Source organism: Dermacentor albipictus, chromosome 2, assembly GCF_038994185.2.
Source record: "Dermacentor albipictus isolate Rhodes 1998 colony chromosome 2, USDA_Dalb.pri_finalv2, whole genome shotgun sequence".
In the NCBI taxonomy this organism is placed as follows: Eukaryota; Metazoa; Arthropoda; class Arachnida; order Ixodida; family Ixodidae; genus Dermacentor; species Dermacentor albipictus.
In genome coordinates, this window is record NC_091822.1 from 163,658,032 (window position 1) to 163,802,210 (window position 144,179).

Genomic DNA, 144,179 nt, shown 5'->3' on the forward strand with positions numbered 1-144,179 from the left:
GCCACATTGACCAGTAGCAACAGGGAGGCGCCCTAGAGGTTCCCACTTTTCCGGCCCAGCTTTTCCTCTAGAGTTGTTCTACTAACTCTATGATTTCGGGCACCTTTCGTCTGCTGTGCCCCGGGCACAGCAGACACTGCCAAAAAAAAGAAGAAAGCTTGCAAGAAGTAATGCCTACTGGCCCTTTCTATTATGTTATGGTACATTAGGTACCATGCATTAGATGCGTTATTGGAAATAAATGACTTAATAGTTTTCTAAAAATTTAGCGTTGAAAGCGTTACCTTAGAGAGCGTCGACGTTGTGTTGTCAATCTTGAAGGCTATAGTAAAGCATGTGGCAAAAGTTGCAAATTGTCCTTGCAACTCGACGCTAGTGTGCAAAAAAAAAAAGAAAACAGGAGGAGAGAGCACGAGTATGCCTTTATCCTCCTTTCATTTTTCGCGTTTATAGTACTCTCATAGGTACTCTCCTCACTTCCCTCCATCCCGCGCTCTTTGCTTTGTCGGTGTTAGCCACTTAGCGCGACTTAGGAGACGAGTAGTGTGTGCTTCTTCTGTTGCGAGTACTCTGACGACTCAAAGCCCAAAATGCCAACTCTTACGATCAACACAAATCTCCCCGCAAGCAGCATTCCGAACGACTTTCTGAAGACTACAGCGAACGTTGTGGCGGCCTCTTTGGGAAAACCGCTCTCGGTATGATTACGGCACCGAATGCCGGTCGAGCGTTTCAACCACTTTTTTCCAGCCTGCTTTTAACGAGCCTTTCTTTTCCATTTTTATTCTAATATTTATGCACGTAGTGTATGCAATCAGTGCTACGCCAACTTATGAAAGTTCAGCGCTGCGTTGTTTTTCACTTCTGAAACCATTCGAATAGGGCGGCGGTCGGGTTCAGTCAATGCCTTCAGTTAATCACTGAGCGGGGTCTAAAAATGATCTACTTTTGTGAGATGCCTGTCAATTACACCCACTTGGTTTGCATAGTAGGTAATCGAGAACCGAACTCGTAACTAAAGCATGATGCTTATGCTTAACGGAATAACCTGTGTAAACGACTGCACCTGTTATCGCGATTGCTGTCGTGCGTTGCTAGGCGCTTGAGATTACTGGGAGGTCTTGCTTCTTTTCTTAAATATGTGTGGTGAAAAGGCTCACTCGCTCAAAGTAGTCGCATGATTGCGACAGACAGCAGTAAATGGTTGCAAGCGTTGCGCAGTCTAGGAGTCGCAGCTGTGTAGTTTTTATCGCTCTCCGATACACAGCTGCGACTAGTCTGCGCAACGCTTTGCTACAGTGCCTAGAATATTCTAGGCACTATAGCTTTGCTGTCTGCCGCAATCATGTGACTACTTTGAGCGAGTGAGCCTTTTCACCACACATAATTAAGAAAAGAAGCAAGACTTCCCAGTAATCTCAAGCGCCTAGCAACGCACGACAGCAATCGCGATAACAGGTGCAGTCGTTTACACAGGTTAAGCATAACTATCATGCTTTAGTAACGAGTTCGGTTTAATTAACTGTGCGCGCATTTCAATTCTCGATTCCTTCCTTCCAAAGAGGAAGCTCGTTCAGTACCGTGAGAACTAAATGCGTTATTTGTTGCGATATAGTGCCATTCGACCAATTGAAGTGCCCAATCAATAATAAAAATTGCCGTTCATACCCCCCCCCCCCCCCCATTGCATGCCTTCACATGTCTGCTATGGATGTGTTTTCTTTTGTTTCAGTATGTTGTGGTGCACATCAGTCCTGGCCAATTGATGTCATTTGGAGCCACTGACGAGCCATGTGCCATTGCAAACCTGTACAGCATTGGCTGCCTCTCTCCAAAGGAGAATAAGAAGCATTCAGCTGCTCTTTTTGAGCACATTGAGAAGGTATTGGGCATCAGAGGGGACAGGTATGCACTACATACGATAAATATTACTGTTTTCCCCCTATTCCTTTTCACAACATAAATATCCTCTGCAGAACCTCGAAGGCAACGAATTCAAATGACGGGTGCCCGCCTTTCTGTGCAGACAAGCAACCAATGCAAAGTTTCAGTTTGACAGTAGCAGTTATTTAATACAAGGCACAGTTACCACACAATACTTTTCCTAAAATTGTAGGTGGCGTCAGCAATGTAAGCTTGACGACGAATGCTGAATTTTGGAGATCTTTTTTTAAAATCTTCAGATTACTATAGAGATCAGTTCTTGACCCCATGAAAGCCTACTTGGTTTATGTCCATTTTTGTTGTTGAAAAGACCGGTTCTCGTATATCTGTCAGTGGTGCCTGTTCTCATATAAGACCTGTGAGTGCATCGGAACAACTTGCAATTTCATTTCAGAATGTACATCAACTTCATTGACCTGCCAGCAACAGATGTGGGCTACAGTGGCAAAACTTTCGCTGGATGAAGCTCCTGTTGTGGCAAAACGGAGAGAAGTCTGCTCATCTCGGATTTGAATAAAACATTCACGTTCTGTTACGAGTAGGTTTTCCATCTGTGAAGCACTACTCACATGCATGACATCAGTTAAGCTACGCAACGACGAATGATCTCATTTGGCTTTGGTAAAGGAGAAGATGGGAAAATTCTGCGCCCTGCAAAAATAGATACACACTAGCAGTGCTATCTTTCTTGTTATCGGAATCGACAGCTCTGTGGCACGGACAATAAATAAATAAGAGCACAACAGCGTCGGGCAAGAAGAGTCCGTACACCTGCCGCGTTAGCTCAGTGGCTAGAAGCACAGCTATATGGCTATGACGTATAGAGCTGCTAATACTTTAGAAATCTTTACAAACTACGTGTTCTGATGAACTTTATTGATCAAGCCAGTAACTAAGCGCGTTTACGCCTCACAATCGCCGAAAACTCTGCTTATCAGAGTTTCACGACAGCTACCATATTTCTATCGGTAAGCTCGAGCACAGTAAACATCAGCGCGACGGAACCGGAACTCGAGGACCATATGGTTTGAGCGCATGCTCAGTTAGTGCGAGGACAGCCATAGTTGCCGTCAGTTATTGTTCGCGTGAAGAGGAACGATTGATATCGTCTGAATGGCAGATCAGCAGTCGGCCCTGTTGCTACGAAAACAGCTAAACGGTAACGTTCATAACTTCTGCAATCTTTTCATGTGTCGCAAGCGGGGGTGCAGTGCTTACTTTCCGCACGGCCCGTTCCGGTCAGCAGTGTGCCGCCTCGGTTTTAACTGCTTTCTTTTGTCCTCGCTTCCCAAGGCTATGTGCTGCGTCCGCAGGATTCGCCTTGCGTAGCGTGCGTCTTTCCGTCGCTTGCCCCTTTACCACGCGTTTTTAGGGCCGTCAAACAGCTCGACATTTCGCGTTTAGCTCGTTTCCGCCGCATCAGTTCTTTTAGAAGAGAAGAAAAAAAAAATTACCCCCCTTCCTCCCGCAAGTCGACGTTTTCCCTCTCCGCTTTTGTTCATTACTTTTTCGCCGCGGGCCAACCGTAGCTTTGGTACCGGCGCACTCGATGAAATTTTTTTTTATGGTTTTGTTTGGGCATTGCTGTCCGTGGTCCCTTACTTCAAATGGCGCGTAGATAGCTGCGCACCTATCAATCTGTTGAATGTCAGTGGCAGCACGCTTTCTTGATTGCGCAATAACGACCGCTGCTGCGAAGTGAGAAATGCTTTTGAAATCGCGAGCTCACTCGCGCGCCTCTAATGGTCTTCCGTCCTGGAGCAGTGACGTTTGCACTGTATTGACCCTGCTGCTTTGTTTTTCATTGCCTGTATCCGCTGCAGTATAACCTCCTCGCGCTGTAAACTCGCTTCGTAGGGGCCATAAATTAGTAAATGCATTTTCATTTCTGCTAGCGTTCGTTTATGACGCATCCACCCGGCGTGACTGATCTCCCTTATGACGAAAGCTGTGAATGCCCGCTGCGCAGGTCACACAATGCGCATAACTAGGTGGTGTGTCTATTGCTTGCTCTCTCCGTCGTTTTATCTTTCGATAGCGTCGAATGAAATGCTTTCAACGCGCGAGAAGGGCCGTGTTGTTGGTCGCACTGACGCCATGAAATGGCACTCCTTTGCAGCAGCGCTTGCTCCTTCTCATCCACTGCCGCGGATTTGTTGTTGAAAAATAAAGTGTTGATGCTATTTGAGCATATCGTTTATGCGTTGGTGCGTTTTTAAGAACCCCATTTTTAGCGACACATGCTGCTTGTCATTAGCGGGACATCCTATGGAGTGTCTCGCTCGGGACGCGTAGCAGGCGACAAAAGCCCCACTTGCGTTTTAAAACTCGAGTTACGTGCTTCATATGCGGCACTCTCTTAACGCCAAAGATCGTAGCTTTTTCAGAACATGCTATTTCTGTTTGCAGAGCTGAAGAAAAATCCCGTGGAAGGCTTCTCTGCTGGGCTAATAGACGACAATGACATCTACAAGTGGGAGGTGCTCATTATTGGCCCACCTGACACATTGTAGTAAGTGCATGTAAATTTTTTACGCCCATGTCAATTGGTTCTCTTATGTGTCTGGTATAGCTGTGGGTGCAGATTTCCTTATCGGGAAGCTGACAAGCCTTGATCACGAGTATACTTGCGTGGACTAAAAATTAAATGACCAATGTGCGGTTCATAATGCAAGGTTGAAGTGCCACTAAATAGCACATATTTAAAAAAAAATCTTCCATGTCTAGGTATTGCTGTTAAACATGTAGTGACCAAACTGGGCATCTGAATACATATTTATGCAGAAGTGTAGTACTTGTTTTGGAAATGCTGCTTTAGGCTGTTCAAACTTCAATGCAGAATATGGACAAATGTCTCTGACAGTGACTTAACAGTTTCAGTTCTGGGACTGCAGAGTTTGTATTTTGCAGGTTTCTCTAAGCAAGTAGAAGTTTGTCACACGCTCATGATGGTGTCTTCCATTTAAGTTTGAACACTTGGGTGACTTGCCGCATACCCCAGCTTGGCTTTGACTTGACATTCCCATTCCTTTTGTGTATAAGAGATGTCATATCTGTGCTTTGTGGTACAATCACCTGTTGCATTAAACTCTGTTCAGAGATCTCCATGCACAGCATGCACTGTCTTGTCGTATCTCTATTCCGTTGTTGGTTGTGCTATTTAGCAATATGGTTTTGTGTATTCTCTTAGTGGACGACTTAATAGCTAATTGGCAGTCTTGGTGTGACAAAGATGGTAATTTTACTTCCATGTTTCAACTTTCGAGCAGAGCGGTATGTGTTAGGTGTGAGGTTACATAAGCAACAAAGTAATAAGCTTGTAGTTGGTGGATAGGCATAATGCGACTGTTTTTAAGGTCTGCTGTACCTCTTGGCAAAAGTTCCCCGGACTAAGTATATGGGTTAGACTATTGATGCATTGTACTAAATATGAACATGCCACAATGCCTTTTTGCTTACATTGCTGACGGTGCTGGAGATTTCTGGTCAGGATGCCTTGACTGACGCCAACTCAGTGTGTCTTCTTTTCAAAGCAACCTGTTTGCATCTTAGACTGTGTTTATTAAATTTAATCTGCTATAAATATGCTTTTATTGTACTGGCTAAGTTTGATGGTGGCTGTTCATAAAACCATCTCACTATGTTTGCTGGCACTAGTTTACCGTCTGGATTAACAGGGCAATATGAGCCCAGATCTATCAATGCCATTGGATCAACCCAGCATTAGCAATCACTGTACTGTCACTCGTGTGGAGTAGTTGTGAGTGCTTTGCCATTAGAAATTCTGTAAAATATAGTCCTGAATGTATATAGCATGGCTTGAGAGTATCTTGAGCAGCTTTTAGTACATTCATTAGTTATCTTTGAGCAATATGCAATATTTTAACTTGCTGTGCCTGCACTTGGGTGTGCTGTGCTTTTCTACACAGTGCCCTCGTCGAGCGTGACAGCTAAATCCATCATTTTATTTGAAGGGCCCATAGCCCTCTTCTACCAGTAGAAAGCATGAAGCTGCGTTTGATGTGAAACTTGTGGCATGTGTAATCTGTGGTTTTGTCATTAATCCGTTAGCAGGTCCCATGTTCTTGGACAGCTTAGTGGAATTTTATTAAAACAGTGCCTACAGTTCACACAGGTTAAACCCCGTTACCCGTCGCAATGGCATAGTGGCTTTGGCATTGTCCTGCGAAGTCTGAGGGTGCGGGATTAAATCCTGGCTACGGTGGCCACATTTCAATGGGTCAACATGCAAAAACCACAGTGTACGTAGCATTGGTTGCACGGCAAGCAACCCAGGTGGTCAAAATTCATCGGGTGTAGTATCCCCGCTACAGTGTGCCTCATAATCATATTGTGGTTTTTTGCACACAAAACCTCGGATTTTAATTTTCAGTCTAGCCCTATTGTCAGGTTTAACCTATGCTTCACCAAAGTCTCTGTGCACTTTTGTAAAACATGGAAGCATCAGTGTCTGTAGCCAATGGTATGACACAGATCTTGTCTGGTCAGTAATTGATAACATGTTCCATTGTGGTCATTGAGTCAAGTCTTGCCTAGATGATTAAGGTTTATGAATTGCATATATGCTTGTTGTGGAGAAAGTCCTAATGCAAGCTGCTAAGTGAGAGAATTGTGCAGTTTTTCATTAAAGTGCTGGCACCATGAGAAATCTGATTCAATCACAGCATCCTGGATTTCTTTGACTGTCAGTTCTCGCTAAGCCACTTTCATTGTTGTAGCTTTTATTGTGACATGTAAACACTCTGATCCACTTCACCATTCTCTCTTTTTTTTTTTTTATAGTGAGGGCGGGTTCTTCAAGGCACACCTGTACTTCCCGAAGGAGTATCCGCTACGTCCTCCGAAGATGAAATTCATTACAGAAATATGGCACCCAAACAGTAAGTATGGGCATTACAAATTTAACCTTTGCACACACTGTAGGAGCTGTTGTAATCCGATTTCTCAGAAGCTCTCTTTCTCAAAGTTTCTCTTTCTCACAACCATACTGTTGCAATATTTTAGTTTGCCCAGTTCTGACAAATCTAAAATATAATGTGCTCTCATTTTTTATTGATTCAGTGGAAGAAAATAATCTGTGCCTGAATCTAACAAGCAGCTGCTTTTTGTGATAAAGTAGCATGCTCTTGATCTTTATGAACAGAAAGTAATGAAACTTTCAGCATTTGCATAATGAAAATTTGTTGACTATTGTGCGGGGTATGCACTGTCATCGTCAGTGGTGCGGGGCATATGCCTGTGGTGGGTGCTCCAAACTTAAATGTTTGCATGTTCTTTGTCAGGTAGCTCTTTGTCACTGTCAGCAGATCATGTGTCATTGTGTATTCCCCATCACATTTCTTGAACAACTTTGCAACAATGGCGAATAGGATTTTGGCTTATGTCCCGACCAACCACTTGTGTTTGTCCAGAAACAAGCAATATGTGATTGTTTCTGGAATGTGATAAACGTGTGGCATGGCTCTTTTGCCACTATTTTAAAAATGTAAAATAACCCTTGTGCACAAGTTTTAAAGCGAAAGCTTTACTATGCCAGCCAGCGAGCCATTTGGGCTCGTATCGCCATATGCCGTATGCCATGGCCGACGAACGATCTTGAGCCACCGTTGCCTAGCAACACCGCAGCCGTGCTCCAACAGATAGTGCCGCCGCTCGCTCCACCAGATGTGCTCCGCTGGGGGTAGAGGGAGAGGAGCTGTCGCCTCGCGGGGAGTATATGTAGATGCGCTTCGCCTCAGTGTAGTTAGTTGTTATGGAGAGTGCGAAAGGAGGACAGGAAGAGACAACACGCTCAAGAGACGCCAGAAAAAAGCGCAGCACGACTCGAGAAGTGTCGTAAAAGCCTAGTCACCCGAACAGTGTGTCTTGTCATGTCTATACAGTAGAGCTAAACCAAATGCTTAACCTTAAGCGTAGCCATGCATCTCTTGCTTTCGCAATTCGACTAGGGTTAACTAAACCACTGGCAACTTTTTGTAATGAGTGGCACTGCAGTATTGCCACTTTAAAACAGAACCATGTTGCCGTATTGAGATGACAGTATTAATAGATGGGCTGTTGGCGATGGTGTGAATGTGTTTGTTTGATATCAGATAGTGATGTGCAGCCAATTTTCTGACATGTTTTCTTGGGGGGGGGGGTTAAATGCATAGTAGAGTTGAGCAACCATGACAAATGTGCCCTTAGAGCATTTCAGGCATGTCCTTTTTTTTTGCCCCAGTTTTGTATGGTACATGATGTTGTGCTTTAGTGCTTGTAATTCTGTAACTCTGAGGTTTTGGCTTGTTAACTTGTTTGAAAGCTGTTATGTGGCCCTGATGCTGCTCTAAAGTGTTAGTTACCAAATACTGTGATGCACTTCACGTGGCCCTCAGTTTTGGTTATTTTCCCCCCATATACACACACAGTGCAAATTTCCAATGTCGCACAAGCTATATAATGCTGTACATAAACTCAAAAAAAATCAAACAAATAAGTTTCGTTTGCAATATGTTGCAGCACTTTTCAATTTAGAGCCTTATCTGGCCAGAACCATTTTAGTGCTGAAAAGCTGGAGACACTTGGGCATTTAAAAAGCAGCACCATGCTTTTAACACTCATCTATTTTAGCTTTGTTCTGCTGCGTTTCTCGGGTAGAAAGAGTGCAGCAATAGTGCTCGTACTACTCGCTTATCTTGCTCCTGTGGACGTGACATCGCCTATGCCTACCAATTGCACACCTCCCTTTGTCTTCCTCCTCTACTCCTGCGCTTCCCTGTTCTAACATGGCTCCTGACTCTGTTACCCTCTACCATGTGGTATAGCCCCAGGGGTGAATCTCTGCATGGCTGTTTTTAAGCAGACGGTCTTTCGACACTAGCGCCAAGGTCCCGTTCAGTTACGGCCTTAGCAGGAGGGCGATACTATGGCAAAATGCGGCGCACACTACAGTCGAACCTCGATATATCGAACAGCGCGGTGATCGCAAAATAGTTCGATATAGCCAGAATTCGATATATAAAATCACGGAGAAAACGCGTCAAAAACTAGCACAAATCAATCAATGAACCTATCGTGGCGCAATAGATACTCACATGAAGCTTCAAACAAAGTATTTATTTCGTTCGCTGAAAGTACTGAAGCAGCGTAGCCTGCTTCATATTGGCAACCGCGTGCTTGACCACGGCGTCCTCAACATAGTCCAAACGGTCCACAAGAGACGGTCCAGTGCCTTCTATTGCGCCGCAGTAGCGGCGTACAACGGCCAAAGCAGCTACAGCCTCAGTTGCAGTCGGGAGCGGGGCAACATCAGGGCTTGCTGGATCAGCCTCGGCAGCGTCTTCGTTTGGCCGCTCAGCAGTCACTTCTGCCGCGATCTCCACGCCTGTTAACTCCGCCACCGTTCCAGTGCTGTCGTCACCGCCAACGAAGTCCTCAATTCACATGCTGTGTGGCTCAGCACCGACAAAGCGCTCCAGCTGGCTCCACGGCCGCCTCGATCGCGCGCGCATGGCGGGGGCGCGCGTGATTGAGGCGGCCGGGCTGGCTCACGGCCGGGGAGCGCGCGCGCGCGAAGCGCTCGCTCCCCCTTGAGACCGGCCGTGGCGGGCTCCAAGCCGCCGCGTGTGTACGCCGCTACGTTCAAATGGCGCCCTCGGCGCAACCGATGTGGGATCTGTCGTACGCAGCAGTCTGGAACGCCCATCGCGCCGCCGCTATCTTCGAGAGTGTTGCGGGAAAGCTCGCCTCCTGACAACAGAGCGCACTTGGTCTGGGGCGGCGGAGTTCGATATATCCATTTTACATCCGGCCCCGTTCGAAATAAAAAATAAAAAATGCATGCGATTTTCCACGTGATATAGAAAGTGTTCGATATACGCAATAATTCGATATATCCGTGTTCGATATATCGAGGTTTGACTGTATTATTTACGTTGTCATGGCAACAGAAATTGCAGCCGTGCGGTGCCTCCCCACCCTAGCGCTCTGTATTTCTTTTTCTTGTTTTTTTTTATGATGACCCGCTCCGCTCCCTCTCGACCCTTCCCCACGCTGTGCAACTTAACTTTTGCTTTCTAATTACCTGTTGCGGCGCATTTTTATCGCCCTCGCGTGCACTACCCCTGGCATTGTTTGTGAACTGGCACGTTGTGCACCGTGGGTTTTATATGCGTTAGCACGCATGCAGTATTGTCGATACTTTGAGTATGCCAGCATGTGCCAAACGTATGTAAATCCCACTTGCAACACAACAGATCTTTGGCCTCGTTCTATTGACTTCCATTTCTGAAAACAAATACTTTTTCTTAACTTGGTACGATACTCACTCAGCAAATGAACAAAAGAGAAATGCATGACATGTATACGACTACTAAACAACAAAAAAGTTCAGACAGTGAAATAACAAACAAACAAAAAACTCAAGCAAACGTGAAGGCCGTTTCATGTACACACATGTAAAATATTTTTATATGATGCCCTAAAGACCAAAGTGTAGAAGACCTTCTGATATGAGCACTGAGAGTTCTGATATACTCACTAAGATAATGCACAAAACTGGGTGACGTATATCACGGTCATGACAACTAAAGAAAGGGGATAATTCACTGGTAATGGCAAAAACAATGGCACCAAAATACCTATAAAATAGAATAAAATCCTAAGATTGCTTTATTGATAGCCATACCAACAAAAAAAAAGAAACAAGAACTTATAAACCTGCACAAAAGCTTATGAAATGCGTAACATGTTCATTAATACTGAAAAAAATGAGACATTGCAGAACAAAAATACAATTGCACTAAAAACTTAAATACACATTATCACATTTTTTTGCCCTTGGCCACAACTTCAGTAATGGTGGCAAGGGGAAGCAGGAGGTAGTCAGCTTTGGAGCAGCACATGGAAAAAAATTGCAGAAAGGCCTTTTCTTCAATCAAAGAGCAGGTGAAATAAGCCAACACGACTTGTCTTTTACTGCGAATGCAATGCTTACCAGTAAAATTACATCACTTAAGGCACTGAGTCATACCTACCAGGCACTCCTTTGTGTAATAAACACCAACTGCAAGAATCTGCACAGAGGATACCTGCAGGGCTCGTGCTTCCCAGAAAAAAAAAAAAGCCTATCATTTCTACACATGAAGGTTGTTCGCCTGGTTTTCCCATAGGCAATTGCTGAGATAGTACACAAACATGGAACAGTAATTTTTCAGCTCTTAATACATTTGTAGAACTGTGACGCACAGAAAAAGCACTGAGGGTGGGATGGAAAGCTGGGCGAGTTACTGAAGTTGCAGAATGAGACTTGGCACAGAAAAATGCAAGTCCTAGACCAGGTGACAATGAGGAGAAACATATATTGGTCAGGTTTCTCTACCGGCGAGAGGGAAGTGTAGCACAATCAAGGCGAAACGATGTCTGGAGACTCGTGGAACACACACATGCATAGGGCCGCGTTCGTGTACATGTCTTATGTCCTTGGGTCTCGCGCCCACTTGTTGTCCTTAGGCGCTCGGAATAACCTTGCACGGCTTGTCTTTGAGGTATTCGTGCACCACTGCACGAGCGGTGTGAGCTGTGAAACGGGTGAAACATCGCGAAGCACAAGCACACGGCCATTGAAGACCACAAAACTGACGAAACTGCCCATGCCGGTCAACGCACAGCAGCGCATGCTTCCCGATAACGGCGGATAACGAAACATGAAACTTCATGCAGCCGGCTAAGCTGGCGCCGGGCTGGTGCACGTGTGTGGCCGCAGTCGAAAGTGAGGGAGGGCAAGAGGAGAGAGAGGCCTCCTGCATCTAGGAGGCCGTGCAAGGGAAGCGGAGTTGCTTTCCCGCCCTCCTGATGGATGGCGCCAATTAGCTCTGCCACCAAAGTGGTGGAGTTTCCGAGCCCGGGTGTAGCCATTTGCATTCCTGCCATCTGTCACAAATCCTTCATAAAATTATGAATTTGGGCTCGTTCTGTGATATTCAAGTTATGTTGTTCTTCAAAAATTGATTTTATATAGAAAATGTCTTTTAATATATTGAAGGGTAGGGGTGGGGCATTATTGCAAAATGTACATGCAAAAAAGTTGTGGTATATTACCCGCATTGCCTTGCTGTAGCTTGTGTCAGTGTTAGCTGTCATTTGCCAGTGGGGTAGTCTATTTGCTTTGAGCAAGTTAAGCCAAATTCCTGAAGCAGGCCGACTTGGCAAACGCAAAGTTGCTAAAAAGTCATTGCATTCTAAAAACAATGTGTAGCTTGTCAGTGTGTGATGTTTCAAGTTTGCTACTGCTTGTGCACTGCATCTAAAGGTAAATCATTGTTAAAAGTGCCCAAACATTTGGGCCATGGAAATACTAAAAGAAATGCGTGCTGTTTCTCCTTCCCCACATTTTGCCTTTGTGTGTGCAGAATTTTAAAGTTCGCAAAGTTGGCAGGCATACATTTGCCAACCATGAGCACCTGTCCTATTAGCTGAAGAAAGCCTTTACTTTTAAGTTTTACCTCTTGTGGTCTTGTGGTAGGGCAGTGCTTTCTTGGGAAAGTAAGGATAGCATGAATAAACCTATGAACTTTGTCACTTCTGACCTCTAATGTCGCTGCCTCATCTTTTGCAGTTGAGAAGAACGGCGATGTTTGCATCTCAATCCTGCATGAGCCGGGGGATGACAAATATGGCTATGAGAAGGCAAGCGAACGTTGGCTTCCTGTGCACACAGTGGAAACCATTCTCATCTCTGTCATCTCCATGCTGGCCGACCCCAACGATGAGTCCCCTGCGAACGTAGATGCAGCGGTGAGTGTTCACCTGTGCAGTTTATAGGTTGGCAGAATAAGCCGCTGCTCACTCAGTCACCCATATTTTCGCAGGCTAGGTACTCGCAACACACACTCGTCGGCACTCGCTCGCTTGCACAGTTGCTTCCATTCACGCTTACCTGCTCCCACTCATGCTCACACTCTTGTCCTCTCCCACTCACCAACCCTCACTTGCATACATACTCGCGCAGGGTTCTCCCCAGAAGTTTTTGAAGGGTGGACATTCTGCAACGAAGAGGGGTGGGGTGCGGTGGAACAAAGCCCCTTCGTGCATGTTTCCACCGACCAGGTTAACCCTTTAGCTGCTGTGTGCACACTTGTGTACACCAAGAGTGAGTGAAAAACTTTATCAGCTCTAGATTCGCTGGTCTTCTGCAGTCTTCAGATGGAATCGTCCATCTTCTAGCACAACGGTCGGTTGCCCTTAGTCCAGGGCTCCGCTGGATGCTGCTGCCAGTTGTGCTCGCCGAATCAGACCTTCTTGGTCGACCTGGTGATCGCTGGAGAGCACTCCCTCCAATTGCTCCGCACTCGGGTTTGGTATAACGGGTACCACGTCTATCTTCTGGCATGCCCACGTTATGTGATACAGCGTGGGTGTTTCGTGGCACCAGGGGCATTTGTCATTGTATTGTGTGGGATAAATTTTGCTTAGTACGTTCAGGTTCGGGTACGAGCCCGTTTGTAGCTGCCTCCACGCGACAGAGTCCTCTCTGCTAAGGGAGTTGTGCGGTGGTGGATACCGCTTTCTGCAGCCCTTGTAGTAATTTAGTATCGCCGAATAGTCTTGGGGTACAGGTTCGGTCTCCTCGAAGTCGCCTACGTTGGATGCTCGGTAATAAGTGTACCCTCGAGGGGTACAGGTTCGGTCTCCTCGAGGTCGCCTATGTTGGATGCTCAGTAATAAGTGTACCTTCGAGCTATCCTGTCCGCCTCTTGGTTCCCTGCCACTCCCGTGTGTCCCGGCGTCCATACTATCATATGCCTAATTGGTTCTTTTGTTTGCCATTGTGCTATGTGGTCTCCGGAGCGGAGTATGCGGAGCGCTCCGTGCCCTATTCTGCCGCGTAGGTAGTTGCGGCACGCTGTTTGCAAGTCTGTAAGGATTGTTAGAGACCGTTTAGAATGATATCCCTCCGCTGCCGCTAGAGCGACGGCCGCTTCTTCAGCCTCGACTATCGTACAGCCTTGTAGTGATGCGCTGGTGATCTCGCGTAGGTTCGAATCATTCACCGTTGCTACCGCGTTGCTGTTCTGCCCCGCTGCTCCGGCGTATGTGGCTGCGTCCACATATACCGCCGTTTCTTGGGGTGCTAGTGTCTTTTGTAGGTATATTCAGCCCTCGCTTCTCTGCGTGCTTTGTGTAGGTTGGGATCCATGTTCCGGGGTATGGGTGCCACCTTTAGTGTGTTGCGATACTCGTCCGGAATTCTTTTGGCCCTCTGTATCTCTTGAAGTTGATCGGCGCAGCCTAGTTTCTTCAGGAGCTCCCTGCCAGATGGGGTCTGCTGTAGTCTGCGTTGTTGGGAGACTAGTTGCGCCTCTTTCAATTCGTCGAATGTGTTTTGTAGTCCTAAGGCTAGGAGCTTTTCGGTGTAAGTGTTCTGGGGAAGGTGGAGTGCAGTTTTGTAGGCTTTGCGTAGAATCGCGTCCGCCTGTTGTACCTCACTCTTGATGGGATTGTAGTATGGGAGGCTGTATGCCACTCGGCTGACAACCAAGCTTCTGACTAGCTTCAGTGTGTCCTCCTCTCGCAGGCCGTGGCGTCTGTGTGAGATGCGCGTGATCATGCAGGCCACTTGTAGGGTGGATGCCTTGAGTAGGGCGAGGCTGTGGGTGCAGCGTTGGTTTGACTGTATCCACATGCCCAGGATTCTGATGAGCGTCTTTTCCGGTATCAGCTTCCCCTCGAGGTAGACGTTGAACTTTAACTCGTCGCTGGTGGGGACTGTGCGGTTTTGCTTTCCTCTCCAAACTCTCAGGAGCTCGGACTTCTCAGTGGAGCAGGCTAGCCCTCTTGCTCTGACGTAGTCCTCTACGCAGGTGGCTGCCTCTTGTAGCTTCTCTTGTTTCTGTCTGAGCGAGCCTGTGTTAACCCAGATGGTGATGTCGTCAGCATACCTGGCGTGGTGTATGTCATCGATTTCTTTTAACTGTTTTGCCAAGCCAATCATTGCTATGTTGAAAAGCGTCGGGGAGATTACCAACCCTTGAGGCGTCCCTTTGTTTGGAGTAAGGAACTTCTCTGATCGGAGCCCTCCGAGGCCAATCATTGCCGTTCTGTTTGAAAGGAAGGCTTTGACGTAGCCGTAGACTCTCCTCCCGCAGTTCAGGTCGTTCATGCCCATGAGGATAGCTTCGTGGCTTACATTGTCAAAAGCCCCCTTGATATCCAATGCCATTATTATATTCTCCCCGCTCCTGGGGACATTCCCGAGTACTTCTTCTTTGATTTGAAGCAGTACGTCATGGGTCGATAATTTTGCTCTGAATCCAAACATGCTGTGGGGATACAGTTCGTTGTCCTCCATGTACTGTTGTAGTCTCAGCGTCACCACTCGTTCGTACAGTTTTCCCAGGCACGATGTGAGCGAGATCGGTCTGAGGTTCTCAATTTGCAGTTTCTTGCCCGGTTTAGGAATCATCACTACCTCCGCATGCTTCCACTCCTCGGGGATGGTCTCAGCTTCCCAGTGTTTGTTGAGAAAGTCGGTTAATTCTGCGACTAACTCTTCACTGAGGTTGCGGATGAGTGCGTTATTTATCTTGTCTGCACCCGCGGCCGTGTTTCTGGTTGTGTTTCGAATCGCTGCGTAGACCTCTTCTCGCGTGATGGGTTTGTCCAGGTTAACGTTTTCTCTTCCTCGGTAGCGCTCTGCGTAAGCTGCTGGGTTTGTGTCCCCGAAGCGTGTCAGTGGTGGAATGCCTGCAGCAATTGTGCCAAACCGGACCGAGAGCGACCGTTTGCTCCAACCTGCACCAAAATGGCATTTTAGTGGAAAATTGCGCCAGCTCTGCACCAAAGCAAGCATAAGAGGGAAATCTTCCTTCTATCAATATTTTGCAGCTACCAAAACTGAAATCAAAACCAACCGAACACTGAGAAAGCGTAGGCCTGTCCATAGTTTCCTTATGGCCCTGGCGGAGTCGTCCGGTTCATCATTCACGCATTTTTCTCTGACGGGTGTACAATGTAGTGCCACTGTACTGTCTTGCTGGTGCTTTATTTCGGTGTTTAATTTGCGTGGTACAGCGGAGTTTGCAGGAGGAGGATGTCGCATTCTAGGATTAAAGGTTAAACTTTTTCGATGTTTATAGGTGATAGCAGAGCTTTGCAAAAGAGCTGTTGCGATAAGAATTGCGCATGGTGCATAGTTTAGAATGGTATTGGCGAACGTGGTGCACATACAGAGCCGCCATGTTTGTGGACGCAAAACTTTTGCGTCGAGTTTGTGTCGCTGTGTTCTTTCGGTGCGTGCAGGCTGCTTGGTTTGTCTTGAAGAGTCGTTCGCGTAGCATTTGACAGGTGGTAAGCGCGATCATAATTAGCTAGACTTGGCACATGACACATTGCCGCGGCAAGTTCGGGGTGCGATCACTACATGGGAAATTGAAAAAAATCGCATTTTGACTACAACATTCAGCGGTGCGATCATTATGCGAGTAAATACGGTACTCGTCACTGGCTTGCACGAGAAAAGCTTATGTCCGTCAGCCTTGCATGCTTGCCGACGTGCTTCTCCAAGGCATCCAAGTGCTCCACGTAGTGCAGCGGAAAGTTCCTCATGAAAATGAAGCCCCTGAGTGACTCAGTCATCTGCTGGACCTCCTGTAAGGACATTGTTAAGGCAGCCTGCCCTACTGCATCATCACTGCCATTGCCGCCGTCGCTATTTAATGCAAGCATGTTGGTGACGATCGTGTCGTCGGTTAGAAGCACTTAGTTTCCAAATCCATGGCCATGCATTTTCTTTTCACTGGCAACGTTGTGCGTTGCCGGTAATCAGCGGGCAGATCAGCCGTCTTCATTTCAGCGGCGAGTCAGGTGAGGCTGAAAAACCGCGTGGCCAGGAACGACTTCAACGCAACCGACAAAGACGAATGTGAGCGATTAATCTGTTTGCAGAACTGCGCTGAATGAGGATCCAGCAAGCAACATGAGCATTCTGCTTGCAACGCAGTTGGCATGGTCCATTCGTGTTTTGGAGGGTGGCGCGGTGTAGAGCTATGGGCGCAGCCCATTCGTGTTCGGAGGGGTGAAAGGGCGACGGGGAGCGAGCTGCGCGGAGATGGCTGGAAAATGAATGTGCGGCGGCTGTTGGAGCTGCAGCTCATCATGCAGCAGCTTGAATTTCTCGGTTTTTTTTCGTTCCAAGGATTTCTCATTTCAAAACCTTTCAGCCAGGACACTCAGCAGCCAGACTTCATCGTTACAACCGATAATGCGGCATCGGGGCATTGTAGTAAGCAGGTTATTTAACCATGGAAAACAAAAAAGTTCATGGTGCAGCAGCTTCTCATTGTTATAACCGATATATTGTTAAAACCGGTATCGTTATAAGTGGGTTCGACTATAGTACAGGCGTAGGTCAGAACTACAATGAATACGAATAACATTAATGAACGTCTTAGATTGATGAACTTTTCAGAAATATCCAGCCGACTTCTTACGGTTTCATTGTAAAAACATTTCAGTACTACAAACTTCAGAATAACAATCCTTATTCAGTTTCTGTGTCACATTAACAATGCCTCAGTACTACAAACTAATATTCAGAAATCTGGGGATTCTTCAGTTTTCGTGCATGTTTCGCGGCAGCCGAAACAGCAGCCTTGCAGACAAGGCGCAGAAAGTGGATGCTGCAGCACATGGCTCGGAAAACCCGAGAGGGTGTTGAATTAAAAAAAAATCTATTCCTGAGGTGACAATGCATCGGGTTGTGCAAGGTGTTGAAGGATGGTGGACAAATTGTTCTAGAGAAACTGGCCACCCTGTATACGCAATGCCTCATGACCTCGAGCGTACCGGAATCTTGGAAGAACGCTAACATAATCCTAATCCATAAGAAAGGGGACGCCAACGACTTGAAAAATTATAGACCGATCAGCTTACTGTCCGTTGCCTACAAAGTATTTACTAAGGTAATTGCAAATAGAATCAGGAACACCTTAGACTTCTGTCAACCAAAGGACCAGGCAGGATTCCGTAAAGGCTACTCAACAATAGACCATATTCACACTATCAATCAAGTGATAGAGAAATGTGCAGAATATAACCAACCCTTATATATAGCTTTCATTGATTACGAGAAAGCGTTTGATTCAGTCGAAACCTCAGCAGTCATGGAGGCATTACGGAATCAGAGTGTAGATGAGCCATATGTAAAAATACTGGAAGATATCTATAGCGGCTCCACAGCCACCGTAGTCCTCCATAAAGCAAGCAACAAAATCCCAATAAAGAAAGGCGTCAGGCAGGGAGATACGATATCTCCAATGCTGTTCACAGCGTGTTTACAGGAGGTATTCAGAGACCTGGAGTGGGAAGAATTGGGGATAAAAGTTAATGGAGAATACCTTAGTAACTTGCGATTCGCTGATGATATTGCCTTGCTTAGTAACTCAGGGGACCAATTGCAATGCATGCTCACTGACCTAGAGAGGCAAAGCAGAAGAGTGGGTCTAAAAATTAATCTGCAGAAAACTAAAGTAATGCTTAACAGTCTCGGGAGAGAACAGCAATTTACAATAGGCAGCGAGGCACTGGAAGTCGTAAGGGAATACATCTACTTAGGGCAGGTAGTGACGGCGGATCCGGATCATGAGACGGAAATAATCAGAAGAATAAGAATGGGCTGGGGTGCGTTTGGCAGGCATTCCCAAATCATGAACAGCAGGTTGCCATTATCCCTCAAGAGAAAAGTATATAATAGCTGTGTCTTACCAGTACTCACCTACGGGGCAGAAACCTGGAGGCTTACGAAAAGGGTTCTACTCAAATTGAGGACGACACAACGAGCCATGGAAAGAAGAATGATAGGTGTAACGTTAAGGGATAAGAAAAGAGCAGATTGGGTGAGGGAACAAACGCGAGTTAATGACATCTTAGCTGAAATCAAGAAAAAGAAATGGGCATGGGCAGTACATGTAATGAGGAGGGAAGATAACCGATGGTCATTAAGGGTTACGGACTGGATCCCAAGGGAAGGGAAGCGTAGCAGGGGTCGGCAGAAAGTTAGGTGGGCGGATGAGATTAAGAAGTTTGCAGGCACGGCATGGCCACAATTAGTACATGACCGGGGTTGTTGGAGAAGCATGGGAGAGGCCTTTGCCCTGCAGTGGGCGCAACCAGGCTGATGATGATGATGAATGGAGGCACATCTCTTCTTTCTTTTGCCTTCTTTCTGCGGCTGTACTAACTACGTAACCTCCATGCTCGCAGAGATGCCACATGGTTGCATTGAGCACTTTCCGGACGTTGGCGCTTGCGCTTTGGAATAGTTCACCTCGAGTTAGACAGTTGCGCGGTGTTTTCGGCAAGGAATGTGAAAACAAAGAAGAAACATTCTGCTTTGGAAGTGGCATGGAGCTTCTTTTTTGTCAGTAATTTTCTCAGTGTCAGCGTCTTTACACGCGTCACTCTTACTATACGGTGTTTCAGTGGTGTGTGGCGATGGAATCTATGGAAAATAGCAACAGCGCGGGCCGAGAGCTGACAGCGACATTCTCGTGGATAGCTCAAACGGTGACAACTTATGAACTGATGAGTGGATGGGTGGAATGGTGAATGTCACTATAATGACCTCTCGGAATAACGAACAATTTTTGGCAGTGCCGCATGATTTGTTATATGGAGATTTGACTGTATTGTGAAGTGCTAATGTGGTAGAGTGTATTTTCCTTTACACACTTCACAATACAAGAAAGCATGTTTAAACTGACCGTTGCTAATTATGAAAATTAGATAATTTGGACTTGCGCTATGGTCCTGGCAAGCATATGCATTATCCAGTGGCATCAAATTCTTGTTAATTTGTATGTATTTTGCCATGCACTGTTTGACGAAAGTCCCCCCATGACGTCTGCCAGGTGCGTTAATCATGGGGCTTTACGAAAAGAAGTGACGGAGCTCACATCAGCATAGTAATGGCAGGAGTTGTACAGGAGCAAAATGAAAATGCTTCACGTCGTCATCTTGCGTTTACCATTGCGCAACACACTGTGTTGGCTGCATATCTTCATAACTGCAAGGTTGCCATCAATGATCACCCAAATAGGGTGATCATTGTTGGCAGCCTTGCATAGGGTGACTTCTGGGCAAAATATAAGCGAGGGTTCTCATTTCTGAATTTCAGCAGTTGAGCAAAGGCGTGTGTTGTTCACCTGCAGCAGTTGTGGCAAGCAGTGGTTTCGTTTTGATTCAGTGCAATGTGTGTGTGTGGGGTCACAAACATGGCAAAAATTGACGATGAGAAGAGATTCTACTACGGCCTGCGTACTCGTGTTAAACTTGCCAGCTACATTGCAATGGACAATTAGTTGTTAATCAACCAACTCACCGGTGACAAAATAACCAGACTGTATGCGCAGTGGTGAAAAGCATGTCTGCTCAATGAACAAATATGTCTCGCGCCATTTTCGGCACCGAGTAGGGAGTTGTAAGGCCCTCACAGCTGCGATTGCTTTTCAGTCACGGGATGACGAGAGTTGCAGCTTCCGTGCTGACTTCGGGGCAAAGTACAAACGACAGTTCTGATTTCTGAATTTCAGCAGTTGAGCAGAGGCATGTTGATATAGTAAGCATTTCATTACTGTTTTCTTGATACCATATTTACTCGATTCTAAGCACCCTCTTCTTTTTTTCCGGTTGCGATACCCAAAGCGAGTGGGGGTGTTTGGATTTGAAAAAATCTAAAGTGACTCCCCCCTTTTATTGTGGCTATATCTCGATGAAATGGGTGTGAGAAATGACATTTAATTTCGCAAACATTCAGAAGAAAGATGTCTGGGTGCAGACAGTGAACCCACCGCTTTTGTGGGTTCACTAAGCACCGCGCACCTGCGATTCCCGTGAAACTTGCAGAGCGCCGCCTATACCAGGCCCACCGGACAACGCACTGATAGTTATCCGGGGTCACTTTCGGCCAATTTTGGGGTAGGGCTTTGTTTTTGGCATTCTGTGTAGCCGTCTGTTGTGTGGTGTCGCAACACAAGACGCGGCCGCCTGAATTGGTGCACGGTGGCGGGGAAACCACGCCGTACGTGAAGATCCAGGCATCCGTGTGCAAGAAGTCGGGGTTTGGGCCACGGACACCGCACCACCTCGGGACTCCGACGGCTTTGGCTCGCTGACAGATTGAGCAAGCGCACTTGGCAGCCTTGGCTACGTGCTTTTTAGCGAAAAAAAAAAGGCGGTGCTTATTATTGTGTGCAACCTTTTTTCCAAATTTTCCTGCAAAAATAGCGGGGAGTGCTTAGAATTGTGAATGTACGGGTACATTAGATACTTTGATGTCCAGTTAATTGGAACATTTCTTTTCAGTCCCATGGAACTTCAATGAATGAGGTTTAATGTATTTATGGAAGTGTGATTTGCTCACAGGCACACTTTTTAGGCTACAGCCCATTTAAAGCCGAGTCCCATATTGCAGTTATGAGTAATTGGATGTTGGAAATAAATTTAAATTGTAAGCGTTTGTAGTTTTAACCATGCTCTCATGTGTGTCGCAATTTTATATGGGCTAACCTGTGAACTTCAGTGTTCACAATATTTGGTTTATGTCAGTATGATTGCCTTCAGATAATCTGACATTTCGATTTTCTTTTTCTTTTCCAGAAACAGTGGAGGGAAAACTATGCTGACTTCAAGCGAAGAGTGGCGCAATGTGTTAGGAAAAGTCAAGAACCTGCCCAAGATTAAATTTTCATTAGTTTAACTTCCGGTAAGATCTCCCTCTTGTTTATTTTTTAACAGTTGTAACTATAGCACCAATGTGCTGCCATCTTTAAGCTTGAAATGTAAATGTTTTCGTTCTTGCATAAGGGGTAATATCCTTTATGTGGGTAGAATTTCCGTGCCATCTGCACTGTTCAACAGCCCGAAGTTCTCGGAAGCGTATAAACAAAATAAATATGCTTGGGTAGTTAGGGGGTGTGCACTTCTTTCAAGAGGAGCAGTAGTGTTTGCACAGTTGAGTTGAGGATTCTATAAAATTGCCATCAATAAGTTGTGGGGAATGGTTGTTACCACTATTTTCTGACCGTGCCGGCACGTTCACATTGTGCTGTTCTGCCATTACTGCAGGTGTCGCGTCCGGCAAACCCATATTGTGTGTTGGTATTAGTGCTTGATGAAACCTGGGGCCATGTACAGCTGCTGGCCAATAATGCAGAATTGACTGCTGAAAATTCTGAATAATTGGGAGTCTGAAATATCGGATTTACCCGAAAATAAGTGACTTTATTTCATAAGTGGCCAAAAAAAAGCTTGTCGGTACATTGCTGTGTGCGCACATGCACTTGCCTGCGGTCATGTCAGTCCGGTCGACGACTGTCATGTTTCAGTTCAGGTAGGCGAAAGTACGGTCAACGCATGCACCGAATCTTTATCTGCTGGTACATAACAGGAGGCGACTGTGCTGCGACAAATGACCGGTGGGCTTCTTCACAACAGTAATTGCTTCCCTCACTTAGCTGGTGCATGATGTTGGCGCCACTTGAAGCTGTTTGATGATAGTGAGTGACAGAATTTCGTAATGGCAGTTAGTGAAGTCACCCAGCACCGTGTCATTATTTAAATAATCATGCTGAATGCAAGGAGCTCACACGACAAGCTGCAAGTGCAGCCTTTAGCCTATAGTGGCTTGGTTTGGCTTGCTCCACCCTGTGAGCCTGGCCAGTGACTATTGTAGTGACTAGGCTTTGCTAGTTTTGGTTTTGAGGAGGTTGCTAGCAACATGGCCAGTGACCATGCCAGTGACATACCAAAGCCAAAATGTCGCCATTTTTGCCTGACTGCGTGGTCAAATTTTCATAGTCGTGGAGGTGGAGTTTGAATTACCCAATGGCTTGCTGTAATCTGTTAGAAATTTCAGTTGTCCTCGTGCATTAACTCTGTGGGGCTGGTAATGGTGCTGCAAAGCTGTCAGAATAATCGAGCGTGTCAGTTCATGGCCAAGGATTCTTTTAGTTGAACTCTATTAATTTATCGCCCGTTGTGCTGAGCGGCTGATAAAATCAATAGCAAGCGTGGCATCATGCTAGCCAATGAAGAGCAAATAGAATGGAAAAAGAATCATCACAAAATATGGCCTCAGCTGTATTTTGTAATGGTTCAGTACTACTTCCTTTTGTTTTCTTTTTATCAGCAGACTCAGTACTGTTCAACCTTTTATCTTTCTAGGTACAGGGAGATTTGCTTGTCCGCACATCCAGTTTCTCAACAAGTATCTGCTGCAAAGAATAAGAAAGGGTTGGAAAAGAGAAAGAAAGAGCAAAAAAGGAAAAAAAAAAGAAAAATAACTGCACCCCTGAAGCCACTTCGGAACAGTGAAATGTGTGCAGGACAGTTTTTTTTTTTTTTTTAAAGAGAGGGACACTGTTGGGACACTGTTGACGTTGTAGGTGGGCCTGTGGTGTACCCACGAATAGCAACAAAAAAAAAGGGAAGAAAGAAATTGGGTGGTAGTTTGGGAAATGGCGGAAGAGGCGTTCCCTCTGGTGTCCTCGAGGCGCAACTTTGACTGCTCCGGCAACTCCAGTGGCTGCTCCTCTGCACTGAAAGATGAAGCTACGCCATCAACAAAATTCTTTTTGTACTGCGCTGTCGTTCGCCTGATGGGAGTGGGTGGACCTGCCGCCGTCATTTCCCTTTCCTGCTGCCCCTCCCTCTATTTGAAAATGAGTGATAAAAAAAAAAGAGAAACTGACTGACACTCGCTTGATACTTCTTATGCATGACCTCTTCCCTCCGTTTTTTAAAATGTCATCCGGTTTGTTATTTTTTTTTTTGTAGAATGGAATGCCCATAAAGTGTGAGTGCATTGAATGTTCAGTTTTCTACGGCATGCTTTTTTTTTCCATGCCACAGTTTTCTTTCCCGTTGTGTGCTTTGAAACGGTATGAAAAAAATACTTTCAGCTTTTGGGTAAAGATTGAAATGTTAAAAATGTGGAAATTGTCAAGAGGTGACGCTATATTTTGTGCTTCAGTGTAATGTAAAAATGAAAATTGATTCATTGAAACGCTGTCCTAGCTCTGGGAATGTCTGATATTCTTTGCAGTGTCATTGGTGCTAGGTCAGAGCCTTGTGCAGTTTTGTTCAGGGCTATGAAGTTTCCACTTATGTATAGTATGCTTAAATATTCTGCAGACCATGTGTGAGACACTTGTTAGTGAGCGTTGGCATTGGCAAACTGCTTGCTGCACTTCAGGCACCATTACAAAAGAGAGCATCCAATTGATATTTAAACAAAGATTAACGCGGAACCGCGAGTTAGAATTCCACTCGCCGACGCACATTACGTAGTCTTTGTCTTTAAAAAAAAAATGTGTTGTAGTACTTTTCTTTTCACTGTTTCAATCTGGTGTTCCCTTTCATACTGGTGCATACTGTGCGTACACAATTGTAACACGTGCAGTTGTCATTGGGCAGGTGTTGCTTCTGCAAGCCCTACTGCTGTGCCTCTTCCTGCTGACTTTTTTTTTTACGGGTTTGCTCAATCTGCGGAAGGAAGCTAATTGTGGTCGAGAATTTTTATTCAGATCTGGCCCAATCACTATCAAAAGGGGCTGGTATTAATGCAGTGCTTTTTCATGCTTAAGCTGAATGAGTCTGGCATGGCATGCGTGGATGCCAGCGTGTCGCTGAACAAACAAGTGGAACCTTCTTTACAGTGACACCTCAGCTAGAAGCATTGGAAAGTGTGAAGTCTACATTTGTACGTTTCTGATAAAATGTAAGCTTCTCGTGTTTTTCGTTCAAATTTTAATCTGATTTAGAGGGCTACAAGCAAGGCTTATGGCTATCAAATCAGTTGCTGTTAAACACTGTTTAATTTACTTCTGTGTGCATATTGGCATTTGGTACTTGTGTGCTATTCAAGAAAGAGAACGCCTGAATTCAAGAATGAACCTCGACTGGTCTCGTCCGAGACTCCACTGTGTGGATGGCAGTGGCACTTGTCGATTGAACCTGTTGCAGCGTTTGTGTTGTTTCTTTGCGATACCTGACCTACAATTTTGTGATCAAGCACTTTTCAGCATGCACTGGAAAGTACCGAAATGGAAGGGCATTTCTCAAGCAACACCACTTCGCGGTAATTGGCAAGGGGCATTAACGAAGTTCAGTGCCCTCTCCCCAGCTGTTCGGTGGAGTCTATTAACGAGTTGCAGCATGTTTAAATACAGTTGAAAGAGCCATCAGCAGTTTGATAGTCCGGTGAATGCAGTCATTGCCTGCCAATCTGCCTTGTCACACAAGTCTGCTTGGCAACTACATATTTGCTGCCTGCACCGTGTTGCTAAAATGACCAGAGTCTAACTGGATAATATTGGAGCTGTATTTGAAAGTGTAATCAATGAACCTTTGCTTCTGTTCTTGTTGCCTTCTCCCATGTTCGTTTTGATTGTGTACGAGTGAGCCGTTTCGATACTCCGAGGTTTTTTTGGGATGTATTTGTTGCCTTATGTTTACAGCCCTGTGAGAATTTGTGCAACTGCCATTATTATCCCCAGTCTTTTTTTTATTATTTTCTTGTTTGAAGATGCGACTGCAGTTATTAGAAACCCTGTGAATTTTTCTCAGCTTTGTACAGTTGACTAAATATATTTTCATCTCTTTAGCCGTTGCGTTGTTTTTTTAGTAGTCATAGTTGATGATATGTGAATGGTAGTGCATTGGCACTAGCAGGTGCTGCGTGTGTACAGAACAAAGATTCAAACGGGATTGACGGGCTTAGAATATCAAAGCAGGTCGGTGTAAATATGAAGGGCCTGTTAAGCTCAACTGCATGGTTTTGTACATATGTGTATTGCACAATAGAGGAACACGGTTATAACGACAAGTGCCTTCAAATGGTGGATTCGACTGTACTGTGTTACGAGCACCAAGCAGCCTAGCTAAGTTGGGTCAATCAACTTCACAGCCAACAGCATTTCACGTGTTGGGCTGCTGAGCACGAGGTCGCGGGATCGAATTTCGGCCACGGCGGCCGCATTTCGATGGGGGCGAAATGCGAAAATACCCGTGTGCTTAGATTTAGGTGCACGTTAAAGAACCCCAGGTGGTCGAAATTTCCGGAGTCCTCCACTACGGCGTGCCTCATAATCATGAAGTGGTTTTGGCACGTAAAACCTCATAATTTAATTTTTAACAGCATTTCACAGAAGGGAGGACTGCTTGCTCGTTGCTTGAGCGACTGACACTTCCGTGAAGCTTCCCAACAGTTGTCTCGCAGAGGGTGTTCTGTGGCAGACTGAAAAAGTGCTGCTTCTGGTTTTTGGTGTTTATTGGCTGATGCAGCTTATAGCTTTCGTTGAACTGTGCTAATATAGGCAGGGGGGAAAAAACTCAATCGAGACTGCGAAATGCTATCGTGACACCTCTGATGAGCCAGCAAAGGATCTTCTGCGGACTTTGATGAGCCATTGGCAGATTATTGCGGCCCAAATGTTGCATAGGTATGCAACATTACATACATGCAATTCATACCGTTGCTAGTGCGCAACCCTGCGATTGGTGTAGCCTCACAGGGTTAAGTTGTCTTCTTGGCTGCGGGCCAGACAAGCTTCTGTTTAAACTACAGGCACATGCATCCCAAATGCCATTTTAAGTTGAGTACTGTCGCCGATCAACACGTGAACTCAAGATCCTCTTCTGTGGCCACAAGTCTTGTCCAAGAATGGGATCTCGTCTTGTTTGGTGATTAGGTCTGCTAAAATATATTGCTGGTGAAAGCCTCCATTTCTTTTGCCAACTCCGGGTCGACGCTTGGCCAGCGTCACGACGCGTTAAACCATCGGTTGCCGGCACTTTATTGAAGTTATTCCTATCCTTTTGCCAACTCTGCATCGGTCGGCATTGTGTAAACAGTGCAATTTGGCAGCAGCAGCAGCGGTATACACAGAGAAAAATATAGTTGAAAAGCAAAGGAAAAAAAAAAAACTTGTGGCAAAAGTAGTAGATTAGCGACTTGCTCGAGATTGCAAGTGCTGCTTCCAAAAGTGAGCAACAGCATCAGCGATGCCTGCTTATATGTTGGAACTTGGCTGGTAGAGGGCAGACGCAGCAGACCAGTCACTGTCGTGACGAGGTGGTCAGCTGGGCACCGCACGTGCAGAGGTGATAGCTTTTCCTTCCTTCGGCTCGTGGATTGTTCCGAATATGCAGTCCTGTGACAAAAGTAAAAGTAGATTAGCGACTTGCTCATGACCACAACCGCTGCTGCCAAAAGTGTGAAGTCGTGTGAAGTCTTGTGAAAAATTAGCAAAAAAGTTGTTCATCGGTCTCCGACATAACCGTTGAAAGTCTTCTCTGTTGGTGAAATGTTGGCACTAGCATACTGCTTCGAACAAGTCCATGCAAACAAGATCCTGAAGTGAGCAAAACTGGCAACACCAAAATCGATAATGTCACTGTGATATGAAAACATTGCTGCTTGCCTGTCTGTTCCAAGTTTGCTGCCGCAGTTTGTGTGCCGCTTTGAAGAGTGACTCATCATTAATGAAGTGCATATGTATCCCAAAGAATTAGTGCGCTCAGAAAAAACTAACAATGCGTGTATTCTCCCCTCCTCAGTATCGTGTCTGCAGGATTTTTACGACTGTTCGCAGGTTGGCAGCATTCAGTACAAAAATGCAGGAAAGGCGATGAGCCTGCCATTTATCCTGCAGGCCTTCAAGGAATAGTTTAGCAACAGTGTGAAGGATAATATTTAGAACCACAAGTATAATTTATGCATGATGAAAATTACTAACAATTTTCTTAGGCATTGATTTAGAGTAAAATGTTGGATGTCAGATTCTTTAGGATTGTTTTCTCGATTAGCCTCTTGCCACCCAGCATATCCAAACAGCAGCTTCTGCTGCTGTACGTTCTGAAGTAGCATGCAAGGCGCATGCTACTTCAGATTTGCGAAGAGACTTGTAGGATTGTGCAGAGGTTTCTTGGAAGCGACGTAGCACTGTAAAAGCTTTCCAGAAGTAGTGCAGTGGACGTTTTAGCGATAATGTGCCAATGGCACGACATTTTGAGGTGTCAAAGGCTCGCATGGGAATCTGGGAATTTGTTTAACCCCCACAAAGCCCAACATATAATTCTTGCTCGTTGAGTTTGAAGACTTGAAGTTCTGGCTTGAGTTAGGCAAAATCAACGCAGTCTATAATGATATTTTCGATAGCGAGTTCTCAGTTGCGGATAGTTCTGAAAACAAATTGCTAAATAAATATTTGTTGTGATTTCCTGAAGTGACATTTCATTGTTTCTGTTCTACGAAGGTGTACTGTCCGTGGCCAGGAATAAAGGCAGACAAATTCTGGGTTCCCTTGATGGGGAATGGCGTTTGGGCTTTGTGGGCTTAATGTGCTATGAAATGCTGATACCGCCGACTTCGCGGTTTCCCCCCCTCCTTTCTGTGTCTGCTGTGCTCGAAGCTGTGCCACCATGCTCTGGCCGAATGATGCGTACCGGATTCATCGCAAATCATTCCGCTAAGCTTGGAACTCGTGGTCGCAGAAGAAAAGTGCGCAAGTCAAAGCGACAATGCGCGAAAAGGTGCCCTTGATTTCCGTGTCGCTTTAATAAGCGCCGTTCCTATGTGACCCCAGGATTGTATGATGGGGGAACCGTGCATGCCATTGTCCGATCTCTGAGGTGCTGTGTTCTCTGTCATTTAAGAGAGCTTTAGCATGTGCGGTATTCCAGTAAAACGCCCAGTCTGCTGGCATTTACCGGAATACCGGACACGCTAGAACTCGGCGTCACTACCGCAATACTGGAGCATCGACACGTGCATACAACTGTGTGCTACTTAGTCGCAGGTAACGTCAGAATCCATGTGTGTTCCTCACACCGGTCCAGCACCTGAGTGGAAACCAACAATCGGGATTTCGTCGCATGGTCGGAATGTAAATCATGTCTCCGTCAGACAGCTGCTCGTGTTTCTGAAAAATTTGGAGGATGCTTAAAGGGCCCCTGAAACGGTTCGGCCAAAGTTTGTAGACGCTTAGGGTACAGCTAAAGTTGATCTTATGCACCACAATTTGTGTGGAGCGTCTCGTTAAGAGAACTACGAACAATTACAAGTTACCCTCCTCCATAGTCTTGGATTTTCTCCTCAACTCGTTCACTGTGTGATCAGTGCTAAGCTCCGCCTTCACTGGTTCTGCGTCATGAATGCATGTCGTGTCGTCGACTTCCGGTTCTCTGGGAGAGAGCGTGAGAAGCTAAAACGTGAAGCCTCTCCAAGCTCTCCGCCAGCTGCTTGGCAGTCGACCCCAAGCGAGAGCTATCGAAGCAGTGTGAGTTGCTAGCATTCTGTCGCAATGCCTATCGTGTATGGTATTCCGGTAACCGCAGGCAAGCTGTGCGTTTTGGCGGATGGCTGGAGGCATAAACTCAAGCTGATGAAGGAACCTTAGCGTGGTCGTACGTGCAAGGTCGATCCAAATAGGTTGCGAAGCTTTGGGCGAAAAGTGGTTCAGTACAAATTGTCACCGACATCAGCAAGCTTGGTTATGGGAGCAGCGATTGAAGCAGGACTATTTTTGGAGGGAATAAACATTGGGAAAGAAAAAAGCATTTTTAATTCAAGCGAGACACGGATTCGTTCAACGAAGATATTTCTGGTCTATTTTATATATTCGTGACGAGTTTAGAAATTTCAAGTTTACTTAATTTTATTATAAATACATTTCCGCACCCATTGTTAAAGGGCCTTGCAATGCAATGCATCACTTGAAATTTGCAAGAAAGGCGCGCTCGTAAGGTCACCTGTTGAAATACGCCGCCCTCAACGTCGTGCTTCTTTGCTTGTCGACGTTTATCTGAATTTGGTGATGCGGGTAGCTTCATCGCTTCTTAACTTGTTCAGTCAAAAGTAGCGAGTTAAGACCGACAGATAATTGTTTAGTTGTTTTCGTAGGACTGTGCTGGCCGATGGGCTTGGTGTCCGACGATAGGACCAGCTCTTTACACCTAAAGCTTTCGTCGGCCTCCAAAGAAAGTATGTTCTGTGCAGGGGTGCGGTTTCGACAACTATGGCTGGCCTTTTCCTGCATCGCTTTCCGAGCTGAAAGCTCGAAACGCCTATCGAGTGGCGGGGCATTTGAATATATAGCTCTAAAGGCAGGCCAACAAAACAAATTTTGCGCCTTCGAAAACAAAGCGACGTCACTTGTGTTTTTACCGGATATGGCAGCACATTATTTTTTCTTCCGACGAAGTGTTCCCTCCACGTATGAATGGCGCTAAGCCCCATGAACTGCCATGTTTTGAACGTATGAGCTCCTATGGAAGCTTCGCTGCGAGGTGTATTTACCTTGGTACGTCAGCGCAGTGAGAAAACTTAATTGCGAATCGGAATGATTCGCGTCCGGCAAGTTAGCGGGCTGGGGCACCCGCCGAGGTTACGACCAAGAGCTCTTGCCTCTCGGTGGCTTCCTTGGCCCGCTGGACTGCCCAGAGTTGTTCTAGGTTTAAGCTGAGCAGCACGACCTGCCATCACGCGCGGAGGCTGTTGATGGAGGCCACGCTGGCGTTGTCCTGTAATAGTTCCTGGCATTCCCATAGCATGTGTTGTAGCGTGGCTCTGGTGCCACACACTTTGCATCTGTTGTGTATATTTCTGGATAAATAGCGTGCATTAGAATAGGGCTCTTGTAGGATTTCGTTTGTAGTTGTCGCCACTGGACAGCTTGTGATCTAGTGAACTGTGGATGGGGTGGTGGATAAATGCATCATTGCATCTTGCAATGGTTGGTGATGTCGTTGAATCTGGTCAATCTGTCTTCCTATTCCCATACTTCAGAGGTCTCTGTCGAAGGGTCTACGTTCATCGCAGCTCGGAAAGTCGGTCCTAGAGCTACATTGTGTGCCGCCGCGTTATGGTTGTCCTCTCCCGTTGTGTCGGTGGTGTGGGCTGGTATCCATGGGATTTGGACGCACCTGTCTTCCCTTGTTGGTTTGCCTTTTATGAGTATGTTTAGCATAGTTTGCTACAATAATTATTGTATGAAACTCAATGCGTGAGCGGCCTGGTCGGTCTGCACCGTCCAGCCACCTGTTGGCGCAGAGCTTAACAAGCCAAACAAAGCTCTAATATTGCTCTAACCAAGTTTGAAAATTTGCATTTCATTTTTCATTTGCGCATTTACTAAAACAATGTGTTCATGATTACCCTCTTGCGAAAAATTTACACCAGCAGCAAAAGAAGAATACATTCTTTTACTGCTACTGTGTGTGGTTGAGCTCTGTACCACCAGGTGGCTGCACCATGCAGACTACTCACATTTGCGCTTCTGCTCATCCCTTGAAAAGGCACGGTCGAACGGCCAGGACCTGTCCCTTTAATTGCGCTGCGTTTACCCAAATTCCGGACTCGCGAATCGCTATTGCGGTAGTAATGCTCCGGTGTAAAGTGGCGGCCGCAAATGCCCAAATCCTGGAGCCGATGCACTGTAACTAGTCCGCTCGTCTGCTGCCTTGCAGAGGGACATGATGTCGCAGCTTGACATATTGCCAGTCGCTACTTTTGCAGCCCACAACGCAACAAATTCGAGTCATGGTGCTTGCGAAAAGACAGACCGATTCTAGCCGCGGAGCTCTCTTCAAAATGAAGCACATTGTAAAACAAGCAGGCGACGCTTGCTTTGTGCCGGAAGTCCTTAAATGTAGTGAGAAATTGTTCTTGTGCATTCTCTTTCTGTTACTTTCTTTTTATAGTAATAATTCATTAACATTTCCGACTATTATGAACAACAGTTGTTCACCAAAAAGTGGGAAAAATAATTGTTGACGCGCCCTGGACAGCCAATCGGATGGCTCGCCCTACTAACGTCATTGGGTTAAATGACGTCAAAAGGTAGGGTAGGTAAATTCAGCCAAGCGATGTGCTGCGATCGGCAGCGATGTACATTTTTAAAACCTCATAATAAATTACACGCTTTACGCGGATCACTTTTATGGCGTTTTCCGCTGGTCGATTCAGAGCAGGATTTTTTGCTCCGCGGCAACGAATTAGAGTTTCACTGGTCGATCTGGAGCGGGTTCGCGCTCCAGATCAACTCGCTCCGCGCCGGATCGCTCTCGATATGGTGGCTAGAGGGGCCCCTCTAGCCGCCATGCTCTCACTTGCTCCGCCGCCGAGGCGCGGATTCTGGCGGAAATAGCTCGCGTCACTTCGTCTTCAAGCGAAATCGGTACTCGGTTGGTACGCGCAACCAGTACCTGGCACAACATTGTGTTGATTCACAAAATGGCTGCGTTCGGTGCTGCTCAAGGAGGATACATATGTATCCTCCTTGGTGCTGCTGCAGAGCTCGCGTTTAGCGATGAGAGCTCGGACGACAGCGATTACGAGGTGACGCAGGTGCTGTACGAAGCCTTTTTTGCACGTTGTCCATGCACAATCCTTGCTGGCGCGACATGAAAATGACGGACTCTGCGACTACCGCAGTTTGGTTGCCGTGGAAACGTATACAGAGCGGAAGTCGTGTATGGTTTCCGGAACCGGTTTGTGCGACGTGTACGCAGACTTCCTGTGTGATCCCCCGAGGAGCGTTTTTGCGCTCCGCTGGCCGATTCGGATTTGTGAAAGCCGAGCGGTCGCTCGAGGATTTCGGCGGCCGATCCAGATCGACCAGTGAAAAACGCCATTAGATGTGTCAATTAATGATCAGAAGGACCTACTATGACGTCTCGGTACGTTTGTACTAAATCGTTTCAAGGTCCCTTTAAGCTTCGCCTTGAAGAATGGAATGCGATAGCATTCAAACATCCCTGACTGCTTCTCACGCTTCCCCGCAACTGCAGCTTATGTAACCGTAATGTTTGCCGGGAAACGCTGGCGGCGAACGCTATGCACGAAGGCGAGCGGGCGAGCTTCCTGGTAGAAACGCGGCCTCTTACGTGTGCCCCGGATGTGCAGAGGCGAGCGCCGCCTGGGTGGTGTTACAAGGACCTGAGCGCAGCAGAAACGCTGAAAAAAGGGGTTTATGTTTTAATTTCTGCAAAACAGAATTACGTTTTCTGGTACGTTCAAATTACAGGCCGACACTTTCATGTCTGTAGATTGTGTTTAGGCTTTACGTTACGATTTTTCTGAGGCATCCTACTTTGAGGAATTAACTTTGTTCAGTAACGCCTTTGAGCCACGCGCAGGGCCTGCGTAGTTGTGGTTCGGAGTGATTTTTCGCTTAACGACGTTCGACGCAAGATGCCGATACGGGATTTTGTGCGACACGGGGCTGTTTACGCTCTCGGGTTAAATGCCTGGAAACGTTTTGCGAAACCCTGGCTACCTACTGTCAGCTACCTGCAAAATGCTTCGCATAACAATGATTCCCACAGTGCGTGGGATCTGTTTATGATTACTTTCTTTCTACCTGTCGCAACAGAATACCCCGAAACAGCAGAAGAGGTAGCAATTGCGCTTGCGCTTACCGACCCCCTCTGCGAGGTAGTTTTTAGCGACTCACAATCCGCAGTTCGCAACTACGCGGGGGGCGCATTTCCTCCGAAGCTCTCCAGATTCTAAGGAAAGCTGGTCGACAGCACTTACATAACACCGCCATCATATGGTTTCCAGCGCACGTCGCCACCCCCACCGATGAGGGCCTCATTAACCTGAACGAGGTAGCACACCGCTCTGCGCGAGAACTGACCCGCCGCGCAGAATCGGAGACCGCCTCTTCGAGTTCAGAACTGCTGGCTCAAAACACGCGAGAACGCCTGGTCAGGTACAATGACATCACCAAGCACTACCAGCTAGGCAGGCGGTTGCTGCCCCCACCTCACCCCATGCTGAAACGTCGCCAGGCAGTCATCTGGCGACAATTGCAAACACAAACCTTCCCCAGTCCGGTGCGATTGCAGCACATTTTCCCCGCGCAATACCCGACTGCTCTTTGCAAATTATGTCAGGCAACTAGAGCGACGCTGTCACACATGTTGTGGGAGTGTCGGGTTACATCAGGTACAATGGCAGTAGCTCCGGAGTCTCTTGCGTCGAAGTGGGCCGCCGCTCTGCGCAGCTCCAACCTCAAGACACAAGAGTGGGCTGTAAGTCCGAGAGGCGGCGACGAGGCAAGGCCTCGAAGTCCGCTCATGGGAGACCTGAGCCCGGGTCGTCAAATTTGCCGGATTCAGAATAAAGTTGTTTCCATCCATCCATCTTTCTTTCTACCTCTTCCAGAGACACTGCTCTGGTGTAGGTCTCATCGTCATCATCATCCTATTCTGTGTCCACTGCAGGACATAAACACTGCAGGTGTATAACAGCAGGTATACCTCATGCAAACATGGCGTAGCTATATACGTCATATGTTTGCATTCAAACAAGGTGGGTTTGAAATGCGAAAAAACCCGTGTACTTAGATTTAGGCGCACGCTAAAGAGCCCCAGGTGGTCCAAATTTATGGAGTTCCCCACTACGGCCAGTCCTCTACCAACTAGATCGTGATTTCAAAAACCCCGCATTTTTTTTTTTTTTCTGTGTGGCCGATATATTCTAGGCCCCACAGCGCCGCCGCGTAGAGCGCTTATTTTTGACAGCCCGATTATCGTGGACTTAAATGGTTTTTCTCGGTGTCTTCGGTGCGAACAGCTAACAAAACGTATTGCAAGCCAGCCGAGCCGCCTCGCCGAGGCGGTCGCTTTCTGTCTGCGAGACGAAATGCCGTCGGATCGTCGTTCGCGACCACGCCAGTGGTTTATTAGTACCAGGGGACGTATTCTGAAACGTTCGCCGCGGCGAACTTTTCGCACTGGCCACGCCTCCGCCGTTGCGGCGCGCGCTGAATGGCTGCTTTGACAAAACCGGAAATTCACTTGCGCCACCTGAATTTTCGGTTTTGTCAAAGCAGCCATTCAGCGCGCGCCGCTACGGCGGAGGCGTGGCCAGTGCGAAAAGTTCGCCGCGGCGAACGTTTCAGAATACGTCCCCTGGGCGCTGCTTTACGGAATTTTGGTCTGTTAAGTACAATTTCATGTCAAAAAATGGCTGTGGCTTAGCTAAGGTTAAGCCCAGGATGCGAAGCAACTAGCCTTTATTTTAACGCGACAGCGTTAAGGAGCTCGTGTCGCAGAAAAGCTGGTGTTACCGGCTTTTCTGCGGCACCGGAGACGTTACTTCTGCGGACACCGCAGACGTTACCGTCTCCGGTAACGTCTCCGGTGTTACCGGAGACGTTACCACTGAGCCACGAGTTCGATGCTTCAAAGCGGTACAAAAGCGCCTCTACGGAACGCGGTGTTGCTTTAGAAACGAGCTGTTTCTAAGGCTCAGGCGTGCGTCGCTTGCTCAGACGCACATTTCGTTGTCGCGCCGAACGCTGCGCTGCTCGACGCTCACCGCGTCCGATGCGGGGCGCGTAGTCGCTGCGCCGTAGCCCATTGTCTTACACCCCTCGGCGGGTCGACGGGAACGCTGTCGCGTTCCACTCTTGAAGGCGAAGCTTAAGCGTCCGCTTTGCAGCCGTTATGACGTCACATGGTAGCTACGCGGCCGCACGCGGCGCAGCAAGGAAGAGCGTGGTTGTGCGGCAAGTATGCTTCGCATAAAAACAACCTGTAGCCGATTTCTATGTCGCCGTGAGCGGCGACGGGAGGGATCGCCTCGGCTGGGTGATGGAACCGGCGAGGCGCGCCTACGGCGCCGTCGGCTATGCAGACCCTCGTAACCTGCGCTGTTGGCCGTCGCCGTCCGATCGCTCCGCGGCGATCGTACGACGATGTCCGAGGAGTTGGTCGTTCGTACGGCGTTCGATACGAGGTAGCATTTTTGTCGGAATATATCTTGGAAATCGTTCGGGTGATTTTTGGGACAAGTCGGACGCCGGATCACACCGCTTGTCTCCTGTTCCTACGGATAAAGCATATATACGCCCAATTCGCCAGCGCGAATTTGCCATCTCTGTGCATTTTATTTCGCGCGCGGAAGTTAACGCGTACACCCGTGAGCAAAAGTGTACGGACCACAGGGTCGCCGAAAAAAAAAAAAAAAACGGGATTTCTTCGTAATTAACGCGCATAAACGGAAACTGACGATTGCACTAGAAACATTCGTGATTTCAAGTTTGAATTGCAGTCTTTCATTTCAAGTTGCATTCACAGGGCAGAGGAGATAATTAGTTTTATCGCGCAATCCCCGGCCCTTGTGCTTTTGATCACGGGTGTACGTAGGTTTAGGCGCGTTTACGACATCCGCACTGCAATTAGCGAAGCTGTGCCCGAGCTGCCTGCACATATGCGAACGTGGGCTAGGCTATGCTACGCTGCTAATGTGACGTACTTTGAGGGGTAACTGCTTGCTCGACTGACATTCAAGGCTAGCCCTAATCCAGCTTTCCCGCAGTGCGGCAAGAATTTGTAATGACATGCTATTAACGACCTAAGCACGCTTAATTGTTGGTTAAAGCACGCCACGCAAAGTAATAAAGAAGCTTAATTGTTACATAATGTTTGGCGCATAATCGACGAGTTACTCTAGGAATCCATGCTTTCGCCTTTTACCGCGGCGGCCCTTTGCTTGCGACAGCTTTCGTGGAAACAGGGGACGTATTCTCGGGCGATCGCTTTCGGCGATAGACAGCTTTAGGCTAACGTTAGCGTATTAGCGAGGTTAGGGGAAATAGCATTACCGTTCGGCAAATGAGCTTTGCAGAAAGCGAGTTTTAGTACAGCGTAATAGCCTAGCTTACGTACGGGACGCTATTCCATTACGCTCTAAATTTGGCATAGTACATAGTGCACCTAAGTGATTCCATCTATTCGCCAAGCTCTGTGTGGGCGTCCGAAAAGTGCGAGAGGCAGCGCAATGAAAGCCGGGAGCGCGTTATATTTGTGCTTTCAATGTTTGGCAGTCCGCGGCGAAATCAGTACAAGCTGTCGACCATAGCCTCCGAGATCTGATCTCGGAGGTAATATGCCGTCGCGCCTATCTCCCGACTTCGCCGATAGGTGGCGCTGCCATCGAAAGCTTCGCCGATGATAGAAGAAGGAAGAACAAGCATGTGCTTGCTGCGGTAAAGTATAAACCCCATGCAAGCGATCTTGCGCGCGACAGCGACAAGCGACGCGATGGAGATGGCTGTCGCGTTTGCTCGTCGCCTACAACCCATGCGAGCGACAACTTCGAGCGACGTCTCCCCAGTGTTGCCGGTATGAGGGCAGCAATATAGGTGCCGAAACTAGCCTGATGCGTGCTTTATTAATTTAAGTTGATGTGTTTTACTGTAAAAAGCAACGTAAAATATTTCTGAAGGTCTTCCAGTAGGCTCTTATCCTTGCACGTATAAAAATTCAATCGTTTGCTCGTTCCGTGCGACAATCGGAAGTACTTAAGTTATGTACATCCAGTTCCGGCTTCGCGCTATTGGCTAGTCGCTCATAGCACTTCCGGGCCACGAGCGATGAATTCTAGATTTGCAGAACCGAGCGATCGCGCGACAAGATCGAGCGATCTGTTCAAGCGATGGCCCGATCCGTCGCTCGAAGGCGTCGCTCGTCGCTGTCGCGCACAAAATCGCGCGCATGGGGTTTAGCCTTAAAGCTAGCGAGACGATGGAGCATGTTTTATTAGAATGTGAAGATATCTGCCCAGCGGTTCATTTAGGCACCACTGGCCTCCTCGAAGCCCTTGGGTACAGCGAGAGCAGGGGGAGAGCAAACATGTCCGCAATAGAGATTAGTACGAGACGATTGGAAGATTGGTGGAAGTAGGGAAACGACAAAAAACAGAGACGTACAATAGGGGGTCAATAAGTTCACAATAGGTGGTCAGAAAATTTTGTTATGAGAATTCATCATGTATTTTTTGCCTTTCCTTTTTTCTTTTTTAACCTAGGTAAGATATTAGACATTATAATAGGAAGGGCTTGGTGGCGCAGCCCGCCACCCCTTTCCAAAGGGGGCGCTCATAACATCTATCCATCCAGCCATCCATCCCTCGTTAGGCTTCGACGCACTCGAAACGAGAAGCGATCTCGAAAACTGCACAAGGTTATCCATAATACTCCGTCGTCGAAGCGGCCTGAGACTAAGCGAAAGCTGTTTACACAGACATCGGATACGAAGGCAGTGAATTCTACAAAAGCATTGAAGCGGGTGGCCGGGACTGCCGCCATGTTTTACGTAAACTATGGGCACCACGAGACGTTAATTTGGGGGATCGCCAGCCGTTTGTGCGCGGGCGCGAGTAAGAGCGGGCGTGAGAGAGATAATTTGGGGGCTTTTGCTCCTTGAATATATGACTCTGCCTAGGCACTAGGAAGGAGGTTTCTTAGCGCGTGGTGTATGCGTTTGTCCCCTAGACATGCCGGCATTGCGGAGTGCGGTCGAGTTTGTTTACGCTCCGTCGCTGGCTGCTCTCGAGGTGAGGCAGTGGGCGCGGACGCCCCATTTAGTGATCGCTGTGTTTGATGGGGCAAGGTTCTGACTGGTGTTGTACAAGTCGCGGGTCGCTTTTTTCGTCGCGACGATAGATTGGATTTTTTACAAGCACTGCTCCAGGAGGGCACATGTAAACGGCAAACGGAGGCTTCAGAAGAGCACCTGACCCACGGGCCGCCCTGCTTCCAGCTTTGATCCCCCTGCCACCTGCTTTATAATAACATTTATAACAAAATATCGGTTGCCGTTTTACGCTGGCTTTATGGCGCTTTTGACGGAAACGGGAATTAGCCTGAATAATGGAGCTTACTTAAAATATTGTTCAGTGATGCGGACCGGAAAGCCAGTGAACATTTTTCATCCCTTTGTTGTTTTCAAAATATCTTAGAGCTTTTTCTCGCTCAAGTGATGCGAGATACCGGTAAACGCGCAATGGCCAGTACGTCACTTTACATTTATCCTGAGGCATTCTAAGATTCTGGGGTTTCACGTGCCAGGACCACGATCACGAGGCTCGCTGTAGTGGGGGACTCCCGGTTAACTTTGACCACCTGGGTTTCTTTAACATGCACCTAAATCTCGGTGCACGGGTGCTTTCGCCTTTCGCCCCCATCAAAATGCGACCGCCGTGGCCGGGATTCGATCGCGCGACCTTGCGCTTAGCAGCCCCACAACCTATGCACTAAGCATCCACGGCAGGTACTCTGCTGTATTCTACTATCTTGGCTGAAGGTCGCCGAGAATGCAAAATTACCAGAAGGCACTACGCGAACGGCGTTCACTGCACCTTGTTGGATGTTGTTTATGGTGTGGCATGGTACGAAAAACTTTATTCGGGCCCTTCAGGCCGCGCTATAGATTCCTAGCCCGAAGCGGGCCGCTCCCACGTCGGGACCGAAAGGCCTATAGACTCCCGGTTAACTTTGACCACCTGAGTATCTTTAACATGCAACTAAATTATAGGTGCACGGGTGTTTTCGCCTTTCGCCCCCATCGAAATGCGACCGCCGTGGCCGGGATTCGATCGCGCGACTTTGCGCTTAGCAGCCCAACAACCTATGCACTAAGCATCCACGGCACGTACTCTGCTGTATTCTACTATCTTGGCTGAAGGTCGCCGAGAATGCAAAATTACCAGAAGGCACTACGCGAACGGCGTTCACTGCACCTTGATGGATTTTGTTTATGGTGCGGCATGGTGTGAAAAACTTTATTCAGGCCCTTCAGGCCGCGCTATAGATTCCTAGCCCGACGCGGGCGAAGGCCTAGCTTCTCGGCCGCATTGCGGGCCCGATGGAATGCCCACGTCTGTTCTTCTAGTTGGGGCTAGGGGGAGCTAGTGTTCTTGCGCCACGTGATGGCGCTCGGCGAATAGCGGTGCGAGTGGCGCCGGAAAAGGTATGCGCAACATCTGCTCCCTGCGGGAGCATATACAGGAACACTAGGGAGAGCTAGGGAGAGCCGCGTCCCAACGCTCCCTGGTGCTGTCCTTGTCGCTGTGTAACGCGGAGCACCGCCAGAGTATATGCTCCAAGTCTGCTACGTTGGTTCATGGTGGCCGCTGTGAATGTTTCTGGTTCATTGTGGACGAATACGTTTAATTAACTGAATTTATAAATTTACCTCATCGACAATGATGTCAATGAAAAACTTTTGGATGACGTTGACAAATGACCGATGACAGCATTAAAGCAACCTAAGAATAGTGACTACTTCTTTTTAACGGGAAAGAAAGCCCGTGAGGTAAATAAAAAGAACGAAGAGAAAACGCTGTGACCGCGACGACGCTTCTGCGGGCCAAAGATTGTTGAATCAATCTCTATGCAAACCTCGTCTAACAGTGGCACTGGGAACGAGTGGGCGTGGGCTTTTTTTATAGGTCACGACTTATTCGACAACGTTTGCATTGACACCTTAGTTCACTAAGGTGTCAATGGTAATCGTAAGGTAATCGTAAGTAAGGTAATCGGTGTTAATTAAAATTAAATATTAGTTCATTGTTTCGATGAAAAAAAAACAGACCAAGAAAACACCCGACTAGCATAACACAAGCCTAAAAAACGGAAAGCCCTCGTTTTTTTTCTTCTATGCCACAATAAGTTGGCCACATCCGATATGTCATTTTACGGTGGTTTCTGAGAAACCTGTGTGGGCTTCCTTGTGGCTTCATGCTGCAGTCATGTGGACGACAATTTTTCCCTGTCATGAATTTTGCTCGCCTTGCAGGCTTCCGCAGAACTGATCTGCCTTAACCTAATTAGTGTTCTGCAAAGTCAAATAAGGAACACCTTTTCTTCGTATGCCTGTATTTTACTCATAATAATATCTACTAAGCTGCTCCAAAACGTGTGTTTACTGCTCCAAAACGGAGATTCCTGCTCCAAACCTGCTCCCAAGTGCGGAATTTGCTTCTCCCAGAGCTTCTCCAAAGCCTCCTTGGCCGCTTACATCCCCGATAGTGTACCCCAGTATTGTATAAAACAAAATGATGGAGAACTGCAAACAGACGATACATTCTTCATTTGTTTTATGGGGTTTACAATACGATATCGTGGTATGCGCAGAAAAAGGAAAAAAGATGGATACACTCGAGTAAACTAATTGCAATAGACAGTTTCGGTTGCCGAGCAATGCGCTCGCACCCGTTTAAAGGCGGCTCGGACGGGGCGTCGGTCTACAACGGACGCGGAGGCTGCAGTGCAGACAGCTGGCCAGGCCACACGACGGCGACGGCGGTGGCGTTTCGCTGAGGCGGAGTAAGCGATCGCTTGTGGTTGCTGCTGACGATCACGTACACCATGACGATGACGATGATCAGGATGGCGCCGCAGGCGACAATGGCCGCCGCTGCGACTCGCCGCTGGTGCCGAAACTGCACGAAGTGGCGCGCCGTCGTTTCGCGTTTACACTACATCTCGTAAGTCGTTTTCGCAGTACTGTCGAGAGTACGAGGCGTAATAACACGGACAATAGAGACTTTTAGCGTGTCCGCTATTCCGGCAAACGGGGGTGGTTTGGGCGGATTGCCGGATGGGCGGTGGCTTAAGCGTGAGCGGTGGGAGTGGTTCGGCCACTTGGTGGCGTAAAGCTCAACCAGAAAAACACAGAGCTAAAAGTGCAGTGACCTACTTATATTCTGCTTCGCTGCTGGTGCAAATTTTCGGCAGCGGCGTAATTGTGAACACGATTAAGGCTCCCATGAGCGCGATTTTGTGCGTGACAGCGACGAGCGACGGCTTCGAGCGACGGATCGGGCCGTCAACAGATCGCTCGGTCTTGTCGCGCGATCGCTCGGTTCTAAATATCTAGAATTCGTCGCTTGTCGCCCGGAAGTGCTATGAGCGACTAGCCAATAGCGCGAAGCCGGAACTGGATATACATAACTCAAGTACGTCCGATTGTCGCACGGAACGAGCAAACGATTGAATTATTATACATTCAAGGATAAGGACCTACTGCAAGACTTTCAGAAATATTTTATGCTGCTTTTTAACCCGCCGTGGTTGCTCAGTGGCTATGGTGTTGGGCTGCTGAGCACGAGGTCGCGGGATCGAATCCCGGCCACGGCGGCCGCATTTAGATGGGGGCGAAATGCGAAAACACCCGTGTGCTTAGATTTAGGTGCACGTTAAAGAACCCCAGGTGGTCAAAATTTCCGGAGTCCTCCACTACGGCGTGCCTCATAATCAGAAAGTGGTTTTGGCACGTAAAACCCCAAATATTATATTATATTATTATGCTGCTTTTTACAGTAAATGACATCAACTTCAGTTAATAAAGCACGCGTCACACTAGTTTCGGCGCCTATATTGCTGCCCTCATACCGGCAACACCGGGGAGACGGAGCTCGATGTCATCGCTCGCATGGGGTACAACTTGTAGGCGACGAGCGAACGCGACAGCTATCTCCATCGCGTCGCTTGTCGCTGTCGCGCGCAAGATCGCTTGCATGGGGTTTTTACTTTACGCCGCTGTCGAAAATATACGCCAGCAGCTAAGAATAATGTAATAATTGGCTCTGTGTTTATGTGTTTGAGCTTTGCAACACCAGCTGGCGCTAACAATCTGGCCGCTAACGTTTACGCCCCCCGCTAATCCGGCAAACCGCCCGCGTTTGCCGGAACACCGGACGCACTGAAATTCTCAATTATCCGTGCGCAGCGGGCGTAACTGTCTGATGAAAGCGGGTTTAGACAGTTTCTTTTTGCTTCGTACATGACACGTTTCAGCGATACGCGACATGTTAGGACACTTGCGGATGCATTTGCGGACACTGCGAATTCAGCAGCAGCTGAGCAAACTCAATTGGTAGAGCATCGCACGCGTAATGCGAAGGTTTTGGGATCGTTCCCCACCTGCGGCAAGTAGTTTTTTCATTCACTTTCATTTACATTAATTTATCGTTTATTTCATTTATTTAGCACAAGTAATCTCCCCTATGTTGTTCTTGGTGTCAGTGTTTGTTGACTTCTTGTGATACGACTAATAAAAATCGGGCCCCAGGGTTAACCCTCTTTCTTCTCGTTTATTACATAACGAGGGTCTCGAATCCGGCAACATTGATGCCTTCAGGGAGCATGTGTGGGCTTATTGACCGGTTGCCTTCACCCAAAAAGATAACGTTCTCGTGACGCCTGCGGTAGAAAGGATGTTCGACATCCGCCGCGATGTTTTGTGAGTGGTATATATATATATATATATATATATACACTGGCCCCGGTAGTGAAATGAAGAAACAAGAGTACGACGTACGTTGAATAAGCACAGTATATTGCACTGACGTTTCGGCTGGTGGACCAGCCATTGTCAAAGAACATGTTCATGCCTTTGGTCTTCCTTATACACCCGCGATACATAAGCTAAAGTTGTACGCAATAATAACAACAAGAAAAACAACATAAACATAGCGATACCACTGGCGATAGCCATACCAAACACATGGCGCACAGTGCAGAATTGAATCGTTCGTTTACTCAATATTACAATGTACACCACTTGAAATCATCAAAAATAAAAGATAATACAATAAAAAGAAACATGGGAATAATAAGGCACCGCGCGACAGTACATTCAGGGTGCAGGTGAATCGCACTGCTCAGTAGTTGTCATAGCGAGCAGGATGAATGATCAGGGTTTTTATTGGCAAGCGTACGGTGGAATACAGTGTCGTGTGCAGAAACGCCACTGCAATGCAATATATTGTGCTTATTCAACGTACTCTTGTTTCTTCACATATATATATATATATATATATATATATATATATATATATATATATATATATATATATATATATATATATATAAGAAACACGTGCATGTTTTGCTGTACTTCTTTTCTTTCTGCACACGGTAGCCTGCATATGGTAACTGTGACTCCTGACGCACCATAAAAGCTTTCAGCGCGTGCATGATTGAAACGCGCAAATATACACACGCGCAAATGTGCGTAAATGTCGGCTTCTCCTTATAATAAGAGTTTCGAAGGAGAAACCCGCTTTACGGCCTTCCCATTGATCGTTGGGGGAGTAAATATTGCCGCTTGAGCCTTTCGTACTTACGCTAATTGGCATAGAGACATATTGTCAGGAAGGGTAAAACAAACGCTAGACCATCAACTAGATGTTTACTTCGAAAAAATGGAAATAAAGGAGTAAATGCTTACACGAAAACAACAAAAGCAGTGCGGCCACTTTACACATGTACCGCAGTCGGAACAAGCTGCATATATACAATTACACAGATATCAATCAATCAATCAATCAATCAATCAATCAATCAATCAATCAATCAATCAATCAATCAATCAATCAATCAATCAATCAATCAATCAATCAATCAATCAATCAATCAATCAATTTATTGATTGATCAATCATTGTCCAGGCACAAGCTGGATGTACTGCCGTTTTTGTAAGTAGACCACTAGCTGACAGTTGAACGTTCGTTCTGCCCTTTCTCTCCATGTTCACATCTTTGACAGCTCAGCTAGAAAAATGCAGTCTCCCAAAGGCAATCGTACCCGCGACCTCTTACTCAGCAGCAGAATGACAGCCACTGCGCTTATGCAGTGGGTCATTAACTATCAACTGCTCTCTCCGTAATAGTTCAGCGGCTTCGCGATCTCGGACCGTGAGTGAGTGAGTGAGTGAGTGAGTGAGTGAGTGAGTGAGTGAGTGAGTGAGTGAGTGAGTGAATGAGTGAATGAGTGAGTGAGTGAGTGAGTGAGTGAGTGAGTGAGTGAGTGAGTGAGTGAGTGTGCGCCCACGTACGTGCGGCGTGCGGGGTGGCGGCGCGGAGAGTGCGGCGGAAGTGTGGCACCTGTGAGCGTTGCAGTTCATCGATGATGACGCTGGGCGAGCGCAGTTCGGCTGCCTGCGTGGTGCTGCTACCGGGCTTCTGACTGCTGCCGGGAGCGTTGCCGCCCGAATTGCTTCCGCTCAAGTCGGGCTGCCTGCAGGAACCGCCTGCCGCGGCGGACGGTCGCTGCTGCCCGGACGCCTGTTCGCTCGGCGTCGACTGCAGGAAGCCGGGAACTTGGCCCGCGTCAGACGAGTGGCTTCCAGACATGGCGGTGCCTCTTCTTCTTTCTTCTTCACTCGGCCCTAGCCACCATGAGGAAACTCGCGATGAGCTATAGTCGGATACAACTTTAGAAAAAAGGGGAGGCCCCGCCCAGATGACCGAAGCGGCGAAGTCACTGGCCGTCCGGCGCATGACGTTGGTCCAGAGTGCGCGCCCATTGGTGGATGCTCTTGTGCATCCGCCTCGGAGGAGTAAACGCCCCCTTTTTTCTAAAGTTGTATCCGACTATAGATGGATCACGGTGGTGACGATGATGATGGTAATCACCTCAAACAATGGTGCATACTCGCAACGGGGAACTGGCCAACATGCGGTTGGTAGGACGAGAAAAAAAAATTCACGCGGAAACCATCGAAGATGATTATTTAGACAAGCAAGTATCTGGCTGAGCTATTGGCGCAGCACTCAATGACGTCAATTCCTTCTTAGGTTATCGAGAGCGACTGTCTGAGAATGCAGAAAGAAGTGCATTTGATTGGAGCCGCCGCCGATTGTATGCGCATTTCCCTCGCCTCGCCTGAACAGTCACTAACAAAGTGCTACTGGGAGTATTTATTTGCAGCAGCAGTCGAAAATCGTTCTGACCGTTCCGCGCCCATGTTGGTAGCATAACGTCGTCGAGCCATTTCGGCGCGTAAGCGACGTCGCTATGCCAATTCTTCTGCGCCCAGTATCTGTTTTGGTGACATTTTTAGTGTGCAGCGGTACTTCGCCGCAATCGTCGTGGAGCCACCTCAAGCTGAGCAAGGGAGATACTGGACCTAAAGCCCCTTAAACTTCGTAAAGTAGTGCCACTCTCCTCCTCCGCCTTCACTCCTCCTCGTTTCTCCTCTCTTTCGCGCTCCCTCCTCGACCGTAGCGCCACCTACATTGCTCGAGCGTAGCAACGGCCCTAACATGTGCTCCTCGCCACTCCGTAGACGCGCCTCGAGCAAAAATGGCGCTGAAGCAAGGCGCGTGGCCCACGTGATGCTATTAGGCCAATAGCGACGCGGCGGCGGCCTCGGCCAGAGCGCGCGAGGAGGAGGCGGCATTCTTCAAAGCGTGGCACTACTTTACGAAGTTTAAGGGGCTTTAACTGGACCGACGCAGCCCTCCTCCCCCATTTTCGCTCCGCTGGCTCCGCCTTTACTGAGGCCCTCTCCACCTCAGCGTCCCACTCTTGGTGCGATGTCGCTCGGTTAGGGTGCAGGAAGCGCCTTGTCCTGTCGTTGTTCCTTCTTAGCGTGTCGTCAATGCTGGCGCTTCATCTTCTGAAAGCTATGCATCAACTAGCCCCACAACGTGTTTTACTGAGATACGAAAAACCAGTCACGGTAGGCAAAAACAGCTATTCGTTAAAATGTACATTATATATATATATATATATATATATATATATATATATATATATATATATATATATATATATATATATATATATATATATATATAGGGCTTCTCGTGTAGCTTATTAACACTGGTTCAGGTGTATGCGGTAGCATTGCACCACTCGGCTACGAGCGCGACGCGCTCCCGCGGCATGAAAGTACCCAGGTACCTAGTTTTTTATTTCTCGGCAATACTTAGGGGACATGTTTTTATTTATGCGCTAAACGCGCCGCTCACTGCTATGGAGTCTCGGCCGCTCGACGAGCCCTCTCCGCTTGGGTCGCCTAATAAAAATAATAATTATGGGGTTTTACGTGCCAAAACCACTTTCTGATTATGAGGCACGCCGTAGTGGGGGACTTTGGAAATTTGGACCACCTGGGTATCTTTAACGTGCACCTAAATCTAAGTACACGGGTGTTTTCGCATTTCGCCCACATGGAAATGCGGCCGCCATGGCCGGGATTCGATCCCGCGACCTCGTGCTCAGCAGCCCAACACCATAGCCACTGAGTAACCACGGCGGGTCACTTGGGTCGCGTGGCAGCGTTAGTCGGCGGCATCGGCGTCGTTCAGAACCTTCTTAGGACGAGTCATTCAGGTTATTACGTCGCTTCGCTTCCAACGCTACCGTAGAATCTGCACCGCACCGAACGATATACTGCAATGACTGCACGAGCCAAGCTATCCTTTTACCTTTTACATGCCACATGATAAGTTTGTTTCTCTGTTGATTAGCATTATCGTATCAGTGTTTTACAGCGAAGCTGTTTATGCGGACGACCCTGTGCCGTCGTTGTCGGAGTTCGCTAAAACTGTCATCATCAGCAATGGCTCGAGCGTCGTCGTCTGCTTCCACAGATGGCTCCGTTTCCGCTCGTCATTCCAGCGTATAATTTAAATTCTCTTGTGTCGTCGTAATGGGGAAGCCGCGTTTACGGGGGTATGAGCCATTGCTTAAGGGAGTATGATCCATTCGTTGTCTTACGTGACGGACAGATTTAATTTTGAAGCACTTTAACTGTGAAGGATCGCAAGCGGCAATGCCGGGCGGATGCTGCTAAACACGCCGCCGAGCGAATTCGAGACATCGAACGCAAAGGACAACGGCGGACTGCGGGCATACCGTCAGTGGTGTCGTTCTATCCTTCGCAGTAGAACGTGTGTGTAACCTCATTAAGAAACACAATGACGTTAATCGTCGAGCCAATCCGAGAAATCGTCAAAGCGATTGCAGCGCCCGCGTCTCCAGTCGTGGGCCTTGCGCACAATATACGGAGCTTTGGATTAATCGTTCCGCACATTCCATCCCGGCTACAACTATGGGTAGACCACGGGGCGGAGCAACTTGTACGCGAAAAAAGAAAAGCATGGCAAAACAGACACAAACCTAACGCGCAAAAAAACAAAAAACAATGGGAGAGCCGCAAAAAAAAAAAGCACTCCTATAGCATGACCACGCGAAGCACGCAAAAGCGAAAATGAGGCTAAATGAATGGTGAAACAAGATATTTACAATATGGACTGCTTGAGAAGTCTGACTTGCATGGTGTAACGCTCGGTGTAACTAACACAGCTTCGCTCTTGAACCATCTTCACGGATCGCAAGGGGCGGTGACTTTTTTTTTGTCGCTTTCATCACCCTCCGTTTATCTTTTGTTCTCGCTTTTGTCTCCCCAGTGGAGTGTAACGGTCAGAGCACTGAATCTCGGGCCAACTTTTCTACCTTTCATTTTCAAAGTACCTTTTTATATATTCTACTGCTACTATTTGACGAGAAACGTTATGTACTTACGCCAAACACAAGGATGTTATGCATCACCAATACCATCTGGAGTATAATGCCAGGCGTGTGGAAAGTACATCCAGCAGTCACTCCCAGAATGCATCTCTCTCTCTTCCTCTCAGACACGGACGTGTCAGGCAAAGCAAGCACATCGTCAGTGACACATGACCAGTTGCTCATACTGAGTGACCTAAGTCGCCTATATGGCTACAGACGTCACTTGCGTACTTACACCAAACCTCAGGGCTTTAGGCGCCTAAATCTGATGATTACGTATACTAGCAAGGGAGATTGGCCAAGAATCGACTGGCGCAGGCAAAGTTCCATCGAGTATACCTTTAAATCTCTGTACAAGAAACGAAGATGAGAAAGTAACGAGTGACTTGGAGAATATAATTTACGTTTCATTTAAAAGTTGTAAATTAAAAGGCACGAGGAAAAGATGAGCTGCTCTGCTGGGATTGCTCGATCGCTTATATGTCTATGAGTAACGGAAATACATAAAACTTATTCAGCATTGTGTGACCTTTCAGAAGAAAAGAACAAGTAGCCTCAAGATATGACGGCGCTGTTTTTAGGGGACGATCGATGCAACAAAGTGATCCACCCGCCGTGGTTGCTCAGTGGCTATGGTGTTGGGCTGCTGAGCACAAGGTCGCGGTATCGAATCCCGGCCACGGCGGCCGCATTTCGATGGCGGCGAAATGCGAAAACACCCGTGTGCTTAGATTTAGGTGCACGTTAAAGAACCCCAGGTGGTCGAAATTTCCGGAGTCCTCCACTACGGCGTGCCTCATAATCAGAAAGTGGTTTTGGCACGCAAAACCCCATAATTACAACAAAGTGATTCGCAAGCGTTGTTACCAAAGGCGTATTCTCGGACGGTCACTTTCGGAACTATCTGTGCGCGCTGTTTGGCTGGTTGAGCAAAGCCGGTTGCGCAAAACCACCCGAATCATCCAACCTGCCGTGCACTATACGTCACGCGAAAGTGACAGCACCGCCGAAAGTGTTCGTCCCAGAACGCCGCACTGGAGCTGCGGAGGCTTCCTCACTTCTGTAATGAAGGATATGCTACAGCTTGCAAACCGAGGCTGAACATTGCGATCGATCGGTGAAGAGGAAAAAAACGCTCGTGTAACGAGCTTCAACTTTACACACCACCCGCCGTGGTTGCTCAGTGGCTATGGTGTTGGTCTGCTGAGTACGATGTCGCGGTATCGAATCCCGGCCACGGTGGCCGCATTTCGATGGGGGCGAAATGCGAAAACACCGGTGTACTTAGATTTAGGTGCACGTTAAAGAACCCCAGGTGGTCAAAATTTCCGGAGTCCTCCACTACGGCGTGCCTCATAATCAGAAAGTGGTTTTGGCACGCAAAACCCCAAATATTATTATTATTAACTTTACACACCAAAGAACGCCTGGTGGTAAGCCCTCAGCGCCGGCCGTTTTCGATAGCCCGAGTTGCTTTGACGCGGCAAATCGCACGAATCAAAATTAACCCCACCTCCTTGCCCCTACGCGAACTCGCGCAGTCGCAAATAGAGAGCTTTAGTTTAGGGGACGCAAGAGACTTGCGTACGCAAGAACTACGGGCGACAGCACTGCGCATGCGCAGAACCGTCTGAGCATGCGCAGTACCGTCGCCCCTAGTTCTTGCGTACGCAAGTCTCTTGCGTCCCCTAAACTAAAGCTCTCTAATATGTGTCTAGCCTCTGCGTGCATGTCCGATCGGAGCGCTCGCAGCCGTATAGTACGAACCGCAGGTGGTGGCTTCTATAATCCAGCGATAGCACCAGAAGAGAAACAAACTGATAGCTGTGCTCGCATACGTTTCCCCATAGGAAAAGTCTTTACTGTCCGCGATTGCATACATACATACACACGATTGGCTATCGGGAATTTCGGCCGTGGAAATACTATCAACGTGATAAACGTGCGGCTTTTGTAGCACTATACGCAGGAGTCAGTGAAGACATTCGCATAAAACACAGCGTAAACGCAAGGACAAAAAAATAAGCAAGCCAAGCACATTCGCCCGTAATTGCAGGGAATGTGTTGCATCCAACAGGAATACAAACACGGCAATCGTTAGAAGGCCACGCACACCTGACAACTGACGAAGTTTTGAACGTTACAACGACCGTTATAATTAGCGCGTATAGGGCGCAACGCAACTGCGACAATCTTTTTTTTTTCTTCCACCGGCGCCTAAATCATGCGTAATAATGTCTCTTATGGAAGCGGCCAGGCCGTGTTGGGTGGCATAGCAGCGGCCTCTGCGGCGAGCAGCACCGCGACAACGGCGAGGGCGACGGCGGAGGGCGCTGCGGGCGCCGCGGCCCCCTGGCGGGTCATGAACCGGAAGTTCCGGTACACCGCCCGCGTCTCAGCGCCCGTGGTGCTGGCCACGAGCTTTCGCACGTTGCCGGCCACCGTGGCCGACGAGCACGGTTGGGTCTGGAAACGCCACTTCAGCTTGCGCAGCTCCGCTAGCTGCGCGACAGCGGTATATTTGGGCGGGATTTTGGAACAACAACAACAACAACAACAACAACAACAACAACAACAACAACAACAACAACAACAACAACAACAACAACAACAACAACAACAACAACAACAACAACAACAACAACAACAACAACGACGACGACGACGACGACGACGACGACGACGACGACGACAACAACAACACACTTCTCCACTTCCACTCCACTCACTCCACTCCACTCCACAGTTGTCCACTTCTCTACTCTTGTGTCCTGTCTGCACGCCTCACTTCTATTTTGCATAATCAACACACCCGTGTAGTCCCTGTAAGCCGTGCACTGAATCCCAGAATCAGTGACACGGCAGTGTTAAAGGGACACTGTTGTTGCTAACTGAAAGACAGACGCGGAAACGCGAACGCAAGTAGAAAAGGCACAGGACAACGCAAACGTCATGCAAAATAAAAGCGAGGCGCAAGCAACATAAACAGCAGGAAATCAAAACAATAGGAACAACGGCAAAGGGCGAACGCGGCGTTTTGTGGTGTCTCCTTCGTTCCTACACTCTAGGAACGTCGAGGCAGCGGCTTGTCGTAGCGTCCTTTTATTTTGGCTTATCAAGTCTCCTCTTATGGAAAGAGCGCCTGTTTTGCTTTTACAGAAGCGTAATATAAAGATGCATATCAAGTTTCCTGTTCATTGTTCTATTAGCATAAATTCAAACGCGAGCAGGCAGGAAACCACTCGAATGTGTTGTGGCATTTCAATATTACGCGTATTTGCATAACAGTGGCGAAATCCCGGTTTGTTTTGAAGAATGCAATGCTTGGAGCCTGCAGCCCTAGAGCGACTATAAACGTCATACTTCTATGTAATTACGTGAACCAGTAGCACTGGTAAACCATTTTCCGTTCGCTCGAATTAATCTGGTGGCACTTTGACGTAGGTCACAATGCACAACACGGACCGACACATTGAACGAAGAAAACCGGATGCTGTATACCCGCCGATGACAAATTAGAAGCGGGCTTCCTTTTCTACTTCATCATGTCGTGCAATTGTGCTTGTTTTTGTCATCATTATCGCCATCGTGTACTAAGTCCAGTGCGACTCAAGCCTTCGTGAAGACTAACGGCATGGTTAATGCAAGATTACTACAAGGTTATTGCGCGTCGAAGAAATTCCATTTGTTCCTTGTCCACCGTCAGCTAAATCAACGAATGCTTACTGTATAGCCACAGTCAAGTTATCCTTCGAATGACGCGCTAAACGGGTATGCTAACTCTTGAAAGCTGCTGGTCATGACATCACGGGAACCACTTGGACGTATCGCATGTCATAAGTACCCCGCAATGAGCTCGTAATGAGCTTGTGTAAGAATTGACCGTGGCGCCATTATGTTAATATATCTGTCTCTTTAGACAGCTGACCTATACGCTCGCCGTTCATTCATTAGCCGCGTTTACGCGATTACGATACTATATAGCACATCGCTTTTCCCAGCGCGTCGTCATAATGCGATGCGCCAACGTTTACAATGGGCATCAAACATCGTGTCGATGGCGCGGGAAAGGAGCTCACGCTTGTTGTTTAAAGCGAGGCTGAGTGCCTCGGCTCGATCCCCTAGTGCTTACGTTAGCCCCGACGACCGGTTCTGGGGCCCGACAAGTCCACTCGATTAGACTTTACCGGATTCGCGTAAATGACGAATGGCTGTAAGCTACGTTGTAAATTCCAAATACAGCGCAAAAAATACACGTGAAAGCTGCACTTGGAATTTACAATGTTAGACCAACTCTATAGTCCAGCGGACGGACCTTCTGACGTAAGCTATACGTCGGCGTATTCAAGGTTTCGACGAAAATTCGTCTGGTCAGGCATTGAAATGAGAAAAACGTTTGCAGCCACTGACCAAGTCGAACGAAAAGAAAGACGTTTCGGAACCCTCCGAAACGTACGGTTTCCGGTACGGGTACGGGTACGTACGGATACGGGAACGTACGGGTACGGGTACGGGAGCGTACGGGTACGTACAAGTACGGGTACGGGTACGTACGGATATGGGAACGTACGGGTACGGGTACGTACAAGTACGGGTACGGGTACGTACGGGTACGGACGTACGGAACCCGTACGGGTACCGAAACGTCTTTCTTTTCGTTTGACTCGGTCAGCGGCTGCAAACGTTTTTTTTCACGTCGGCGCACGAGCACTGCACCTGGTCCTTGCCGATCTCGACGGAGCGGCTGAGCACGACGTTGATGACCCGCTCGGTGCACGGCGGGAAGGTGAGCGAGCCCGAGTAGAGGTAGTAGTTCTCGGTGCTGGCCGGCGTGAAGTAGGACATGAAGAACTTCGGCACCGCCGAGCTCGCCTTGGGCGACGTCTCGTTGGTGCCCGGCACGTGCAGCTCGCGCACCGCCTTCAGGAAGCCCGACAGCGCGGTGTTGTTGTTCTCCGTCTCCTGCGTGCGCAGTGGGAGAAATGGCCGCCGGCCCACTCGCACCTCCACCAGCACTTCCACCAAATTAATGTTACGTGTAGCTGGAGCAGTGGCGTAGCAACGGGGAGGTCCGGGGGGCCGTGGGCTCCGGGTGCAAGGGGCCAGTGGGAGGGGGGGGGGGGTGTCATATACGTCAGAGGACACCCGGAAATTGTCGATATCCTCGCGTTCCTCGACTACACCCGGGGGGGGGGATGGGTGGGGCGGGGGGGGGGTGGCAGAAGACCTATGGGCACCGGGTGCCAGACGACCTAGCTACGCCACTGAGCGTTACTTAATTTCCCCGAGGACCGTATAGTAATGTAATATTTGGGGTTTTACGTGCCAAAACCACTTTCTGATTATGAGGCACGCCGTAGTGGAGGACTCCGGGAATTTTGACCACCTGGGGTTCTTTAACGTGCACCTAAATCTAAGCACACGGGGACCGTATAGCCGGGCACACGACAACTATATAGTGCCGGAGGCGATCAGCCCTCGTAATTATTTATATATATGCTCACGCCAACGGCGAGCATGTGGCGGCACAGATAACAATGGCGAGCAAGTGCGGGAGGCGTCCACGATCGAGGGAGTGCCGTTACGGCACATGCAAAATTTTACTTCGTTTCTGAGAAATCCCCACTTTCGTGCTCCTTCTCGTCGACCCGAGACACTCGTTTAGAATTGCCCATGGTATCCTGTTCCGTGAGCCGGAATGATCTCCTCGCAGCTGACGCTGCCACGTGCCACACTTTCTGCAAAGTGGGCGCGCACACAGGTCACCAGAAAACACAAACACATTAAATTTAAAGATTATAAAAAAAACGTTTTGGTAATCGTTGAGATAGAAGCAAATGATAATTTGAGAGGTAACGGTGTAAAGAGGTAAGCTATACATGGTCCACGGCAGAGGCTTTTTCTCGCTGACTGCTGCACCCGTAAGCGGCATTCCTCTCCTGCCCTTCTTCCATAGTGGCCTCTCTCTCCTTACATCCTCTTGCCTGACTCATGCACCCTTAAGCAAAAATTACGCCCTTTGGGTCGTATCTTGCAACACAACAATAATCGTCGTCCGTCTTGTCCGCATTTCCTCTATTTAACGCTGCGAGCCCGTTATTTTCCAAGTCGCGAACGGCATGCGCGTTGTCAGCGCGACAGAGCATTCTCGACAGGGAAGTAGCGAGCGCAGCGTTTTCAAGAAAGGAAACGCAAGCAAGACAAGATGACGATTATCGTCGTGTGGCAAACATAGAGATTCTCACTATAACACCCAGGCACGTACCCAGGGGGGGGGCCCGGGGGGGCCCGCCCCCTCCCCGAAATCAAATGGCATACCCCCCCCCCCCCCCCCGTCCCCACCCACGCCACCACTCCTCACACATTCGTAAAGCGCCGCCAGATCAATGTTGAGATTTCGCAGCTGTTCATCGGTCAGCATTATGCTGCCTTTTTCACTGCCTTTAGATGGCGGTAGTTATCGGCATCTCTTGTAATGTGAAGGACAGTTTTCTCGTAGATTCCGCACCCGCCCGATTAACTCGAGATGCGTTCAGGTGTCACCATCTATTTAACCGTCACGAACATAGCTGTTGCTTTTGTTAGTTCAACCTTTTTTGTTCAGGCTGATCCTGGGACCAGGAGAGGGATGCGGCTGTTGCTCAGCTGGTCTGCACTCTCATGGAACGAGTTGCGGCCGGAGAAAACGCCAATTGCGTTTAACTTATCCCTTTGCTTCATTGTTTCCTTGAGTTACGGCTCGCCGCGACGCTGACAGATGTCCGGAACCATATACACGTGACATGGGTTAGATAAGGTGGGAAATAAGATAATGTGAAAGAGCGTCCACCATAAAACCCTGCAATAACCCTTAAACCCATAAGCAAGATGACTGTCGCCCGTTACCTCGTCTGTTTTTCCCTAACTGTATAGCACTTCTCGTGCAAAATTCGCAACTGGAAACAAAAATCGGAAGGAGTTGAGATAATAAGCGATCTACTAAGGGAGAGAGTCTAGGCAACAACCAAACTGCAAGCAAAAGAGATTAATAAAAAAAGTTAACCGTTGTTTATGAGAATATTTATGGATCAACATCTTTTTATTTAAAAAGGAAGTAGAGAAATCGCCGCCGGAAGTGGAGAACAATTACTTGTTTTGAATGACGCTTCTACAGTTATCGGTCGAACCGCCTCACGTAGCCACTTCTCTGCTGTGCTTATGTAGGTGTTTTTCTAACCTTTCGCAGTGAGCGCAGTGCGTCTAGAATCGCAGAGTCCTGCGCTCTACGCGGTTGTATGGTACTGGCGGCCGCGCAGCGTTACGCAATTCGCGGAACTGTCAAAACTGATCAACAAGGCGAAAATAACTGATATTCGAAACTATAACATGAAAAAGACTGAAGAAGCCGTAAAAAATTAATGCAGCCTGAAATCAGTAAAAAAGAAACCTGGCGTAGGACAAACCATGATGTATGCACAAAAAACATACGAAGGATAATATCATCAGCAATCTCGAAGATATAGTAAAAGCAGCGGAAAAATTCTAAGCTGACCTGTATACAGTACCCAGAGGAGTCACGATAGTACACTTAGAAACAGTAATGAACAGGATACAGAAACCCTCCTATATCTAGCGATGAGGTCAGAAGGGCCCTGCAAGACATGAAACGGTGAAGAGCGGGAGGATAAGGTGGAATAACAGTCGATTTACTCAAAGATGGAGAAGACATAATGCTTGGAAAACTGGCGGCTCTTTATACGAAGTGTCTATCGACTGCAAGGGTCCCAGAAAACTGGACGAATGTAGACATTATACTAATCCACAAAAAAAAGGAGACGTTAAAGAATTGAACAATTAAGGGACCGTTAGCTTGCTCTCAGTATTATATAAAATATTTACCAAAATAATCTCCAATAGAATAAGGTTAACACTGGATTTTGTCAACCAAGGGAACAGGCTGGCTTCAGGAAGAGATACTTTACAATGGATCACATCCATGTCATCAACCAGGTTATCGCGAAATCTGCAGAGTACAATAAGCCTCTCTATGTGGCTTATATAGATTACGAAAAGGCATTTGATTCATTAGAAATACCAGCAATCGTAGAGGCACTACGTAATCAAGGAGTACAGAACGCTTACGTAAAAAGCTTGGAAAATATTGCTACATGCGTGAGGAATTTGTTTGTTTGAACGAGGCGCGTAGGCGCCATCACTCCAGAAAAGAGGAGGAAGAACGAACTGGGCTCGCGCTGTGAACCTAACTGGTCAGCGCTGCAACCGTTGTTGTAAATATAATCTGTAAATAGTTTGTCGTCTTACTGACTCGTCTTAATTTCGCGTTAGAATATCTACGAGGTTCTAGAGATACCTTAATTCTACACTAGAAAAGCAGGGAGATACCTATAGAGAAAGGGGTCAGACAGGGAGGCACAATTTCTCCAAAGCTATTTTCTGCGTGCCTAGAAGAATTCAAGCTATTAAACTGGGAATGCTTAGGAGTAAAGATCGACGGCAAATATCTCAGCAACCTTTGGTTTGCCGATGACATTGTTCTATTCAACAACAGTGCAGACGAGTTACAACAAATGATTGGAGACCTTAACAGAGAGAGTGTAAGAGGGTTTGAATATTGTTATGCAGAAGATGAATATAATGATAAATAGCCGGGCAAAGGAACAAGAGAGCAGGATGGCCAGTTGGCCACTAGAGACTGTGAAGGAGTACGTTTACCTAGGTCAATTAATCAGAGGGAACCCTGATCATGAGAAGGAAATTCACAGAAGAATAAACATAGGTTGGATCGCATACGGCAGACATTGCTAACTCCTGACTGGAAGCTTACCATTATTATTGAAAAATAAAGTCTGCAATCAGTGCATTTTGCCAGTGCAATATGTCCAGTGCCAATGCATTTTCCAGTGCATTTCCCAGTGCATTTTGCCAGTGCATGTGGGGCAGAGACTTGAGAGCAAGTTGAGGACCACGCAAAGAGCGATCGAACGAAGATTGCTAGGCATAACGTTAAGAGAGAAAGAGAGTGGTTTGGATCAAACAGCGAACGGGTATAGACGGGATTCTAATTGACATCAAGAGGAAAAAATGTAGCTGGGCAGGTCATGTAATGCGCCGGTTAGATAACTGTTGGACCATTAGGGTTACAGAATGGGTACCAAGTGAAGGGAAACGCAATCGAGGACGACAAAACACTAGGTGGAGCGATGAAATTAGGAAATTCGTGGGCGCTAGTTGGAATCGGTTGGCGCAGGACAGGGGTAATTGGAGATCGCAGGGAGAGGCCTTTGTCCGGCAGTGGACATAAAACAGGATGATGATGATGGTGATGATGATGATGATGATGGAGGTGGTGCCCCCCCCCGAAAAAAAATCCTGGGTACGTGCCTGATAACACCTATAGGGTAATCTGGCGCCACCGTCTATCGGAGTTTCTTAAGGGGGCACCGTGCCGTCATGGGAATGACGGTATATGTGTCTGCGATGCTCGTGTTGGCTGGTGTTGTACGAGGCTTCGTATAAAACGTGGATATGGCTAAGCAAATAACGCGTTCTCAAAGTAAAATCTTCATAAGATGTTTCCATTCACGCATGTTACATCTTTACTCACCCACAATGCATGACCAAGCGAAGAAAAGCAAGAACAGACGACCAACTGTTTCAAAGCAAGCGCGAATCTTGTCGTCTGTCCTCCAACTTTAGCGGCCCGCTGATACTTTTTGCGTAACATGTAGTCGTACACACAATAACAAGTTATCATAGTTAAACGAAACGTGTTTTCGCGTAATAATAAAGCTAAAACAGCTTTCCACGTGCTGTTTTAGTAGAAAATGAATCATTGTGACAGACGGAACGGTATTCGCCAAGCGCGTCTTCAAGGTGTTCTGTCCCTACGAGAACGATGCCAATCCGAAGTCACAATATACCGGCATTGCCATGCATACCACAGCGCAGCAGCGCCAGATTTCCCTGTAGATAATGTGGTGAGAAACTCTATGGTGGCAAATATACACCCGAAAGAGGGCACATTTGTCTAAGAGTGTACACAGGTGCAGGAGGCATTTTCGTTCAAGATGTCTGCCTCACGTTGACAGTCGTGAAGTCGCACTCACCTTGAAGAGGATGACGAGTGCCAGCAGGCCGTTAACTTCCTTGAGGCAGTCGATGTCGATGTTGGTCTCCGTGTAGTGGATCAACTGGAGCTACGAAAGCGCGAGGCGAGTTGCGAACGTTAAGGGCGGGTCGTGCGAGCGTTTTCCAGGCTTTAAAGGTTTGCTTCACCCGAACGCGATTATACGCTTTGAAGGCATCTAGAGGTACACGGCGGCCAAAACTGTTGGCACTTCGGTGAAAGTTGATCGCGAATATGCACTGGGCTTCAGTCAATAATAAAAAAAAGATCAGTGTATTTGCTTTTATAGCATTCAATATTTACTGCATAACATCGTTTGACGCTTATCATTCGTCTTCGTGTTAAGTTGCACGAAAGGGTAGGGGTATATAGTCGTTTGTGTGCGTGTATCCTGACATGAATATATATGTATACCGTTGTTGCAATCAAGGTGATCAGTTGTTCTAAATGGTGTGCTGTGAGAAAAAAATATGAAGGCACCAGTGTTTCTAACTCTGCCTGTGCGTCTTTCCTCAAAGTAATTACCGTTGCAGTCGTGCGGCTTCCCTCACCAACGACAATTTTCAGTGGGGGGAAACAGCAGACGTGCTCTGAAAGCGCTTTTGAGACGGCTGGTGCACAACTTGGTGGCGCTGCTACCGAGAGAAGCGCGAGCCCTGACAAGGGCGTCCTACCGAGCTGTTTCAAGAGCTCGTCTGCCTCCCCCTCTGGAAAGCGCCACGGGCGGTACACGCAGCGAGGACCCGGAGAAAGAAGGGCAGCGCTCGAGCTCTCCCGTCGCGGCTCACCTCGGCCGCGTTGTTCTGCTCGTCGATGTGGTGCTCGGCGCCCTGTCCGCTGCCGGTGCCGAAGTGGAACACTCCGAGGACGAAAGTGTACTCGACCAGCAGGGGACCGCCGTAGACGGCCACGCGAGAGTTGGTCGGGGACACGAACACTGGTGAAATGAATGAATGAATGAATGAATGAATGAATGAATGAATGAATGAATGAATGAATGAATGAATAAATAAATAAATAAATAAATAAATAAATAAATAAGGAAGTCTATCTACAATGCATTATTACCACCGAACCCAAGTCCACACGCTTTCGGGCTTTATTTCTAATACATCTGTGTATACTCTGTGCATGTTCTAATCTGTGTAAGTTCTAATCTCTGTGTATACTTCCCGTTCTAAGATTTGATGTCATAGGTGGCACATGTGTTCTTCGCGGAATGCGTGTACATCATTGGTTGGAAGTTAGCGCTGGGTTTCGTTTCTTCGTACAGATTTAGGCTGTTGGGACGGTCATAATCACAGAGCCCAATCAGTGACTCAGTCTGCCGTAAACCAATGAGCAGGTCAGCAGCTGACTCGCTCGTCGGGCACTTAAAGAATAAGTCAATCAGGGACTGGCTTACTGGCTGGTTCGTTCAGTCACTTCACTCAGACTCACTCACTCACTCACTCACTCACTCACTCACTCACTCACTCACTCACTCACTCACTCACTCACTCACTCACTCACTCACTCACTCACTCACTCACTCACTCACTCACTCACTCACTCACTCACTCACTCACTCACTCACTCACTCACTCACTCACTCACTCACTCACTCACTCACTCACTCACTCACTCACTCACTCACTCACTCACTCACTCACTCACTCACTCACTCACTCACTCACTCACTCACTCACTCACTCACTCACTCACTCACTCACTCACTCACTCACTCACTCACTCACTCACTCACTCACTCACTCACTCACTCACTCACTCACTCACTCACTCACTCACTCACTCACTCACTCACTCACTCACTCACTCACTCACTCACTCACTCACTCACTCACTCACTCACTCACTCACTCACTCACTCACTCACTCACTCACTAATGAATTAACGAATGAAAAGCTATGTCTCTCTCACGGTTCGCGCCCTTGACCTCGACGGTCAGGGACCATCTCGGTGTCGTAGTTGAAGAAGTTTATGGGCGGCATGTCCTTGTAAGTGGACTGGAGGAAGCGCAGGTGCAGTGGCGACTGCGACTTGCCCTTGCAGTCCGGGTACTTGGTGGGCCACGTCTCCTGCGCTGCAGGCGGCGAGTGCGCGCTTGAGTCAGCAGCGCGGCAGGCTACGTATATATAGAAATCACGGAGCGCTTCTCGCGGATAGAGTGGGAATTCCTAGCGAAGTGCGCACAACACTAAGAATTTGCGTGCGAGTGTAGTGAAGTACGGGCCCTTTTTCTGGTCCAGCCGCCCCTAGACGTCGCGAAAAAGTGATCTGGTACTATAAGACTCATCACTTGTGTTTTTTTATTACCGACCAGACTCTTTGTTCTTATACATCTTCACAAACATTTTGAGAACGTTCGCGACGCCAAATTTTTTGTCCACGCCTCCATACTCCTATCCGCCAAGGCGTCGGGGCGATCTGCACGCAGCTGCACAAAGTGCTAAACTTAGAGCCCCCCCTCCCCCCCCCCCCCCCCCCCCCAAGAAGAAAGGAAAGTGTGCTTTAACTTGCGTTAACCTTCACTGCATATGCCTTGACTGCCTTGACTGGGCTGGGGTGCGTTTGGCAGGCATTTTCAGATCATGAAAAGCAGGTCGCCATTATCCCTCAAGAGAAAAGTGTATAACAGCTGTGTCTTACCAGTACTCACGTACGGGGCAGAAACCTGGAGGCTTACGAAAAGGGTTCTACTCAAATTGAGGACGACGCAACGAGCTATGGAAAGAAGAATGATGGGTGTAACGTTAAGGGATAAAAAAAGAGCAGATTGGGTGAGGGAACAAACGTGAGTTAATGACATCTTAGTTTAATCAAGAAAAAGAAATGGGCATGGGCAGGACATGTAATCAGGCGGGAAGATAACCGATGGTCATTAAGGGTTACGGACTGGATACCAAGGGAAGGGAAGCGTAGCAGGGGGCGGCAGAAAGTTAGGTGGGCGGATGACATTAAGAAGTTTGCAGGGACAACATGGCCACAATTGGTACATGACCGGGGTAGTTGGAGAAATATGTGAGAGGCCTTTGCCCTGCAGTGGGCGTAACCAGGCTGATGCTGATGATGACTGCATATAGTATTACACATTGTCCCCGGTTTTCCTTCATACTTTTTTCTTAACTTCAGTGCTTCCTTTAGCGCTCCAAAAACATAACTTGAGGACTACGTAGACACGTAGACAAAGACGCACACTGACGGACGTGTCCTCCTTCGTCGGCGTAGTCCTCAAGACCTGTATCTCCGCAGCGCTAAACGGTATCCTGAAAGTATATTTAATGATGGCGGTCTGGGGGAATGCATATTCCATGGCGTTTGCTTGCCATTAGCACAACTCTGGATGTGTGAAGAAAAACAGGAGGCAAGCGAGCGCGGTGAATGGGGAGGGGGGGGAGGGAGTTAAGTGACTGTATTATGCGACACGTGTTACAGGCATAAAAATAATTCACAGGTGTCACGCAATGAGCTTTTGCAAATTTTGTGTCCTGGTGTATTTCACTTCTCGTTTCTTTTCCATCACTGCTCTGAGTTGCGCTAACGGAAATGTGAAATCCTAGAAGTACGTTCCAACTGACCCGCATTGAATCGTTGCTTGCCCTAACAGTTCGACATAGCCTTCGGTAACGTTCACGTGCAGCTCGTGTGAGCGTGTTTGAGGGGCTGTAGTGATAATTCTCTTGTCGACTGCACTGTGGCGACGGTTAGAGAGACAGAAGCGATGAACGACACGACGCCAGAGCAACGCCTCTTGTCCCGATGAACGTTGTTCAACTCACCGTGGATGCTTGAGCTGATGCTGCAGTTCGAGGGAACAGAGTAGACCCAGTCGTCCACGTCACACTTGCGGAGACTCGCTGCAAAGCGTACATGGTGGCATATGCACATTGCATCGACTCATCTGTGGCTCATATGCACATCGATACGCAAATAAGCCGGACACCGACTACATAACGAACGCGAGGTGCTTAAAACAAAAGACGATTCTCGTGTGGAAGCCGAAATGTCTTTTGTTCTTCCTTTATGTCGCTGCGTGACCGTGTTTTTGCACCCCAACTGAGCCGCGATCACGTCCAGGTAAGCTTCCGTCAAACACTAAATTTCGTTGCGTGTCTGTATTGAGTGAAATGGGAGTGAGGACGATGATCTAACCTAATGTATCCGCGAGAAAAGGCGCTGGTTTTGGAGCCCTGAACGAATACGTACATTAGAAGCAACTTGCTTTAAATATGAAGAAGAAAAAAATAAAGAAAGCATACTGCAGAAAGCCGAGTTCTGAAATTTATCCACGTGCCTATATATATACAAAATACTAATTGCCTCATTGATCGATAACAGTGGAAGCGTGGTTGGGGCACGTCGGACGTGAATAAGGTAATTAGGTTAAAGTTAAATTAACGTCAGCGTAATTACGGTTTAGGTTAACGATGAAACAGCCAGTCCTTGTTTGTACGAGCAAACCTACACCGGGGATACCGGTTGAGGCAGAGCGCCGTAGAGATGGCGAAACGAAACGAAGCAGTATTTTTGCTTTTTTTTTGTAAGTGTTATTCGGAATGCACTGCTCCTTTTGTAATCTTGGTTTTGTATAGAATGTCCGTAACTACTATTACTGACTTTGTGCTTCCCAGGTCCTCTGCATTTTTTTTTTGTTACGTATCAAATGCTAGTTTTACAAGTGGTCCCCCTGACAGTCTTTACTTCGGGACTTCTTTTTTTTTTTGCAAATTTCTTTCGTGCAGTTTTAGTAACGTAATAGTGAGGAATAAACCTGAAGCAACTCGGCGTGCGGTTTGCCGGCGGCCTTTTAAATCAGTTCTGGGACACTTCGTCGAGAACGTCGCTTGCTTGGGTGCTAAAAAGAGTTTTTTTTTTTTTGCTCTTGTCAAACTTACCTACGATGGTGCTTGGCTCGAAGTAGTTGTGATTGTCCGGCGCTTGTATTCCCCTTATTTTCGCGAGCGGACTGTAATGCGCGGCTGGCATCGGGAAGAAGCAGTAAGGAATCATGGTTAGCGTGAGGCAATGATCAACAACGGTAAAAGGAAGGAAGGAAGGAAGGAAGTAAGGAAGAAAGAAAATCAATCAATCAATCAATCAATCAATCAATCAATCAATCAATCAATCAATCAATCAATCAATCAATCAATCAATCAATCAATCAATCAATCAATCAATCAATCAATCAATCAATCAAAAGCAACAAGAGAGCACCGGTTTAGTCACTGAGATAGAGACGAGGTTCATACTTACAACATATATTCACCGAGATAAGTAGACTGGTGAACGGCAGCTTCAAAGAGAAGGGCGAGATTGCAGTGAGAAAGTTTTTGTTTTGTTGGTAAAGGAGGAGGGAAGTCTCTAGACAGCAACCGCGAACGCGAGCTTCTCGAGAACAAGTGGTGCTTAACTGTTTCATCGCGATGTTGTAACACATACACGCCAGAAAACAGTTTCGCTGTCACATATTCATGCGATGTTTGCTCCAGAGAAAAACATGTCATTTTCGAAGGAAGGAGTGATGAACTAGAAAGAAATAAAGAAAAAAGAAAAGGAAGCAAAGCAAGCAAATAAAGGTGCTATGTGAAAAGTAAGAATGATCTATGTTTCACTAATAACAATCTTCGTCTATCTATAGTTGTCTCGCGACAATTATAGACCGATGCTTATCAGGTACGAAAGGCACAGCGTACTTAGCTACACAGTCACTATAGCATGAAAGGAAATGACTAAGTTGGCTTCGGAAATGTTGACTGAATGGCGGTGTAGCTCTATATGAAGTAATTTAAACTATAAAAACAAAACCTAAAACTATAAAAGACCCTAATCGATGCAATCCAGGTTTCGCTTAATGCGTACCCCACAACCCTTCATTCTACAATCTAATGACTGTTGGTGAATGCACAGGTTGTGCGACGCGGAGTGGTAGTTCAGACGGGTGGTCCTCCTGCCTCAGTGGTCGCTTAGCGGTCTATCTGCACGCGCGTCGCAACCTAACCTAACCTAACCTTATCCTGCAACCTAACCTTATAACACCAAGGTAACATTTTTTGCTACGCTGACTTTGATATTCCCGAATCCCAATTTAAGTGCGGGATACTCAATACGTAGCGTATAGTAGAGTATTTTTTACGCTAGAGCAAATTTTAACTTCTAGATAGCTTACGAAAGCAATTAGAAATTAGTTAATTAGCTACGTTATGCGTCTTACTCAGTGTTGCTTTATTGTGGAAATGTACTCTGTGACCAGATGTATATGCCAACAAAATTTTTTTAAACTTTCCTTGTTTTAGAACTGGTGTAGGATATTGTATCCTCAGTTTCGCTTAAAAGTGTCTGGTCACTAGCGCCACCACGCGCTCAATGTTGTATGGCATTCGGTCAAGTCTGTTGGCGCCAGTGCTGACCACTATCGAAGATGCATGTATTTTAGTATATCTTAGATACTCTTTGGGCATCTTGTATATGTACCATGATACGTCTGGCAAGACGTGTATCAGTATCTATATTTCCGATACACAAAACGATGTACCGTGTATATTAAGGTATAAGATACTGGGGCTATCGCAACATCACCGTGCGAAAAATATAAACGTTGTCTGAACTCCGTTTCTCAAGCCGATACTGCTGCCACTAAGCCACCTGAGTAAAAACTAAAGGCAGCGACACGCTTTTATCTTTCCGCGAGAGCCCTCCAACGAGGGCAGGTGATGAGGTCTCCGCGTCCCTATTGGTGGAGCAGAGTCACGTGGTGGCGCTCGCGACGTCTCGACAAAAACAGGAGCGCGAACGTATGCGCGGAACCGACCTTTTCTTTTCTAGATCTTTTTTTTCTTTTGAGTTCCCCGCTGCCATGAAACTTGCTCGTAGCCGCCGTTCTGCTCTGCGTACCGCCAATGCATGCGGCGTCCTTCGCGCAAATTCTGATGCTGCTATAGTGTAGTCATCAAAGTTTCTCTTGCGTGGCGCTGTGTTACGAAGTCTGAAGAATGCAAGAATGGGGTTGCCTTGCGTCTTGTGGCGTTCGCACGTTGTTTTGGTGTGAAAATATTATGCTTTGAGCCAGAAAGACTAAGCTTTTGAGATACTAACAGACATTTCATTAAAATGAAAAAGAAATGTTGGTCGCAGTTCAGAAATTTCTAAGCAAACACTTTTAACGCGCCAGCGTTAAGGAGCTCGTGTAGCAGAAAAGCCGGTGTCGGCGTTGGTGTCGGCGTCGGCGGCGTCGGCCATGAGCGATAAATCCCAGCAGGCACTTCATGAATAAAAAACAACTTGCAAGATGGGCTGGGTGGGAACCGAACCAGGGTCTCCGGAGTGTGATACGTCTTTTGTGCATACGTGCTTGCTGCTACGTTAAATGGATCTATAATAAGAAATTACGAATATATCGGGGTATCTTATGATACAAATGGAAAGTATTGCATCGGACACAATAATGGCGGTAGTATCTTGTATCTCAAATAGTTGTTGCCAGAGTATCTTGTACCGTATCATGATACGTTTGTAAGGTATATCTGCCCAGCCCTGGTTGGCGCAGTGCACTCTGCAGTGTAACCCCTCCTCCTCTCTGGTGGTTGAGTAAAGCAGTTCAGTTGCTTCAGTCGTTGGTTGGTCGTTCAACAAGTGGTCGTTCTCTCTGCGGTGCTCGGTGCCCCCGGCCGTTAGGACTCGCTCCGTAGGCCGCGCGTCCGGCCACCCCGTCGGGCTACTACATAGGACACCTGTATGGTCCACTGGTCACCTGCTGCTTTGGTTATTGAGTAGACTTGCGACCTGTACGTGTACTGCTGCGAATCTATACTGCGTACACATTGAACTCGTTACGACGGACGTCGACGACGTCGACTCCGGAAACGCCCGAGCGATTCAGGAGCATGGCTTGCAATTTTCTCGACTAAGCAGACGATCTGCAGATATATGGCTCAGGAACTCTAGGTTCGTTTATCTTTCTCACGCAAAGCCGCGCTCTCGACTATCATGTACGGATTATATGCAGCCAGCAGGAGCCAGCGCCCTCTGCGTGCCAACGGAGTTAGGCTACGAATGTGACCAGTCCGGCAACAGCGGGAAGATGCTTTTTGGATGTCATGGAACAAACATGTCTGCCTATAGTGCGTTCCGCATGTGTGTTCATCAGTGGTAACTGAAGCCAGCCAATGCGTCCTGGAGCGCGTATCACGAACCCACGCATAACATGGTGTCAGAAGCGGTTTCTCCGGTGGACGGACCACGTTACCGCCGTTGTAGCATTTCACAGTGGCATATCTGCACCTGCAACGAAGCTGCGAGTAAATGAGCACTCACCCAGAGCTGCCGGGAAGCCGTGGTGACCTTTTCCTTTCGCGTCGCCATCAAACGGTGAAAGAGCGAAGCAAGCTCAAGGTGATGACGTCTGAGCACCTTCTCAGCAAAAGCTCAAAGAAGGAAAAGCTGACCGAAAGTGCGTTCTCCACAGACGAACGAGCAAAATCAGCCCGCAAAGAGCGTTCGTTTTCTTCTTCCTCCTCCTCCCTTACTTTGTTTTTTCGGTCGTGCTATTTTTGTAGCTTTTGTCTTCTTCTCTGTTCACTATTCATTTAACTGAGATTGATTCTCCAAATTCTTTGTTAATGCAGTATTTGATCTCTCCTTCATTAATACCTCTTTCATATTATTTCTTAAGTTGGGTCTGACTGCTCGTTCGCGCAGTATCGTTTCTCTTTGGGTCTTTCCTGTTGTATTTTTTCGTTTCTGCTTTTAGAACGCGCATTTCTCGTACGCTGCCTCCTGCCACCCGGTACTGGCCCATCTCCCTTTGCGGGTGCCCGCCATAAAGGCGGAGCATTATTTTTGCCACCACCACCACTACCACCACAAATCATCGCCATCATCACCACACCACTACGACCACTGGCACCACCACCACAACCATCATCATCATCATCATCACCACCACCACCATCATCATCATCACCGCCACCACACCACCACAACCACCACCACCATAATCATCATAGCCATCATCATCATCATCACCATCACACCACCACCACCACGTGCCATTTTGTTGCTTTGTGTATGTTTTGTGTTCTGACTGCCTACGAACGTTTGCTAAAACTGATTTATGCAGGAATACTTTCGTATCACCTTATGGCGTCATTCCGTAATCATTACACAATTTTATTGTTTGCGGAGAAACCACTGACGTAGTCACCAACATTTCCAATCAATCAATCAATCAATCAATCAATCAATCAATCAATCAATCAATCAATCAATCAATCAATCAATCAATCAATCAATCAATCAATCAATCCGATAACGACCCATTGTCATCACAAAGAAAGCCGCGCATCTTCTTGGTTATCTTTTAAGAAATCTTCAGTGCGATGACCATTTATGTGTTACGTAAAGCGCGCTGAAATCTCATTTCTGATTACTGGCTGGGTTGCGTCATAATTACATTGCTTTTAGAGTTTTTAGAGTTTTTAGAGTTGCTTTTAGACGCCGCCGATGCTATTAAATTACTCAATGAAGTAGAAATTAATTGCGCATGACGGGCGATGCGTTTTAGTGCATTTTCGGTATCAAATAAATTGAATAAAAAAATAAATGGAAGAAAAATTGCACTGAACCATGCCTATGAAATACGTAGATATGAAAGGCTAAGGAGATTTAAACAATTTGACAAGGACACTTTCAGGGGATCGACGTTGCAATTTGAGAGAGCTGCCTAAGGCTTGCACACGCTGAGTGGGGGCCTTCAGGGATGTTTGAGGGCCTTTCATGAAGTGTCTTCATCTCCTTATGCAACGATCAGTGTTTCGGTTGTTTCGGGTGTTTCGGATCAGTGTTTCAACACTGGTTTAAAAAATAAGTGGCCCGCGATGTTTAGCGTAGGCGTTACTTATAGCGTAGAGGTTCGCAAGCTGCTGATAACACTTGGCTTGTCCTCTGTGCGTCAAAACGTGCGCATCTCACTCTAGGCGCAGCCTTTTTTTTTCAATCACAACAGTTTGCAGTGCTTCAGTTAGTGAGAACGAGCGACCTTGTGTTGTGTTGGCTTTGCTCCGACCGTACTTGTCGTGCGCGTGCGAACACCCGAGAAATTAATAAGGACAGCGAGTCGTCGTCCTTCGAGAATGGCGAGAGGATGGGCGACACGCCCCTCCTCATTGGTCCCGATCATTTTAGGAAGATTAGGCGCTCTAGTGAGCGACTGCAAAGTAGCCGTGAGGCGCACATTACATCGTAGAGACGCTCCTGCATAGACTGGGCAGCTTGTGCCAATCCTCAATAAATGGGCGAATGTCTGCTTAGTTATGAGAAGATCGGCATAGCGGATCCCAGTAACGTTAGGGCTTCTGTAGCCAACGCTATAGTGGTGTAAAGCCGAGCGCCCAATAAAAGGCGGAAGCTCTGCTCACCGTAGTCTTTATATAGGACGCACGGCGAGTGCGTCCTATGACATTGGCTGAGACGAGAGCCGGGAAGTGGGTATGTCGACTCGGCGGGGGCCTGCGGGATTACATTTTCGCAAGAGTTGCGCATTCTCGAAGGAAAAGGACCGGGGCTTCGGGGACCCTCTTTAGGGGGGACCCGGAAGGTCGGCTATCTCGCTACAGCCTTTAGATCCTCTTTTGCTCGGGAATTATGGCACCATCTTGGCCTATGTTTCCTATTCGCGTAACACCGTTCGCGTCGATTCTCCGCAAGGAGCTTGGGCTTGCCTACTTACATACTTTAGTTGTCGTCACCTCGTGCGGAAAAGAAAAGACGTGCAGTGAGCTGTCGTAAAGAACATGCGGGATAATGATGACGTAGTGGGACCCGCATGCGAAGCGATCCTGGCCCTCCCGCACTGCACTTGCACGAGCTGCGACCAGGAAGTGGACGTATACCACCTAATCGCGAGAATATCTCGCCGCCATAAGTTCTAGAGACACTAAATGATGTTTTGGTTGCTATTTCGCGTGTCGTTACCATCTGCTTCGGTATGGGCACTTAAACAGTTGCGTTAGCATAGGAGTAGTAAGCTAGGTGCATATTATTTTTTATTATCTTAGATCGTAGGTGGCGTTCGGCTGCCCCTCTTCTATGACGTGCTCAATATGCAGCAAGTCCCTCAAGTAAAAAGGAAGAAAGAAGGCTTGTTCAATGTTCTTGTGAAATATAGTTCTAACGAGAGGGAAGTGGTTGTAGAACATGTATTTATGGCTAGGATGAGGATCGCGTTCCAGCTCGTTATTTTTCAAAATGAAAAAAGCCAGGACTGCGAACCTCTGCGGTAGACTGGTAGTTCGCACATTCTTTCTCGAGAAGTGGCCTCTACAAAATCCAATGCTTTCCGCATAGGAATGGCTGAAAACACAGCGTGCCATAAGCGTGGTCACGAGCAAACCCTTGAACACGTTCTTTGCAACTGTGCTCGCTACAGTGAACAGAGACGATCGCTCGCAGCTGCGCTGCATGACTCGCGTTGATCACGGACCATTGTCAGAACAAACCAATTTGGCATGTCGACTTCGTAAGTTGTGTGCAGTAGAGGGTAGCGAAGGCTCTGCTACAATTTCCAAAGACAACAGACCTGCAAAAACGGTTTGATCCTTCGTTGGTGTTCAATGTACTGCACGTGATCTTGTGCTCTCATAGTGAGCGGTGAACCTGCTGGCTATTAATATGTGTATGTAAACCTCTGTTTACCTCCCCTTTCTCCGTTCCCCAGGGTAAAGTAACAAACTGCAATTTCCGTTCGGGTTAACTTCCCTGCCATTTTTTCTTTCTTCGTATATTTCCTCTTTCTTGGCAGTACAAAACTAAAACAATAGCATGACGTTTTGTTTCAAGTAGAACGCGAAATAAAAATGATCAGTACATCGAAAATGGGTCTCAAAATATCCACACAGCAGTAAAACAACGCCATGACAACAACTGTAAGCGCTAAATGGTAATCACAGGATTGCACGCAGGTAACATTAGGCAAAAACACGAGAAGAAAGTAAACCAAAACATAAAACTAATAGGCCCATAGGAAAGAAATAAAGAAATAAAGAAAGAAAGAAAAAAAGAAGGAAAGAAATAGAAGCACTAGAAAAAAAAAGAGAGAAGCAACAGCTCTTATTTCTTCTACAACATTTGTCGATTGTCTATTACGGCACATGTGATGGAATTGCACTCAGTCTCAAATCCGATTGCTGCCGATGACTGTGTCCTCTAGCGTCCTAGTGTTTTACTTCCGATCCACTAATCCCGCAATCCGATTTAAATTGGAATAAATTTTGATGCGGTTCATGAAAAACGTCCCTCAATGCCTCCAAAACTGCTCACATCCTCTTTCAAACCTGTCCCTAACACATAAAACTAACGGTTCCAAAATTTCCTGTTGCACTAACTTCAAATAATTGGGCATTAGCTTCACTTCATACCTATCATGGTCCTTCCACGTAACGGCTATGCTGAACAATGCTAATTACCTACTCGGATACCTGCACCGTAATTTAAGACTCATCCCTCCCTTCGTTCAAATACTGTCCTACAAAACCTCGACCAGAACTATAATACGCCACTCCTATCAGGAATCCATGCCATTCTACCTATATTAACTTGCAAGACGCCGTCCAAAATCAAACTGTTAGGTTTGCTTACTCTGATTACACCTACTTCACTAGCGTGTCCGCGCTTAATCCAGGTGCTCTCTTGGACCCTTAATCTGACGACTCAAGATCTCTCGCCTCTGCATTTACAATAAGTTCTGTCCTATTTCACGTGCACTTTCCTAATCATTCCCTCTTATCGCAGTTCTCGCCGCGTAAATCACCATAAAGCTGTTTGACGCAGCCGCCAGCACGCTCCTCATCGCACTCAGACTCATTCTTCATGCAAACAACACGGGAGTTGAACGCATTACCCGTAATTCCGTAGATTGCACCGAAAAACATGGAATTCAAGCACATCATCGAATATATCATCAAGTGCTTTTGCCTACACCTCATCTACTGCCTCTTACGGGGTCACTTGAGGAAATAGATAAATAAGTAAACACTTGTAAATAAACTTGAAAACGATATCAGATTACCACAGTTTAATTTAATTATGGGAACAGGATGAGAAATACGCTACGCTTGTTGCTTACTTGAGTGTCTGAATTTACTAAACCACTAGGGTGAAAGGCAGTGATATACTAGGCCACTTTTTGGATCGTGGGAATTTCTTCAAATATTACACGTACAGTGTAGACGAATTGCGCACATCTGCGAAAAAAAATAAAATTGACACTCAGCTGAGGAAAACCCGAAAATGCAAGGATAGCCCAACAATGCACAGGCGATTACTTCAAAAGGCGCAACAGACGCGTAATATGGACACTTCGGGGCAAATGTAGCAATGACGCTGCTATTCTGAACAACAGTGGGCAGACCAGGAAAGCCTCACCTCGGAGACAACGTTTAGAGGCGGATTGAATGAAAATACGTTTTATTGCCACTTCCATTTTGCAAGTACGTTAGTGCGGGTGCGTTAAGGTCGGTAAAGGAAAATTGCGGTTAACTGTTCTCTCCCATTATCGACGACTTTTCAGAGGGGGTAGAGCGAGGGGCGTTGGTGGCGACTCGGGGCTTGGCCTCCGAGACGATGAAAAAGTGATGAGTGATGAAAAAGCGCTTGTGTTTTAAAACTGCGGCCTTCGATCAAGATGATCTATGTTGCCGCAAAATCCCATCAATAATAATAAACAGAGAAAGAAAGAAAGAAAGAAAGAAAGAAAGAAAGAAAGAAAGAAAGAAAGAAAGAAAGAAAGAAAGGAAGAAAGAGGGCGAGAGAGAGTTTGTGGAGGAAAGGTTACAGGTTGACTTGCCATATCAAATTTCAGTCTGCCCTGCTCCACGCTACACTGGCCTAATAATATTTTTTTTCAACGTATATTCATTTACGCGAATTTGAATAACGTCTCGAATTCTCACATTCCTTTCGCACGTCGCATTAATACAACGCACCAATCATTCAAAAGGAAAGACAACAAGACGAATAAAATTGTTATAAGTGAGGACTGCACAAACTCTTTCGAAACAATTACGGTACTCGCGACCATGTTTTTATTACAGAAGTGGTATTGCTCCACGAACTAAGCAGCGACGATTTAACGAAAATACATTAGTGGTTAAACAAGCGACACAAAATTGGGGCACTCACCGTAATTTTACGAATACTTCGGGGCGATCCTGCATCGGGACAGCTGCGATAATTCGAAAAAAATCAAAGTGCAGAAGCTCCAACATCAGAGCGAACGCGCGGGACGGATAAATCGTACGTGTTCGAAAAGTTACAATATTGTAATACGACAGCCTGGCTTCAGGGAAGCCTGGATACGAGATCATTGTCTCGAGTTTCGCGTTCGCGTCAATTGCAAACGACATGCACTGCTGCAGCGTCCCACTTATCTCCTTAAGCCAATGCAACGCTTTTAACTGTGTCCCGCGGCTTCCTGCTCCATTGTTTTATCGCGCTCATTCCTGTAGTGAACGGTATAACTAATACCAGCTGTTTAGTATTTGCAAGTTCCTCAATGGACCGAAGGTCCAGTGACGAACAGCTTAACGTGCATGTATGAGATATTGTAAATAAGCTTGAGCACTCTTCGCAAACTTTTGATTTCACTGTGCATAGAAAAAGAAGAAACACTTTTTGAATCGTTATTTAAAAATTGTTTTTTTATCGAATATGCTTATCTGATACGATTTGGAAGCTTCGCTATTCAAACACGCCTATTTATTATTTTTGAAAGTTAATTTTACTACGGGTACCTGCATCGCCAAGAAAGTACTGTTAGAGCAGGGAGGTTGCATTACGGCTTTCGTATATTCAATTTTTTCCGTGATAGTTCATGTCAGAAAAGAATTGTGTTTTTTTTAGATAAATTCTATGAATACTGATTTGACTGGGATACATCTGAAAAAGAAAGAAAGAAAATAATGCATAAGATTTTTCTACGCTAAGCTAGCGCCTGCCAGCCTTTGGTTATTAACGTGTAATTGGGAGGGTCTTACACCTATAAATTGCCAAGTAAGTATAACTTCTCTTGTCTGTATTTCGACATTTTACTCTTGACCAGTGAGCTAAGCTGACCCGATTGTGTGCGCGGAAACAAACTCCACAAAATTAGCTTTTTTGCAGCACACAGTTGCCTAACAGAAAAGTACGCTTTACAGGCACCAAAAAGCCAGCTGCGAAGTTGCTTTTAAATAGAATGGCGGTGACATTTTCCTATCGATTACATATTTGTTGGTCTCTATGCTTTTCGAACAAGCTTTCACAGTCTTCGAACCGTCTGTAGATAGTACTAGGATAAGGTTGACTGGGACGAGCGATCGTAGCAGCGTATACTTCACAGTGAGGCGCCCGACTGCGGCGGCGCTGCGATCGAAGTGGACTGGTCCGCAACAAGATGGCGCCGTTCGGAACTGCTGGCGATTCTGCTCGGCGGGACCGTTCGTACGGCTTCGCACGCTGCTATTTGCGATCGAGCCGCTCAAATGGTGTTCCTAATTACATGTGACGTATATTTATGGGCTAAGAATAAATGCCTTTCTTTCTTTTCTTTTTTAATGCCACACGGTGATTGCGGGTGCATTGCTGCCGCATCACCGGCTTTCATTTTACCATGTTAATGTAGTTGCCTTGGAGAACAAATATTTTGCTTGTTCGTCAAGCAGCATATGTCTCTCGTGCGTATTCCTGCACATATAGTTTTCTATCGGTAGGACTTGCGAAACATAGACGAAGAAAGAAACCGTACATACTTGCTGTTTGCCGCTTTAACAAATGAAACGTGTCTGTCTCATCCAACGCCCTGTTCCCCTGCAAGTGTGGAACAACGTAACGCACCCACAACTCTTGCAATACATCGCAAGAAAGCCACCAACCACGTTTTTCACGTTATAACTGTGCTCGCGCAACCTATCGTTAAGGCAACGGCCGGTTTGCCCAACATAGCTGCGACCACGTGGCAACGGTAAGCAATAAGTTACACATTCAGCGCGATCTACAAATTTTCGCGATTCTTTTTGCAAACCAACATTTCTGTGTGCATTTGGTGTGCGCGTGTATGTGTGCAGCCTTTTATCATCTGTGTTTTTCTTTCGCTGGCATTTCTTAAGAAGATTCGACGAAAATCTTTCTCAGAATTTTGAATTCTGGGGTTTTACGTGCCAAAGCCACACGTTAATTAGGAGGCACGCATCAGTGGTGGACTCCGCGTTAATTTTTGACTACCAGGAGGCCATTAACGCGCCCCCAATATACAAGAGACTGGCGTTTTTGCCTTTCGCCCCCATCGAAATGTGGCCGCCGCGGCCGGGATTCGATCGCGCGATCTCGTGCTTAGCAGCGCAAGACCACAGCCGCTAAGTCACCATGGCGGGTTTTCTTGGAATTGTCCCACCACAACGTTCGTGTCTGACATGAGTGAAACCGTCGGTTGTCTGTATAAACTCTCTCATTTGATGCCCCCTGGTCAAAGATATCGATGTATTACGCCCTCGTACACTCAAGGTTATCGTATTTCATTCTTATAGGGGGAACTACGGCGTCCAGTGGTTACCTTAAATTCATTTCAACACAGAAACGCGGTTTGCGTGCTGCAGATGCGTTTTATGACAGACTTTCAGATTTACCTACGTCCCACTATTTCAGAAACGTGGTATAATTAAGGCGAAACAAGTATATAATTTCAACCTACGTAAATACATCCTTCGTCATCGGTTCTATTTTTCTTCTTCAAATAAAGCCAGAAAGCCGATATGCTTTCCGCACGAAACGTAAAATTGTGCCAATCACGAGCACCAATTACGGCGAGCAAACGCTAAGCTATCAAGTTCCCACAGTAATAAATCAATTTCTTTTTGAAACTCAATATTACCTTTCCCGAAAATGTTTTAAATCTATCGTAAAAACGTCTAATTGAACAAACGGAATTAGATATTATTAAGTCGATATACTCTAGATTTATTTTGCTACTTTTCAAATGATTTTCTCTTACCTGCATGCTGCCAGGTTTGTAATATTGTTCTGCGTTTTACGACTGACAGTTTTTATATATCCGTAAAAACAATTATTATGTATCTTTGTTTGTATCGCTCATGCGATAAGTTGTGCATGCACAGTTATCTTTTCCTTGCACAAAGTTCATTCACGTTTACTTATTGCGTCATCCTGTTTACCATGCTTGTGAAATTCATTGTAAAATTGTTGTGAATTGCTTGTGCACAATCCCAACTATTTTAGGGGCGACCAGGACCATGTCAAGCTCTTGCAATTTGTCCTGGCGCCCTCCTTTTTTTTGAAGCGGAATAAACTTTTACGTTTACTATACGGGTAAAGGCAAGTTCAGATGCGGCAAGTGCATCCGAACTTGCGATTTGCTGTTGGTGTGCTTGATAGAATGCGGCCAAACCGCATCCTCAATGCTGTCCGTCTAGCATCATTTCTTTATCAAAGGGAGCTCCGTGAATGCAGAGGCAGATAATTACGGTTACCTGCGTGGTGTGCGTTTGGCCGAGTTTGGTATTTCATAAACTTTATAGCTGCGGTATTCCTCGTCAAGTTCTGTCTTTCTGGTCCATCACGTTTTGGCATGTATTTTGTATCCCCGTTTCTCGTTTTATTTTCTTCTCTTTTTTTGCCTCTACGAGGCAAGCAATTTTCTGCTTAAATGTACGTGCAGTCTTCAACGAAATTTAGTCTGAAGTCGGCACTCGACTTCGTCATGACGTGCGTATTGCTACTGTTAGTTTCGAGCTTGTACACCGTTATGAAAGTTTAAACTTTAAACCACACCGACGACCGTATCACCAGCGAGCTCATTCGCAGTGCCGCCCTAAGTCGCCAAGAAGAGATAAGAAGAGTTTGCAGATGCGCTAATGCGATAACGCGAAGCAGCCGAATGTTACAGCAAGAAGAGTAGAAGTATTAGTGAAGAATAAAAAAAATATTAGTGAGTAACAAAATTCAACTGGTAGTGTTCCCATGAGTCAGAAACAGCTGAATAAGACTCTAATGGCCTACACATCTGCAAGAAACAAAAAAAGAGTCTTCTGTGTCGATAGCAGTAAGAGTTAAAGGGAAAGCAACAAAAAAGTAAGATGCATTTTGGCTTCCTCGAATCACTGTCCAAAAAGAATAAATTAACTGCGGCTTGTTTTAGAGAGAGAGAGAGAGAGAGAGAGAGAGAGAGAGAGAGAGAGATTAGACGATAGAGAAATGATATTAATTCAGTTTCGTACCTTTATAAATCCTTGTGACGCTTTTACGTATGTAGTAAAAGCAGATAAAAGTGGCGAAGGGCCTGACAGAGAAGTACTTTGTTAGGTGACAAAGAAATCACGGCTGAAAAAAAGTGAAAGGTCCGACCACCGTTACTAACGCAGGAACGAGGCTGAAACAAACAATTATTCTAATAGCGCGAACGAGAGATCTGGCGTCGCTAACGAGCTCGGGCGCGCACCAACCGCTGCATCGTCGCAGGGACCGCTGAGACGCATTGTCCGCTGCGACAGTGCGCATAAATATTAGATCGCCATTGCAGGTGAACAAGAAAATAAATTAAGTGACGGCTGGAACTGTCAAATAGGGGAAGACAAGACGAAGGCGCTGCCACTGCCGCTGAATGAGGCTTCCTTGGATATCTGTCCTTGAAGTTGTCCGCCCCGTCAGTCCTTGTGCTGCGCGGCGAAACCGGATATCCCTTACGGCGAGTTTCCACTTCACCGTCATTGTGAGATCGCGAGAGAACACAAAGACATGCACACACACACACACACACACACACACACACACACACACACACACACACACACACACACACACACACACACACACACACACACACACACACACACACACACACACACACACACACACACACACACACACACACACACGCACAGAAAGTGAGTGAGAGAGAGAGAGAGAGAGAGAGAGAGAAACGAGTAGACTGGCAATGTTGGCGAGTGTTGACAAGTCGAGCAATTGTCCGGATTTTTGCTCAAGCGAGGCTTTTCGCTCTGTCTCGTTCTGCGGTACGGTGTTGCCAGTGTTACATCCCTTCGTTCAATTGACAGAGCGCCTCATTCCCCCCCTCGTGTTTCTTGCATTCCCCCCCCCCCCATTGATAATTCGTTAAATATTCAGGACTGGATCTTGAGTTACGCGATGTCTTTGTTTTTATACTTTCCTCATATTTCTTCGGGGATGGTGCAAATAACAAAGTATTTGCCTCTCTTTGCTGACTACCTCTGTCTTTCAACCCAGTTATGAGAGACTTACTGTTAGGTTTGTTGGTCTTGCATTCTGACTAATCTATATTTGCGCGAAATACTGAAAGATACGCAAGCAGAGAACAGGAAAGGATAGCGCTCATCCTTATTTGTTTTGCGTTTTTCTCTCTCTCTTTCTCAGCATTTCGCGCTAAAATAACTTAATCCTAACTTGTTTTCTAGTGCACTGTGACTAAATGGGAACTCTAGTGAAAAAGAAAAAAAAAAATAAATAGAAAGAACGTACTAGCGACACATTTCTTTATTTTTCCGTGTTTCGAGCAAATAGCGCATGTAATCGTTGAATTACATCAGGAGAACGCGGAGAACTGAAGAGTAGATATTGTGACGTCATATATGAACTGTCCGGCCTGGCTCTCATGTACTCATTCGCTGTACCAGAGACTGAAATTGTCTCTTTTTTCAAGGCGTACTTCATCGCTACCCGCTCTTCGCCATAAGACACGCCCAGAGGGTGCTCTGGCCGCTGGGGGCAAGTGTGACGAGTGGTTTGTGTCACGATGTAAGCGACGACGACGGCTTCGCCGCCGGTCTCTTAATGCTCGTGCTGACCTTAGTCGTAGCTACAGCGTTATGTCGTCCTGCCAGTGTTGTTAGAATGTGTTGCACGCATAATCTACCCGCAATATTATTTAATCAAGTAATTTCCTAACAATGCTAACAAACTCCAAAACAGAGTAAGGAATACAGAGGAAACGTGTTTTATAACTTTGCAGAGGAGCATAAAGTTTGTGTTCGTACAGATTAACGAAGATTGCGAAAATGAAAATTGAATACGACTTCCGAAGAAGTAAGTTTCTTTATGCTTCAAGCTTTCGGATTAAGCTTCAGTTGTCCTTGCATGGCTCCGCCATTGTAGACGTGTTTCCGGAGATGTATTGTTCTTTAGTTGCCTATATTTCATGCACGTGTACCTCCTTCCGGCTGAGTACTGCCGTCGTCATTTGGAGCGGATAACGACATTTGTTCTGCAAACGTATATGGTACCTCTCTCTCGGCCTTTTTTTTGCCTACTCTGTTGATTCTGGACGTTGGCGCTTCCCTTATTACGGGGATTTATCATCTCAGCCTACTTATTTTTTTCCCCGCCATTCTTTCTTCGACCTCGTAAAGTCGCCGCGTCCCTCCGATCTTTCCTGCTTTGGAGCGTGCTTTTAGGGCGGGCTCTGACTCTTAAAAGCCTCTCATAATGCCTGTGCACCACTTCAAGCACGGTGGACACAGGACAGAGGGGGCGGTAATAAATACGGCGCCGAAATTGTATTTCTTCCCGGCGAACGTGACCCACATCCCTTCGGACTCGGATGTTCCCCGCTCCTTCACGTAGTACACCATTTACCGTGGGATTCTCAGTCCGTGACTCGTCGAAAACACGGATTGTCCCGGTGCGCTGGATTGTGCGTTTTAGCGACGAGTGCGGAGGGTGGGAAACTCACTTGCGTAAGGTTGAGTGGCTAAGCGAATGAGTGAGCCGAGCGGGCACGTGCATAAGTTTGTTACCTGACAGTTCAGCCAAGTGTTGGAAAGAAAGCAAGTCGCTGAGTGATAAGTTGAGTTTGCCAGTGAGTGAGTGAGCGAGTTGAGAGAGCGTAGGAGGGATTGAAGGCGCAAGTGAGGGAGAGGGAGATAGGGTGACTGATTGCGTTCTCTTCTAGATGAATCCCTGTGAGTGTTACAAAAAAAAAATTCACCTACGACTACGATACTTCCTAACGCGAAATTTGAGCGCCGCTCCGTACGTGTTTTCATTTCGCTTTCACGTATTGGCTGGCGCGGACAATCTGTCTCGTGCGGCACGTTGCAAACGGAGCGAAGTGTGGCGCGACTGCCTCGCTGACCGGGAGATCGCGAGAGGCAGCGCGTGGGCGACACGTGGGCGCGATTCACAACAGCCGCCACAGACAGACCTCCGCTCATGCAGCGCTTGGTTTCCATGTATAGTATCGGTGGACGCACTGGCCGCATGCCATCAGTGAACAGACGACGGTGCGCTACTCTAGTGCCATCTTGTAGCGGTCGTCGCCGAAGAGTCCGTCTTGCGCGGCGCTACGCTTTTCTTTACACGCTTTAGCCGTGCACTCCTCCGCTTTGCGCTTCATGCTTCCGCTGCACCCTCCTACACCACTTTCCTCCTCGCTCTCTCTTCGCTATCGCCGTATTTCATCCCCCGCTGCACTCAGCGTTCGCTGTTTCATTCTTCGCTGGGCTCGTTCGCTCGGTTACACCGAGGGACGCTGACAAAACCGAGACACGGGAGGTTAAGAGCTGAGCTCTAAAAATGAGTGTTCTGACTGCGAAATCGAGATGAAATCAGAGAGCTAGGAACAAGCTCTATTGAGATGTTGGAGATGCTAGCCTGGAGTTTCGCCTAACATGCTACTGCAGATGCTGTGTGATGACTATGATATATACAGTGATAAACACTTAACAGCACGTAGTCACACACACACACACACACACACACACACACACACACACACACACACACACACACACACACACATATATATATATATATATATATATATATATATATATATATATGTCTTCATGCTGCCTCTCGCTTCAACGCGAACTACGCGCTAACAGACCGTACACTCGGCAATCAGCCCTCGGCACACTCTGACCCCATCGCAGACCAGCTTTCGAGATAGGGCCCGCGTCATACGCTGCCACCGCCAGATTAGAACGGCCCCCCACCCTCTTAACTCCCCTCCCCCAGTTGCCTTGAGCACGAATGCGGACGACGCGCTTCCTCCCCGATTTCCTCGCTTGCGCGCGCAAAATTGAGCCAACATCGTCGCCTCGTCCTCGCACGCTTTTACTCGCAGATACAGCATACGGCGCACGGTGAGGGTGTTATCGCCGTTGTACTTTATACAAAATACTACGGCGGCGCCAACGCCGGCAACGATGGCAGAAATGCGCCCGAGTGTACATATATATGCTATCGTAATAAAAATATTGGCTTGAAGCTTGGAGTATAAACGGTGTTCAGCAAGATGTACTGTTGAGGCTGAATGAAAATGTGGAGAGCATTCGAAGCTTGTAGGTCTGCATGAAGACAGGCCAACTAGAGAAGCGTAAGAAAAGATCTTGAGATCAAGTTCGGTAAGCAGCAGTGGTGATGGACCTTTAGAGGTTGAGTTCTACTAGGATGCCTTCATTACGTAACTTTAATAGACTAAACAAATAAAGAAAGTCTTTTTCAACTTTGGTTACTGGCGCATGAAGATTTCAACAAAAGGCAATCCGAACACTGAGTCACAATGCCGGCACAATTCCACCAGAACGATAACGCACACAAAGTAAGAAGCATTGTATGCATGGCACATTTTAAAGACGTATCCGAGTCCACACTCACTAACCTATAACCACATATACCCACAGAAACGCACAGTTAAAAATAAAAATAATTTTACTATTACACAAAATGATGTTGAGTATATTAACGCGCGCTATTGTATTAACTCTTCTCTCGCCCTTCCTCTTAGATTATGTAAGAAATGTTTGGGCAGCGAAGCAAGCATCCCTGTGGCTGAATCCCAAAGTGGACGCCCCGAACGAAAGAATAGCAGGTTCTGTCAAGTCCAGGCCAGTTCTTCGAAAAGGTATTTCCAACAATCTCTCTTTTTTTTTTGCCGCAGTAAAGCGGCGACAAAATAGAAGAAAGTGATGTGCCGGCTTCTCCTCATTACAAAATGAACAGAGGGTGGAGGAAACCGAACCCGACCTGTGTAAGTAGAAATTCAGGGAGGGAATGCGGCAACGTAATTTGGTGAGAGAGACCTCAAGCATTCTTCTGTTACAGGATTCGCTACGCCAGGGAAATGCCAGGTGCTTATAATTTGGAGAAGCAATCAGATCTGGGTTTTATAAGGCTATTCTAATTGATAGCATCCGAAGATCTAGCCGCCATGATCTGTGTTGTCACTGGTAGAACAGGAAGAACAGGGCCGGAAAGTGTTGTCTTTGCCAGTGAATCGGCAGTTTCATTAAAACACAAACCTTTATGACCAGGTACCCAAACCAAATGAACACATTGCACATGGCTATGGGGACTAGCAAGTGGAAGAGATTTAGCATAGGTGAATCATTAGTAGCGGTAAGGGAAGAGCACACAGAAAGCGAATCAGTAAGAATAGCAGCTGTTGTAATCATTTGGTCTAATTTACGTAAAGCTAGGATTAGTGCAAAAAACTCGGCCAGAAATATAGGCCCTAAATCAGGCAATCTAAACGAAAAAGACCAGTCGAGTGCAGGACAAAATATTCCAATGCCAGTTTGTTCCTCTCGCTGTGATGCATCTGTTGCAATGGTAATGTGTGTTTCTAGGGTGCTTAGGTGGTCTTGCTAGTTGACGTTTAAGATGCCGTAAGGGAGCAGTTTCGCGTGGTTGGGGAAATGTCATCGAAGTTGATCTCCGGCACTGCCCGAGTTACATGCCTCTTCTTTTTCGTTTGTCGACGCTGGTTGATGCGGTGTCAGGACAATTTTAGTTACGGCATCACGTGCAGTCGCAACCGCAGCTGACGCCGGCGGTAAGGGGGGAGAGGCTCCAGCAGCAGCGTCCCAATATGAACGCCGCACAGGGCACGCGACCGTAGGGTGACAATCCCCGCAACGCCGACAAGGACGGTCATATCCATCGCTTTCGTCGCCATGGACACCACAACGGCCACAGAACGCTGCGGTGCACTGTGCATGGTAGTGGTCTTTGGAGCCACAACGACGACATACGCGTTGCAAGCCACAGCGGTGAAACGTCACACGATGACCAGATACTCGCAGGTAATTGGGGACCGGGGTTGTGGCGTTCATTCGCATCCGAACGAAGCGGGTGCCGGGGAACACGCCACGTCGTCTGCTTATAAGACCAGCGTTGACAGACGAAACCTTGCCGTATGGTGATAGTGCTGGACGAGGACTTCGTTCGCAAGGAAGGACGGCAAAAAGAAGCACGTTACGTTGGTTACCTGCGGGCCAACGGGAACGACAGGACAACGCTCGCCACCGATGACAAGGCAGCCAGCATCGACGATTAGAGTCATGGAAGCAATGCTCTTGACGGTGACTTGGAAGTTGAGGCCTCCCATGTGCTGAACGCTGTAGACCTCAGAGAAGCTAATTATTGAGGCCGTCGCATCGACGACGGTCTCAGGACCATTCCCCGTACGGACAACAACATCGAAGACTTGGGCCTTCGAGGGAGTCCACGACTCTGTAGGCACCATGGGGTGAGAGGTGGACGTCTTCGATGTGGAACACGCAAGGACGTCAGCAGAAACTGTTGTTCCGTTTTGCTGGTAGTTCAGTTACCGTAGTTCAGTGACGCTAAACGCTGCTTTGGAGCCGAATTGCAAAGTACACTACTGCCTGGAAGCCATAACAAGAAGTCCCCTAACTGGCTCGAAGCAAAATTGTCTACTTTGATCAACATTTCTTTAGTGCTTGCGACAATCTTTAAGCTTAAGTAGGATTCCTAAAGAATTCAATACTAAGCATGTTTCTTCATACGTAATCGTGACTGCGTTCTTGCTCGAGACAACATATGTAAAATAGTAGGATAATATTGCCAACAGTGTTTCGTTTTGGAAAGTGTAGACGCTCACATTTTTTTCCCATTTCTTTTCCATACTGATTCTCCTTCCAAACCGGTGGCGTACTCATTACAAGCGAATAATCGCTCTTGCCATCTTTATGACACTCTGTTAACACTCACATGAAAATGCTTGAAGCTGTCGCTGCAGTGTAGCCCCCCTCTCACGTCGGCGACCAGGGCAACGAGGAGGCTGGCGCTCTGGCAAAGGCAGCACACCATGTCACTGTACCCGTCAGCACCGCTGTAAGGGCCTTCGATTTTTATATGCAATGCACACGTCGCAGTGTCACCTTACGGTATCTCACTCGGATCGACGCGTCGGCAGCGGTGGGCCCCCACGTCCGCTTCGTGATTGCTGCCTCACAATGTAGGAGCTGTCTCTCCTGCTGCGGCTCCGGATCGGCTACTCTTGGACAGCGTCCCGGAGGTACAGCAAAGGTCTAGCTCCATCCCCGGCCTGCTCAGCGTGTGGTGAGGCCGAAACAGTCGAGCAACTCCTATGTTTCTGCCCCGCTTTCTCCAAGATTTGAAGAGCCATTCCGCGCTGCGAAAGTGCGTGACCATGGTAGTTGTAGCACGTGAGAAAGGGTTAGACAAGGGTACATATATTGATTTTCATCATTTGGCACTGGTAGTGACGACAGCTTTGTGATTAATACGATATACACTGATTGGCTCGGTTACAACCTTAGACAGAATCTAGGCCAAAGCTGAATCTATACACGACCGTTACAAAGTAGTTGAGGGACTCGGATTGGTGTGGCACTTGAAAGCAAACTGCTCTAGCACGTTTGCTTCTAGCACAAACTGAACGAACCCTTTCTTGTGCGGTTTTCAAATGCCCACATTAAGGTCTCCGACGATGAACGCAGGAGTAGTGTCATCACGGTTAACTCTTGCAAAGTGCGCTGTCATGAACCTCTCGATCTCGCACTAGGGTGAGCCAGGATATACTCAGGGGATATTACAATTGCGTCTTTGGTTTGTAAGCGCAGACATCCCCGCAGTCGGTGGCATTTTCCTCCAGCGAGTCAAGGGTGTATGGTTCTACATACATATTGTCATTGGCGTATGTGACAATGCCTACTACTCGTGAGTGCATGTGATGTGCGCAAACGATTCCGGCATAACCGTCGACTTGAAACAATGCATCTTGGTTGATTTTCATTTATTATTATTATTATTATTATTATTATTATTATTATTATTATTATTATTGGTGCAGTGCTTGAATACTGCTTTACCTCCGCCACGGGTCTACCCGATATCTCGCTACCTCCTGGATTGGCCCACGTATTTTACCACAGCCACGACGAATGCACAGGGAAGCGGTCGCGTACGGCTTCGTAAAAAAAGAAAGAAAAAAAAATGGCTGAGGCTTAGCTTGGTTAAGCCTAGTCAGATGCGAAGCATATTGGCGGCTAAACTTGGTAAGTAACTTGTCGCCGAACCGCATACTGAGCACGTTGCTTGGCCAGACGTTCTTCCCGCTCTTCATCAGTCTCTGTAGCACGCCGCAACCTTCGCTTCTCATTCCAACGAGCAGCTCTGTCTCCAGGAGGCATCTCACCTCGTGAGTGTCCAGCAGAGGCAAGCGCAGCTGCTTATATACCGCCGCGACGCCGCGAGCGACGGCGCGAGTTGGAGCTCCGTTTCTCCTCTGTCGTGACGTCACGGTGTCACGTGGTCAGTCTTGAAGGCGACGCCGCGAGCGACGGCGCGAGTTGGAGCCCCATTTCTCCTTTGTCGTGACGTCACGGTGTCACGTGGTATTGAAGGCGACACCGCCGCGCCTGAGGAGCTGGGTTGAGCTCTAGTAATATGCTTCGCATAAAGATCACGCTGTGCACTCCCAGGTCCTGCAGTGGATAAACAACGTGTTCCCGCATATGATTCGTACATTGTACGGCGCGCACTCAGCCTCGTGTTCAGGCGTACCCGGGGTTGAGGCACTTCCCGATGTTGTGGCATTTCCCAACGATCACAAGGCAGGGGCACATTGCAGACTACGCCTGATAAGGCTTTACATACTGTCTGGTGTGACCTTCGCACTTCTTCGTTGTGCTGGAGGTTTCCTGGTTTTCACGCCAGCACAGCCTACAAATTAACCTCAATCGGAGCCGTGAAAAAGACCCAAACGTCCAGTTTTCTTGCGCTACCGTCTTTATTTGGTGGGACGGGCTGTGAACGGGACTTCTGCTTTCTCGCCTTACTTGCAGCAGGTGGCACTTTTGAACCAGTTCCTCCACATCACGGTCTGGGTGACGAAATGCAGTCTGGGGCAGATGGAAGAGGCGCTCCAAGAGGCTGCTTCGACAGTTCAAAAATATGCCGAGGAGTGCGGACTGCGCTGCTCTTCGGAAACATCGGCACTTCTAATCATGCGTAGACGAGAACATGAAGCCCCGGTCAAAATTAATGTGCACGACGCTGCGATCCCTGAAGTGGAGACTGTGCTTATCCTGGGACTACTGGTCAACAGCAAGGGTGTCAACGCAGCAATGATTGCTCAACTCCGTACGTCATGCAAACAAGTAATGCGAATGATTGCACGTATCACCAATGAGACGAGAGGGGTGATGGAGAACGACACTCTGGTGTTGGTCAAAGCCTTTATACTCAGCCGAGTTGTGTACGTGGCTCCGTACCTTCGGATGAGGAGGTGCGATTTAAACGATTTCGATGTCATGCTCAGAACAGCATATAAGAAGGCACTACGACTGTCGGCAAAACATCTACAGAGTGCTTGTTGCAGTTGGGGGTGCACAATACAACAGATGAGATAATTGAGGCCCACCTATTAAGTCAATAGGCCAGATTGACAGGAACGAAAACGGGACGCAAGGTACTGGTGGACTTGAATATCAGCTATACGGCAACAAGACTATACGGCAATAAGAGAAGACATTCCGAAAGAGTGGAGGGGCAAATTCGCGACACTACCCCTTCCTAAAAACATGCACCCAGAATGTACGCAGAGGAGGAAGAAATGCGATTTATGGGCATGTATATCCAGAGAAATGGATACAACCTCACGACAATCAAGAAGTTAGAAGGGTACGCGACGCAGCTAGCGAGTATCCTTAGGGGGGCTGTACTCAAAGGCGGAGGCCTCAAAGAGAACAGCCTCCTCAGACTCATGCAAGCCTTTATTGCCAGCCGAATAGCGTATGCCACACCGTATCTTGTGTTTAAACGAGAAGAAAAAAGAGAAAATAGATGCGATCATTAGGAAGAGCGTTAAGAGAGTCCTTGGGCTCCCAGACTCGACCTCGACAGGCCCTGTCCTTGCCTTCTGCATGACCTGCGACCACGTGCCAAGAAAGGTTATTGACATGACCCTAACCACGCTTATATAAACTGTGGCTGACTAGTGGGAAACTTGCGCCGTCGCAGTGACGCTTGGTCTTGGCGAAAAATAATGTAACATAACATTGAAAATAATGTAGGAGGCTACGGATGGACCAGTAAAACACGCCAAACTGACTCGTATTTTACTGTTGTAGTAGTAAAACGAAAAACCAAACAAAAATAAAGAAGAAAGAAAGAAAGAAAGAAAGAAAGAAAAAAAGAAAGAAAGAAAGAAAGAAAGAAAGAAAGAAAGAAAGAAAGAAAGAAAGAAAGAAAGAAAGAAAGAAAGAAAGAAAAGCTAAGGTGGTGGGAAGCAACTGGATGTTTTAGGAAGCCACTCGTCGAAAACGACAAACCCAAGATCCGCTTATAACGCGCGCAACAGCTCATTCCGCAGCAGCTTCCAGAGGAAGAGAAAATGTAACTTGTTTATCACGATGTGCGTAAGCGGAGGCCCATGGATCCGCTGTACGCCTTAGTAAGCGGATAAACAGCTGAGAGAGAGAGAGTGGTCTATTCGTGCGCGGAGTTGCGGGAAAGCCTGCTCCTTGCGCAGCCGATCATAAGCAGTGTAGCAAATCTTTTCCAGAGCTTTCTGAGTGGGCAGGGCCACAGATACGTCGGGGCCAAAAACTTTTCGTGATTGAAACGCTCCACTCCAAAACGTATTCCCCCCCCCCCCCTCTTTTTGTTTTATCTTCCCGGGAATTCCGCGGTGCGTGCGACGTGAACCACTACCGCAATCAAAATCTGCGTGCTTCTTGCGTCCGTGTTTAAAATTATACGTTGCGATTTTCTCATGCAGTGTTTTCGCGGAGATTGAGACGGCGTGGTTTTGAAAAATGGCAAGCGTACGAAACGTGGACGCGAGATCAACGAAAAGGATAACGACGCATTCCTCAGCGTTTTTACTCTCTCTTTCTCTCTCTCTCTCTCTCTCTCTCTATATATATATATATATATATATATATATATATGTATACAGCTAGCGAACTAGCACTGCATGAAGCCTTCTGCACTACGCAAAGCGAACGGAGACGTGGAAAAGCGGCCGTGTTTAAGAGGACGCTTGAACTCCGAAGCTCCTATCTAAATACGTGTGAACAGGCAAATCGTGTTTTCTCATCAACGATTTCACCAATGTTGATAAAAATTGTTGCAATTGAAAGAAGGAAAAAAAAACATGTTCAAATCTAGTGATTGTGGGAAGCAGACTTTTAAGATTTATAACGACTTTATTGGTATAAAAAGTTGTTGGAAATTTCGATCTAACAAATTAACGTATTTACAACTTTGCAACTAGGCAATGAAACAAAAAAGTCGATATCAAAATTCTATAAACTACACCTACTAGTTGACTTAAAGCAGGTAAAAGTTGATATTTTATAGCTGCCCCAAGATATTTGCTATAATTTGTTAGCGGGGCTCGTGCAAAACTTTGATATTCAAAACCTTCGCAGTGAAGTTGCCTTGCAACGAAATAGAGTGGCAGTCAATCGAAGGCGCAGCGTAGAGCAGAAGTGCAGACGGCAGTTTGAACGTTCAGTTGAATTCGTTGACTGAACTCCGCAGTACGGAGGTGTAGAGTTTATCAGTTGCAGGCAGCTACTGGACGGCGCTACAAAATCAAGTCTGAAGATTTGCTTTGCAGGTTTTTGTTCTGCCGCTTAAATTTCTATCGGCACACAACGGAGCATTAGTTCTCGGTACATTTCCGAACGAGTTTCTCGTCTGGTTTGTTCGTTGTAACGCATCACTATTAAAGTGTCCAACGATCCCCAAGACTTTCATATTCAGTAATCCTATATATTTCATGGAAACATTCGTTGGGTTGCTATGCAGGCTCCCATACGTTCACGAGAGATCGTCCCATACGAGGTATATTTGTTCCCAAGTCTTGCGCGAAAGTAGCCTCCCATGGTCGGGAGTATTCGCAAGTCCTCACATGCGGAGTACTGCGTACATAATGAAGAAAGAGTGCAAAAAACAAAACCACCGTGATAGGAGTTTCGCCACACTCGCTACAACGTGTTTCGCAAATACCATAATCCAGACGACAAACACATGCTCGCCCGTTTCGTAAGAATCCGGACACAAGTACGACGTGGCGGCACGGATCTTGCACCGACCTAGCGAGCCGGCGTACCCAGAATACGTTGCCATGGAGACGAGACAAACTTAGCGCTGCGTAACAGTCGGATTCTAGTTTTATGCAACGAGCCGCCGACTAGCGGGTCCCCAATTACGGTCGTCTCGGGCGCTATAGGTATGCGCGTTAATCGCGAATTCGTTAGCCAATGGGACCGGTGCATAGAAGTTTGTGATAGACGTGGACAGGGGGTTGTACACGGACATGGACAGGGTTACAAGGCACCACAAAGCGCCTCAGTCTACTGGCGCCCTATAGCACATGTCGTGAGAAAACTGGTTCCGACGCCAAAGAGATATCGATAAGTTATCTTTTTTTCTGCGGCGGCAGAAAATGAAATGGCACTCAGGTAAAGCGAAAATACGTTATTCGATATACTTCAATGCTTCCATTTGCGAAAACAGTTGTTCTTCTGAAACGCTGTAAAATTATGCATGTTAGAGGGAAATCTGGCGCCACCGCCTACGGGAGTTTCCTAAGGGGCGCTGTGCCGTCATGGGAATGACGGTATATGTGTCTGCGGAGCTTGTGTTGGCTGATGTTGTAAGAGGTTTCGTCTAAAACGTGGATATGGCTACACAAATAACGTGTTCTAAGTAAAATCTTCATAAGATGTTTCCATTCACGCATATTACATCTTTACTCACCTACAATGCATGGACAAGCGAAGAAAAGCAAGAACAGACGACAAACTGTTTCAAAGCGAGCGCAAATCTTGATCTCTGTACTCCAACTTTAGCGGCCCGCTGATACTTTTTACGTATCCTATTGTTGTACATGCAATGACAAGTTCTCATAGTTAAACAAAACACGTTTTTGTGTAATAATGATGCTAAAACAGCTTTTTACATGCTGCTTTAGTAGAAAATGAATCATTGTGACAGACGGAACGGTGCTTGCCTGGCTCTCTGAGAACGATGCCAATCCGAAGTCACAATATACCAGCATTCCCATGCATACCACAGTTCAGCAGCGCCAATTTTCCCTCTAGGTAATATAGCAAGAAACTATGTGTGCGTGTGCGTGTGTGTGTGTGTGTGTGTGTGTGTGTGTGTGTGTGTGTGTGTGTGTGTGTGTGTGTTTCACATATTGAACAAGGGCGCTATTCTGGACATTCCGCCATTTTCTTCGGTGCGTGACGTAGGCGCGACGCAAACAAAATGGCGCTGGTGGCCCAGTTTTGCTTACGTAACGTGACGCCAACTTGACGTTTTGCCTAAGAAACTGAAATGAAGGCACTGAATATAGCGTTATCGGCAAAGCAAAACAGTTTTCCTCCGCAGTAAAAATAAAGCAGCTATCTCAAAGCGTATGATTATTCCGTCGAAAACGCTTCTCGCTTCCGTCGTCTGCTGCGTACAAGCCGTCGTCTGCTTCAATAGCAATGCGTGTCCCTGGAAAATGGAATGAGTCATCGCATGTTGGCGCCAACGCGCTTCTTTTCTTGCTTGAGACAACATACGCGACCTATCAGTGGTGATGCGCGCACGTTCTAGGTCACGTTATCACTATTTCGTGAAAAGCAAGTGACTCAGCCCGACTCGGCTGGCTGAGAAACGGCCGAATATCACCGATAGCGTTGCGCGCGCCAGAGATATCGACTAGAGCGACGCAAGCGCCGGCGCTTCCATCTCTTGTTCATTTTGCTGGTTACTCGCACCACGGGAGGAAACTTCAAGGCGCCGCCTTGCGTACATTTCTTTTTATAAATTAGAAAGAAGCCGTTGTCATAACTTTTGATTGTGCGAAAAGGCATTAATCTTGATTACAATACAAATGCAGCAGTGAAAAGTGGACAACATTGCCGAAAGTTTGCTATGTTCAACCAATATTATTCCGTATAAACGCGTTCTTTTAAAAAATGATGGCCCCAAACACAAATGCCAACACCACCCGAGAGAGATGCAAATACTATGAGCACGCGTTATGAACAAAAGATTTTCGTGGTGCCAAACGACGGGGAAAATGTGGCGATACGCATTCCTCTCGGCTGCCATTGCATGTGGCTGCCCATTAGCATAATTCGCGCGGCTCGTCGCAGCAAAAATTATGGCGGAAAATCTCAGCTATGGCGGCCCAGCGCAACGTCACGCATCGTCAAAATGACGTTTACGAAACAGCCCTTCCTGTGACGCTCCTCACGAGATATTCCTTCAGCCAATCAGCAAGCTGGCATGGCGCATATCTTGGATCGCCACCACATATTCGCGCAATTGTAGATGCATTGCACTGGCTTCTGCACGCTACCGCTCACATTCTTTTTGAAGCGCTAACATCACAATATATCTGCCAAGGACCACAAAAATGTATTAGTCCATAAAATTTGCAGCTCCACGTCACGTTTCGTCATCTTGATGAAAACGCAAAATTGCATTTTGCAATACTTCCGCTTCCCGGCACAAATTTCAAAACACGTGACCTCTCGACAGCCAATCAGAGAGTAAACATGGCGGATAATGGCGGCCGTGCAGCCGCCATGCATGTCCAGAATAGAGCCCCAAGTTTTCCTTCCAAAATTCGTAACCTGGACGGCAGCGTCTCAGATGCTTGCAGCTGCCGGTTTCGGCGTGCAGGGCGCGCAGCGAACTTCAGAAGGGAGCAGCGCAGCTCGGCTGACTCGGCCCGTCAACAGAGTGGCGCATTGTTCGCACGAAAAAAAAAAGAAAAAATGGCGGCACGCCCCAAAACAGGCTCGCGCTCACAACTTTCGCCTTGTTCGCGCAAGAGGAGCGTTTGTACGAACGCTTCATTTACAACTGTCGTGCAGCTCGGCTAAGCGACCACAGGAAGCAGCAGCACCGCTAGGCAACACTCGTGGGCAACGCCGGTAGGCAACTGCAGGGTTCCATCGTGCGCACACCTCACCGCGGTTGCGTATCAAACTCCCGTGAGGCCAGTCATTAGGCGGCGCGCACAACTCCGCGTACGGTTGGTGAGTGGACGGAATGATCTGGCGTTTTTTTTTCTCCCCTAATGGAACACGCTAGCAGTGAGTTTCATTTTAATCGCCGTTAGGGCAAGCGTAGCAGCGAAGGGATGCTTCGTTAAAACGAAATAAATAACTGCAAACGTGGAGCAGCTTTGGTGCAGAGCTCATTTGAGCGCCCGAGAAGAAGTTTCAAGGCCAACACTCACTGGGATCTGTTTACGCATTGCGAGCGTCGGTATTTGGAGCCCCAAGTAGATTGCAACGATGTGTCACGCGAGCAGGATCCACGAAGCAATTTCGCAGATACTAATTACACCAAAGTATTTTTTTTAAACGAAGATATGCTTTCAATAGCATGGAATAGCTTAAAGGCAGTCAGTAAAACTTCATCTCAGATCTCAGAAGAAGAAACAAACTTTTGCATATTCAACGCATTTGTTAGAGCTGACGCGAAGCGAAGGTTTAATTAAGCGGTTATAGAATTCCGTACAATAAATGGTGGTGCGTACATTTGTGTTTATTAAGGCGAAAGCCTTTCTAGGCTCATGGTGAAGTTTGTGTCAGCAGACCTAGCCGCCGGCGTGTCCACCGAAGCGTCGTCATGCCATATGAAGACAGATTAAAGAATGAAAAGTGATTGATAGTGACAGTTAGTGAATGATAACGTTATAATAGACATTTGTAGAGGTTAATAGCGACTAGTAATGACTAATAATGACTACCAATTACTTGTAATGACCACTAATGACTCCCAAATGACTAATACGTCAACGACTGCTTCTAATGACCAGAATCGTTTAGAAATGACTAGAAATGTCTAGTAATGGGTAGTAATCACTAAAATTACCACCAAAGGCTACTAATGACTATGAAATGGCCAGTGCGTCTAACGACGGCTTGTAACAACCACAATTGATTACAACCGACTGAATATGCTTAGTAGCGAGCAGTAATGACTAAAATGAAAGAGAGAAAGAGAAGAGGCAAAGAGAAAGAGGCGAATGATAAGAGGAGTAAGAGTAGGCTTTTGCCGTTCACCTCTTAAAAATGATCTTAAGAGACCCTGTAATTTTTTTCGTCCTATGCAAAGCGTGAGCTCCAACAACCGTTATGATTATGAACGGCAGAGGTTGCAATTTCTATGTCATTTACATTGGCACGTACATGGAAATGCATTTGAGGCTTCTATAACGATCGTGCCACGGTGGAACATATACCCATTCTAGAGCAGCACATGCACCCACACTCCAGGATTAGCCACGAATGGGCAAACGCTCAGCCGTACGTGTTGAACGGATGCACTGTGCGAAATGACGGAATTCGAAGAAGCCCTGAATACGATGCGCTTTTACAGCGAAGCTCTACACATCTACCCCCTCAATGCATTTGTAGTGTCCCTGGTCAATTATGTGGGCTGATCCCGGAGGCAGTGAAATATCGGGCCGAACCGCGGCTGAGGTGAATCACGCTTCAAGCACTCCGCCCTTAATAATAATAATAATAATAATAATAATAATAATAATAATAATAATAATAATAATAATAATAATAATATCTTTATTGCCATAACACATGTACAGCATTATAATCAGGCCTGTCTAAGCCTACAAGGGCTTGTGGGACATGGCCTTGCAGAATTGGCAAGGCAATACATTGAGATAGGAGAACAATCACATATCAAAGAAAATAATGACGCTGTTACAAAAAGCGCGCGACAATACATTTGGCTGCGCAAATTTATTGCAGCAGCCCCTACAGTTCAAGCTTACATAAAACGAACAAAACATAAAACACAAAATGCAAGAATTCGAATCTTTGAAACAATGTCCTCATAAATGTTGTTTGAGATGAGAAGGCAAAGCAATGTGAATATGTAACATGTTTAGCCTACAGAGCACGTATCATCTTTTTCAGTGATATTTTCGAAGTTGCTGTGAAAATGCCTTCTGGCAGGTTGTTAAACAGATTAGGAACGTACACACATCGCCGGGCCTCACCGTATCTCGTTGCGGAACGAGGCACAGTGAAACGCAAGCCCGAACGGAGCATGCGCACAGGCTTATGCTCAACTTTGAAATCAGAGTTCCAAAAATGACGTAATACCACTGTTTCAACGAACAATGAGCGGAACGAAGGAAAACCTACGGCGGTAAATATGTCTGGAGAAGAAAGCAGAGGCGAATTATACGCTACACTCTGGAGCATGTTTTTTAAAAGAGCGTCTACCCGGCTCTCCCAACGCGCAGAACAGAAGGCGAAAATTGTGATGCCATACCTTAATATTCCGTATGCAAGAGCGTTCACAATTGTTTTTTTGACTGAAAAAGGAACTATACTTTTACAGTGATAGAGTACCCAGGCAACGCTTCGTAGTTTACTGCATAAATATGCTAAATGCGATTCCCACGACAGGTTTGAGTCAAAAAATACGCCCATGTATTTTATAGACTGCACATATTCCACTGGAGTACAGCTACAATGCGAACATGACTTATTATGCAAAAGGATAGGTTCATCTATCAACGTCATCTTTAAGGGATTTCTGAAGCAAATCAACTTTGTTTTTGAATTGTTGATTACAAGAAAATTTTTAGAAAACCAATTTGTTACGTTATAGACATCTTTTTGTAACATATTGATTGCTGATTTGTAGCATAAATGCTTTGCTAGCAGAACGGTGTCATCGGCGTATTGAAAAATTGTGCATTTTGAAACAGTGGACGCAAGGTCATTCATGAAAATATTAAACAGCAGCGGGGCTATAATGGACCCTTGAGGGACTCCAGCTTTAATAGGCAAAATAGAGCTAGAGTGATTGCCTAATACTACTGTTTGTGATCTGTTCGATAGATAATTTTTCAGTATGTCATGAAATGGCCCCCGGAAGCCCAAGAAATGTAATTTTTTCAACAATATGCCGTGGTTAACTGTTTCAAAGGCTTTACTAATATCTAGAAATAATGCAATGCTAAACAAATTTTGGTCGAAAGCGGAAAAAATTTCATCTGAGAAGGATTCTAAAAGTAAAGTAGTACCTTTACCAGCGACAAAACCAAACTGATGAGGGGACATTATCGAGAACTTATTAATGAAGGAAAGCATTATTTCCAAAAGAAACTTTTCTAACACTTGGGACAGTATAGGCAAAATGGATATGGGTCTATAGTTTTCAATTACATCCCTTTTTCCTCCTTTGTGAAGTGGCTTGACTAAAGCAGTTTTGAGTCTTTCGGGGATAGAAGAATCATCGAGAAACCCGTTAAGCATAAAAAGAAGAATGCCCGACAGCGTTTCAAAGTTTCTTTGGAGCATGCGCGCTGAAAGGCCATCAAGACCGGGTGGTTTGTTCTGTCTGAAACTAAAAATGATCCTACGTAAATCAAGTTCCGACAACTTCGGCAGGAAGGCTGAGGCAGATACAGATTTTTGAAGCGTGCAGTCCAGAGCATGCCCTTGACTAGCTCCGTCAGACGAACGAGCAAAATGACGGTTAAATAGATTAGCCGTTGTTGCGGATAATAATAATAATAATAATAATAATAATAATAATAATAATAATAATAATAATAATAATAATAATAATAATAATAATAATAATAATAATAATAATAAAATGTGTTTATTGCCGTGCCCTGGTACAACCTCGAGGCTCTTGATGCTGGCACACGCGGCATAACAATGCACAGGAAAAACAGTGCGTGCCCACACACATATTCACACGTGCGCACACATAAAAGGGATTAATGTCGCGAGTAGAGCTTTTAACAGAGCATAAAATGTGCACAAGAAGGCAATACAAAGCAAAATCTGAGAAACAGCGAAAGATTAAAGAATGACGGTAAACAGACGATAGTTTTAATTGAATTATTGCGATTCCTCTGCAAATCATCTCAGTAAACATTTTTTGCCCACTTTCGAGAAGTTCCCAATTTGACCTACAAGTGCCGCCCCAACCACGGAGGCGTACTTAAGAACTGGAAGGCACATGTTCTTATACAAAGTTACAAATGTCCCAGTTTGTTAGAAGTCTCTCCTCACTTGACATACTGTGCCGAACGTTCGAAGTGCAGGCTTCCTCGTCTGTCGAGCGGGGTGCGAGAAACTCGGAGAGCTATCGAAGTACCCTCCAAGGTCCTTTGTTCCCTGAGTTCTTGGCAGGAGAACGTCTTTAACGCTATAGGGAAATAAGGTCCTGTTAGTCTTCCGCGTGAAGCTTACAATTTTTGTTTTTGGTGCATTTATGACCATCTTGATTTTCAATGCACCGTGAAGCAAAATTCGCAATGTCCTACGGAAGAGCGGCGCGATCATCAAAATTATTTTACCGCTTTGAAAAGTTTCACGTCATCAGCATACAACAAAATTTAAGAGTTTTGAATGACTTCCCAAACATCGTTAATAAACGGCGAGATAAGGAGGGAGTCCAGGACAGACCCTTGAGGAACTACCCTTGTAACCGCATAAAGTTCGGACGAATTACAATTTACGCTAACGTAGCAGTACCGGGGGCTTCTTATCAGCGCTGTGACAACGTGGTGCAGATGAAGTTGTGTCAACTTTTGAAGGGGCATTTTGTGGCATACAACATCAGACGCCTTACTGATGTCAACATGCATGACATCCACCTGTTCTTTCTTGTACACTGCTTGAGAGACATGCACCATGAAGCTAACGAGGTTGGTAGTTGTGGAGCGCCCCGATATGAATACATGCTGCTGATGAATGATAGTATTTTCAATAAAGTATGACATTATTGAGTGCAGAGTCGACTCGAATAATTTATATGCTGTGCTCAGGAGAGAAATAGGCCTGTAGTTACTCGCAGCAGTTTTTACCCCTGACTTTTACCCCTGACAGTTTTACCCCTGACTTTTACCCCTGACTTAAATACTTAAATGTGTTCGTCTAGGAGAATTAAAAATACAGTAAGCGCTGGAACAAGCAAGGACCCGCGCGTCATAATCGAAGCAATTGGAATGTCGTCAGGACCACGCGAAAAATACGGTTTTAAGCGTTTGATTCTATTAAAAGCTAGTTCCTCTGAGACCGATAGACTTGGGTCCAGGGAAGGCTGATTGGGAAGCTCACTAACTCCGATAATATGAGAATAATAATTGGCACGCGTCGAAGCGTGGCGCGAGCACTGCTATCTTCTCCAGACAGATATCGGTGCTCTGGCTACCTCACAAAAATACGAAACGACGGCTACAACAGAAAAGCCGGTGTCGTCGGCGTCGGCTCAGGCGTGCGGCGCTTGCTCAGGCGCACATTTCGTTGTCGCGCCGAACGCTGCGTTGCTCGACGCTCACCGCGTCCGATGCGGGGCGCGTAGTCGCTGCGCCGTAGCAAAGCCACCTAGAAACAGTCTCTGTGGCACGCCGCAACCTTCGCTTCTCATTCCAACGAGCAGCTCTGTCTCCAGGAGGCATCTCACCTCGTGAGTGTCTAGCAGAGGCAAGCGCAGCTGCTTATATACCGCCGCGACGCCGCGAGCGACGGCGCGAGTTGGAGCCCCGTTTCTCCTCTGTCGTGACGTCACGGTGTCACGTGGTCAGCCTTGAAGGCGACGCCGCGAGCGACGGCGCGAGTTGGAGCCCCGTTTCTCCTCTGTCGTGACGTCACGGTGTCACGTGGTATTGAAGGCGACACCGGCGCGCCTGAGGAGCTGGGTTGAGCTCCGGTGGTATACTTCGCATTAAAGCGAAAATGTGAGCCAAGTGGACGCGTGCTGGCGCGTCTTGTAGGTTCCAACCGCCATTCCTCGCGAGGCACGGCAAACGCAAGCGTCACAGGTGTGAGATGTCGTGTGGCGGCGAGCGTACGTGTAGTTTGTTCTTTACTATTAACAGAGTGTGTCGGAAAGATGGGTAACGCCACCCGCATGGAAGGAGAACCAGTACAGAAAAGAAGGCGGAAAAAAATGTACGAGACATTCACGATAATATCCTACTATTATGCATACGTTGTCTCTATAAAAAAAATGCAGTCATGATTAAGTAAAAAGAAACACGCTTGATATTGAACTTGTTAGGAACGCTACCTGAGCTTAACAATTGTCCGAAGAGCTAATGAAAACATTGATCGAAATAGAGAATATTACTTTGAGCAGGTAAGGGGGTCTCTTCGTATGACTTCCAACCGTTGTTGCACCTTAACTTTGGCTCCGAAGCAATAGCTTCACGAACCTTCTGGGGCTTTTTCTGGTCTTGACGAACAGTTGTTCTAACTCGGTGAAGCCGAGTTTCTTCGCCGCTGGTCTACGCGGTACATAACCGTCTCCCGAGGCAAAGTCTTTCTACAGCCAGAATAATGCTCAATTCTGTTGCCTGAGTTCAGACTGTATCTGTATGTGCCCCGGGTACTTTTCATAAATTCGAGGCTGACAATGATGCTTTTGCGTGGATGCGGTAATGAGTTTTGTTGCTGTTGTTGTTGTTGTGTGTGGCAAAGCCAGTGTCAAGTAGACACCATTTATTATTTAATTATTAATCTGTTTTGTTTACATCAAGTATGGTGTATTACATGTGATGTACTTTATATTGTACTTTTCGTTCATACCACAGTTGTAAGCGTGCCTACGGGTCAATAAATTTCCTTGTCAGTATCTTTCAGTTTCCGCGGAAGATTACATATTCTGCTGACTTCCCTGCGTGCTACGCGTCAGGTACGTCCAACTGTGATGCCACGGCGCCTACATTGTCGTGGATTGTCTCAAAGAACCAAGTCTTCGACGTTGTTCTCCCTACGGAGAATGGTGCTGAGACCGTCGTTGACGCCACGGCCTCAGTAGTTGGCCTCTCTATGTCTACGGCGCCCAGCACATGCGATGCCGCAATTTCCGAGTTTCGATGGTGGCTGCTTTTTCCACGGTGGCGAGCGTTGTCACTTCGTTCCCGTCGGCCCGGGAGGAGAAGCTAAAGGGGCGTCTGGGAGTGTGAAAGCACTCGCATCGCGCTTCGCACTTTCATGTTTCTTTTTTGCGAAGCATATTACGAGAGCTCAACCCAGCTCCTCAGGCGCGGCGGTGTCGCCTTCAATACCACGTGACACCGTGACGTCACGACAGAGGAGAAACGGGGCTCCAACTCGCGCCGTCGCTCGCGGCGTCGCGGCGGTATATAAGCAGCTGCGCTTGCCTCTGCTAGACACTCACGAGGTGAGTTGCCTCCTGGGGACAGAGCTGCTCGTTGGAATGAGAAGCGAAGGTTGCGGCGTGCTACAGAGGCTGATTTTCTAGGTGGCTTTGGCTCAACTCTTGCAAGATGGGCTGGGTGGGAATCGAACCAGGGTCTCGGGAGTGCGAGACGGAGACGCTACCACTGAGCCACGAGTACGATGCTTCAAAGCGGTACAAAAGCGCCTCTAGTGAATGCGGCGTTGGCTTAGAAACGAGCTGTTTCTAAGGCTCAGGCGTGTGTCGCTTGCTCAGGCGCACATTTCGTTGCCGCGCCGAACGCTGCGTTGCTCGACGCTCACCGCGTCCAATGCGGGGCGCGTAGTCGCTGCGCCGTAGCCCATTGTCTTACACCCTTTGGCGGGTCGACGGGAACACTGTCGCGTTCCACTCTAGAAGGGAAGCAGAGTAACGCATGAGTTGTTTCTTCGTCTAGCCGAACCAAATATAGCCAAGCAACAGCAGTTCACCAGGCTAAACAGTGGTTCAACAACTAAAATAAAGGCTAGTATGCTTCGCATCCTGGGCTTAACCTTAGCTAAGCCACAGCCATTTTTTTCTTTTTCTTAGGGGATGTCGGTTTGCTTTAGGGTATGCCTATGAGCCGACACTATGTGTTGATGTTGTATGTAGAAATTAGTTTTTTTTTCATTACGCAGGATAGGAGTTACGTTTACTCGCACTATACTTTTTTGACAGTCCGCATACAGAATAATTGGAGGTCGCAGCGAGAGGCCTGCTTCCTTACAGTGAACATAAGATAGGTTGATAATGTTGTTTTTGTTGTTGTTGATGATGATAATTATGATGATGATACAGAATTTATATACGCCCGTCATGGCAGGCTTACATGCTGGGAGCTGCATTCAGCGCGCTGATAAGCTTCGTATATATTAACACGTGTATTCATTTATCCTTTCTTCCTGGGACTGTGTGACCCGCTAACCCAATGTTGTCGCTCAGCGCAAAACGTGCCTGCATGCTTTGGAACTTACTTGAATTTCAGCGTTGATTCTATCTGTTGGGTATGTTCTCGTCGAACTTTGTACAATCACATTATATGCTCGACAGAACTGTGTAGTGCTTTCCGGGAGGAACGTAGATGCCAAAGATTACGCTGGAACGTTCGACGAGTCATGTATATATATATAAAAAAAAACCGACGCACTTGAAACGCAGAACTACATTTTCGACGATCGCCGACTGCGCTCGCCACATGTCGTTCGGCTTCGAGTGTAATCGGTATTTGTGGGCATAGGCTCAGCCAATCAAATATTAAAAGGCACTTAGTTATCCTAACGTGAATGAACGTGAAAGCATCGCCACTACCGTGCGATGGCTATGCTCTTTCAGTAGTCTTGACTTACCTTCACCTTAATTGGCGCCAAAGGTCGTGGGTTCGACTCCCACTAAAGGCCCGTTTATAGTCCGACGTTATCGGCGCGCGGGCGAGCGTCGTTCGCGGTCAGTCACGCTACGTCGGTTGCGCTGCGCCAGCCGAGATGCCATCCCCTCTATACTTCAACGCGCGCGCCGTAGGCTGCTATCTTCGGAGCATGCGCAGAAGGTTCGCCAAGTCGCGCGCCGTCCGCAAAAGCCGTCTGCGGAGTTGTGTTGGCGCCTTTTTCTTCGCGCGCAATGCATTGTGGGTCGACGCAGTCGGCGGCGCCGGCGTGTGAATGGAGCAGGAGCCAAATTTGCGCCGGGCCCGTCGGGGCGCGCTGGTAGCCGCCGGTTACGTCGGCGCTGCAGTGCGTCGGACTATAGAAGGTGTTGTTTTCGCCAACGTAACGTAGCGTGCGAGAGCGCGCGCGCGCGCGTTACGTCGGACTATAGACGGCCCTTAAAGGTTTAGGATTCGACTTCCACCAAAAGTAGTGGATTCGACTCACACTAAAGGTCGTGGGGTCGAGTGCTTTAATAAACTCTCTTCTAGTTAGCTGTGCCTTAATTAAGGAGCCATATCGGCCTTAACAGGAGCCATATCGGCGCCGCGCCCGTCGGGGCGCGTCGGAAGCCGCCGGTTACGTTGGCTGCGCCGGTGCGCCCGACCATAGAGGGGTCGTCTTCGCCGACGTGACGTAGCGTGCGCGCACGCGGGCGTTACGTCGGGCTATAAACGGCCCTTAAGAGTTGCGCTCTAAGAAAGATATCTGTAGTCACGTTAGAGTGCCGTGCACGCGAATATCGCTCCGACCGCAGTAACAAAACGTCCAAAACCAGCGAGTGAGCAGCGTGACCAGCCGTTGCGGCAGTGGCCATGTTGGCCTCTCGATCGTATAATTTAGTTCACAACGGCACAGCTACACATACTTCCGTACCACGGTGGTGCAGTTGCAGTTTTCTTTTTCTGAGTCTTGTACCAGATGTGTGGCCTGGCACTCAGAAAAAGTTGGTTTTAAACAAGAGACTATAGGAACACTGAGCTAAAAGGACGGCAAAATTCCACCAGGACGATAACATATACAAAGTACGGAGCCTTGTATACAAGTCACGTTTTTCCGACTCGACACTCACTAAAATATAATCACATAGACCTACGGAAATGCACAGTTACACATAAACTAATTGTCACATTATATAAAATGACGTTGAGTATATACAGTGTACACAATGGCTATGTACAATGATGATGTGACAGGGACACTTTACATAATTTTGAGGTGATGCTATGAGATGTGTGTATACAAAAATTATCACGTATACGAGAGCACACACAAACAGAAATCACGGGCACCTACATTCTAAGGACATTCAATGAACACTTCAGATGGCCCGGCTACAAGAACCAGGCTGGTCCAAAATTCAGCCATACGCGTCCATCAGCCAACGACAGGAAGCGGCATGACCACTGTCGAAGGAACTCTTCTTCGCCAAGGAAGAAGCAACTCCTCTGACGGAAACGACAGTAGCTCAGAGTAGAGCCTCCCCAGAAGTGGAAACAGAGCGCGGCGACAATGTCCCGCGGCAACTGCCTCGCACCGGTTACGCCACAGACAGAAGGCCCCCGCAGCAATTAAAGGTCGCGCGAAGCGGCCACGTGAGCAGCGACCAGATGCAATAAAGTGGTTAACTCCAAGGCCACAAAAACCAGTATGCATGGCTCTCCAAAAGAACTCTGGCAACGACGCATTGCAGCAGCAGATGTTTATTGGGTTCCTGAAGGGGGCAATTTGGACACTGCGAAGATGGGACTATACGCCCCGCCGCTCTAACCTGTCACGAGTTGGAAGCACTTGCCACCCTAGACGCCGCATGAAGTCGCGTAGGTGGCCAGGCAGAAATGACGCCGTTATCGCATCCCACGACACATTATTGGAACGTGCGAGGCGCGCTGGGGGAACTTGAGGAAGCAGTAAGGCTGACACAGCACCTACAACACGGTTTTCGAGAACCTCTACATCAGGACATACCTCTTGTAGGTGGTGACAAAATGCCACGGCCGAAGAGTAAAATGCAGATGCGTTTAACACTTGTGGTCCGCGATTTAAGTGCATGCCCGACAAGACGCAACGAATTCTTGCGCCAATGAAAAAACTGGAGGATGCTTAAGCTTCGCCTTCAAGAGTGGAACGCGACAGCGTTCCCGTCGACCCGCCAAGGGATGTGAGACAATGGGCTTCGGCGCAGCGACTACGCGCTCCGCATCGGACGCGGTGAGCGTCGAGCAACACAGCGTTCGGCGCGGCAACGAAATGTGCGCCTGAGCAAGCGACGCACGCCTGAGCCTTAGAAGAGCTCGTTTCTAAGGCAACACCGCATTCACTAGAGGCGCGTTTGTACCGCTTTGAAGCATGGAACTCGTGGCTCAGTGGTAGCGCCTCCGTCTCACACTCCGGAGAGCCTGGTTCGATTCCCACCCAGCCCATCCTGCAAGTTGTTTTTTATTCATGAAGGGCCTGCTGGGATTTATCGCTCACGGCCAACGCCGCCAACGCCGACACCGACACCGACGCCAACGACACCGGCTTTTCTGCGACACGAGCTCCTTAACGCTATCGCGTTAATAGCAAGCTAGTTCACGCACGGGACACTGCTCACGCTGTAACAGGTGGAGCCGAAATCGCAGGGCGAACAGCCGGCAGCGGACAGACACTGATGGGAACGCGAACCCACCGGGAGAGCGTGGTTGCAAGCTGAGAAAAAATCTATTCACCCGTAGGCACGCTTACAACTGTGGTATGAACGAAAAGTGCAATATAAGGTACAGCACATGTAATACATCATACTTGATGTAAACAAAACCGATTAGCAAATGAAATAATAAATGGTGTCTGTTTGACACTGGCTTTGCCACACAACAACAACAACAAGAACGAAACTCATTACAGTGTCCACGGAAAAGCATTATTGTCAGCCTAGAATTTATGAAGGATACCCGGTGCACACACAAATACAGTCTCAACTCACGCAACAGAATTGAGCATTATTCTGGCTGTAGAAGCACTTTGCCTCGGGAGACGGTTGTGTACCACGTAGACCAGCGGCGAAGTAACTCGGCTTCACCGAGTTTGAACAACTGTTCTTCAAGATGATCCCATACTGTAACCCGCAGTTTTCGCATTCTGGGGTACATTGCCCTGTTTGACTGCCGAGATCGTTCTGCGATATGGCGGAAGCACCACAAAACGTAGCTAGCGCTGTAGTAGACGAGACTCGCAAACCGATCTCGGCGGTGTGGTGGCCGCACGATGGATATTCCAAACATTCTTGCAACTAGCTTCCAGAAGGTGCGTGCTACAACGCAGTCCTTTACTACATGCGCGTTGGTCTCTGTTTGTGCGCACTATATGCATCTATCATTCGCTACCATATGCCAGCGTTCAAGCCTGTCTCTTGTAGGTAGAACGCCCCACTGATATTGCCAATGAAAATCCTTCACTTGAGAGGGCAAACCAGGTGAAAGCACGGCTGTCCATGTCTGTGTAGTAGCTGTCCCTGGAAGTACAGCTGTCTCACACAACATTTCACAAAGCCTGGAAACTGGTGTCGCACGCCACTTTGTATTTCTTAGTTGTACAAGCTGGTTTTGCAAGCGCGCAGCAGCCGCATACTGCGGTGCTGGTGTTACCGCCGTCGGAAGCAAGTTGCCTGTACTCTGCGGCATAAGCGTTTGATGGTAATGGCCCAGCCAAAGGAGCAGTGGCCTACCAGGGTACTCATCATCATCAAGTAGATCACATATACTCTTAGTGCACGACAGCCTACCGAATGTAACTATGCATGACAAGCTCCATCCTCCGATGGATTTCGGCAGACGCAAAAATTGCTGCGCTACGTATTGCGACTTGTTTAGCCTGTACCATGAGAAAATAAGTTAGCTTAATACTATAGTACTGTTGGTGACGGCGGGAGAGCTATACCCTTGCAGCAAACCACAGCTTACTGCACAATACGTTCTTAATGAAGAAAGTCATTTCTGCCAGTGGCAGTGGTGACGCAGTCACTGCTTCCGACTGTTCCTTAATGGAGCGAACAATGTCTCGCCACGTGTGAAGTGAAACACCAGTTGTACAAAATTTGATACCTAGTATTTGCATATGCTCGGTCTGTTTAATGTCCCCTGGTAGTGTTATCTCAGCGCGACCTAAGTTTAATGCTTCACATTCCCTCATATTTATTTTGCCCCCTGATATTTAAGCATATTGACTGTAAATACGAAATACCTCTACAAGACTGTCCCCATCTCGTACAAACAAAGTGATGTCATCTGCATACGCTGATACTTTTATGCCCCCTGTTCCCGGCATAGGAAGAGCTCTTACGAGCGGGCTCTCGCTAAAACGCCTTAACAACGGGTCAATCGCAAGCACAAACAATATGGGTGATAATGGACAGCCCTGCCCCACTCCCCTTGTCACATCAAATCTAGGTGTTAAAATGCTGTTAAGCAGTAGCTCAGCTGTTCGCGAATACAACATCTGAAGGATGTCTCATAGAGAAAGGGAATTCTCTATGGATGTCTACAAACTCTTCAGGCAAGTTATAGCATCGTAAAACCTGAAAATCTACAAAATGAACCATGCCTTGCTTCGGAGCCGAATTCTCAAGCGCAACACTGCTTGGAAGCCACAACTAGGAGCCCCCTCACCTGCTCTAAGTAATAGTCTCTATTTATATCAGCGTTTTCGTTAGCGCTTGCGAGAATTATTAAGCTTAATTAGCATTCTTAACAATTACAACATTAAGCATCTTTCTTTTTTCTTAATCATGACAGCACTAGTAGTAGTAGGATAAATAGTAGGATAATATCGGTGGACAGTGTTTTATTTCTGAAAAGTATAGAAACCTACGTTTTTTTTCCCAACTTCTGTTCCGTACTGGTTCTCCTTCCAAAGCGGTGGCATACTCATCACAAGAGAACCATCGCTCTTGCCATCGTTATGACACTCTGTTCACGGTAACACGGCCATGCTTGAAGCTGTCGCTGCAGTGGCTCCCTTCTACCGTCGGCGTCCAGGACAACGAGGAGGCTGACGCCCTGGCAAAGGCAGCACACCACGCCGCTGTACCTGTCGGCACCGCTGTAGCGGCCTTCGACTCACAGGCTGCGGCGGCACCTTCACCCGCATGTGCGCGTTGCCAGTGGTCGACGCCCGCGTCCCCTTTCTGACCGCGGCCTCACAAGGCAGGAGACGTCTTTCCTAGACGGCATCCAGGAGGTACAGCGATGGCCTGGATCCATCGTCGGCCTGCTAAGCGTGCGGCGAGGCCGAATCAATCGAGCATCAATCAATCAATCAATCAATCAATCAATCAATCAATCAATCAATCAATCAATCAATCAATCAATCAATCAATCAATCAATCAATCAATCAATCAATCAATCAATCAATCAATCAATCTTTGCTTCTGCGCCGCTTTCTCCAAAATATCGGGAACCGTTCCAGTCTGTGAAGGTGGGCGACCAGCGAAGCTATAGCAGATCAGGCATCATTAGAAAAAGCGCGCATGTACTTTTTTGCATCATTATTATAGGACTGACGATAGCTTCGTGATTACTGTGACATACGGTGACAGGTTCGGTTACAGCCTTAGGCAGAAAGTTGGCCAAAGTTAAATGTATACGGGACCGTTGTTGAGTGGCTGAGTGACTTGGATTGGCGTTGAGCGAAACGAGAACAAGGTCAAAGCTGGAGCCAGGGTTTCGACAAGTGGACTTGTCTTTTTCAAGGATTGGTGTGGCACTTCAAACTCTTCTAGCACGAACTGAGTGAACCAGTTTCTGTCTGGTCGAACTGAAAACCATTTCTTGTCTGGTTCTGTCACTGTCCACATTGATGTCTCCAAGGATGGTAACAGGGGTGGTGTCATCACGGCTAACCCATACAAAGTGCGCGGTCACGAACTTCTCGCTATGACATTGGGGGTGCCAAAAGATGTATACCCAGCGGGTATCACAGTTCCGTCTTTTTCTTGTACGGCACATACATCGCCACTGTAGGTGGGATTGTCCTTCTGCGAGTCAAGGGTGCATGGCTGGGCATACATTTTGCCATTTGTGTATGTGGCAATGCCTCCTGCTCGTGAGTCCATGTGATGTTGACAAACGATTCCAGTATAACGATCGACTCAAAACGATGCATTTTGATTGATTTCTTTCATTTATTATTATTATTATTATTATTATTATTATTATTATTATTATTATTATTATTATTATTATTATTATTATTATTATTATTATTATTAGGGGTGGTGTTCTCAAGACGTGACTAGACGCAAAGACAATAATCTTCACGGCGTGACATCAAGGCGTCACCTGCGGCGTTTCATGCAACTGCGTTCAACCGCGTTTGCTACGGTTGCTAAGGCACTGTACGTTTATTTCTGTCAAAGGGGACCACTAAAAAAATACCCCTGAAAAGTCGCGAACAGCAGCACACGAAAAGCCTGCCAAGAAAGAAGACACTGGTCCAGGAAAGCAGGCCCGCGGCCTCTACTACGGGCCCTACTGCTCCCCTCGGGAAAATCAGTGATGTTTTTTTGAAGGTAGAGCACCATAAGGCAGGAGAATGCTATTAGCCCCGAGAACGAACACGGGCGGCGCTGCGAGCGCCGCTCGCGTGACGTCAGGGCACGGACTCGCGCCTGTCGTCTGCTACAGTTCGGGCGTTGTCCGGGCGCTTTCTGTGGTGTTTTCGTTTGTTCGCCCTCGTTCTCTCTGCTTGTATACTTATGGTAGTCGTCTCAAATATATTTTTACGACGACTTCCTTTGCGAACATTTATTGAAAGAGCTAATTTCTTAGACAACAATGCAGCTCTCGAAGGCAACGCTACAGTGCCAGCCGAAGCGACGCAGACCAGCCCATTGCAGGTTTTTCATGCGCGGATAGACAATCGCAAAGGCATAGCCTATAGGAATCGAGTTATGATACCATACCTGCCGCGGTGCAACAAGTATGTCACAAAGCTGGCTATATATGACTTCTACAGCAGTTACGGTGACTTTATTCCGCTAAAATAGGTTTGCTAACGACAAGTAGTTCATGGTATAATATCGAATTTTTGCATTTCCTCACAGAAACGCTTGGAAGTAGCACGGGGACTTAACTAATACTGGAGCTTAGATTCTACACGCCTCACTTGCTTCTTTAACTGCTTGTCAACATTAGGCGGTTCTTCACGTGTTTATTTTTTTTAAGCGGCGGAAATTTGAAGTAAAGTTAATGAAGGCTTACAGCTATTTACAGAGTACAAATAGGAATGTACCAATATATATTTCCTTTTCCGTGCTACACGTTCAACTCACCTCCTTAGGGCGCGTTTGTTAATGATTAATAATGTAAGTGAAGTTCCTCTTTTTTTGTCTATATTACCAAGTGTATATCATTTATTTATTTCAATGCCGCAGTGTGTTTTGCATTGTTATTGGGGAAATATTTCACTGTTCTTTCATATATTGTATAACTGCAATGTTTTATGGCCACTATATAAATGTAATTTATATGGCGCTTGATGTGTTACCCCGTGCAGCCATATTGTACCTAAGGGGGTGAGGTTGCCTCAAGCTGCGTCTGTGCGACTTTTTTCCCTCATCCACCTCCACTTACCACTCCTCTGTACATGTTTGTGTGTAAATGGAAATTAATAAATCAAATCAAACTCACTTGAGAAATTTACTGGTTCTTGCTGCTTGAGGAATATACATGACGAATCTGTTTGGCGAACTGACACAGGCTGCTCGGCCCAATTGTTTTAGTGAAGTATGCCTGCTGGACCGCATAGCTGCAGCCAGAAAGAAGTCGAAGCGTCAATGATTAGTAGTATGGGACATATTGAAGATATCGAAATTCCCCCGGTGGAGGGTCAGAAATGAAGTGAAAGTATATGCAAGGCTTGTGGTGCTTTCTTTATGAATGTTTGCGATTGGATTGGAACAAACTTAATTTGCCTGCAAGGTTCTCTTTTATGTACCGACGAAGCGAATAGTTATCCGTTTGTATAATTGAATAACGCTGGATCGAGACATGGTGAGACAGAAGGTGCTTGAATTTTCCTTTTGTATACAGGAAATCTAAGCTGCGGTGTAGTAGCTCGAGAATACTTTAGCCATTCTAGTTGGCGCTGTAAAAAAATGCTTTATGGTTTTAATTCGAAGTTGTAGTGAACTGATGGGTTTCGCGAACATAGCGTGCCTCGCCATACGGACAGACGAATGCTACCGTTACGTGATCGGGGGTGTGCCATATTGTCGATAAAGGCTACTGAGGGCCACTATGAAACATTTCATCACTTTCAATTGAGTGGCTCTCGATCTTAACAACGAAACTTTTCTCTCAGGTGCTTGCTACTATGGTGTTTGTGAATTAACTATGTAAATACTCTACATGACGCGCCGTCGTGTTAGCAGCCATTAGCAAATCGTTTTTTGGAGGCCTGTTTCAGAGGGGGATGAAAGTAGCAGCAAACTTTTTCATAAGAAATGCGCGCCTAACTATTTTTTTTACGCATTAATGAATGGCCATATTTGAATAGAACAACACACCAGAGTAATAGGAATCATGATGAGAGCTTCGCTGGGCAGTGTCTTTCTAAAATCAGATAACATGTTGATGCCAATCACCAAATTTTTCTTCCACGTAAAATGCAATGCCTCTCATAGCTAAATACTAAAGGAATGTTAAGTGTTTAGCGAAGCATCATACACAACTTCGCGCGTTGAATTTGCAGATATTCTTTTTTTAGTCAAAATTTACCGATAGACACGGCGCATATATGCATTGGAAAACCTAGTAGACCCCTTTAACGCTACTTAGCTTGCGATATCCAAGCCGCAAAGTTTCTCGACTCACACGCTTTTGAAGAAGAAACTGTGGTTAAGGTATGGCAGCTGAAAGAAGCCGACGTATTCTTCAATACGTATGGCTCGAGCCACCCATACCCCAAGCATACACGAAGGGAACGAGCGCGCGCGGCAGCCGAGCGAGCCGGTGCGAGTGGCGTCCTGGCCGTGACGTCACTCGCGAGAGGGCGCCACTCCTAATTCTCGGGGCTAATAATCCGGCATGACTTACTCAGCCCCAGCGCTACAGGCGCTAGAAAGTCTGTCCGACGTACCTTCAGCTTCTGGGAGTCGCGTACGTCCGATGTACCTTCAGACACAGCGATCGCCAAATGGGGGCGTCCGTGCTCACTGCTTCACCTGCTTCACGGCACTGGCAGCCAGTATCGGAGCGTAAACAAACTCGACTCCACTCCGCGATGCCGGCACGCCTGGGGATAAACGCATGCAACACGAGCAAATAAACTTCTCTTCCGTAGCGCATAGGCAAAGGTAGATAGATACTCAAGGAGCAAAAGCCCCCAGATTTTCACTCTCGCACCCGCTCATACTAGCGCCTGCTCAGAAACGTCGGGGGACTTGCGAAATGTGACGCCCCGTTGTACTTTCTAGCCACAGCCTACGGGATCGGGCCGCACAAAAGAGCAAAAGAAAAACGTTGTCAAGTCTGTTTGGTCGCCAAGTCTGTTTTGTCGTGTTCGCATTTCATTTCACCTGGATAGCACAATTTGTTTCGGACACGCCTCTCGCCACCACACACCTATTGCGAAGGCGTGCGACAGGGCTGCGGTCGAAGGCACGGGGCACTGCTACGCGTGGCCCCTACGACCGTATATAAAGAGCGCGTTTACCTCGATGAACCTCCGCACTGGAGATTATACAAAATAAAGGAAACGAAATTCTTTCTCGTGGCTTTAAGGGGAGCCCTGAAGCCGCGAGAATTTTGGCCTATACACTTTTGGCAGCAAGCTGGTTGTCCGGCAAAAGGTTAAAAAGAAAACGGTACTACCTAACAACTCGTAACAGCACACTTCTGTCCTTGTCTGCTTGGTTACTGCCGTGCGCTCGTTGTTACAGCACCTAGAAAGGGCGCTATACAGTGAAAGGGGTCATTTCAGCAGATACAGGCCGAAAGGAGGACGTTCCTCCCAGCGAAAGATGATAGACGCAGCGGGGACGATGAAATGATGGAAACCTGCCTTGCGCCGCGCAGCAGCGTGTTGGCGCAGTCATCGTCCGCTCCGTACGATGACTACCGGCGAACGAGGCAACCGAAGCGTTCCAGACCTGCCCGACATTCCTAATTGCACGCAGTTGATGACGAAACACGAGCCCATCGCGGCCCCGCGTAGGGCGCTTGCTCAAACGTTGCGTTAAGGGCTGCTTTCCCCACTATCGTGTCCGCGTGTAGAAAAAGAAATATCGAAGATAGCGCAATCCCGGGCCGAGCGGCGGTGGAGGTGAAGGAGGCGTGAAGCATTCCGCGTACGTGGGCCGATCCCGAAGATAGTGAAATGCCAGGCCGACCCGCGGCGGAGGTGCAGTTCGCCATTAAGGGGCGCACATACGCAGTTTCGCTGGTCATTCTTCTTCACAGAGTGGAAGGGTACCGTGTTTTTAATTGTAATTAGGCAGAAATGTACCCGCAGTCTACGAACGGTAAAGCTAGAACCAACGCATAGCTATGCGGCTGCATGAGGCCATGGTAAATGCATTTTCAGCCCAGACCTTTAGCAATACCGCCGCACGGCAGTAACAAAGAGCAAAACACGCGCCAAACTATGGCGCCGTCTAAAGTCGCTCTCGTCCAGCGGTGCGCAGACCACGGCTGTAATCGGAGAACGTGACGCTCGATGAGCGTAAAAATTAAATTGTGGGGTTTTACGTGCCAAAACCACTTCCACCATGTGAGGCACGCCATAGTGGAGTACTCCGGAAATTTTGACCACCTGGGGTTTTTTAACGTGCACCTAAACCTAAGTACACGTGTGCTATCCCATTTCGCCTCCCATCGAAATGCGGCCGCCGTGGCCGGGATTTGATCCCGCGACCTCGTGTTCAGCAGCTCAACACCATAGACATTGAGAAGCCACGGCGGGTTCGATGAGCGTAAGTTTCGGCAGACTCGAAACCGAAAGGCATTTGAAAAAAAATTAAGCCCCTGTGGGGATTTATAATGCGTTTGCATCGTTGGAGAGGCCGGTTTCATATCAGGCTAGTAGCAATCGTAAAAAACGTTTGTCTTTTTCTAAACGCGAACGCATTGTATGGCTTAGGAGGCGGAAAATCCAGCGGCGTGGCCGGAAATGATGCAAAAAGTCACGTGTTCGCAGAGACGCGCTTGTGTCACTGCTCCCGCTTTCGTCGTCGTCGTCTTTCACAGCTGGCTCCGATGCCGTTCATCATGCCGGCGTTCCCAGACTGCTCTTCCCTCTGCCAAGGTACTGACGGCACAGTAGGCGCGGTGATTTTGGTGAGTTCTGTCGTACGGTCCGATGGACGAAACTTCGACTTCGACTTCTCGGTCAGTACATGTACCCGGTTCCTTCTGACGTCCACGCAAATAAGCGAACGAGGCCGAATCACGTGATGCGATTAATGACACAAGTCAACGTGCAAATAATACCATTAAGTTTCGTAAAACGAGTCGTCATTGGGAAGCCTTCGCGACGCCTTCGCATTCATTCACGTAGGGTTGTCTAAGCGCCCTTGACTTTTTACAGAGAAGCCGTTAAGGACTACTTTCCCCACTATCGTGTCCGCGTGTAGAAATAGAAATCTCGAAGATATCGCAATCCCGGGCCGATCGGTGGTGGAGGTGAAGGAGGCGTGAAGCACTCCCCGTACGTGGGCCGATCCCGAAGATAGTGCAATGCCAGGCCGACCCGCGGTGGAGGTGCAGTTCGCCACTAAGGGGCCCACATGCGCAGCTTTGCTGGTCACCCTTCTTCACAGAGTGGAAGGGTACCGAGTTTTTAATTGTAATTTTCTGTATATTTTACTACTACTACTACTACTACTACTACTACTACTACTACTACTACTACTACTACTACTACTACTACTACTACTACTACTACTACTACTACTACTACTACTACTAATAATAATAATAATAACAACAACAACAATAACGGGGAAGCTAGTACTTCTAAAAATTCTGTCTTTGGAGGCACGTTCATGAACAGCCATCCAACAATGCGAAATATCTATACTTAGTGGCGACAACCAACCTGTTCCAGATGCCGCGGGCGCCTTCGCCCTACACTTGGGGCCTCTGTACAGTGAAGGGTACAGGGATGGAGTTAGTAAGCTTCCTATCACCCTTCCCTGCATTCAAGTCTATTGGTCTCAGGTGAACTTGCCTTTAAGAGCATCAAACGCTTAAAACCGTATTTTTCGTCTGGTCTTGATGACATTACACCTGCTTCAATTAAGACGTGTGGGTCCTTGCTTGTTCCAGTGCTTACTTGCATTTTTAATTCTGCTTTAAAGACGAACACATTCCCAAAGGCTTGGAAAACAGCGCAGGTTGTTCCCGTCTTTTTATGTCAAGAGTAAAAACTGCTGCGAGTAATTACAGGCCTATTTCTCTCCTGTGCGCAGCATCTAAATTATTCAAATTAAATAATCTAATCTAAATCTAATTACTAAATTATTAAATTATTCCAACATATCCAACTAGTTCACCTAGTTTGGACACCTGCGCATGCGTCTGTCCTGGCAATGAACGCGTTCATGCGACAGCCCGAGGCCTCATCCTCCAGGCGCCGGGGGAAGGCCAGTCCAACCCAGACCATCTGGAAAAGATACCACTTACACACGCGCATATGCTGCATCACTACAGACTATACCGTAGGACGTTCTTTCCACAACACGTGGAACTAAACCGTGCAGATGCAGCCGCTTGGCGCAAGATCCACACTAATACGTTCACCAGCCTTGCTCTCAGCCACACCTTTTACCCTACCCAGTATCCCGACAAATGTCCTTTCTGTGGAGGACGTACAATCCTCTACCATTCTACGTGGGAACGGTCCAAACCACCCCGCCTTCCTGCAATACCCGACGCCTCCCCATCCCAGTGGGAAGCCGCTCCTCCCAGCACAGCCTTGGACGACCAGCCATACCTGATTGACCGGGCCAGCCGGATAGCAGCAGCAAATGGGGCTCTGGCCTTAGGGCTCCAACCACTGGGACTTCATTACCTAATAACAAATAAGGTTCTATACTACTACTACTACTACACTACTACTACTACTACTACTACTACTACTACTACTACTACTACTACTACTACTACTACTACTACTACTATTACTACTATTACTACTACTACTACTACTACTACTACTACTACTACTACTACTACTACTACTACTACTACTACTACTACTACTACTACTACTACTACTACTACTACACGTGAAAGAACCCCAGGTGGTCAAAATTAATGGGAAGTCCCGTACAACGGCATGCCTTATAATCGTGGTTTTGACAGGTAAAATCCTTAGATTTATTATTTTTATTTTTATTAGTTTTCTCACAAGTTACTGATCAAGATGCATGAGCACGAACTCGAAAACAAGTACTGAAATATAAACACCTTCGTCCTGTTTAGTCGTTCCTAAACCTCGGCGCTCATCTTCGTATTCGAGCTCATCAACCTTCATAAGTGCAACTATCGAGATGATGGTATATCATAGGCTAAAGATAAGGCGGGATTCTCAGCAGTCCGGAATCAGCAATCGCTTTCGCAAATACATGCGGCGCGCTCACTGTTCATGACGGCGTAGCACAGTTCTCACAGTTCTGTCGGCTCGCATTGTTGTAGTCTTCGCGAAAGAGAACTGCAGCCAGCCACGAAGCAACAGGCTATTCGCCACCAGACGCGCCGTCAGTTGGCCGTATTCTCTGTGACGTCACGTGGGGCGTGCGAATTTCCGAATCTCGCCGTCTGCTTGCGCATCCAGTCACGAGTTTCCTTTAGCTTTGGCTGCAGGACGAATGAGGTCTGGGTCATTTCTAATCCCTCCTTTGTATTCCGAACCACGTGGTGACTCTACTGGAGGCTGAGTAACGACAGAAGCACTGAAATTTTTATTTGTTTCTCGAGGGAACGCTGTCTGGGAGCCAAGGCATTAATCTAGACGTTGGCCAACTAATCCGCGCCCCTTGACCTCTGCGTGCGTGTTGACACCTCCTCGCTCGCGTTCTCACGTCCTTTGACCTTTTCGTCATTCTCCTTGAAACCACTTGGGGAGATTGTAGGAACGTTGGCGCCAGGATTGAAGAGAGCGAACAGTTGGTGCTGAAGGGTGTAGTAACTGCTTTAACAAGGACGTAGGAAAGAGTTTAATCTCATGCGAACACAGGGAGCGGAGACTAACAGCAATTAATTCACATTGGGAGAACATATTCAAGACACAGACAGACGGACAGACGGACGGACAGACGGACGGACAGACGGACAGACAGACGGACGGATGGATGGACAGAGAAAGGCAGGGAAGTCACCTAGAACGAAAATTCTAGTTTGCTACCCTACATGGGGTGGGATGGAGGAGAGGGGATAAATCTTCGTAAAAAGTGAATAAATGGCGGTTGGTGAGTAAACATTTCATAGTGCCCTTCCGCGTTACGTTCTACATAGCGCATTAATTACTGCAAGAATCTTAACATAAACTTTATGAATGTGATCCCACGCCTTCTGTTTAAACATGGAAGTCGCACTGCGACACGGGGACGGCGCAAATGCAGCTATCAATCCACAGCTGTGTTTATGGCTCATGGGACAGTTGACATAATGCCTGTATATGCTTATCATTGAGCGAATGTTGAGTGAGCCGTCACTGTGACTCCGTCGCTAAGTTGATCGTTCTCTCCCTAAGCACGTTGTCGCGGGTTCGACTGTCAGCCGTGCTCGAGGATTGTAGAAACGCCTGTGTGCTCAGATTTTTTTGGGTTCACGTAAAACGAAAAATCTTCTAGAATAACGTTTTCACGTTTATGGTTGCTTTCGCTTAAAGGGGGGAGGGGGGTAGATCACGATGCTTCTTTAATCAATAAGTTTTACGCAACCCTAAATAAGCGACTTTAGTTAATTAGAAAAAACACAGCTTCGCAGGGTCAGAAAGTTTGTACTCTTCCTGCGAACGCCAATACGGATGGGTCACGGGGCCGTCTAGGCATGTAACAGTCAGCCACAGGCATACGCGAAGTACGTTGATTTCTTTTGGCAAAGGCTGCAAATGTCGGGAAAAAAATAGAATTCCGTTGCTTCTTTATCAACGCGATCGTTTACCGTTTATACAACGGAAGTAAAGCTTGGAATTTATTCTTTGCATGGTTTGTTCATGACTTTGGAGGGCTAAAAGCATAACAGCAGAAAAAGAACTAAATAAGAAAAACAAGAGAGAGAGATAGAGAGAGAGAGAGAGAGAGCGAGCGAGCGAGCGAGAGAGAGAGAGAGAGAGAGAGAGAGAGAGAGAGACCTGGAAAGAGAGAGAACCTGGTTAAGGATATCGGAGAGCCTTTTCCGCGGATATCGGTGTCGCGTCGGTGTCACAGGGTCACACTCTCGAGACAGCGGGCTATTCGTCATTGCCTCCAAACCTAAACCTTGCTTTGCCGTGCAGGGCCTCTGCTGCGTTACTACAAGGGCTTGTGCAGGCACCCCTCCTGTCTTACAAAAGCTGCAAGGTACTTTCGAAAGTTGAAACAACTGCGCACGTAGCTCAGTGGTCGCGGTTCGCTAAGCGTTCGATAGGGGAAAGAAAGCAAAAGAACTCTTTCGTCATTGCAAGTAACAGAAACAAACAAGATGAGACAGTAGAAACGGCACCATAGGACAAATACGTCTTGTACTGCTTTCTCGAGAAGCAAGTTCTTTATTACCTTTTGATCGAACGCACGGCTTTCCTGGTCGCGATGGACGTAAAAGCGGCGGCATTGCTTCGACTAAATCCGAGCCGCACTAAATGCAGCTGCCCTTTATATCGGCGCTAATTTAAGTCTAACGGAAAAGTTTGACTCCAGGCGGGTGACTGGACGCTTCTGCTTCGTTTGGCATTGAGCTCTGGTCAGCGTTCGGCGAGGCGCAGTGTTAAGGGCTGAGATGGGTGCTGCGGGGCAGACTCTGATTTTTTTAGAGCTACGATTAAGAATTCTTATGTTAGGCGCAACCTGTGCGCTTCATTGTCCGTCGCGCACTAAGCCGGAAAGGGCTGCTACATTTCTGAACGACTTTCTTCATCTTTCGTGCTAGTCGCTCTTTCTGTAACGTCTCTCACAGCTTTGTACAGCGAAGCTGTATATGGCTAGATTCTGGTGAAAAAAATGCGTCCGTCTATCGATCCGGGTAGATCGAGAATTTCTCCCCATACGTGGGCCGATCCCGAAGATAGTGATATACCGGGCCGACCAGCGGAAGAGGTGAAGCAAGCTTTAAGCACTCCGCCAAATTGCAACTCGTATCAAATATTAAGCTCAGAAGAACAGATACTACACTTTGACCCGCGTCGGCCATGTCTACGTTCGCACCGAGCTCTCTTTGTCGGCGTTCCAAGCGCCTGCGCATCTCCTTTCCTTTCCTTCCGCTCTCCCGTGGTGGCGGCTCCGTAAACGTGCTGGCTGCCAGGACCGCGAGGAGGGAAGCAATGCGATGCGTCCATGTGGCCCCGATCCCGCAAACTTGGAAAGTTTCACTGGTTTCAGAGGAAGTTTGTGGGGAATCAATTTTGGGTGACCTGTGTTGTGTGCGACCGCTTGTGGGTTTTTCGAGTGACTTCATAACCGATACTGCACTGCAGGACGTCTACGAACGCACGATCGCCTTGGCTACGGGGAAGCAATGTGGGCGCTCGGAGTGCGGTGAGGTGGGTGTCCGTTCTACGCGCCGGGACTCGTTAGTAAAAGGTGTCGTGCCGGGTCCTGCAACAATGCATAGGTTTATGTATACCCCTCGGTGCCTCATCATCTTCCGAGGTTCAACATCGTGGAGGAGCGACCAGTCACGCCTCGCCTTTCATTTGCGTGCACACGGCATTTGAGGCACGCACGGCAATGGACAGCTGGCCATTAAGTGCGCACGAATTATAGGATCCAATCAGCTCGAGGAAACTGCCGGATGACGCTGACGTCATGCAGACGTACCCGCGCTTTCCAATTACGTGTGAAATCTTTACAGCGGTAAGAATGTTGGGCATACATATTCCACAAGGTCGTGGTAGGGCAGGCGAGTCCGCGAATAGTTGCGCTCTGTACATATTTTTGCTTACCGAACTACTGAGTGGGTGTCGCGGAGGGAATAGGAAGGTGGGGCGGGTAGGACGATGACTCAGCGCATTCTCTCTCGCATGCGAGTAGTGTTACAGTCGGCCCGCACACTGTAGGTAACAAACGGGGCAAGCGCTTTGCCTTCGCTGTAGTTCATTGCATATTGCCGTGGAGAGGTGGGTTTCGTAAAAACTTGCGCGATGGCTTTTTACGCACGCAAAAATACTTTGTCATTGTCCTAGTTGTACTTTTCTCATTTCGTGATCTGTGCCGCCACATAATTCGAGCAACGTGAGTGGCGACTTCTTAGCGAGGTACAACAATTCTCATTCTTGAAACGAGGGCGCGTACAGTATTGTTGCGATTGTTCGAAAAGTTTGCAGGGTACCGCGGCCGGCGAACAAAATTTAGAGGCTGATCCACTGCTCAAAAACAAGGTGGATAGCGCTGAGCGCCTTGCTGCTGAAGTGGACATGAGGCTAATGAGCCCGCGCTTTTGCTGACAGTTACCATTCACTCAATTACTGAGCTTATATCTTCCAGATATCAGGATTTTTTTTTCTCTTTTATGCAACAACTATCCTTTCACTTGCTATTTGCTTCGTTTCTATCACCTTTTTATTTTTTTTCACATTAGTCATATGACAAACATGCTTCAAACATGACGATGTGTACCAGTGCAAATACTAATCTAACATTTAACTTGTCATTTAAGGGTGCTATGACAATGCTACAAAGGTCGTGTAAAACAGCTTTGTAGCTGTATAATTATGATAAGACCCTTTGTTGGTGTGACATCACAACATAACACCTACCGTAGCGTCCCGTGCTGTTTAACCTCGGGGTCATCGACATGGTTAATTCTCTTCCGCAATCCGTCCATGTTTCGACCTATGCATGCGATGTAGGCATTTGGTTATCAGGAGTGATGCGATCCCTAGCTGCGCGCTAGACTCTAGAAGGCAACCGCATCAAGATCAGATTATCTTCGAGCACGAGGTCTGGATGCGTCATCCTAGAGATGCTCTATCGTCGCTTTCACGCGCGAAGTAATGAGACCATAAGTCCTCAGATTTATTAGACAGCCAATCACCAACCAGAAGACGTGCCGCTTCCGAGGAGTGATAATAGATAGACACCTCTCCTGGAGTCCTCATGTCTCCTATCTGAAAAATTGCTGGTTCTGAACATGCTTTCTCCGGAGACGTATACAGAGCCTTATTGCCATGATTGCGGTGCTTTAGCCACGCTGGAACACATGCTCTGGTCTTGCGAAAGAATTGAAGACTCGGTGATCAAGGATGCGCCCAGGTGGGAGGCTGCAATTCGCAGCCCGGACCTGGATGAACAATTCTGGGCTGTCCAGCAGGCTCACAACGTGGCCGTGAGGCTTGGCCTTCCGGTCCCGACGTAGGAGCGGTCCGCTTAGTGATTAATTATCACTACTTGCAGGACCAAATAAAGTTTTCCATCCATCCATCCATCCCGTAATCGAGAGTACATAGATGTAAGCATGAAATGGCAACGGGCAGGGCTGGTTGGTTGGAGATGATACAAGCCACAATCTTAAAATGGGTGTAGTGCATGTTCGCAACGGGACGCCCCACCAAACCACACCGCACCATACTATGCACTGGTGCATATAGACTCTGCCCAGCTAGAAGAAAATCGCCTGAAGGAGGCGCCGCGCAGCATGGCGCCATCTCCCGAGGGGACGCCAAACCCGCGCCGTGGAACTCACGGACCGCTGGCGTTCAACAGAGCACAGCCCAAAGATGAGTGCCAAAAGATGAAAATGAAGTGTATGGTGCCCTGTATCTTCCCTTTGAACGACACCTATTGGAAATGACAAATAAAACTTCAGCATAGTTCAGCGCCCGATCTCCATCGCATCATCTCGCCTCCTTTCGTGCCGCTCGACCTCGTTCAACGTTTATTGGAATGCATCATGTAACCGCGCAAACGACAACGGGCGAGGAAAGAAACACACAGCACAGGCGCGGTTACATGATGCAATCCAATATCGACCACCAACTAGCCCGCCTCTCCCCGTTAAATATATTCAGCGTTTAGCAGGATTATCGACGCCAACCATGGAACTTTACCGTCGAACTTCCCTGCTGCAGCACGACCATCTCAACCGCTGTGGGGCCTGCACGCACTCCAAGCCCTTCTGGTCATTTCCGGCATTCTCGCCCTCAAACAAACCGTACTTTCATTACTGCACGAGAAGCACAGAAAATGCATCCAGATTTACGCAGACAGGTTCTGCTTCCCCCGAAAGTTCTGTTGGAGCTGTTGTGATTCCCGCGAAAGCTGTCACCATCCTGTCCAAGACGTCTCACACAGGCGACGGCTGCAGAAGTCGCGGCTATCCGCGCCGTTCTGAAGTTTATTGGTCACGAACGATAACAGTCATGATCCATTTTTGTAACTGAAACGTAGCTCTCCAGTGTCTGCTGTCGCTTTTCAACTACAGACCTAACGTGCAATTAGTGGATTCTGGGTCTCTGCGAAATTTTTGGAAATCAGAGTGGCGATGACGTTCCACGATCGGCCCTTATTATGTTATTATGACGCTATTATGATGTTATTATCAATACCACTGCCGAGAACAGGTGCAGCCACAAGGCTCGGCTTTTTCCCGCGTGAGCTTACACAGAATCTGTGGAAAACGAGTGAATTTACCAGCGCACGTCTCCACCGAATGGATCCACGTCTGCAATTCAGTCTTTCATCAGGGTTACCACGAGCGCAAACATTTATGTGCCGCCTATGGCTCGGCGTGTCATTCACGAACGCCTCTTCCTTCCGCATTGGAATGGCCGACAGCCCTGCTTGCGACAACTGCGGCTGCGAGGAGTCTTGCGTTCTCCATGGTAGCGTACCCCACCGCTGCCGAATTGTTCCGACGCCTGTTTATTCGAAGCTCGACCGACGTTACTATTGGGTAGCGTGGTGTTATCGGCGGGCTGCACGCATCCGGTAGACCATGGCGACCAGGCAAGGACGAAACAATTTCTAGTGCGAAACTTGCACTGTTTATTCAATGGTTGGTGAAAGAGAAGAAGAGAATGAAGTTAAAAAGTACATTGCGGGGCCCCTTAAATAGGTCCACTAAAATTGTAGGCGGGGTCTTGCTCACGTCAACGTCACGTGATATGCACTGAGTCCCACGGTGCTTGGCGGCGGCACCTATTCAACCGGCGACCTTTCACGAGCCTGCCTCCGCAGGGCGCAAGTCACGGAGTCTTGATCGGGACAGGCGGCGGATCCCTTTTCTTTCGCGCGTCGCTGGTTTAAGGAAAGGGCATCTGGTTGTGCATAGGCGCCTGATCTATTTTCCCAGTTGACGTCTTCACGAGCGTGCCTCTGCTGGTGGTATTCCGCGGTCCAGGGAATCGTAGACAGCTCTTCTCTTTCGCGCGTTGCTGGTTCGCGGAAAGGGCGTCTGGTTGTGGATAGGCGGCTTATTGTCCCAGCCGCCATTGTAAGTCCTCGTCGTGGCTTGATCCTTTCTTCTAGGCGACGTTGGTTCGCGGAAGTTCTCCTGTAGAGCTTAGCTTGACAGTTGGAGGAAATGGTCCCTCTAAAGTCGCACACACACAAAGGGGCCTGTAAGCACTGCGGGGTGCCAGCCAGACCGGCAACCCCACGAGACAACCCAAACAAATTGGGAATTCACCCTTCGTTTCGATGAGGCATAGTGGTCGAGCATCTTTTTTTTCACGGGGTGCTGCACGCCAACCGTAACAGGAGACAGCCGAGTACCTCCTCTGTGACTGTCCGCGTTACGATGCGGCCAGAAAAATGCTCGTGACTGCACCCGAAAAACTGGTCGATCACGCCCTTGACAGTGAAAAAAAAAAATGTTCTAGGATACTGGGCCAGACCTGTTTTGACACTCAAGGCTCTGATCAAGTTTTAACGTGATAGCGTTAAGGACTCCATGCCGCAGAAAATCCGATGGCGGTGACACGTGTACTTACCTTTATCTAGCGACCACGTTTCGCCGCCTAACAAATGTTATCGCACAGCGGAGGACGCGCCTGCATGCAAGGGAAGTTTCTGGAATGTTATCGATGGTTCCATCCGCTGTCTTTCACCGCAACTTGTGTAATCTGATTGCATGTATGCGCGACTCGAATAGTGTAGAACTTTGTAGAAGAGACGCGGGTCCCAGCGGTCAATCTGGAACATTCGATGACTGATCTATAAAAGCCGACGCGCTTGACCCGCTGATCAGATTTTCGACGATCGCCGACCGTGTTCGCCGCTGTCGGGGTGCTAAAAGTGTAGCCTGTTTTTGTGGGCACAGGTTCGCCCAATAAAGTTAGTTTTGTCTTTCACAGTATTGCTACTGTGTTCTTCAACGTCACCACCACGTGACAGCGGCGTCGGCGTCCGGCGCCGGCTACCCCGTGAGCGAAAATTCCCGTATATATTGAGGTACGTGTGTATGCCACGCCTTGCTATACGGCACGCGGTATATGCGGGTTATACTTCCACACCCTTCTGTTACTTAAGTTGCTGATACCTTGACTTACATTCTTGACAAACTTATTCTTGGGAATTTTGTGAATGACAGCCCACAAACAAATGTCATGAAACGAGACACCGACAGCGCATGCCTTTCATGTTAAAACTTCTAAGACTGAAAATGAAAAGTGTGAAACGCTACCCGAAATCAGGAAATGATGCAATTTTCTATCTTTTGGCGCGGCTTTGCACCACCTTCAGCATCGGCCCACGCAAGAGGCCGCGTTTCTACCAGACAGCTTTTCTTCGTGCATAGCGTTCGTCGCCAGCGTTTCCCGGTAAACATTAAGGTAACACAAAGTTACACAAAGTGCATTTGCCGGGATGCGTGGGCAGCTGTCAGGGATCTTTGAATTCTATCACGTTAAACTCGTAAAGGCGAAGCTTAAGTATCTTCCAAATTTTTTAAGGACTTGCAATTGTGCGGCCGACTATGAAAGTTGTAGCGCGTAGCATCACGTTATTGTGTGAATTTTTCTTACTTTATTTTTTATTTGTGTCTTCTATTACCTTTTATTCCCTTTACACGCGCTTCCCACTACAGGGTAGCCAGTTGGACCTTACACTGGCTAACCTCCCTGTCTTTCGCCGTGGCCGTGCTCCGAGGAGGCACATGACGTCACACCGCGTTCGTCGTCACACGCGTTCCTCGTCGTTGCACTCGCCTCCACTCGCTTCGGCGGCTGCGTCGCATGCCTGATAACATGTCGGAGCGTTGAAAAGGAAAGCTCTCGTGCGCCGAAGCCACAGTTGAGGCGGTAGTATGGACGGCGACAATTGTGATAAGCAGGAGGAGGCCTGAAATCGAAATCGGAACGAGATGAAGAGGAAACGAATCGCCCAGGAAACAGACGAACAGCGCGCCGAACAACTGGCTAAACGCCGCAACCTAGCTAGACAACCAGACTAACCTGGACTTGCAATCAAGATTAGCCAAGGCTAACCATGCTATGCGTTAGCTTTCGCTACGTATATCCTGGCATAGCTGAGCTTAGCCACTGCCAATTTTCCCCTTGCTTGTGGTCTCCTCTGCTCGGTAGTAATGCTCAGGCTTACTCATCGCCATCGGATCCTGTTTTTAGTCGGTGTAATAATAATTGTTATTTTTTATTTACTGTTTATTTATTGCCTCGCAGGAGCGTTGTAGCTTTACCGAAGTGCTCCGAAATGACCCCTCGAATATTCCCTAGCTATCGCAAGAAAAGTACGAACCAACGTGCCGCTCTCGCTTTACTTGCAGTGACTGCCTGTTGGCTTTGTAGGCTAGTCACCCAACTAAGTTTCGGTTCTGTCCTTCAAGTGGAAATGGCAGAAGGAAACGATGAAAAGCTGTTAGCGAGAAAAAACTCGAGACAGACAAATTTCGCCATCCAGCTGAGGTGCACCTCAGTCAATTACTGCACTGCGACAGAAGAAGCGGTAAATGAACCGCATCGCTCTATTTCGTTAGTGGACGCTAACCCCCTAGGCCCTCAGGGGGCACAATCTTTATGTTTCCAGTGCACAGATGGGAAGCCGCGGATGATCTTGAGAGGATTAGATTAGACTTCGCGGGCCATCAGCGCTCCAGGGACTTCAAGTGCTGGGAGAACTGTAGGGCTCCGTACGACGTGCCTTGGCGACACCATGGGCGACACTTTTCGCAAGCAACTGTCGCTGCTTGGCGACGCGTGGGAACTTGTAATGCTTTCCAGTAAAATGTTAAAGTTTCTAGAAGAAACGTACGAATAAGCGGGACACGAGTGCCTATGAATGCGCCTTAACAGATGTCACGTGACTCGGTAAGGATTCAAGATTTTTGAAAGCAGGCCCGCAAAGCGCGAACGCAAGCGCGACGACGTTTGTGTTGTCAATAGACAGTTTTAGTTTCACGTACGCACGTATGGCTTCACGTACGCAAACGTGAAAAGCCTACGTACCTTACGTGCACGCCACCTGAAACGCTTTTAGCTACACGTACGCGACGCACGCGAAGAGGGACCCCGTAGCTCCATCTGTCGGGAAATGTGAACACGGCGGTAGCCAATTCAATCCTGTCGCCGTGTTTCGATGCAAGCCGTCTGCGCGCGCGCGGCCCGCTATCGCTTGTTCGTGATCTCGCGGAACTCCCGCGCGAAGCTGTCTACGTGCGCAAGAAGCGCACGCAAAGAATTGAATCTCACGTACGTCCGTGAGACGCGCTTGCGCCCGCTACGTTCTACGCATGCGCACTGCTGACACGTAGAAGATCTACGTACGCAAAGCCTCTACGTACGTGTAACTAAAGCTGTCTATTGTTGCCACAATTCCGACGACGTTTCCCTACGCTTGCTTTTTTTTAAATTCACGACGGGAGCGTTGACGTAGCCTCCCGAGCATATTCCGGTACCCAAACGCCACGCATGTTGTACTGCCGAGATTTGGCTCTTCAGCCGGCAGCAAAGTGACGCCGCATCGAACAGCCTTGCACTATCGTCAATCACGTTCTGGGCTAGTCCGCCGTGTGCCTAATTATGCCCTCCACGCAGAGACGCGAAGTACATCAGCACGTAATCACGGTTTCACGGAATATATTCGCACGCACGCAAGCACGCTCCTGCCTGTGTGTTCTATTGCTGGTAATAACGGAAGACTCCGCACAGTGGCAGACGTTATTCTATTCTAGACTAAGGAGCAGATGCCAAAGAGCTAACTATTGCATGTCGTTCTTTTCTTCTTGTCATGCTAAGTCGTCGTCATAAAACTCACGCTTCAATAAATGAAATCGGGGATAGTAAATATTTTAATGTCAACACACCCAATCAAGCTCGTAAGGCAAGAAAAGAAAGGAGAGCCTAAGCTATAAAGGTCGTGAACTGTCGCATTGTAAAGAGAATAATACAACATGCAGCACGTTACGAGCCGAGAAAGCAGAGCTATGTCAGAGGCATTTTTCAATTATTTTCTTTTAACCATTCCTTACGTGTTTTTATTTTTTCTTTGGGTGAACAAGAGAGAGCGAAAGAGTCTCTACCGCGCCTCCTGTTCAGGCGCTAACTTCCGTCTCGTTAGATAAGAACACAAACGCGATCAAACGGTCGGAATTCTGCGAGCAGCGTTACTTTTACATTCTTCGTGACCTAACTTGATACAACGACTCAATCGCTCGTTCGTTTCGGGACCCGCTTTACTTTTTGAGTTTATCCGTGGTTACACGCCGTTTCCTGCTCTTCTTGCTCTATTGTTGGTCCCAAGTGGGACACATCTTTAACGCAATGTTGGCGTGTCCGCCCTGATACGTAAAACCGAGAGCCGCCAATTTAGCGCGTACGCAACGTCTACAGCGAGCGGAAGAGTGAATGCAGTAACGTTAATAATAATAAAAAAAAATCTCGCGGGAAGTCGGGAGAATGTTTGCGCAACAAATTAACATTCTATTTACGTTCTTGTTCTTCTTTTGAAGTTTGTTACGCGCGTATTTGCGTTTAAGTTTCAAACTTTATTTTTCTTGGAGTGAGCAAACGGAAGTCGGATGGGGCACACGGTACTATGTTTTATTTTCGTAAGGAAGTAGAATAAGCACGACTGCGCTTTCCTGTAGCTGACAGCCTCGACGGAAACGTTCGTTTGGGAACCGAATTCACTGCCGCCGAACAATTGTCAATTCAAATGTCATTACGCGCCTCGTAAAGTCCAACGCACGTTTACAAGATTATAGGGCGGCCGACAAGCCTGAGTTTTGAAAAAGCCAACGTTGACAAAGACATCCATCTGTTGGAGTTACTGAGACGGTACAATGGAACGTGGATTTTATTCGTTACTTTTTTTCTCTAAGTATGCGCTGTTCAGGAGTTAATGCTTGTTCCACTCTAGAGCGAACTTGTTTTATTCCTGTGGAGACGACAGTGTCCATGAGAATGGGCAACCAACTTAGAATTTAACCTATAATGCATGCAATTCGTAATTACATTTTTTTTCTGTGATACATGCTTCTTTGCGTTACTTGAAAGTGAGCTTTGTTTGTCTGTGTACTTTCTTTATTTTGTTTACTTTCTTACAGTGCAACGAGTAATATAATGAAATGTTTTTTTTTCATCCGTGACAAAAGTCAAAACTTTGTTTACGTCAAGCTCGAAAATTATGCACTGCATCGTTCACAAACTGTGCCGAAACAGAAACTCCAATTCAGGCGGACGAAGATTGTGAGACTTGGACGCAGTGATGTCACAAGGACGAAAGCGATGAACGATGCATGTCGAGGAAAGAACGGGGATGACCGGTGTGTGCACAGAAAAGTACGAGGCGTATAATGAGGAAGCTCTGGCTCGGGTGCTCCTATGTATATACATGTAAAAGGAGAATTCGTTTTTCTCGGCAACCACTGCACCAAATGTGACGAGGTTTGTTGCATTTAAAAGAAGAACTTAAAATCTATTGACTATTGGTTTCGAATGTTTGATTTATGTCGTCAATTTTTATTAAAGATTGGCAAAAATCAAAAAATTTCTGAAAATGATACCTTTGAAGATTACAACATTCCAACTCAGCAAGGAAATATGGTATCACTCTTCTGTGAATTGCATCTAATAGCTCATCTGAAGCGGACAAAATCGATATGTTGCACAGGGATCTCGAAAAATTTAGTAATATGGCAATACAGCATTTGCAAAACCCTTGTAGACAACGTAACAAATTCACGTAAGATATGAAATGACGTAGGAAGTCTGTTCACTTTCAACGATCTAGTGGATCCCGTTTACAGAACCGCGATATCTGTTCTTTATTCAGAGCTATAAATTTGTGAACTTCGCGCTTGTATTTTTTCAAGCTTTTGAATTTTGGAAGTTTTTGTAACAAAATTCAGGCCCTAAATGGAGACTTTGCTTGCAACAGTCACTAGAATTTACCTTTCTCTCCGAAGTGCAACAAATTTCATCAAAATTGCTCCAGGCTTTCGTGTTTTACGCGTATTTGAATAGGCGGCGTCGGACTTGGGACCGAGCTAAAAATTCCTCTTAAGGGTCACTGAACGATTCTGTACCTCTTGGGTCACAGTGGTACATACCTAATGGTTAAAAAAAACAAAAAAGCAAATCAAACAATATGTGAAATACAATTCACCATAACATTAATAAATCAGTGCGCTTGATAAATGAGATATCTTTGAGGCAACATAGACTGTCTTGGTTTTATGTAGTAATCGTAGCGTGATACATGCACTCTGGAGGATTAACCAAGAACGAGCGTACGCACATATTGAGCGCACAAATCAAAGGAAATAAATTGAATACAATAATCAATAAAGTTTATTTTCCTGTTTTATTAACAAATGAATACGCTCTAGAGATGGCTGTGAGCCCACATTATATCTTCAGGTTTCACGTAAGAAGTTAATCCAATAATTTTGATCATTGTCATCTGCATGCTTGGTCCCATACAAGGGTCGTATAAGCCGTTTAGCTAGTATTTTCTTGTAATCTTCGCCACGGCCGCTGGATAAAAGAAGAATAGGTGCAGCTTTCCGCCTGCATCGAAAACGCTGTCATTTAACGGGGCGCCACCAATCGGCAACTGCTGTCTTGGATCGGCATAGCAAATGCGTGAGGAACGCGCTTGGAGCGCCCTCGCCCGTGGAAATCGACGCGTCTTGGATGGATGGATGGATGGATGTTATGAGCGTCCCCTCCGGAACGGGGCGGTGGGTTGCGCCACCAAGCTCTTGCTACTATACTGCCTAATATTCTACCTAGGTTAAACAATGAAAAATGAAAAAAAGAACACTATGAACTACCACGCCCCAATTTTCTGATCCCCTATTGCGAACTGTGCTTTTGTACGTCACCGTCTTTTGTCGTTTCCCTACTTTTCTTCCACCAATCCTCCAATCGCCCCTTACTAATGTCTATTGCGGACATGTTTGCTTTACCACTGCTCCCGCTGGACCCAAGGGCTTCAAGGAGGCCAGTGGTGCCTAAATCGACCGCTGGGTAGACATCTTCACATTCTAATAAAACATGCTCCGTCGTTTCCCTAGCTTTACCGCAGCAAGCACATGCTTCTTCTTCCTTCTTATAACTCGCTTTATAGGTGCGTGTGCTAAGGCATCCCGACCTCGCTTCGAAAAGTAATGAGCTTCCCTTTGAGTTATCGTAAATGGTTTCTTTCCTGATTTCGTTTTTTCCTCTTAAGTAGTTACTCATGGCAGGTTTCTTTTCCATTGCCGCCACCCATGAGATTAATTCAGCCTCTCTGACTTTCCGCTTGACCTTCTTTGTTACTGTGTTGCCCACCCTACAGGCCGCATACTTGCTGGTAAGCTTCCTAGTTCTTTTCCTCCACTGTGAATCAATGTTTTTCCTGTACAGATGCCTGAACACTGTCCCAGCCCATTTACTTTCTTCCATATTCCTCAGCCATTCCTCATACTCAATTTTACTGCGAGCTTCCCTCACTTTAAAACTAGTCCAGCCCATATCACCCTGCACAGCTTCATTTGTAGTATTCCCGTGAGTATTGTAGTATTCCCGAGCGATGCGCGAAGCCGAGCGCCATCTGGTGGCGTAGCATGAAACCCAGTGGCACGCGCGGTAACACCATAACAGCAGCAGCGCCCTGAAAGTGGGGAGAAGAGGCAGAGAAAGCTTCACTTTAATAAAGACGTATGCGTGTCCGTTAGTATTCCTAGGCGCTCAAGACGTTCGTGTACTTTTCGTTAAATGGGGTTTTAGCAAGCTACCCCCCTTATGCTGACCACAATGACAGACGTATTGCATCAAAAGAGACCGTTTCAGGCATATTTCCCTCGCTTGCTGATTTGTTATCTTAAGGATATGAAGTAAGCATAAAAATGGATGTCACTAACTTCTTTTCATGAATTTTGCTTGCACTGAAAATTAGGTATGAAGAAGAAATTTTGCAGACCAGCCAGAGCAGGCCTGGGGGCTTTTCAAGATGTCGTATATTCGCAGTCTGCGTATATTCGGCTCCATTGCAAAGTCTGTATGTGCAGCGTGGAATGTAGTCACAATCCCTTTCCGTGTGTGGCACGGAATTTTTATTAACCTCCTTGCTAATAAGCGAAAAAAGTACGAGTTGCGCGCCTTGCTAGTACGTACAGGTGTTCGTGTTACGATAGTTGGTGAACCAGGATAGTGCGGGGAACCCCCGAACGCAGGAATGCCTGGACAAAAATCTATCGCTCCACACGTAAGATACATCAAAGGGAAGCTGTATAAGCGACTTCCCAGACTCTTCACAGGTACTGTGTTCGTTATCAGTTCTGATGACGTTTCAACGACCGACGACGACTGCGCGCTATCACCGTCTCCGTGGTCGTTTCCTGGCTCCCACGCGGACGGCTTTGCTGAACAGCGCCACGATCGTTCACTGCCGCAGCCGCATGCAGAGTCTCCCAGACCAGCTCTAACGTGCAGCCGGTGAAATGCGACGGGAGAAGCCACAATTACGCATTGTTGGAAAAAAAGGGAAAAAAATTGGAACGCGATCCCAATCTTTGACTTGGGTGTCTCTCGGTGGCACCCGCACCTCGGCGTTGGTGTTCTTTAGGTTCGTGAGCGCTCAATGCAAGGCGACCCACTGACCCAAGACCCACTGACTGACGAGACCCACTGGTCTCGCTCTCGGTACCTAGCGCCGTTCGGCCCAGCCAAGCGGCCGAGAATGGAACTACGGCAGGTACATTCCCTCTCTTTGCAGCCCGCCTGACGTGGCAGGCCGCACCCATTTTTTTTTTCATCCAGTGGCCATGCCTTCGCGTACACATCCACGAATATATACGCCGAGATAGCGACCGACCCAACAGCAGCCAAGCAGCCACCGGAAACCCAGAAGCGTAGTGAAGGAAAGCTGCGATTTGAAAGAAACGAACTTCAAGGTTACATCCTGTTATGGGCCAGGCCTAATTGGCTGATGCAATATACATTGATTTTACAGTGAAGCTGTTATACCTCTACTCCAAAAGGCATTTGTCGTGTCCGTGGGCAAAAATGTGGGCCAGTCCCGGAGGTTGCGCAATACCGGACCAACCCGCAGCGGAGGGGAAGGAGGCTTCGAGCATTCCATAAATAATAATACTAATAAATGAATTATAACAAATGTGAAGTTCAGTGTTTGGCGGAAGCCCGTCTGGTCGGAATGAAACCTGATTTAGAGGTAGACAAAAACCCGGAGCACAACGCCGACCAAAGCAAAATTTAAAAGAAAAGAAGAAGTTTCGGCTCCCACACGGGAGCCTTGTTCCCAGGTAAATAAACAAAGGTGTTCGAGCAGCTCGCTTAAATAGTCTTGAACACGTGACGCAGGCAGCGCGCATACACTGACGACAGATTGCCATCGCTCCTCTTCAGAGTGTGTGGCGTAGTGTGAATAATGAGTGACTCAAGATAAAGTCTGGCAGATTTTTCTGGCAAGGACACGGGGGTGCCTTCCCCCAGTCGATTGCGTGGCCGCTTGAAACGACATGCTCACCCAAGGCACTGGGTTTCACATTTTCTTTTCTGACTTCATAACTGTGCTGTTTAAGACGCCTTTCAACATCACCAGTTTCGCCAATGTACACGTAGTCGCAATCCGCGCATGGGACAACGTACACAACACCTGGGAATTTCTCTTTTGGTAATTTGTCCTTAACGTTGACGAGTGGTTGTCGTAGTTTCTGGTTTGGGATGTGTGTCGCTTGAACACTGTATGAACGCAGAATAAGGCTTAGAGCTTCACTTGTGGACGGGATATATGGTGTTCCGGCGCGCTTTTGACTAGAGGCAGCATATGGTAACAGTGGACGTGCCATTTGTCATTCAATAGCATTCAAGAAAGAACACGGGTAGCCACAGGCTGATAGCTCCCACCGCTTACGTCGGCTGCGTAGTCTTCTTGTTCTTAAATCTTAAATTTTACTTTGGTTGGCGAAGTGCCCCGGGTTTTTGTCTACGTTTAAACCATATAACAAATGTAATAAACCAATCAAGATGTATTGTTTAAGGTTGATGGATGTACTGGAATCGTTCTCGGGTAAACCTCAATGAGGTTGCTCATGACTTGGCACGAGGACTTGCTAACCGTAACAGTCACATCCGAGCCGTTCACCATCAAGCCAGGGAATCTAGAGATCATCTAATAACATACAATGACATTACCAAACATTATTATTTAGGACGCAGACAATTCCCATTGCCACATTCAGAACTGAACAGGGCTCAGGCAGTCTCACTGCGCTTATTGCAAACGGGTACATACCCCACACCGTACACCATTAATAAAATATATCCAGAGAGGGATATTAAGATGGACTGCAATGATTGTAATGGCATCATTGGAATCCGACATATGCTGGCGGGGTGTCCCGCGATTCTCCGCAACCTCGTTGAAGAATGGACACAGTGGCAGAAAAGGATTCAAAGCCCATTGTTTCAGGACCAACTAAGGGCAGTCCAGAGGGCCCATGATGTCGCTGAAAGGCTTGGCCTGACAGTGTCAACGTGGTAGCGGCCCGCCTTGGCTTGAGAAATCGAGTCTCCGGACCTCATTACAATAAATGTTTTCACACACAGAGACTGGAATCGTTAGTGAACAGCAGATGCACTCACGAGCTGGAGGACTTGCCACATGCGCAAGGGACAAAATGTATGTACAACCACACACCCTTGACTCGCAGTAGGAGAACGTCAGCGACTCTGGGCATGTCTGTGCCGTACGAACGAAAGACAGAATTATGTTATCCGACAGAAAGGGATGTTGCACATCCGCCGTCAAGGTCATGAGGTATGGCGCTGACTAACACCCCCAGATTTAGTTCTAGTAGATAAACATAAATACCCCAGAAAGTGGATGGGAAAACGTCGCCGCGGGAGCTTACTTGGTAAGAGCATACCACGCGTAATGCGAAGGCATGGGTTCTTGCCCCACCTGAGGCCGGTATTTTTTTCATCCACTTTCATTCTCATTAACTTATTAGTTCTTTAATGCAATTAATAAGTATACGTAACTTCCTCTACGCTGTCCTTGGCGTCTTTGTTGCCTACTTATGAGCAAAATGTGAACAAGGTGAATGCAGGAGCCACCGTTTCGACAAGTGGACTTGTCTTCATCAAGGCGATTTACGCTTTCCTCGCCACAGTATATATATGTGGGGTCCTTCTAAAGGGGAGAGGGTGTGAGGCGGGAGGGTGCGGAAACGAGGGAAGGTGTGTTAGACGCGTGTCGAATTGAGAGTAAAGGAACACTGTGCACAAGGTTAAAGCCAGGGCCACCCCCCCCCACCCCCCCTCCCCCCCCACCCACCTGGTCTGTCAACGCACGCATGATAGCCGGCATGTCAAGGGCGTCTGACACGCCGGCTGAAAAAAAAGAGGAATGGAAAGGAAAAGAAAGGGGGGGGGGATACGCCAAGAAAACAAACTAAGCGTTGTTGCCTAGCTTGAAGTTTAGCATAGCGAATAGATTCTAAAGCTCCCTTTGAAACGTTTATGCCTATTGGTTGCAAGGTCTTGTACTTATGGATAAAGTATGATTCTGTATTTTCTTTCTCGTTCAGAAAGGAAATTTGACTGTCAGATGTAGAGTTTAAGTTCATCAAAGTTATGACCTGGTTGGTTGAAATGCTGGGCGACGCCTTTGGGAAGCTTTTTAGCTGTGCCCGCGCGATGTCCGTTTAATCTGACGTTCATTGATTGTCCTGTTTCACCGATATATTGTTTCTTACAGAAGGAACATTCAAGCATATAAATCACATCCGAACTTGTACAAGTGAAGCTAGATTTATAGTGCTTGTGATGCCGCGTCAAGATTGGAGAGACAGACGGAATCGGCGAAGAGACAGCCCACACTAGAATCTGACAGACCGCCGACCTTTATAACAAGATATTTTAATGCACCCCAAAACATAAACAACATCCTAAGAAAATACCACCAAATATTATCAAGTAATGAGCGTCTGCGAAAAGCGTTCCAGGATGTACCTAGGGTTACCTATCGCCAAAACAGGAACATTAATGACATGTTAGTGCACGCAAAAGTCAGCCAAATAGCATTCCCCCGTAATAAAAGCATGTTGTCGCCCTAGGTGCAAAACCTGCAGGCACCTTCATAGTGACATTAAAATTAAAAGCACCGCAAATAGTTATACACATGAAGTCAAATCTAGCTTCACTTGTACAAGTTCGGATGTGATTTATATGCTTGAATGTTTCTTCTGTAAGAAACAATATATCGGTGAAACAAGACAATCAATGAACGTCAGATTAAACGGACATCGCGCGGACACAGCTAAAAAGCTTCCCAATGCCGTCGCCGAACATTTCAACCAACCAGGTCATAACATTGATGAACTTAAACTCTACATCTTACAGTCAAATTTCCGGTCTGAACGAGAAAGAAAATACAGAGAATCATACCTTATCCATGAGTTCAAGACATTGTAACCAATAGGCATAAACGTTTCAAAGGGAGCTTTAGAATCTATTCGCTATGCTAAACTTCAAGCTATAGGCAACAGCACTTAGTTTGATTTCTTGGCGTATCCCCCCCCCCCTTTTTTTTTCCCCTTCCATTCCTCTTCTTTTTCAGCCGGCGTGTTAGATGCCCTTGACACGCCGGCTAACATGCGTGCGTTGACAGACCGGGGAAGGGGGGGGGGGGGGCCCTGGCTTTGGCCTTGTGCGCAGTGTTTCCTTACTCTCAATTCGACATGCTAACACACATTCCCTCGTTTCCACACCCTCCCGCCTCACACCCTCTCCCCTTTAGAACAACCCCCCTATATATACTGTGGCGAGGAAAGCGTATGTCGCCTTGAAGAAGGCAAGTTCACTTGTCGAAACGTTGGCTCCTGCATTCACCTTGCTCACGCTTTGGTCATCGTCTTGAATTTCCATCTCCCGCATTCCCGCTGTTTTGCCGACTTATGGTACGACTAACAAAAAAAGTAACGCTAGTTCCATGCAGTGAAAGCTGTCAAAACAGCGAAGGTGGTAGTCATTTTCTCAAGTTTGAGCTCAGTGTGAGCGCGATCTTTATGAAAGTCTTTTGTCTCGTTGTCGTAGTTTTGCTAGATTGGAGCTTGGGTTCCGGATTGCGCACAATCTTCAGTTGTGTGAGGTTGTGATCAAACCACAGCCTATCACATGCCTGCAGCTGTGGCCAGACTCACGATCGAAGAAATTCTCTCTTGAACCGTCCATCGGCGCCCTCCGTGGGAGGAATCTCTGCGTTGACGTCTCTGCTCGTGCTGCTACTCTCGAAGTTGCGGGTTTGCTTGCCTCCGTTGGCGCTTGGCTTGAGTTGCCTTTTCTTGAAAGTGGGGTTGGCTTGCCTCCACCGACGCTTTGCTTGCGCTTCTCGTTCTCGAAGCTCTGCATTTGCATGACGTTGGTACTGCCGCTCTCGTGCGAGCTGCGGCTGCCGTTCGCGCCGAGCGGGATCCGTGGGGTGAAAGGGGACGCGCCGGCGAAACACCTGTTCCTATACCCCGCTACTCTTCCCTCCCCCGGCGCGCGCTCTGTCCCCTGCCCCTTGCGTCACACCGGACACCGGAAGGAGAAGGCTCGACGTATAACAGCTCCGCTGTTAAAATCGGGCCCTAGGTTTCCATTCTTCTTGTCTAACCCTGTGCGAGGTGTTACAACTTCGCTGGTCATCCACCTGCACAAAGTGGAATGGCTCCTCAAATTTCAAACAAAGCGGGGCAGAAATAAAGGAGTTGCTCGATCGGCTCTGCCTCATCGCACACAGAGCCGGAACGCAGTGGGAGTTGGATCCAGGCCTTTGCTGTACGTCCGAGATGACACCCAGAAGACACTGCTCCTGCCTTGTGAGGCCCCGATCAGGAAGGCGACTTGGAGGTCGGCGGCTGGCGACGTGTCGATCCGGGTGAAGCGCCCAAAGTTGCCGCTGCAACGTGTGCGTTGCGTATAGGTATAGTCGATGGGCCGTCACAGCGGCGCTGACGGCTACAGTGGCTTACTGTGCTGCTTTTGCCAGAGCGTAAGCCTCCTCGTCACCCTGGACGATGACGTGAGAGGGGGGCCACTGTAGCGACAGCTTCAAGCATTGCCATGTTGCCGCTAACAGAGTTTCATTAGGATGGCAAGAGCGATGACTCTCTTGTAATGAGTAGGCCACCGGTTGGGAAAGAGAACCAGTGTGGAAAAGGATGTGGCTGTCTATACGAGCCGTGCACGCCGACGGACGCGCCACTGGTGGCGGCCTTGCGCAGAACACGCGGGAGAGGAGCCTGGCGCGCGCCGTAGTTTGTTGTGTCGTTGATCGTGCTTCGCTGTCTTATTCACGTTTTCAGAGCAAGATAGGCAACACCATTCGCACATGTGGGGTGGCCAAAGCTTCAGGGAATGTCGAAGAAGAATTGTTGCAGGGTGGGGGGCTCAAATACCAGTGAAAACGTGCCGGCGATACGGTTCTAATCATTCCCGGCAAAGCCTCATTAGCGGGAACAACGGCAGCAAAAATGGATCGTCGCTTCGAAGGGAAATTTCTTGTTCTCATTCTTTCCTTTGTCTCGTCGGTGTTTTTTCCCACTCGATCATAGTTAGACGCGTGAGCAACGAAGTTCGTCTGCAGTGCAGCATGAGGTTTAAAGGCATTTCGCTAAAGTTCGGAATGCTGTTTGCCGCTTATATTGTTTTCCGCTTATTTACCGCTTTGCGCTAGCTAGGCAGCACGACTGCACGAGCGCATTGCGTTGTATGTTAAAGCTACTGAAGTTTGCAAGAACTGAAATAGTTGGTTTCATGTGGCGCAGTAAATCCTCGCACCAGCTTTCACGCACTTCATGTTTTTACATCTATTTTATGCGTGGCTTTGCACATGTTTAACTTTTGCTAATTGCTCCATACATAACTCTTGTCGATTCTTTTGAGCTGCGAAGTTTTCACACTGCCTTGTTTGTAAAGGGTATAAATCACGCTGTGTCTTATCGGAACGATACCAAGGAAGTGCTTCTTTAACAGCTTTATTCTTTTCGCCAGAGGGCATCTTACATATTGTTTGCGTTTTTGGAAATGTATTTAGAAAATAGGTAGTTCAGGGCGAGAATTGCTCATAGCTGCTGCATATGGTATTTTTGTTCCATTTCTCGCTGAAAAGTTGGCGTCCCGTTTGGGAAGTCATCAAACCTCGATGCTGCCTGAGCAAACTTAACACGCCGAGTGATTTGTTTCACAACGTAGTCCCTTGTTGCATGTGAGTTTTGTACTCAACTGAATTCTTTCTTATACTTACGCTGCAGACGACTAAACCGGGCCTTGCCGCCAGCGCTCATTTACTTTGACTGGCGCTGCTCTGCCTTTAAATATACCATGTGGCACCTCTCTCTAGTAATATAAGAAAGTACGGAAAAGTTAGTCAGTATTTAGCTTTGTACGTTTCAAGCAGCTCTCTTGGGGAATTTAAAATTGCACAAACTGCAGCGGGAGCGGTAGTTCATCGGCGTATGCAGCAGAATTGCATCGGCGGTACAGCACTAACACGCTCTTTTATTAACCCGTGTGTTTGGTGACTTCGTTGGCTAGTGCACGCGTTTCCATCAATAAATTGGCAATTACTCTTCTTGAGGCGACTTCGACTTCACTTATTCGGCGATGTCACGTGTATTCATCGGCAGAAAAATCATAACGGCATATGCAGAGATTGCACCGTGCGAATTTGTTTGATATAAGTCTGCGCTAACGACGGGTGCTTATTATTCAGGTACAGAAGCAGCATTGCGGCAAGAGTAGAATAAAAAAAAAACATCGAGAGATCGCATCACTCAACAAAATTTATCGACTAGTGAACATGAGCTCCACGTCATGTAAATGGGGTTCATGGCGTTTGTCTGCGGGACACACCTTGCACGTATGTGGACCACGTTGTCCCAAACACCGGTAACATCGTGTTCATACCCGCTCGCACAGAGGTCAGCATCGTCCCTATAGCTGTCACTGCAGAAGCAGCAGCCTGGCACCCGAACAAAGGAGAAATCGCAGCCGTGAACTTCAGCCATCATTGCTGCAAAGGGTTGTTGTCTGCTACTGCTCCCGCGTGTGCTGTTGGAAGCGTCCGCTAGGTGGCTTTCAGTGGCGCCTCGATAGGCGGTGCACGAGGCGTATACTCTTAGCAAACGAAACACTGTTCACAATGTTATCCTACTATTCTGTGTATGTTGTCTCGAACAAGAAAACAGACATGATTAGGTAAAAAGAAACGTGCTAAATATTAAACTGGTTAGGAATGCTACTTTAGCTCAATAATTGTCGCTAGTACTAAAGAAAACATTGATCAAGATAGAGAATTTTACCTTGAGCCAGTGAGGGGGTTCCTTGTTATGGATTCCAAGTAGCGTTTAACTTAACCAGTCGGCTCCAAAGCGGTATTGAATCTTCCCGTCTTTTGTACTTTTCGTTCATACCACAGTTGTCAGCGTGCCTATGGGTGAACGAATTTCCTTGTCAGCATCCTGAAGCTGACAGCCTTCGCAGATGACATCACATTGTATCTCAGGAATGAACATTGCTTATTCCGTTACGTTCGAATTTTCACCGAGTACGGGGATATTTCAAGCGCGGCCGCTGGATATAAAAGAAAGGTGCCGCCTGCCGCGTGCACCGAAAACGTTGTCACCTGCCGCGGCGCCACCAGTCGGGGTCTGTTGTCCGTGTTCATTGGTTGTTCATTGGTTCACCACAGACACGCCTATGTCCTATTTTCCGTCTTCAACAGAGCGAATCTATTCGTATTTTAGGCATTGATTGCACCTATGACGGCATATCAGACTCCGTGTGACTCTCAATCCTTAAAGATGTAAGGCGAAATATTGAAGTTGTACATGGGTATGATTTACCCCTATTAGAAAGAAGGTACTTAGCACAGTCTGTATTTTGAGGCCGAGTGGTACGTTTGTCACGTTCTACAGCCACCATTACGAGTTACTAGGTGTCTGCAGTCCCTCCTTGGTTCCTTCTTCTGGTCGGGAAGTACCGAACTGGTACGTCGTGCGGCACTTGGGCAACCACGCTCTCGCGGTGGGTTCGCGTTCCCATCCGTGTATGTCCGCTGCCGGCTGCTTGCTCTGCGATTTCTGCTCCGTCTGTTACAGCATGATTCGTGTCCTGCGCGTGAACTCGCTTGCTATTTCCTTGGCACAAAAATTCGTTACGTGTTACCAGGCGTGGACTTGAATCGCGGACCACAAGTGTTAAACACATCTGTATTTTACTCTACGGCCGTGGCATTTTATCGCCACATACAACAGGTATGCCCTGATGTAGACGTTCCAGAAAACAGTGTTGTAGATTTTATGTCAGCCTTACTGCTTCCTTTAGTGCCCCCTGCGCGCCACGCACGTTCCAAAAATGTTTCGTGGGGTGCAATAACAGCGCCATTTCTGCCAAGCCACTTACGCGACTTCATGTGGCGTATAGGGTGGCAAGGGCTTCCAGCTCGCGTTATCCCATCTTAGCTGTGTCCCAATTGCCCCCTTCAGGAATGCAGTAAACATGCGCTGCTGCAATGCGTATTTGCCAGGGTATTTTGGAGGGCGGTGCATACTCGTTTCCGTGGCCTTGGAATTTTACTACATCTGGTCGTTGCTCACGTGGCCGCTTTGCGGGACCTTTAATTACTGCGGGTGCTTTTTTGTCTATGGCGTAACCGGTGCGAAGAAATTGCCGCGGGACGTCGTCTGCGGCGCTCCGTTTCCACTTCTGGGGAGGCTCCACCTTGAGCTACTGTCGTTTCTGTCGGAGGAGTCGTTCTTCCTTGGGGAAGAAGAGTTCCTTCGACAGTGGTCGTGGAGTTTCCTGTCGGTGTTTGATAGACGCGTACGGCTTAATTTTCGACCAGCTTGGTTCTTGTAGCCACGCCATCAGAGGTGTTGACAGAATGTGCACAGAGGGAATGTAGGTGTTTGTGACTTCGGTGTGTGCGTGATCTCGTGTGCCTGAATCATTTTTGTATATATACCCATCTCATTGCAACCCTTCAAAATAAGGTATAATGTATCTGTCGCATCATCCTTTTACATAACCACTTTGTACACTGTATAAATCAACATCATCTTATGTAACGTGACTATTAATCTCTGTGTAACTGTGTGTTGCGTGGGTCTATGTCGTTATGTGTTAGTGAGTGAGGACTCGGACACATCTTGGAAAACGTGCCATGTATACAGTGGTTCGCACTTTGTATATGTGATCGTCCTGTTGGAACTGTACCGTGATTGTGACTCAGTGTTCGCATCGGCTCTTGTCGAATAAACTTTTTCTAAACAGAATGAAAAGATGATAGCGCCTCCACATCGGCTGCTGCCATCAGTCCTCCCGATCGCAGCCAGGTCTTAAACACAGATAAAACACCTCACCCTGCGATTACTACAGCCGACACACCCACGATATCTGCTGTGGCTTCATCCGCCTCAGTTGCGTCGCCTACAACACCGCATTCGTTACACCTGAATGGATCCCCGGCTGCCGAAGTTGTCGGCGGCGATGAACTCAATCCCGCCGCCCTACCGCTACCGACATCATCCTCATCAGAAAACAGCTTCAGCTTCGGAGTTGATAGCAGCGTTGGACTCTCGCCAAGCCTGGATGAACTCGACATAGACATGGCGGCCCCACGAGACGTAAAGCGCGCTCATGCGTCAGCCTTAGGCTCGGACGGCGGCCCCGATCGCCGTGCCGAGTTACAGCGGCCCAAAAAACCTCGACCTTCTTCGAGAGGGTCGAAGAAGTGACGCGCGCACTACTTAATCCCTGGACTTGTTCCCGGGGCACTGACTTGAACTACACGACTAGGTCAGTTTGGTGATACTTTTGATTAAGCATGGCTGACACCCTGAACATTAATTCATTAAACGCAAAGGAGTTCTGAAGTCCTCTAAAACAAGCCGAAGTTATCAGAGTGGCCCGCAGAAAAAATTGTGACATACTGTGTTTGCAAGAAACCAAGTTTTTCACCACCGGACATGTACTTACATTCAAACGTAATTTTAACCTACACCGTTTTTTCTCCTTTGCGACATCACCCTCTAGTGGAGTTGGTATTATCATTTTCAACCAAGCTCTCGTGTGAAATCGTCATGTCTTTTATGATGGAACAGGGCGGACATTGGCATTTGATTGTCTACTATCTTCGATCATTTAGGTTACGCATTTCGCGCATATACGGACCCGCGCAAGCAATTAAGTCCAATGATATTTTTCATGACTTGGACATGCATCCTGAACCGTCGTCACGTGGTGCTTGTTGGGGTTTATAATTGCGTTTTGGACACGCGATCAGATGTGCAAGGCCCGGGCTGGGGTCGCCCTGACTGGAACACACGGGAGTTGCGTCGCCTCGTCCAGCACTTTTCGTTGCTGGATACATATCGACTTTTTCATAGTTCTTCATTTGCCTGGACGTGGCGATGCCGCGCTTCGTCAGGCAGGTTAGACGCACCTATGTACCACGCAATTTTGCTCAATTTGTCACCTGATCTGATGTGATAACTTCAGCTTAATCCCCTGTTTATATTTCCGATCACAGACCAGTTATACTTAAAATTCCCTTCCCTGCTTCCTCATCAGTAAAACCTTGGCGTCTAGACACCCGCGTTCTACGTGACGCGTGCTAGTGCTCTTGTTAGTCAAGAGTCTTGCGTGCTTCTCTTTCTAGATCTGACCCAGAGTGATGGGACGCGCTCAAGGTGCAGTGGCGTCGGCATTGTTCAGTTGAAGGTCGTGCATTCAGGCGACGTGTGTCAAAAGAACTGGTGGATACTGCCGCCAATCTCCGTATTGCCCTTTGGGTCAGTCAACTGACTCCGTTGATGCGGTCATGGCAACGTGAGCTACGGAGGCGTTTCTAACGCCTCATCGCAGCGTCGTTTTTGTCAGCGTGTTTTGTATCTTCCATGAAGCGTGGCTCGGCCTCAGGGCCGTACGGGTTACCCGTTGAGTTTTACCTAACATTCTGGGAAGACATTGGTGCCACTTTCAGATCTGTTATCAGTCGCTGCTTTTAGAACTTTGAATTCCCGTCTAGTTTTCGTGAGGGCCGTAATTTGCTGATACCTAAGCCCGATCCATCATTAGTTAGTCCAGAGAATGGAGGTCAAATACGCTTCTCTACGTTGACTACAAAACCTTCACAGCAGCTGTCGTCCGACGCTTGGGAAACCTGATGCCTTCCTTAATAGGACACCATCGGGCATGCTCAGTCCCTGGCAGAGAGATACACAGTCTTCCGTTCGTTACGCGTGACATAATGACATACACGCTGACCAGGTCAGGACGTGGTCTCTTATAGCTTCACTAGATCAGAAAAAGACGATGAGCAAAACTTGAACAAGGTGAATGCAGGAGCCGACGTTTCGACAAGTGGACTTGTCTTCTTCAAGGCGACATATGCTTTCCTCGCCACAGTATATATAGGTGGGGTTCTTCTAAAGGGGAGAGGGTATGAGGCGGGAGTACGCGGAAACGAGGGAAAATGTGTTAGCGCGTCAAATTGAGAGTAAAGGAACGCTGTGTACAAAGTCAAAGCCAGGCCACCTCCCCCCCCAATCCCGGTCTGTCTACACACGCGCGTTAGCCGGCGTGTCAAAGGCGTCTGACACGCCGGCTGACAAAAAAAAAAAGGAAAAGAAAGGGAAAAAAAGGGGGGGGGTTACGCCAAGAAATCAAATACGTGTTATTGCCTATAGCTTGAAGTTTAGCATAGCGAATAGATGCTAAAGCTCCATTTGAGACGTTTATGCCTATTGGTTGCAATGACATCTGGGACGGCCAAACAGCCCGAGGTCGTTGTGCGAATAGGAGGCACCGGGTGAGCTATGGGGCTTACTCGAGTTGGAAGCACTGGATTAAGAGCATACAGCACTTGCGCAGTACTTCGCGCTGATGGAGTATGCAACTTGCTGAAAAGTACACGAAGGGCATTTATGATGGACCGAAGCATTACAACCATCTACCGATCTTCTTCGGTCTATTTGTCGGGAGTCGGCGCTGACGACTCTACCGCGGTGCGCTGCATACTCTGAAGTGACTGTGGCTCCGGCTGTGGCATTGGTCGTGGCTCCGGCTGCGGCTTCGGCTGTTGCCCCAGCTGTGGTTTCAACTGTGGCTTCAGCTGTGCCATCGGCTGTGGTGGCATCGGTGGTTGCTTCGCCTTTGGTTTCAGCAGTGGCGGGGGCTGTCGCTTTGGAAGCGTGAGCCGAGCTTCAGTATTGGTGTGATGCGGCACGTCCTTAGACTGGACTCCTCGAAGCCTTGGGAGCACAGGAGGAGGGGTTGTCAGACGCAACGCGCTCTTCACGGAGGCATCTCCGTTCTTTTAAGTCCGACGGCGTCGTAGCATCGCTTTGTAAGAGTTCGTAAGAAAAAGTGCCAGCAAATCATGAAGTTGGACATACTGTTAGTGAAAGCGGCTAACCAACGACAAATAGCATTTACGAAAAAAAAAGTTTTTTAATGAGTCCCGTCCAGCATTTAACCGCGGAAACTATTCTGTTCGAGTACATTTGAACAAGTGTAAATCAATCTGCACGACCCTGTGCAGTCAAAAGGCTTTACCTGGATTACTGTGCGACTTGCCAGCGGTTGCCGTTTGTATGAATAATTAACTATGGCCTAATTATTCGGATTGTTTGAATGCTCCCGCCAGTAGAAATGCTTTCGCTTCGAACACAGAAACAACGTGGGTTAGGGAGCTTCACAGCTACATAATGAATGTTATCATTGCGCAATAAGTATGACTAGGATTCGCGTTTTCGCAGAAACTCCGTCGAGAAGTAAAATTCGTTTCAATATTCATGAGGCTTAGAGTTCGCTTGGGCTTAAACCGGCCACCGCTTCAAGGCTGTCGGGATGCGGGATTACCTCGTGCGTATGAGGGGTGGCTGGGCGCGTCTGCGTGACGTTAGCTTTGCTTGCAGCGCGCATAATCAGCCACCGCAGTCCCACTGATTATGCGGACAGAAGTATGGGCGGCCCAAACACGTGTTTTACCGAGACGGTCGAAGCCATTGGCCGGCGTTGAATTGTTTGGATGCAGCCGGCTTCGTAGCTGTGATATATGAGACCAGCCAGCTCTTTCTTATATTGAAAGCGTTGCAAAGAGACAAACAGACGACGCGTGACGTCAGACCAGGCGGACGTGAACCAGCTTGAATAAGCCATTAACTACACTTTGAGATTAGTTTAAATTATGCTCCTGCTAGAGGAGAAAAAATGCGAATATTTTCCGCTTAACCATATGAAACGGCGTTACACACAAAATCGCGAAATACATGAAATGGCATTGCATGTGTGGTGGTGCTAGGTAATGTTCTAGGTAAAGTTGTGCTAAACGATAGTTCCGGTTGGCTATGCTGTGCGGGGGGAAGGCATAGGGGATGGAAAGATGAGGAGAATGGAAGCTGAGATAAATAGAGAAATAAACAAAGACGAGCATAATACAACAGCGCGCAATATACTGCGGTAGCAGGCGACGTTCTTAAAATCTATCATGAAGGCCCGCAAACCGCCGGAACCTTAGTAGCGCGAATAAAGCCTTCTGTGGAGAGTTTCTTTGGGAGCACTGGCCCAGAACCGTTAATTTTCATTGTGAACGATTGTCCAATTGGTCCAGAGCTCGTCGCATATCACTTGCCTCTCGGCACTATAGCGTGGCCAGACATAGATAATGTGTGTGAGCGCCTCATCACAGCTGTACGTGTCGCACGCGGTGCTGTTGGCCATTCCGGTAAGGAAGGCATGAGAGCTTGTAAATGCGACTCCTAGCATCAGACGGTACAGCATAGTCTCTTCACGTCGCGATAAACCAGGCAGTAGATGCATCTGTATATCCGGAGACAACGAAGGTAAACGGCACAGGGTGAAAGCATTCGAGTCCCACAAGGGGCAAGGTACATTCGCGGGCTATAGATCGCAGCCCAACCGCAGCGTCTCTTACCGAAAGTGCAATAAAAACACACCGACCGCATTCATCTGCAGACCGGGTGAGGAATTCGTTGTTCGGCTACTTCCATGTCCGTCCTCTCGTGACCTATTTGTCTTGATTTGAATATATACAAAGAGTGCATCGATCGTTGAGCAACAGTCGAGGCCCAACTGTGGCAAGCTGTTTTATCTTGACTGGTGTTTTCAACCGTGGATCAGCATCCTCGCTCGCGAGTACACGGACTAACGCTGGCGCTACGCTGATTTTACAGACGCGAAGGAAGGAAGGAAAAAGTGGAGAAGGAAGGCAGGGAGGTTAACCTGTTTAGGCTAGCCGGTTTGCTACCCTACACATGGGAGTGGGATGGGGGGATGAAAGATGGGAGGAGAGAGAGAGAGAGAGCACATAACACAGCAAACACATCGTCAGTTA

General features: G+C 47.4%; 3 protein-coding genes and 1 pseudogene across 6 annotated transcripts; 2 read left to right on the plus strand and 2 right to left on the minus strand.

Annotated features, from left to right (window-relative positions):
• The first annotated feature begins 443 nt into the window (after positions 1–443).
• LOC139056252 (macrophage migration inhibitory factor homolog) lies at positions 444–2,479 on the plus strand. The gene is made up of 3 exons (XM_070534327.1): positions 444–698; positions 1,733–1,905; positions 2,339–2,479. Exons 1-3 carry the CDS (start codon positions 591–593, stop codon positions 2,406–2,408), a joined length of 351 nt encoding a protein of 116 aa, XP_070390428.1. The 5' UTR covers positions 444–590; the 3' UTR covers positions 2,409–2,479.
• A 467-nt stretch (positions 2,480–2,946) lies between these two features.
• LOC139056251 (ubiquitin-conjugating enzyme E2 G1) lies at positions 2,947–25,603 on the plus strand. The gene is made up of 6 exons (XM_070534326.1): positions 2,947–3,103; positions 4,354–4,456; positions 6,748–6,845; positions 12,560–12,738; positions 21,598–21,703; positions 23,164–25,603. The coding sequence occupies exons 1-5, from the start codon at positions 3,058–3,060 to the stop codon at positions 21,679–21,681; spliced, it is 510 nt and encodes a 169-aa protein (XP_070390427.1). The 5' UTR covers positions 2,947–3,057; the 3' UTR covers positions 21,682–21,703; positions 23,164–25,603.
• LOC139056250 (carbonic anhydrase 2-like) lies at positions 24,733–66,736 on the minus strand. 4 transcript variants are annotated; one of them, XR_011512242.1, is made up of 9 exons: positions 66,542–66,736; positions 63,485–63,524; positions 63,127–63,210; positions 62,011–62,088; positions 59,019–59,167; positions 58,211–58,300; positions 52,821–53,066; positions 44,687–44,970; positions 41,103–41,239 (listed from the first exon to the last, which is right to left on the minus strand). XR_011512242.1 is itself a non-coding variant. In XM_070534325.1 (8 exons), the coding sequence occupies exons 1-8, from the start codon at positions 66,587–66,589 to the stop codon at positions 27,078–27,080; spliced, it is 810 nt and encodes a 269-aa protein (XP_070390426.1). In that variant the 5' UTR covers positions 66,590–66,736; the 3' UTR covers positions 24,733–27,077. The 4 variants fall into 4 exon arrangements, 3 of the variants coding, with proteins under 3 accessions (XP_070390426.1, XP_070390425.1, XP_070390424.1); XM_070534325.1 differs by lacking the exons at positions 41,103–41,239; positions 44,687–44,970 and adding an exon at positions 24,733–27,152; XM_070534324.1 differs by lacking the exon at positions 44,687–44,970 and having other exon boundaries at positions 40,878–41,239.
• A 49,681-nt stretch (positions 66,737–116,417) lies between these two features.
• On the minus strand, positions 116,418–116,565 carry LOC139056479 (U2 spliceosomal RNA; annotated as a pseudogene).
• Positions 116,566–144,179: the final 27,614 nt, after the last annotated feature.

Coding starts and splice junctions, on each gene's coding strand:
- LOC139056252 (XM_070534327.1), top strand. CDS start 591: ATGCCAACTCTTACGATCAACACAAATCTCCCCGCAAGCAGCATTCCG. Junction 699..1,732: donor CTTTGGGAAAACCGCTCTCG/GTATGATTACGG, acceptor CTTTTGTTTCAG/TATGTTGTGGTGCACATCAG. Junction 1,906..2,338: donor TTGGGCATCAGAGGGGACAG/GTATGCACTACA, acceptor ATTTCATTTCAG/AATGTACATCAACTTCATTG.
- LOC139056251 (XM_070534326.1), top strand. CDS start 3,058: ATGGCAGATCAGCAGTCGGCCCTGTTGCTACGAAAACAGCTAAACG. Junction 3,104..4,353: donor GCTACGAAAACAGCTAAACG/GTAACGTTCATA, acceptor TTCTGTTTGCAG/AGCTGAAGAAAAATCCCGTG. Junction 6,846..12,559: donor AGAAATATGGCACCCAAACA/GTAAGTATGGGC, acceptor CATCTTTTGCAG/TTGAGAAGAACGGCGATGTT.
- LOC139056250 (XM_070534323.1), bottom strand. CDS start 66,589: ATGGCGACGCGAAAGGAAAAGGTCACCACGGCTTCCCGGCAGCTCTGG. Junction 63,525..66,541: donor CGGCTTCCCGGCAGCTCTGG/GTGAGTGCTCAT, acceptor TTCTCTTTGAAG/CTGCCGTTCACCAGTCTACT. Junction 59,168..62,010: donor CATCAGCTCAAGCATCCACG/GTGAGTTGAACA, acceptor TCATTTCACCAG/TGTTCGTGTCCCCGACCAAC.